At 37.8% G+C, this 139,857-nt stretch overlaps 10 protein-coding genes, 5 long non-coding RNA genes and 2 pseudogenes across 15 annotated transcripts in view; 6 read left to right on the top strand and 11 right to left on the bottom strand.

The window, feature by feature from the left end:
• Positions 1 to 2,258, bottom strand: part of LOC147480885 (uncharacterized) — a 2,695-nt gene extending 437 nt beyond the window's left edge. The window contains exons 1-5 of the mRNA XM_086578774.1: positions 1,709 to 2,258; positions 1,444 to 1,635; positions 660 to 717; positions 245 to 565; positions 1 to 146 (exon numbers count right to left, since the gene is read on the bottom strand). The exon at positions 1 to 146 is cut by the window's left edge and continues 437 nt beyond it. Of these exons, the coding sequence (XP_086434900.1) occupies positions 1 to 146; positions 245 to 565; positions 660 to 717; positions 1,444 to 1,635; positions 1,709 to 2,258 (1,267 nt within the window). The remainder of the gene's footprint in view (positions 147 to 244; positions 566 to 659; positions 718 to 1,443; positions 1,636 to 1,708) is intronic.
• Positions 2,259 to 20,008: 17,750 nt separating this feature from the next.
• LOC147480884 (uncharacterized) lies at positions 20,009 to 20,833 on the bottom strand. The gene is made up of 3 exons (XR_015206228.1): positions 20,681 to 20,833; positions 20,146 to 20,422; positions 20,009 to 20,067 (listed from the first exon to the last, which is right to left on the bottom strand). It is a non-coding gene; the product is annotated as an uncharacterized LOC147480884 (long non-coding RNA).
• Positions 20,834 to 22,668: 1,835 nt separating this feature from the next.
• On the bottom strand, positions 22,669 to 23,833 carry LOC147480883 (uncharacterized). Its single transcript, XR_015203934.1, has 3 exons — positions 23,543 to 23,833; positions 23,294 to 23,413; positions 22,669 to 22,772 (listed from the first exon to the last, which is right to left on the bottom strand). It is a non-coding gene; the product is annotated as an uncharacterized LOC147480883 (long non-coding RNA).
• A 3,781-nt stretch (positions 23,834 to 27,614) lies between these two features.
• On the top strand, positions 27,615 to 28,187 carry LOC147480882 (uncharacterized). Its single transcript, XM_086578773.1, has one exon. The coding sequence runs from the start codon at positions 27,615 to 27,617 to the stop codon at positions 28,185 to 28,187; it is 573 nt and encodes a 190-aa protein (XP_086434899.1).
• A 7,303-nt stretch (positions 28,188 to 35,490) lies between these two features.
• LOC147480881 (uncharacterized) lies at positions 35,491 to 42,394 on the bottom strand. The gene is made up of 4 exons (XR_015204723.1): positions 42,285 to 42,394; positions 37,366 to 37,463; positions 36,095 to 36,662; positions 35,491 to 36,006 (listed from the first exon to the last, which is right to left on the bottom strand). It is a non-coding gene; the product is annotated as an uncharacterized LOC147480881 (long non-coding RNA).
• A 3,033-nt stretch (positions 42,395 to 45,427) lies between these two features.
• On the bottom strand, positions 45,428 to 46,237 carry LOC147480880 (uncharacterized). Its single transcript, XM_086578772.1, has one exon. It carries the CDS (start codon positions 46,235 to 46,237, stop codon positions 45,428 to 45,430), a length of 810 nt encoding a protein of 269 aa, XP_086434898.1.
• A 61-nt stretch (positions 46,238 to 46,298) lies between these two features.
• On the bottom strand, positions 46,299 to 46,916 carry LOC147480879 (uncharacterized). Its single transcript, XM_086578771.1, has one exon. It carries the CDS (start codon positions 46,914 to 46,916, stop codon positions 46,299 to 46,301), a length of 618 nt encoding a protein of 205 aa, XP_086434897.1.
• Positions 46,917 to 47,301: 385 nt separating this feature from the next.
• Positions 47,302 to 47,769, bottom strand: LOC147480878 (uncharacterized). The gene has a single exon (XM_086578770.1). It carries the CDS (start codon positions 47,767 to 47,769, stop codon positions 47,302 to 47,304), a length of 468 nt encoding a protein of 155 aa, XP_086434896.1.
• A 3,083-nt stretch (positions 47,770 to 50,852) lies between these two features.
• Positions 50,853 to 51,466, top strand: LOC147480877 (uncharacterized). The gene is made up of 3 exons (XR_015207009.1): positions 50,853 to 50,987; positions 51,062 to 51,247; positions 51,328 to 51,466. It is a non-coding gene; the product is annotated as an uncharacterized LOC147480877 (long non-coding RNA).
• Positions 51,467 to 65,352: 13,886 nt separating this feature from the next.
• LOC147480876 (uncharacterized) lies at positions 65,353 to 66,729 on the bottom strand. The gene is made up of 2 exons (XR_015204664.1): positions 66,625 to 66,729; positions 65,353 to 65,681 (listed from the first exon to the last, which is right to left on the bottom strand). It is a non-coding gene; the product is annotated as an uncharacterized LOC147480876 (long non-coding RNA).
• Positions 66,730 to 67,983: 1,254 nt separating this feature from the next.
• LOC147480873 (uncharacterized) lies at positions 67,984 to 80,248 on the bottom strand. Its single transcript, XM_086578769.1, has 10 exons — positions 80,030 to 80,248; positions 79,877 to 79,929; positions 74,174 to 74,488; positions 73,864 to 74,076; positions 69,871 to 69,963; positions 69,653 to 69,769; positions 69,053 to 69,454; positions 68,844 to 68,969; positions 68,492 to 68,752; positions 67,984 to 68,397 (listed from the first exon to the last, which is right to left on the bottom strand). The coding sequence occupies exons 3-10, from the start codon at positions 74,480 to 74,482 to the stop codon at positions 67,984 to 67,986; spliced, it is 1,935 nt and encodes a 644-aa protein (XP_086434895.1). The 5' UTR covers positions 74,483 to 74,488; positions 79,877 to 79,929; positions 80,030 to 80,248.
• Positions 75,697 to 78,278, bottom strand: LOC147480875 (uncharacterized). The gene is made up of 5 exons (XM_086578768.1): positions 77,876 to 78,278; positions 77,756 to 77,822; positions 77,311 to 77,651; positions 76,067 to 77,051; positions 75,697 to 75,982 (listed from the first exon to the last, which is right to left on the bottom strand). Exons 1-5 carry the CDS (start codon positions 78,276 to 78,278, stop codon positions 75,697 to 75,699), a joined length of 2,082 nt encoding a protein of 693 aa, XP_086434894.1.
• LOC147480874 (ras-related protein RABH1e pseudogene) lies at positions 78,542 to 79,377 on the top strand (annotated as a pseudogene).
• A 16,035-nt stretch (positions 80,249 to 96,283) lies between the features above and the next one.
• LOC147480872 (galactokinase-like) lies at positions 96,284 to 100,093 on the top strand. The gene is made up of 4 exons (XM_086580027.1): positions 96,284 to 96,369; positions 96,681 to 96,758; positions 96,941 to 97,082; positions 97,243 to 100,093. The coding sequence occupies exons 2-4, from the start codon at positions 96,715 to 96,717 to the stop codon at positions 97,351 to 97,353; spliced, it is 297 nt and encodes a 98-aa protein (XP_086436153.1). The 5' UTR covers positions 96,284 to 96,369; positions 96,681 to 96,714; the 3' UTR covers positions 97,354 to 100,093.
• A 10,052-nt stretch (positions 100,094 to 110,145) lies between these two features.
• On the bottom strand, positions 110,146 to 111,544 carry LOC147480871 (aspartic proteinase nepenthesin-1-like). The gene is made up of 2 exons (XM_086578767.1): positions 111,266 to 111,544; positions 110,146 to 111,153 (listed from the first exon to the last, which is right to left on the bottom strand). The coding sequence occupies exons 1-2, from the start codon at positions 111,542 to 111,544 to the stop codon at positions 110,146 to 110,148; spliced, it is 1,287 nt and encodes a 428-aa protein (XP_086434893.1).
• Positions 111,545 to 112,355: 811 nt separating this feature from the next.
• On the top strand, positions 112,356 to 113,058 carry LOC147480870 (serine/threonine-protein phosphatase PP1 pseudogene; annotated as a pseudogene).
• A 2,954-nt stretch (positions 113,059 to 116,012) lies between these two features.
• On the top strand, positions 116,013 to 124,958 carry GALK (Mevalonate/galactokinase family protein). The gene is made up of 13 exons (XM_086577063.1): positions 116,013 to 116,307; positions 116,393 to 116,577; positions 117,401 to 117,447; positions 119,541 to 119,635; positions 119,727 to 119,809; positions 120,180 to 120,248; positions 120,922 to 121,107; positions 121,215 to 121,349; positions 122,213 to 122,347; positions 123,800 to 123,870; positions 124,152 to 124,229; positions 124,432 to 124,573; positions 124,733 to 124,958. The coding sequence occupies exons 1-13, from the start codon at positions 116,145 to 116,147 to the stop codon at positions 124,841 to 124,843; spliced, it is 1,500 nt and encodes a 499-aa protein (XP_086433189.1). The 5' UTR covers positions 116,013 to 116,144; the 3' UTR covers positions 124,844 to 124,958.
• The last annotated feature ends 14,899 nt before the right edge of the window (positions 124,959 to 139,857 follow it).

Raw genomic sequence — 139,857 nt, 5'->3', positions numbered from 1 at the left:
CCTTGAAGTGATCATCAGTGGATTCGAGGAACTCCTGCTGTTTTGTCAACCATGTGATGAAATCATCAGAACACAATGCAACCCTAGTGTGCTCAGTCCTCCTCCTTGCACTTGTTCTATTGTCCTCAATGAAGCTAGTGTACTTCCTAAATAATTTTTGAAGTAATAAAGTCAGTTAGGATTATGTATATAATTTAGATTGTGTTAAGTTTCTAAAAACTTTAATACAACGTGATATACTTACGTGTGCCATCTGTCATAACTAGGATGACTTCTTAGTACCCATTGGCGTGCTTGTTCATACTCCACACCTTCCAATAAATACTTTGCACTTGGGCCAAGTGGCCCACCCTCATTGGCAGTGTGGTTGTTGTCTACACTATCCAAAAAATCTGGTAAAACATCAGGTTCATTTTCAGCCATCCTATCAAGTTTATCTAAAAGACCACCTCCTCCTTTATATCCAGCACAATACATTAGTGTCTCCTCCTTCAAGTAACGCTCTGCAATACACCCTTCCGGGCGCGCTTTGTTGGTAACATAATCCTTGAAATATTTCATGTACCTTAAAAAAGTATTTTAGAAGCAATAGAATCTTAAAAATGAGAAAATGAGAAAATAAATAAATAAAATAAGTAACAAAAAATCAGTCCACGTACCTTTCAAAACAATACATCCACCTAAAGAAAACAGGCCCACAAAGGCGAGCCTCATGAGCTAAGTGAATAGGAAGATGCATCATAGTAACAAACAATGATGGTGGGCAGATTCTCTCCAGCGCGCACAATGCCTTGACCATACCCCTTTCCAGTACATCAAGTGTTTCAATCTCTACTTTCTTCGAACACAAAGCACTAAAGAAAGTACAAATGTTCGAGCTTCTTTTATTTGCCATCTCTATAAGCATGTCAGATTAATACCGGCAACAAATGTTGCATTAGAATATGATAGTCATGTGACTTCATTTGTCTCAAATCCATTGAATCTCCTTTGACAATATTAGACCAGTTACCACTAAACCCAACAGTACACTAAGATTAGCGCAAGGTTTGGATGAACAACTTCTTCTCCTCTTTTCAAGCCAAAAGATACCTTGAGGCATAAACCTGTTTCCCGCCAAGCTTAGTCACCCAATATTTCTTCTTTCTCTTCATGCGCTTTAAATCTTTGCGTGCATTGACATCATCTTTAGTTTTCCCTTTCGTATTCAACATCAAAGCAAGAAGAATTTCACATACATTTTTTTCAATATTCATGACATCAAGGTTATGACGGACGAGAATGTGTTTCCAATACTTGAGCTTAAAGAAGATAGATCGCTTTGAAAACCACAAATTTCCTTTATTCCCTTCCTTATTCTTGCCGAGCTTCCCAAATTGATGATTTTTCAAACTCTTAGTCATTCTCTTAACTTCAACTCTCCCAACCTTATTGGTTGCTCACCTTCTTCCTTTGTCTTGTCATAGGTGCTTTCTCTTGTATCATTTCTAGCCTCGGATCTCAATGGAAGCCACCGTCTACTTCTCATATACACATGCTTACTTCCATGGTGAAGTCTTATAGAAGCAGTTTTCGGACCACAAGGAGGGCAAGCAAATTTTTCCTTAGTTCTACAGCCAGAGATATTCCCATAAGCTGGAAAATCATGGATTGTCCACAATAAAATGGCACGCATATGGAACTCTTCACCTTTAAATGCATCTTTAACCATCACGCCACAATTCTTGGAGTTCTTTAACCAACGGCTGCAAATAAACGTCAATATCATTATCTGGTTGCTTTGGACCCTCAATGAGAGTTGAAAGCATAGTGAATTGAGACTTCATGCATAGCCATGAACTGTGTTGCACTCCAAAGTTGCCATAAGGAGTAAAACCATCAGTGGCTAATCCCAAGCGAACATTCCGTGGCTCTATAGAGAAGTCTGGATATTTTAAATTGACTTGCTTCCACACTGCCGAGTCAACAGGATGCCTCATCGTGCTAGGCTTTGATTCTCCAGTAGAATGCCACCTCATCTCCTTTGCCACCCAAGGCACACTATACAATCGCTTCAACCTTTCCGTAAGTTGAAAGTATCGCAAGACCTTAGCAGGCACCCTAGTTTGCTTCTTCAAATCCTCAATGGTTGGAGTTTTGTATCTAGAAACTCCACAAGTAGGACAGGTAACCTTAAATTCATTCTTTTCCCAATACAAGATGCAGTCATTTCTACATGCATCAATCTTCTTGCATTTCAGTTTCAAGTCTTTAATCATCTTATCTGCCCTGTAGTTATTCTCTGGTATCTTGTTACCAAGCAACAACACCATCGCGGAGTAGTTGAAGCAATACGGTAAAACTCTTATCACTCCACCCATTTGTGTACTTCAGGTTAAGGAGTTTCACGACAAATCTAAGAACACTGAAGTCACATCCAGGATATAATGCAGTCATTGCTTCACGCAAGTTAGCGTTAAAAGCAACACCGTCTACGACTTCTCTCCCCTCTGTACAACCTCCTAGATCATCTCCAAGAAAAGTGTCCAAGTTGTCAAGACTAAACTCTTGAGCAATGGTGTGGAAAGCAGCATTCATGTCAACCACATGCACGTTCTCTTGAAATCCCGGCCCTCTTTCATTGTGTTGTTCTTCCACTTCTTTCTCACCGTGCAAGAACCACATTTTATATGTCTTGTCAAACCCATAGCTAAAACAATGTAGGGCAACATTATCGTGACTCATTGCTGCGCCTTGGTTTTGACATTTTCGACAAGAACATGGTATGACATTCTTGTTAACGTGGTGTTTCGAAGCAAAGATTACAAACTCTGTAACACCTCTTATAAAACGGGGATGCCGGAAATCGTCTAGATCAATCCAACTCTTATCTATCAAGCACGTTGACTCCATGATGTACTTCTAAGAGATAAGAAAGAATAAATGAAACTCAGAACTAGAAAAATAGCTAAATAGTTATGTAAAGGCATACACTAACTAGGCCAAGGAGTTACAATGCCAACTCTAAGCATACACTGACTTCAAGCTAACTCTACGCATACACTAACCTGATATTCATTACCAAAGTTAGATGAAACTAGAGTTGAACACATATATTCATGCATCTTATATAATCAGCAATACATACACAAACATATTGGTGTTGTAATAAGAAAGACATCAATCCTACAATGCTAGCAAGACATTTCTATTTGAAAAATCAGTTCGTTTTTCAAAGAGTAAAAAAGGTATAATAGTTGAACTTAGTTAACTAGATTGCTCTCAAACTACCTTAGATTTTTTTTTTCTGAGAACCAAAAACACAATGTGGCAATTTTATTTTGATACATCATCCTCATTTGACTAACACATTTGATTAAAGCATTACTCAAATAATAATAAAATGAGTTGCTTTAAACCAAATCAAAGTCAAGAGCCTTTGATTTGAAGGTATGATACTAGTATGCTACATATGATACTAGTCTCCATACACCTCTTCGTTCGAATATTTTTTCGGCATTGAAGGTATATAATACTAGTCTACTACAATTGTAAAGCTATATAAGCACGACATTTCTAATTCCACAAAATGCATTACCACTAGTATAAAGCCCGCTTAACTATCGTGTTTCATCAAACAATGTCGTATAAAAATGTGGAATATGGGGAACTGAAAAATAGAATATGGGGAAAAATAAAAATGCATTCTTACAGTTGGTTATATATAAAATGGAGCTTTCAGAATTCGTATAAGAGACAAAAAAAAAAGATAGCCAGTGCACATATATAGAATACTAAATTTTCACCGACACTAAAATATAGAATACACACTTACAGAAAGCAAAGAAAAACAACCAAGGAACCCTGCTTGTCATCCAAAGCAATTTAAACAAGAAGATCAGACATTATGTAAGAAGCCCTTTGTCGAACCACACAAATCAAATTGGACAAACTTACCAGAAATTATGGCGACGTAATATGGTCTTTAGACGAATATTCTCAGAGCTGAAATTAATCAAACACAAGTTTTAATAAAACAGCTAGAAAAGAAATCATGTTACACTTATCGAACACAAGTTTTAAATAAATAACTTAAGTTTCCATCTTTTAAAAGTCGGTGTTCAAACGAGTGGTAGTGGAAGTGGAGGAGGAGATGTGTGGTGGCAGAGAGATGAGGTGGTGGCTTTGTAGTGAAGGAAAGTGAAGATTTTTTAAGGATTAAACATGCAAAAACTACCCTCCACCTTCTCTCCACTGGAGGCAGGTGCACGATGAAAACATCACCACCACAAGCCAACTATGACGTCAGCACTACTACAACAGATGGACCAGTGATGAGTTTCATGAACAAAAGATTAAGGGCACTGAAAAAAAAAGTACAACAAAATACTCCAAATCGAAGAAGCTTCTTCACAAGGCAAACCAGCTTCTCAAATTTTGGTAATAAGCAAAAATTTAGCAACCCAAATAAGGGGGAATATAAGTGGCGAACAGATTACAGATGTTGTTGGACGCTTGTCTGCCTGGACAAGTCTATAATGCAAACACCCTTCCATATGTATGGTGTTACATATCACTCCAACAATTAGAAGATTTTTTGTATGTTGTAACCGGCCGCGCGTATTGAACAGGAAATTCCAATATTACGTTCATCACTTTTACAATTAAACATTAAGAGCTGAAACTGTAAAGAACCCAGTACTTAAAAGTACTTAAAAACAAGATTAAGTAACAACTAGTTGAATTTTTACCCTCATTTAGTCCTGAATCAACTAAAATAACCTTAGTAAAGATCTAATATAATATTGGAATATGTATGCCTCCGTCCACTGGAAATGGGACTCCTTCTTCATACAATCCGTCAATCCGGCCTTCACTAACTTAAATTTATAAGATTGAGATAGAAATTGGCCAAACCATGAAAACTCCTAACTTCCGTAGTGACCCCCATGCAACAGTGTGTTAGGTTCATTTTGGTCGGGAGTGAAGTGCCAACTGACTATGTTGAGCCTTTCCTCTAGCCGCAAGTAAGAGGGAAGGACAGCAACAGTTTCGATTTGAGGGGATGACTAGAAAGATATACCCCACTCAATTCTTGGAAATTCAGGGAGGAAAAGGCACGAAGAGTCATGGCATGGTGCTTTGCATGCATCGCACACTCAGAGAATCACTTGCATAGTAAAGATATTATTCTTTTTTTGATAAAAAAGATCTTGTTCTTAAGTTCTTTCACCAAAGAAATTAAGAGAAACGTACTTTTTTGTATTTGGTTTTCTACTTCTACTATGTTGACTAGAACTCATTGAAATTAACTAAATATTCAAACATTGAAATTACCTGTTTAGGTTGAGAACGAAGTGACTGTGGTGCCAATGAAATTCAAGAGTTTCATGAGGTAATGGTGTAATCAGCCGGGGGGCTATTTGCGAAAGGCTTAATAGTAGAAGAAGGAGAAGCTGAAAAGTCGAAGTTTTAGAGTCGGCTTAATTATTTTAATTTTAGGGTGGTTTAATTTTTCATGAAATTTTGGGTGGGAAGTGAAATCTTTGCACCGATAATTGAATAGATATGCCGATGGTTAAGTGAAGTCTCGCCATGTTTAGGTGTCCGTTGAAACAAACAATGGTTAAAGCCCGTCCGAACTAGCCGATAGCTAAAACTTTTTCGTCTCGCAACCGCCGGACGTAATAAAACAATCGGGGACGGATGGCCAACTAATACCCGACGGATAAAAGGCGTTCGTAACTTCCTATGGTTATAAACCGTCGGGTAATCTTTCTGGAGTCTATCGGGTAAAGTCGTTTTTTTGGTAGTGACTCTTCACCATCAGCTTCATATGCTTCAACTTCAGCTAATGCGCCACAGTCTCAAGGATATTCTTTCAACTCTATTCCATCATCATCTGAGAATCCTTATGTCAATTATGCATCATCTTCAAATGCTCCTACAAACCGGTATCTCGATGAGGTGCATCACATCATGTGACACCTGACATTTCAAATCTCTCTCTTCAGGATGATTACAAAGGAAAAGAGAAAGTAATGGTGGGCAATGGTCAAGGTATATCTATTTTACATACTGGTTCATCTATGATTATGCCTAAAAACTCTAATTCTATGTTCACCATGAATCATATTCTTCATTGTCCAAAAATGACACATAACCTCCTATCAGTGAATAAGTTTGTGAAAGATAACAAGTGTTCCTTAATCTTTGATGTATATGGCTTTTCTGTGAAGGACAATGCATCGGAGAGGATTCTTTTCCGAGGTAAAATTGACAATGGACTCTATCCATTTCCATTTCAAATCATCACCAAGTCTCCTCCAGTTGCTTTCTTCACTTCAAAAGCTACTCAATCAACTTGGCACAATATACTAGGTTATCCAACTCAACAAACTTTGTTAAAAGTTCTTCAAACCAACAAGCTACATGTTCAAGACTCCATTAGAAGTTTATCTCTATGTCATGACTGTCAATTAGGAAAAAGCCACAAATTACCTTTTTAATCATCTGCTTGTAAAAGTGTATCTCCTATACATAAGTTACATATCGACTTATGGGGTCTTGCTCCAATTTTATCTGTTAGTGGATTTCGATATTTTGTAACAATTGTTGATGATTATACAAGGTACTGTTGGCTTTATCCCATTGCTTCTAAATCAGACTTCTTCCAAGTGTTTGTTGAATACAAAACTTTTATTGAAAAACAACTCAGTGATAAAATAAAATGCATTAGAACTGATTGTGGAGGGGAGTTTACCAGTTTAAAGTTTTCTCAATTTCTTACCATGTCTGGAATAAAACATCAATTCACTTGCTCTCACACGCTTTTGAACAAAATGGGTGTGGTAGAGGAAACATAGACACCTCTTAGAAGTCTTTGAACACTTGCTTTCCCAATCCCATAAACCTATTGAACTATGGGTAGAAATCATTCAAACCTCTGTGTTTCTCATCAATAAACTACCATCATCTACACTTCAAAATATTTCTCCTTGGGAAAAATTGTTTCATCATAACCCAGATTACTCATTTCTAAAGACTTATGGCTGCAGTTGCTTTCCTTGGCTAAGACCATATGTGAAAAATAAATTTGATATGAGGAGTAAACATTGTGTTTTTATTGGTTATAGTCTAACTCAAAAAGGTTATAGGTGTTTTGATCCTATTACAAGAAAAGTTTTTGTATCCAGACATGTTGTCTTTGATGAAACAAGCTTTCCTTTCAAAACTTCTACTTCATTTACTCTTCCTTTTTTAGTAAAGTACCTCATCCTTCTCATACCAAATCATCTGATAGTTCTGTTAGTGTTCCTGCATCTTCTATTCCTACTGAAACTAATTCTACTCTTATTCATTCTATTTCTTCTTGCTCTGACATTTCAATTTCATCAAATTCCAATTCTCATTCAATGAACACAAGATCAAAATGTGTTGTGTTTCAACCCAAAACACTCATATAACCTCAAAACATTCTTTTCCATTAGCCTTATCTACTACACTTTAGAATCTACCACCTACACCTACAACCTATAATCAAGCTGTAAAAGACAAACACTGGAGAGATGCAATGGCCATTGAATTCAATGCTCTCTTGAAGACCAAAACATGGATTTTAGTACCACCTGCATCAGGACAAAGCATTGTGGAAAACAAATGGGTTTTCAGGATAAAACAAAAGGCTGATAGGAAGATAGACAAGTTCAAGGCAAGGTTAGTTGCAAAAGGTTTTCATCAAACTTATGGAGTTAATTACAGTGAAACCTTTAGTCCAGTTGCTAAGCCTACTACAATAAGGATGATTCTTGCTATAGTTGTTCAAAGACATTGGGACATTAGTCAACTTGATGTCACCAATGCTTTTCTACATGGCCATCTAAAAGAGGAAGTTTATATGAGACAACCAAAAGGATTTATTGATTCTGATAAACCTAATCATGTTTGTAAGTTACAGAAATCTTTATATGGCTTAAAACAAGCACCTCGTGCTTGGTATGAGGAGCTTGTTACAGTACTACTACATCTTGGTTTCTCATTGTCTAAAGCAGATCCTTCTCTATTTATTAAACTTCATGAAAATATCATTACATATCTTCTGGTATATGTGGATGATATCATCATCACCAGCAGCTCCAATCCATATTGTCAACTTCTCATAAAACAGTTGAGTCTTGCTTTTGAAATGAAAGATCTTGGACATCTTCATTTTTTTCTGGGAAGGTGAAAAAGCACGCAACACGTAATTATTTGTGTCGTTGTTTGTGTTACGTATATTTTGCAAATCTTACTTAGCCTATTAAATATTGATTAGTATAGTGGCTAGCAAGGTATCAATCCTACTCTAAATAACTAAGTGATGATAATAGAAATTTCTAATCTAAGTTACTCTAATGGATGCAAGTAAAAGATGTGACTAAGTAATAATTAATATATAATTGATTTGATTTGAGATATAAACTATGCATAAACTAAACCAAATTAAATATATAAATATGAATCAAGATAAAGAATATCTTGGGAGAGATGAATCCGCCAAAATCATAGAATTAGTCTAATAGATCTATCTATCATGTTTAATATAAATCACCAATAGAAAGTCACCATACCTACAAACCTTATTCTCATAACCATGATGATAATATGTGACTTTCAACGTGCTTTCTATCTTTCCATCAAATACTTCTTCAATCTCCAATGATATCTTATATCTAACCAAATTGTGCTTTAAGTGGCATTCAATATACAACTCTAGGTACCATGGAAAACCCACATGTGGCATTAACCATACAACTAATTGAGGTGCCATAAAGAATCCAATCATCACACTAGAACACTAAAAACTAAAAGAAAAGAATCTAGGGTTTGTGGTATTTGGCTCTACACAATCATGAATTACCCTAAGACCTCCTAACCTCCACAGGAGCATTAGATCAATGGATAAATAAGAAGAAACTCAATGAGGGATTTAAACTAAAATATGATAGAAGAAGAACTAAACTAAAATATACGAAAAAGGCTTCATCTCCCCTCCCAAGAGAAGGGAGATTAGCCCTTCATACTATGCTATGAACACAATATCAAAAGGAATAATCTTTATAGCTATTAATGGTGAAAAGGTCTGAACTTTATTCTCTCTTAATTCTAGATCTAAGATGAAAACACTAAATTTCCTTGATGATGTAAATTGAGGTTTTTGTGCCTTATATATTGGCTTACATGCTCGTCTGGATAGAGATCCGAATCCTATGTTTATTTGGTGTCAAGCTCTCTGTAATCTTTCTAGAAGCAATCCTGGAAAATTTAAATTTGGTTGGACCAAAGTTGGACATGGCCCACTTTGCCCTGCAGGCTATTTCCCAAGTGTAACCGGCTGACTTTCAGTTTCCTAATTCTTGTGAAACTCTGACTTCTTTTCCATATTGATCTCATCTTCCTATGAAGTCGAAATTAAGGCTTTGAGATTAGATTGAAGACTCTTCTAACTCAATTATTATCCTCTTTTAGAGTCCCATTAGGCTTGGCACTTATGGAGACAAATATGACGTTTTTGCCCTAGGCCTTTAGCTGTAATTCCCAGTGACTCCTTTTTGACTTGTTTGACTTCTTTTCCCTCCATATTTCATATTTAGGTTCTTTGACTTACAAAAACTCAAATTGCATCATATATTAGAATATTTAAATATAAAATGGAGACTAACATACACATTATTGGGGTTATAAATCATTACTTTTGAACACTTATCACAACCCCCAACTAGCATTTTGCTAGTCTCTTAGCAAATATGTGGTATACTAGAGAAGTGTTCAAAACTAACAATAGTAGTTAAATAATAAACTAACTCACTTTCGCAGGCATCGCGGTTGCATTTACCATATCCAACAAGGCCTTAAACCTTTAAGTTACCCTTAAATGACGAGTTATAGCCTCGTGAGGGTTTTCAGTTGATATACCAACAAAATTAATTTTACATATGAACTATGGTGAAATCTAGAGAAAACAACTTTTTCACTTAAAATGTCTAAATCAAAAGGTTATTACTTATCACACCCATGATCATAAAACATTAGGCTAAGGTTATATTCATAAAGATAGAAAAGACTGACTAATCATCCTAACTAGAGCTTATTCATTTTAAACCATTTTGATTCCTTTCTCTTTTCCAAGCAACGGAATTTCTACCTCACCTTTGGATTAGTATTTTGACTTCAAATCTCACCATTTCATGCACTCACAAGGAAATCTCTCTCAGATAAGTTTTCTATTTTACCTCCATATGCAGGGAAATGAGTAAAAAGTAGAACATCCCACATATTTAGTCGAGGAAAAGGCTAAAATTTGCAAATATATAAATAAAGTCTCATGGAAAGAATGTCAATCACATTTGAAGTGTCGGGTCCTTCACTTTAGCATCCTCTCACCTATTCTAAACTTCATATCATACTTTAGTGATAAGTCTGGGTATTAAAACAGGGCTTAGGACAAGTTAACAAGAAATGGGTAAAAAGGATTCAAATTTTTTGAGAATATACTAAAGACTTTGTGCTTTTGACCTTATTGGAAATTTTCTTCACTTGTAGACTGCAACACTTGAACTCTATCACTACTTTTGCTCAATTATTTATATTTCTTTTCTTTTTTTTCTTTTTCTTTTTCTTTTTCTTTTTCTTTTTTTCTTTTTTTTTTTTTTTTTTTTTTTATGAGCAAAAGGAATGATTTTCTTCATTTGACTTTGGTAAAATTTCCTTCAAAATCTTCTTTGTTCTAGCTTTCTCTTTAGTTCTTTAAAAATCCTCAGAAATATGGGTAAGGCTAATAATATGGGATATACTCCTTATATGGAGTTGGGTTTAAGATGATTGGTTTAAGAATAAAAGGTTTAATATATAAGGTTCAAAAGTGGTTAATATGATAATCCTACTAGGTGGGATAAAGGCTGATTGGTTCACTACTTGACTTATCAGTATGATATTCCGCTTTGAATAGACTACAAGACCTAATGGCTATCTCCCCAGTTGATGCCACCTCGTGATTGACCAAATAAGAATAAATGAAACTAACACAACGAATTTAAGCACAGAAAAATGGTTGAGTCAACTTGGACTCATATTTACGTAAAAACTATCCAAGAAATTTAAAATTGAAAGGTTGAAGTCTCACAGGTCAAGTCTCTGTACTAATCCTCTAGTTTGGTAGAAGTTTAAGTTGCTCTTTCATTTGAAATTCCTCTAGTGGTGTATTATATGAACTTACTCTAGACTAAGACTTTTATCAGTTAGATCTATTTCTAGTAATAGAAACTTAGTCTAAAAGTCTTATTAATCCTGGTCATGACTTATAATTTCCAATTTCATTAGCCAGTTTAAACGATAAAAATATACTTTTCACCTAGAATCACCATAATTTACATATAAACTTTCCAAATATTGTAATTAAAATATTGTCAAATTTTAATTCTCACCCCCTTAACTAAATTAGGCATTGTCCTCAATGACTAAATAAAATAACTGAAAGCTTACCATAATTGAAATAATGAGAGAAGGAGGGATATTACCTTAAATGTGTGCAAAATTACATCAGCTAAAATCTGTAGAATTTATATCCTTAACAAAACAAATAAGAGTGATGATTTATAATGATTAATAATTACTACAACGACTAAATCTTTGTCATGTGCTCAATCCGTAGAGTTATACCCCTCTAAAAAGGTGCTAGAGTGGAATAATGAATCATATGTACAAATGACACAACTGAAAAATTAAAATTAAAATTAAACAATGAATAATAATAATAATAATAATAATAATAATAATAATAATAATAATAATAATAATAAGTTAAATCAATAGTTTCATTGTTTCACGGAATACAAGATTTGTCTCTACCTAAAAATGAAAAAGATAAAACCATAATAGACAATCAAGTACATGAGTGATAAAAAATAGTTATTAAGAAAATGCAGAACTGTGAGCTGAGTCTAAATTTTTCTACCATAAAATCAGTTATGATAATAAGCTCGGATTCATTATCCCAATACAACTCCATTTTCCAAGGCCACTCACCTTCTCATAATCAATTCGACAATCATAAAAACAACAAACAATATATCTTCAGGACATTTGTCACCCTTAGAATACAAGAGACAGTCCCAACCCTGATTTTCGTATTCTTGTTTAAAAAATCCGTACATGGAATTGTTATCAAACAATTCTCCATAACAGAGTTCTACCTGAATTTTTCGTTCAATCGTCATGTTCAACTATTTACAAACTTGTCCTCGAGCTGGCGTAATGTGTATGGCCAAACAGAGGGTAAGATGAGACAACAAAACCACAGGAACAATACTGGTAATACTTGCTTAGTAATAAATCGTCCTGTAAAAAAACCTTCTTTCTCCGAAATCTTTCAAGCCTAACAATTATTAATACGACACCATTCCTTCCTCACAGCCAATACCCCCTAACTACCTTCACGTTCTCCCATTCTCCTCCTTCAACAGCAAATAAACAAAAAGACAAAAATCCAATCTTTATTGAATTTAACTCAACTCTCTTTTTTAATTTCTGGTTTTGTTTTCCTTATCAAAAGTGAAACAGATTCACCACGCCATCAAGAGAGTTTACACAATCGGAATCACTACTGTTTGGGAAAGTAGATTCACCATGAAATCGGAATCTAATCGATTGTGAACTAAGCGGCAGCAGCTCTTGCCGATTAGCAAGTGTTGATAACGATTATTGGGGGTATAACTTGAGGTTGCAACGCCTATTAATGGGTGTGGTGAAGTGGTTATATTAATGAGGGAGTGGTGGTGCGGCTGGAAGAAGAAGAAGATCATTTTTTTCTTTTTTTGTTTCTAAGACCCTAGTTGTTGGGCTTTTTTATGGTATTTAGGCCCATTTAACTAGATTGATACTTAGAGTAGGATTTGGTTCTGAAACACAAAGGTATTCTACCTCACTTGACTGAAACAGAGAGGAATTTCACCTCACTAGTTCGCGCAGTGATACAGATGCATCATATAACACTTCTAAGCTCATATAAATTAAATTCTTATTCATAAAAAAAATAATCACATTCATAAACTATTGATAATATAAGAAAAAAAACAACTAAGCTCATGATAGTATGTAGGAAATAAAATTAACTTCTACGTACCCTCTTCGCAATACTATACCATAACGACAAAAAAAATAGATTAATTCTCCGTACTCTTGATACTTCAAGCTCCTTCCCGAACCTTGTCATTGCTATCAATGTGCTAAAAAATTATCTTCCAAACTTCCTTGTCGGTACAATTTTTGTAAATATCTTCATCATTCCAATAACACCTTGGCAACAACTTTCTTCCATATTTGATGTCCAATTTAACCTTATAATCCCAAGCCAAGAGTCTAGAGCGCCTAAGAGTGATGTGTAGTGCATTGACTGTTTGAATTGGGATCCAATCTTTGTAGTGATTCTCTAATCATGGATACAAGTGACGTACCATCTTGCAAATAAAAACGGGGAGCACTAGCTTGTTGGTGTTCCTAATAAAGACGTATACGATTTGTGTTAGCATTCTATAGAATACGTTGTAGAATTCACCATTTTCCAAAGCCTTTAGGAAGTGTAGGCTATATTTATCAGAGGAAAATATATTAGGATCACCGAAGATATTGGTAGAGATCCACATCAAAGCTAAAGCACGGTTCCGAGCAAAGGTGTTTATAGGGATGCGCTTGCCATCTATTACTGTCAAACCTGGTCCTAGTTGCTTCTCGTAGGTGAGCGCCCCATTCTTTGGTTCTTGGTTTAGAAAGTTCCTATTGACTCCTCGACTCATATCCTCCACCAATCCTGTTAGTTCACGCCTAATTTCTTCATCTTCCACTCCAAACATCCTTGCGATCACTTCGGGGCTTATGCATAAGTGCATGGTTTTAAGAGATCCTACTAAGTATCCCATAGTACTGAAGGTTTGAAGAAATGAATAGAATTCACGAACCATCTGAGGAGAGTAAGTGTCTTCTGGTGTATAAAGCAAACCAGTCCAGTTTCTAACTTCTAGTTGATTTCCGAAGTAATGTCCTAAAGGGCTGTTAAACAAATCTTGGTAGCACTTCTCTGGTATGATCTTGGCACCTGGAGAGAGATTGATTTGGGTGAACTCAACAGTCTGGAATGTACCTAAGTTCATGTAATTCATTGTAGCACATGGTCGGTTTATGATTTGAGAGGTATTTGCGGTGAAAGCGGTGAAATGGGTCGATTTCTTTTGACATGTTTTGGCAATGAGATACAAAACGAAAGAGATGTAGAATGTATTGAAATAGTGAACTCAGGAGACTCTACAAAGTATAGCTTTATAGGAGAAGTTTCAGAAGTGTTCCACTTCTCTCCTAGTCAGAAGCGCAAAGCTACAGCTTCCTGACGCTGGGTAGATTTCTACTCCTTTCCGAACTCGAATTTTATAGACTACTTGACTCTCTCTTCTTTCTTTGTACGAAAATGTTTAGTCTTTTGGGTTATGTTGGACTATCCTAAGTCCTCTAATCCTAGTTAAAATGGAATTAGTATAAAGCTAACGAGAGTTGAAGTGGAAGTAGGAAAAATCTTCTCTTATATAGTTGAACCAATGTGAGTTCAGTGAGGTTTTTGCTGTGAATTTTCAGCACAGGCTCAGGTACGCATCTTTTTTTTTTTTTTTTTTTTTTTTTTTTTTTTTTTTTTTTTAAGAATAATTTACTATCTATTTAAACTACTTGGATTGCCTCCCATAAGCGCTAAGTTTAATGTCGCCAGCCGACACAGAGGGGGGAAACTTAAGGTTACCCCCCTAACTAGCTTAGGTAATTAATTTTATAAATTTATGGGTCTTTTATACTCAGATTCCCTAGACTTAAAATTTGTTTGTAATCCAATTTTTGCTCTTTTTATCTTCCTTCTTTTCCATGCGTGGCCTATACATTTTAGTAGAGGGCGAGTCATCTTAATTAAATCTTTGATAAATCTACGATTAAAAGTAGCTTGACATAAAGATGCTCGAATGTCTTCTATTTTTTCATGAGGTTGACCAGTGTCTAGTGGATGGGTTGCATCTAGCAATGCATTAGTCTGGTGTATAACACTATGCTTGTTATAATTTATGCCTAATTGTGATACACATGATAAAAATGAATCTTTGTGGTGAGTGTTTCTAAAACTTTTATTAGCTATTGTGTGTACTACATATATCATCCATCCTTCCTTTATCGTATCATCATCGGGGTTTCTAAATAGTGTAAATATGTTTACATCTACTCTCATATTCCCGAAAGTGATAGACATGTTCCCATTCCTACAATTAATTAAAGCTTCTACTGTAGCTAAGAATGGTCTACCCAAGATGATAGGAATTTGGTTTCCATTTGTAGGTAAAGTGTCAAGAACTATAAAATCAACGAGGTAATAAAAATCAGAGACCTTGATAATCACATCCTCTATTACTCCTCGTAGAATCTTAATAGATCTATCAGCTAACTGTAGTCTAACATTTGTTGGTTTCAAGTCTTTTAACCCTAGCTGTTTATAAACTGAGTATGGTAATAAATTCACACTAGCACCTAAATCTAATAATGCTTGATCAGTGTAGTCCTCTCCTATTCTACACGTGAATCGTAGGATTAGGGGTCCTTATGTTTTACTACGGCTTTATTCTGTAGAAAGGATGAACAACTTTGTGCAATAAAAGCGTCCTTAGGAATATTTGTTTTCTTCTTTACTAGGTCTTTTATAAATTTAGCATGTGAAGGTATTTGTTTAATTGCACTTAGAAAAGGAATATTGATATGTAGATTTTTAAAAATATTCATGATCTCATTATATTGTGCTTCCTTTTTGTTATCTTTTAACCTAGAGGGGAATGGTGCGGGTGGAATTTTTTCGGTTACTTGCTCTTTGGTTTTTTTAGTTTCAACTGGCTTTTCATTATCTTTTGTTATAACAACTTCATCAGAATTAGGTATGTCGACTTTGTTATCTACTTTCTTTCCTGACCTAAGGGTAGATATCGAGTTAACTCCCTCTGTGGATGCGGATGAAGGGGTGGTTTCAACTTGATAAACATTTCTACCTTTTGGATTTTGTTCAGGTTGGCTTGGTAAGGTTTCTTTGGGTCTCTCAGCTAGACTAGCTAGTATCTGATTGAATTGTTGGCTCATCTGTTGAGTCATAACATCGAATTTTTGGTCAATTCTTTTGAATTCATTCTCGGTTTTGGTGGCTAAAGCTTTCATGGTTTCATCTATGGTGTTAGGTTGGGTTTGGTGATTAGTCATAGGATCAATAGCTAATTCTCTGTTCATGTTTGTCTGTTGTTGTTGATTTTGATATTAAGGAGAATGTACTACTGCGCCTCTATTTACGTATTGTTGCCTATTATTCCCTTGATTACCTTGAAAACCATATTGGTTTTGCTGTGGAGACATATTTTGTCTCCATGAATTGTTTGAGTTATTTCTAAGATCTGGGTTATAATTGTTGTTGTTATTAAAATTATTTTGATAACATGTCTTTTGAATGTATTAAAAGCACAAACATCATCAATACCTTGAGCAACATACATAGAGCAAACTGAGGTGTCATGATCTGTAGTAAGGCAATTTCCACAAAATTGATTGACACTCATTGCTTGTTGAGGTTGATTATTCCTTGGAGGGTTTAAAGTGAATGAATCAAATTTCTTGTTTAAGTTTTCGATTCCTGTGGTTAAACTAACTAGTGTAGCTTTTAATTCTTGATCACTATCATTTCTAACCTCATGCATACCTGGTTTATTAAAACTCATCCCCCCATCTACCCGTGCCATGTCCTCATGGTCACTACTATTGGCCCAATCCTTAAAACTCTCAGAAAAGTTTTGCAAAAAAGTGTATGCTTCATCAGGAGTAAGACTAGTAAATCTTCCTCCATTCATTGATTTAATTAACTGACGGTTCATAGGTGAAAGACCTTTTATAAAGTAATGTACAATATTAAGTATGTCAAAACCATGATGTGGACAGCGGACAAGTAAATCATTAAATCTATCCCATGTTGTATGAAACTCTTCATTAGGTTTTCCTTTGAAGGTTGAAATAGCCAATTGCATGGATTCAGTTTTACGTAAAGGGTAATATTGTTTCATAAACTTTTGTGATAGTTGCCCCCAAGTAGTTATATAATTATAGGGTAGGGATTTATACCAATGTAGTGCGACATCCTCAAAAGTCAATGGGAACAACCTTAATCTAGTCTCTTCAGGGGAAAGATGATGTGCTTTAAAAGTACTTATTATGCTCAAGAACTTACTTAGATGATTATACGGCCCTTCATTTGTTTTGCCATAATATCTTGGCAACATATTAAGAATGGTGGGCTTAATCTCATAATTATTGTTATTGTCGGGCATCACTATGCAGTTCGGTGGTTGAACCGCGATAGGTTGAAACAAGGTGCTAAGAGTTCTTTGACCAGCCATGGCTGCTAATGGTACTCTCTCTGGTGTATCTTCTAAGTCTACTAGTGGTGTGTGTGTTTCAGATTCAGAATCAGATCCTGAGTTCGATGGTGTGGTCTCCTCCAAAACCAGAATTGGAAGATTGTTACAAGAATTAGCTCTTCTGATTAAACGTTTACGAGGTGAATCACGAAACCAAGTTTTCATGCACTAGATAATAAAGCTATATAAAATAATCTAATATGCACTTAATTAACTAAATTATATTATCAAACTATATGATGCTAACTATTAATGCTAATTATGAAACCGCTAATAGGGGATTCACGGTGGAAGAGAAGAACTTACTGTTACAGCAAGCAAAACAAGTCCAAAAATTTTGAAATTTTTATAGTAGCTACCTGATACGTCCTGAAAGTAGCCTGTAAAATTTCAGAGCAATCGAAGCTTGGTAAGTCCCTCTTCTGTACTGTTCAATTCTGCAGAGTCCAGTGAGAAGTTTTCTGCACACACTGTAAACAATTTATTGAATAAATAAGTAAAAGACCACTAAAAATCACAAACATTTTACTGGAGTCTCCTGACGTGTCAGGTATGATTCTGTAAAAAATTTGGATTATTTGGAGTTTTACAGATCCTTCTTCTCGACTGTTCTTCCAGAGACCTTGGTCCTGAAAAGCTACAGAAACACACTGAAAACAAGAAACTAGTTAAGTGGTCAAAACAGGTCAAACAATACTCAAATTTTTACTGGAAGCTCCTGACAAATCAAGGTTCCTCCTGTAAAAAATTTAGAATTTTTGATAATGTGAAAATAACTCTGCTCAACTGTTTTTACAAATGCTTGCGTCCTGAAAACTGAAAATGGGTTACGGCAAAGACGATGTTAGTTACCCAGGTAAGACAAGTACTAAAAATTCGAAAAAATTTCAATAAATTACCGATACTGTACAGATCAACTCTGTAAAATTTCAGAATTTTTTGAAATTTATAAATATATTTTCTGTACTGTTCTTTTCTGTTAAACAAACACTAAACTTTATGAAAATACTTTTTACTATGCAAATCTAATTGAATTATGCTAAATATGTAATTTATACTATATGAATTCCTAAATTAAAGTAATCTAAATTAAATATTATATCACCTAATCAATTTAGAATGGGCAGCGGCGCCATTGAAAAAACACGCAACACGTAATTATTTGTGTCGTTGTTTGTGTTACGTATCTTTTGCAAATCTTACTTAGCCTATTAAATATTGATTAGTATAGTGGTTAGCAAGGTATCAATCCTACTCTAAATAACTAAGTGATGATAATAGAAATTCCTAATCTAAGTTACTCTAATGGATGCAAGTAAAAGATGTGGCGAAGTAATAATTAATATATAATTGATTTGATTTGAGATGTAAAATATGCATAAACTAAACCAAATTAAATATATGAATATGAATCAAGAGAAAGAATATCTTGGGAGAGATGAATCCACCAAAATCATAGAATTAGTCTAATAGATCTATCTATCATGTTTAATATAAATCACCAATAGAAAGTCACCATACCTACAAACCTTATGCTCATAACCATGATGATAATATGTGGCTTTCAACGTGCTTTCTATCTTTCCATCAAATACTTTTTCAATCTCTAATGATATCTTCTATCTAACCAAATTGTGCTTTAAGTGGCATTCAATATACAACTCTAGGTGACATGGAAAATCCACATGTGGCATTAACCATACAACTAATTGAGGTGCCATAAAAAATCCAATCATCACACTAGAACACTAAAAACTAAAAGAAAAGAATCTAGGGTTTGTGGTATTTGGCTCTACACAATCATGAATTACCCTAAGACCTCCTAACCTCCACAAGAGCGTTAGATCAATGGATGAATAAGAAGAAACTCAATGAGGGATTTAAACTAAAACATGATAGAAGAAGAACTAAACTAAAACATACGAAAAAGGCTTCATCTCCCCTCCCAAGAGAAGAGAGATTATCCCTTCATACCACTACACCATAACTGGCTATTTGCAACGGCAAAAAACCGTTGCTAATAATTTTCGCAACGCTTTTTAAGCGTTGCAAATATGGCGTGAGTAAAGCGTTGGGAATTTTTCCAACGGTTCATAAGCGTTGCAAACAGAAATTTCCAACGGTCAATAAGCGTTAGTAATATGTTAAAAATATTACCAACGGTTCTTAACCGTTGCAAAGTTATTTGTTATTTTTAAAAAAAATAATTTAAAAGTTGTTTGTAACGGTTATAAACCGTTGCTGATGGGTTACTAATAAAAAAAAATTAATTTCTCATATTTTGTAGCCACATTGCTTTATGTGCAAGCTTAATCAAAGCCAAAATTACAACTTTACAAGTCTGCAAAGTAAACTTCCGAATTGGAACAAAACCTTAAAAACAGTAATTAGTTATAATAATAACAATTATGATACCAGTACTGATGGTCAACAAATAATGACCATACTTACATCAGCAATTAGAGGGCACAAAATATCTTCTTGGCCATATTATTTACTAGCAACAGCAACAGCAGCAACTTTCATTCCTTACATCCATAATCTCTTAACCTTCCTCTACCAACTCATCTAAAAGTTCAATTGCCTAAAAATATATATATACAAAAAAGTCTCAATTCATACACTTTATCAAGATGAGTTCTTTCCAAGTATAAATACAAACCTTAGCAATAGCTTTAGTGTATCCACTAATAATTTCACTCGGGTGCAATCCCGACTTGATAAGCTCCTCAGCATTTTGTAAAAGTTCCCCAGAAAATGATATCGTTAGATTAGCTCCATCACCAATTTCCTCCTGCTATGCCTTTCCAGCTAACACCAATATCTTTGCTCCAAGTGTATTAGCTATAACCATCTCTCTAGACACTCCTGCAACTACCCGGAATAGGCCCGCAGCCATTTGATCAATTAACAGTAGTAGAAAGTAATGTCTTAACAACCTACAACAAGGCAATCCAGCACGTCATTGAAAACTAAACAAGAAGAGAACTCTAACCTCTAATGAAACTTATGTCTCAGAACTCGAAAATGAGACCATATAAAAATTTCATAACTTGAACAAGATGGATGGGTTTCTAAATCCAAGTTATCGAAATCAATAAAGTTGAAATTGAAGACATACAATACAAAATGGCTGGAATACAACAGTTTCTTTTAAGAATCATAGAAAAACATAAAAGAAGCATCATCAATCTCACCTTTCGACATTAGGATCATAACCAATAACATAGTAAGTCATGCCCACCCAGAGGAGAACTTCACTCAATGAAATGGGTATCTTAAGGAGCCATGTAGGAAATGAATAGGCCCAAGAAGGATAAAATAGCAGGATGACTCTTCTTCTTATCAAATGGGGTCTTTGAGTTCTTCCCCTACCTTGCGCCCACATGGAACGATTGAAATGCATCCGCAAATTCTCGGACAAAATGTAGTAATACACTTCATCTTTACGGGACCCGGGACTGCATCGGTCTTTTCTTGATGTAACCTAGTACAAGAAAAACTTCCGATAAGTTTACCAAGAACATCAATCCCAACTGAAAAACATTGAAACAGATATTTAAGACCATTGAAAAAAGAGGATAAAATATATGATTTTTCAAGTCTTACTTCCTGCAAGAAATCTGCAACCCCCTTCCTCTCGGGACATTTGAAACCTATTGATTCAACGAACTCCAGAACATTCTCACGAGGACCTTGATACACGATATGTCCATCGAGAGTAGCAATATATCATCAAAGAGGTCATATGTTTTACAGTGTGGGGTGAAGAAGAAATTAACGCATCCCGCCAAGAATGTGGACTACTGTCTAAGTGAGTTCACAATTTGGAAAGTAGTTGAGTCGTCCATGCCCGTAGATATCTCATCCATGAATAATGCCCCGGCTGGTCCAACAAGCATTTAAGCCTACAAGTGACAACCATAACATAGAACATTGAACTAAATCTAGGATTTTCTCAAGCTTATAGTTCAATTCAAATAGTTTGATTTTTTTTTATTTTACCCGGTTGTAACACGATTCCTTTGTCCACTTTGAGATACCCTTATCATTTAGTCCCCACCATGGTATCGGCCACATATATCTAGTCCCAAAATCTGAATATTTAAATTGAGATTTTCAGTTTATTCAAAACTCTTCTTGGTTTTAAACAACCAACTCTAAATATCTATAATAATTGGATAAGGAAATTGCTTCAAAGATATACCTTGAGAATGTATTCAAGAACAACATTTTCCTTTTGACCTTCTAGTCTTTGATGCCTGCCCATGCAAAAACAGAGTACTTTGACTTAGAAGATTCAAACCAACAAAGTTACAATGAAATTTGATGCAAGGACCGAACAGAGTCTTATATTCATATTCTTCATTGAAAGGAAAGATAAGATTATATCTTCTTATCTTGTAACTACACTTCAACCACAAGATCCCAAACAGATTTGGACCAATAAGAAGCCCGATGTATTTAGAAGGTAAAGTTGCAACCTCACGTAGCAAAAACAAAATCAATGTTATCTCCTAAAAAGACAATAGTATCATCAGCAACCTTAAAGCCCTCAATAACACCACTCCTGTTAGCCCTGGAGATCATCCTCCCCAAGACTTCTACCACTAAAATGAACAAAGGAGGATAATATTTGTCTCATATAGTTATATCTTTTAATGAAGGTTTTTTTTTTTTTTTTTTTTTTTTTTTTTTTTTTCTTTGAAGTTTTAATGGAGGTTTAACCACTTAAAGTCACCATAATTGAAGGCTCCCACCCCTCAAATTGGGACATACACTTATTTTCAGTTTGCTATTTAAGGGTTGACACATCATTTACACTTTCTAGGCACATAGCTCACCAAGTAACTAAAGGTACTAAAAACCAAGTGTAAGTTGTCATAGAGATTGGGTTCAAATCAGGGGAAAGAACTACCCTAGAGTTCACACATGTTGATAAGTTCTAAATACATACAAATTCAGAGAGAAAGATAACAAACTTCAGCAAATTTAGCAATTAATTTTAAAGAGGCCACATGTAGCCATCGAAATTTTGAAAATGTGTGTGAATACCAAAATGTATATAGGAAGTCTTCAACACACTTTCCTGATTATCATGTTCAAATTAGTGACCTCAAAAGGTGGGCCTAATTTCATCAACAAAGTGATACACTAATATTATGAGCAGTATAAAAATCACTTGCCTTCTATAACATCAAGAAGAGTTAAGCATCCAACTTGATGCATTGCTTGAAGAGTCTGTGTAAGAGCCTCCATAAGAGCTGGTTTCTTTTCTTTCAGTTTTTCCTACATGAGAAGAGACAAAAACGGTTAGGCTTGTTAGGACTGGCCCAATTGGTCAAAGTGTAATTGGGGCGGTTGGCACACGGGAACCAAGTATACATGTTAATTTTATTTAGTTTATTAACAATTATTTACCAATTTAATATAATATAATATTGATATATGATGTAGATTCCAAGTTTCCAACAAATGAGCAGATATAGGGGTGATGCTTTATAATGCTTACAACAGAAACGTCAGTCAAAGAGAACCAAAAAGGATCAACTATCGACCATTTGCAGTGCCTTTGAAGTCAAATGTACAACTATGGTTACTAAACCAAAGATAAATAAATAACTAATTCGATAAGATAATACAAGAAAAGCAAGTAGTCAAGAACCAATTACATCAAAATTCACTACCACATAATAATAAAACCATAAATCTAATAAGCTCAATATAGTAGAAAGGGACTGTGTGATCAAAAGAAAGGAAACAACCAATTATTTCATATCAAAGTATAGAGCATATAGCAAGACACTCACAAGCAAAACTGGCAATATAAAATGTGATCCCCCAGAGAAATGGCTTCTCAGTCCCCTTGCAAGATTCCCAATAGATAATATAGCTTCAACTGCAACAGCTATGTTCACGTCCATAATAAGCTGCAAGTACATAAATTAGTAAACCAGGGCCCAACAACTGGTTCACATAACTAAATTAGAACATGATCAAGTAACATTCTTCAGACTAAGTGGTATCACATAATATAGAGTTAAAGACAAGCTAAATACCTTCTTGAGGGTCCGACAGACTTCGGTGAAATCACCAGGAGCTATTCGTTTTGTTGAGGCAAGGTCTTTAAGTTCGCTAACAGCCACCTTTCTTTCTTGCCATTTAGTAGCTTTCTAAAACAACAGAAAGAATAAACATATAACAAATCAACAAAGACAAAGCACCCATTCCAGACTATTAGGAATATGGTTTCAGTCAAACTGCATATGAAAAAAAAGGAAAACAAAAGGTAGTCTCTATGAAACACACAAAAATGGGAACTAACCACTCCATTCCAAAACTATGACTTCTCCAAAGGCATAAGAATATCAACTGGATCAACAAGTTCATATTCATCCATTTCGTGGACACGATAACGGAATTTTATCGGGTTCAACACGATTTGCAAGACAAAATGTAAAGCCAATAAATGAGCATAGTATAGATTTTTGCACATCCGGACACTCAACAAATAAATTCCTTACTATCGGTAGTAGATTAGTAGGATGGGCCATCCCACAACTTCAAGCACCGATTCTTACTCGGCTCCTTGTCTTGCTCCGGATCTAACAAGAATCAACAGTTACCAGAATATTGCAAACTCAGTCTCATTTTTATAATAAAATGGATCACGAAGATTCAAATGTATGTATATCAAACTCCATCTTTAATTTTGGGTATCTAATCTAGAACCAACAACTCAGACTTGATGACAAAAGAACTAAAAGAGATATATTTGCCATGATAAGACAACCACATGTACAAACCTAAAGGAGGGGTACCGGCAGTGTAGTATTACCCCAAGTAAGCGAGAGAGAGAGAGAGAGAGAGAAAAGGGTATCGGCAGTGAGTGAGAGGGAGAAGACCTAAGAGTGTAGCGAGGCAATGAGAGAGAGAGAGAGAGAGGAGAGAGACTAAAGTTAAGGTTATCTTTTATATTTCGATCGAAATAATAGACTGCGATTGTTTTCGAATTTTTGATTTGTAACCCATCTCAAACGATTTTTAAGCGTTAGAAATTAATTCCTGAAATTCAATCAAATTAAAGCAACACTTAACAACATTACCAACGTTTATATAGCGTTGGCAACTTGCTAACGGTAAATAACCGTTGCAAAACAAAAAAGGTCTGTGTTGCAAATATCCTGTTATGGTGTAGTGTACTATGCTATGAACACAATATGAAAAGGAATAATCTTTATAGCTATTAATGGTAAAAAGGTCTGAACTTTCTTCTCTCTTAATTCTAGATCTAAGATGCAAACACTAAATTTCCTTGATGATGTAAACTAAGGTTTTTGTGCCTTATATATTGGCTTACATGCTCGTCTGGATAGAGATCCGAATCCTATGTTTATTTGGTGTCAAACTCTCTGTAATCTTTCTAGAAGCAATCCTGGAAAAGTTAAATTCGGTTGGACCAAAGTTGGACGTGGCCCACTTTGCCCCTCAAGCAGTTATTTCCCAATTGCGACTTACGGTGACTTTTAGTTTCCTAATTCTTGTGAAACTCTGACTTCTTTTCCATATTGATCTCATCTTCCTATGAAGTCGAAATTAAGACTTTGGGATCAGATTGAAGACTCTTCTAACTCAATTATTATCCTCTTTTAGAGTCCCATTAGGCTTGGCACTTATGGAGACAAATATGACGTTTTTGCCCTAGGCCTTTAGCTGTAATTCCCAGTGACTCCTTTTTGACTTGTTTGACTTCTTTTCCCTCCATATTTTATATTTAGGTTCTTTGACCTACAAAAACTCAAATTGCATCATATTAGAATATTTAAATATAAAATGGAGACTAACATACACATAATTGGGGTTATAAATCATTACTTTTGAGCACTTATCAGAATGGAGGTAAAAAGAAACAACAATTGTCTTTTTCTCTCTCAAATGAAGTACACATATGACTTACTCAACAGAACCAAGATGCTTTATTCAAAGGTCTGTCAGACACCATGTTCTACTTCAGTCAAACTTGATCCTTACAGTGGTAAACTACTTTCAGATTCTTCAAAATACCGTCCTATAGTTGGAGCACTGCAGTACCTTACATGGACCAGGCCAGATATTTCTTTCTCTGTAAATCAAGTGTGCCAATATATGCAAACTCCTACTACTCATCACATGACAGCAGTAAAAAGAATTCTTCGATATTTGAAAGGTACAATTCATAAAGGTCTTTACTTTACTACTGACTCACCTACTCTCACTACATACTCTGATGCTGATTGGGCTGGAAGCCCATCAGATAGAAGATCAACAACTAGTTTTTGTGTTTACTTTGGTCCAAATTTGATCTCTTGGTGTGCCAAAAAGCAAACAACAGTTTCAAGATCCTCCACTGAGTCTGAGTATAGAAGCCTCGCTTATACAGCAACAGAGATATATTGGCTTTGTATTCTTCTGGATGACCTTCATATACATTTACAAGAAGTACTTTTGTTATGGTGTGACAATGTCAGTGCGATTTCTCTTTCCAGTAATCCTATCTTCCATGCAAGGACCAAGCATGTGGAAGTTGATTATCATTATGTCAGGGAATTGGTCACCAGCAAACAATTAGATATCAAGTTTGTATGCACAAGAGATCAAATTGCAGATGTCTTTACAAAAGGGCTTTCAAGAACAAGATTTCAGGAACTAATTTTCAAGCTTTCAGTACATGAATCTCCCTTTAGCTTGAGGGAAGGTAATGGTAGAGACAACTCAGCATGACTGAAGAACTGAAACTGAAGACTGCTGAGTCAGCAAAGTTTGTTATAACAGTTTCTAACTGAATCTGTTATGTTTGTAACTAACTGTAGGAACACTTGTATAAATAGAACATGAACTGTGTAAATCATCAAGTGATTCAATAATATTTTCATTGTCTCATTTCACAATTCTTTACTTTATATATCATGACTTTCTTATGATTAAGCGCCTCGCCAAATGTCTTGATGTACTGTTTGATTCCTTGGCTAACATTTGAGTAGATAAGTGGTTGTGATATGTTGTAGCAGGACTTGACATTGTTAGAACTTAAGAAGGCACTAAACCAACTTGTTACTTTGAAGTACATGTTAATAAACAATGCAGGAGCATGGGGCGTTGATCTGATCAGTTTCTTGTCGATCCCGCTCTATATAATTTTAGAAAGTATCTCTTAGCATGATTCGTTTCCCAGAATGGTAATTAAATAGAACTGTTAATTATGTGCCTCACCGTCTGCTAAAACAATGCTTAAATTCCATGTAACAGTTCTGTAAGGGATAATTTTTTTGCTATATTTTACGTAAGACTCAAAATATTAGGAGCTTTAAGCTTGAGAAATCACTAGAAGAACTTGCTGTTAAATTAAGTATATTTTATAATATATTACAGTAGGGGCAGGGAGTATGGTTGATATTAGTTCCTTGCTGCACTTTCTCGATAATTTTAAAACGTTCATCTTTTTGCATGATTCCGAACTTCAAATGTTTTTTTTTCAATAAACAAATCCTAAAATGGTAGTTAAATAGAAATGTAATGCAGATGTAATTATATATATATATATATATATATATATGTGTGTGTGTGTGTGTGTGTGTGTGTGTGTGTGTGTGTGTGTGTGTGTGTAGTAAGAACAAAAAAAATTCTACTCATGACCAATTTATGACTTTAGATTGTCTATTTTGGACCCCTGTGCTCCAAATTGTAGAAAGATGTATATTAGTTTTCATGTATAGAGCGCGATCTGCGCTCTGATGAAGTACAAATGGAGCGCGACCTGCGCCTCAGGCGTGAGCGAGTTCCAATAACTTGAGCGCGACCCATGCTCAACTACAATGTAAACAGAGCGCGACCCGCTCCCCGTGTTTCTCAAGCCACCGACTGTTTTGTTTCTATTTGTTGTAACCTCTATATAAACCAAATTGTAATCTCTTAGAATTCAATCAAGTAAATATACACTGAATTAAATTGAATCCTCTGGTTCTATATGGTATCGGAGCCAAACCATTGAAATCCGCTGCGTATTACAACCATTAATCAAACCATCCTTGAATCTCAAACCCATATTTTTTCCAACCCTAAACCTAAAACCCAAATTTTTCGTTTTTTTCTGCAATGGCTGGATCTGACAACAATTCTTCCAATGTCATTCATCACCACTACACCCCACAAGACAACTCAGCGTTCCCAAAAACTGTTCTATTAGATGAGTCCAACTATACCATCTGGGCTCCTCTCATGCGGATGCGGATTGGAGCAAGGGGAAAGCTTGGTTATTTGACTGGCATAAAGGTTGAACGGCTTATGAATTCGTCCGAATATGAAGTTTGGGTAACAGATAATGAAAAGATAAAAAGCTGGCTTATTGATTCTATGGAGATTTCTCTTATGAACCGTTATATTCGTCTTCCTACTGCAAAAGATATTTGGGAGGCTATGGAGAAGACCTCCTATGATGACTCTAATGAAACTCGAATTTTTGAATTGAATACGAAATGCTTTGAAGCGAAGCAGAATGGGAGACTTATTCCTTCCTATTACAACGAATTGGTGGCTATGTTCCAGGAGATTGATCAGAAGGTGACCTCCCAAAATAACAGTGTTGAAGCTATAGTTCATGAAACATCCATGATGTCCAGAATGTATGTTCATATGTTTTTACGTGGACTAGATCAGGAGTATGATTAGGTGCGTGGAGAGATCCTTTGGAAAGAACCTAAATTTTCCTTGGAACAAAGCTATGTTTACATTCGTAAGGTACAATCTGAGAAACAGGCTATGGGGCGCTCTGTATCAACTGAATCCTTTGTCTTGGCTGTTCATAGCAAGACAACTCCTCCAGGTTTTTCTGGTCCTCCACGCCATCCTAAAGGTAAATCAAATCCTTGGGCAGATAAAAAGTGCGGTGTTTGCGGAGATTTGGGTCATATCAAGGAGAGATGTTATGAAGTGATTGGTTATCCTGATTGGTGGGACTCCTCGAAGAGGTCACGAAAAAATTTAAGCAAGGCCGCCATTGCTAATGTTGTGAATGGAGACAATGCTTCGGCTAGTGTCGTGTAATCAAGTATGAATGGTAAGGTTATTTCAAATAGTACATGGATAATTGTATCAGGTGCATCTGACCATATGACAAATGACCCTAACCTTGTGAAAAGTCTTAGAACTTCACCTCAGACCGCTGTTTCTACTGCTGATGGTACTCCAACTCCAGTTAGCGGAGAAGGGTTTATTGAGTTATCTAAAACCCTCACTCTTGAATCTGTCTTAGTTGTTCCATCCCTTGCCTATAACCTATTGTCTGTTTGTCAAATTATCCTCACACTTGCATGTACTGTGACATTTTATCCATCTTTCTGTGTTTTTCAGGACATTCTGACTCGACAGATTATTGGTTATGGTGTTAGAAAGGGGAAACTTTACTACCTGGATTTGACAGAAATTGGCGAGAAACAAAAGAATTTTCTGGGGCAAGCTAATCAGGTCAATAGGGTCAAGAATGCAAAAAAAGTTGTGTGGTTATGGCATCGTAAGTTAGGTCATCTATCTTTTAGTTATTTGAAGAGGTTGCAACCTCAGTTATTTTCATTTTAGTGAGTCTGAGTTTCATTGTGATATTTGTGAACTTGCTAAGAGCCACCGTATTTCATATTCACCAACTATTAATAGATGTCATGTTCCTTTTATGAAAATTCATTATGATGTTTGGGGTCCTGTCAAAGTTTCTTCATTTTCTGGAGCTAGATATTATGTGACTTTTATTGATGATCGCACTTGCATGACGTGGGTGTCGTTACTGAAAAACAAAAATGATGTATATGGGATGTTTACTGATTTTTACAAAATGGTGGCGACGCAGTATCAACAATCTATCAGGGTCTTTTAGTCATCTAATAATGGTGGAGAATTTGTGAATGGTCTCATGTCTGAATTTTGCCGGTTAATTGGAATTCGTCATCAAACCTCCAATTCTGGTACCCCCCAACAAAATGGTTTAGCCGAACGGAAGAACAGGCAGTTGTTGGAGGTTGTTCGTGCTTCCTTGTTTGGCATGAATGTATCTCGATCCTATTAGGGTGAAGCAGTGAAATCAACAGCCTATGTTATCAACCGTACTCCCTCACGGGTAATTGAGTTCCAGAATCCTTATCAAAAAGTCCATACACTTTTGTCCATCCCATCTATGCCTAACTTGGAGCCTCGAGTGTTTGGATGTACAACTTATGTTCATATCCCACAACCAAAATGAAGTAAACTTGATCCTCGTGCGAAGAAGTGTATTTTTGTGGGTTATGCAGAGTTTCAGAAAGGGTATAGGTGTTATGATCCGATTACTGCCAAGATGTATATATCTCTTGATGTATTATTCCATGAATCAGACCCGTATTACTCAGAGGGAGTTTCCCAGTCTTTCCTTCAGGGGGAGAGTGGCGGTTAAGGGAATCCTGATGTCTTTGGAGAATTGGAACGCTTGGAGGAACGATTTGAAGTTCCTAAAGCAGAAATTGATCCTATAACAGTAGAGACAGAAGCACATGATCCGGATGTATCTGAAACTGTAGTACACGACATTTCCCCTTCTACATCGATAACTGAAGATCTCAATCAAAATGTTCCGCCTCAAGTACCTCCTATAACCTTTAATGAGTCTGTTGGGGTAGAAAGTCTTGAACCTAGACAATCACAAAGAGCTAGTAAGGGAGTTCCTAAGAAACAATATGAACCAGACATCAAAGCCAATGCTAAATACCCTATAGCTAACTCTATGTCTAACCATAGCCTTTCTTAAACCCATGCACTTGTCATAAATCAATTGTCTACTGTATCTATTCCTAGTAACGTGCAGGATGCTTTGAAAGATTCAAAATAGAAAGAAAAAAAAACAATGAATGAAGAATTGGAAGCCCTTCAAAAGAATGTAACATTGGAGGTAGTTGATATGCTTGTTGGAATGAAGACTGTTGGATGTCGTTGGGTGTTTACCGTGAAGCTTAATGCAGATGGAACTATTGATAGATATAAGGCGAGATTGGTTGCCAAGGGATACACACAGCGTTATGGAATTGATTATGACGAGACTTTCGCACCTGTAGTGAAAATCAATACAGTCCTGATTTTAATTTCACTTGCAGCAAATAGAGGTTGGCCCTTGCACCAGCTTGATGTGAAGAATGCATTCCTGAATGGGAACTTGGAGGAGGAAGTATACATGGATATGCCTCCAGGTGTGAAGAACCATCCCAAAGATGTTGGGAAGGTGTGTAAACTGAAGAAGGCTTTGTATGGCCTGAAATAGTCTCCAAGAGCTTGGTTTGGAAGACTTACACAGTCAATGAAAGTTTTTGGGTACAAACAGAGCAATTCTGACCATACCTTGTTTATCAAACACAAGGATGGTAAGATTACAGCTCTAATTGTGTATGTTGATGACATGATCGTTACAGGAGATGATCCAAAGGAAATAAATGAATTGCAGAAGTATTTGTTGAAGGAATTTGAAATGAAGGATCTAGGAAAACTGAAGTATTTTCTGGGTATTGAAGTTGCAAGGTCTAAAAAAGGGATTTCACTCTCACAGAGGAAGTATGTCCTTGATTTGCTTGCTGAAATCGGGATGTTGGATTGTAAACTTATGGAGACACCCATTGAGATGAATCACGGACTCGCCATTCATTCTGACCAAATTCCTACTGATAAAAGCAAGTATCAGCGTCTTGTAGGAAGGTTAATCTATCTCTCTCATACTAGATCTGATATTGCTTATGCTGTGAGTGTGGTTAGTCAATTTATGCATTGTCCTAGTGAAGAACATATGAATGCAGTCTTTCGTATCCTTAAGTATTTGAAAAAAGTACCTGGCAAAGGTTTACTATTTGGAAAGTATGATGCATTGGATATTGTTGGATACACAGATGCAGATTGGGCTGGTGATAAAACTGATAGATGGTCTACATCAGGATATTTCACTTTTGTCAGTGGAAATCTTGTAACTTGGCATAGTAAGAAGCAGAAAGTTGTTGTCAGATCAAGTGCAGAAGCTGAATTTCGAAGTATGGCACAGGGAGTATGTGAATTGTTATGGATCCGTACTGTCTTGATGGAATTGGGCTTCGAGCTTCAAAAGCCTATGGATTTACATTGTGATAATAAATCCGCCATCCAAATTGCATATAATCCAGTTCAACATGATAGGACAAAGTATGTGGAGGTTGATCGTCATTTTATTAAAGAAAATCTTGACAGGAAGGTTATTCGTTTTCCGTTCGTAACCTCAGAGGAACAATTAGCTTATGTTCTTACCAAAGGTGTATCTCACAATGTGTTTGGCAGCTCAGTTGTCAAGTTAGGCATGATTGACATCTATACACCAACGTGAGGGGGAGTGTAGAAAGTTGTATATTAGTTTTCATGTATAGAGCGCGACCTGCGCTCCGATGATGAATACAAATGGGAGCGAGCTGACGCCAAAGCGATGAGTGAGTTCCAGTAACTTGAGCGCGACCCGCACCCCGTGTTTCTCAAGTCACCGACTGTTTTGTTTCTATTTGTTGTAACCTCTATATAAACCAAATTGTAATCTCTTAGAATTCAATCAAGTAAATATACACTAAATTGAATTAAATCCTCTGGTTCTACACAAATGATTTAATCAATTTTGTCTAGTGTAGACGCATAGTAATCTTAAAACTGAATATTAGAACCAGAACTAATCAAGGAAGCAACTTAAGGTTGGTTCATATATTTAACTACTTCTAGTTTACATGTAACCCATCCTTCAGTTTCGTTTTCTTTAATGTCCTGTGGCTCCATAAAACAAGACTAGGAAATAGACCTCAAATCCCGCTAAAGAGAAATATTGTTGAAATGAAAGAATAAATTGTGTGTCTGTGTTTTGTATAATTCTGGTGAAGAGGTGGGAAGGTCCGATAATGAGTGATGGAAGTTTACAGTATATAGAGGCAGGGTTGGGGCTGAGAAAGGAGGATATAATGGTGTGGTGGCAGTAAGCATGGTCGGGGATCGGTGGCACTGTTTGTGGGTATGCCTGTTTTTGTTTTTGCATATGGTTTATATCTACATTATCTAGCTTTCTGTATTTGCCTATTTGGGTTTAGTAGCCGTTAGGCAGGGTAGGGCGAGTCTCTTGGTTTTGAAAACTTATTCATTGCTAGTTTTTGGGTGTTGATGTAATCTTCTTAATTATATATATCTAATATATTTTATCTGTAAGAAAAGGAAAAGAAAATTTAGAGTAGAGAATGCTCTAATATCAAGTTTCAAGTGCATTGTCACGGTCTGCTTTTAACTAGGCCACACTGGATGAATTATACTTCTTCGTTTAGGTGCTAAATGTAAGTATGCAACAGAAACATGTCATTTTTGTCCAAATGCATATGTAACAAAACTAGGGGCCTGCAGGATTTCATGTACGGAAAGAAAAAAAAAATACACATAAAATATTGATGATTTTATTGCTCGGGATAATAATGCCCTCATCGGTTACATGTTGGCCGGTGCATTGAAAATATCTTGGTGCATGGTAGAAGATATGTAAACCTGTGGTTCTATGTTCATGTACAGAGGTACGAAATTATTTCTAGAATATTAGCAGACTAAATAACTTGGTGTTTACCATGTATACTGATGACAGCTTAAAAGAATTATAAAAGTTTCCCATAAAAACTCTTTAGCTTTGCTCTAAGGTACTTTGACATGGATACGTGTCTGCGACTCTGCGACATGGATACGAAGTTTCCGACACTGCAAAATACTAAGGTTGAGGTTTTCGACATGGATACATTGCATATGTCGATTATTTTTAAATTATAGAGTGTCCATGTAACATAGATTTTGCTACCTCTGATTGTTTTTGTAGCTACTGTTATCTTACGAGTGAGGGAGAAATATATTTCTCTGCAAGTGTTGAAATTCTTAATGGATACTGATTTTTTTAGGTATAAGGGGTATCATGAATTCGCTAAATCAAAAGGTATTGATGTTGGTGAACCTGTCGGTCTTGATGTTCTTGTCGATGGGACAGTACCTACAGGTGTGTTCCATGGATATATATTTCGATTCCATAGTATTGATGATGCATAGCAGTTTAGCTAATGGGTTTTGGGTATACTATGATTATGTAGGCTCTGGACTATCAAGCTCAGCAGCATTTGTTTGCTCTTCCACAATTGCTATAATGGCTGCCTTTGACACAAATTTCCCAAAGGTATGATATCTAAATGTTCCAAATATTTATTTGGTTGATAGCTTTCTATGAAACAATTTTAATCCAAAATGTGAGATGACATACCCATAATAAATTTGAATTCCATCAGGAATTCCAACCTCACTGTGATAAGGTGGGGTTTACTGCATATGATTGACATATTGCCAAAACCTGCAGTGCTTCATTCTGAATGAATCATTTTATTTCTTACATTGTTTTACGTTTATAATTACAAGAAGTCTATGGAAGTAGATCCACATCATGATGCTAACAACTGAAGCTTTACTTCTTGGCATTTTTAGTAGTGGCGACCACATATGTGCACTGACCGATTTTATTTCTTGATGTTTACCTGTTTATTTTATCACAGAAAGAAATTGCACAGCTTACATGTGCATGTGAACGCCACATTGGAACGCAGTCTAGTGGAATGGACCAGGTTATTACAGCTCGTTTCCCTTTTACTCTTGTCAACCTGATCTTGTGTCTTTTGGCAGGCGATCTCTATAATGGCCAAATTCGGGTTTGCAGAGTTGATTGACTTCAACCCTATCCGTGTGACTGATGTGCAACTTCCAGCGAATGGAACTTTTGTGATAGCCCATTCCTTGACAGAATCACAAAAGGCAGTAACTGCTGCGACTAATAACAATAATCGGGTTGTAGAATGTCGTGTGGCATCTGTAAGTTATATTACTTTGTTGAGAAATGGTTCTCTTGTTCTTTATGTTGTATGTGTACTTTAAGCTCATTGACTTCAATTACCTTGTGATTTCTAAAACTTTTACAGATTGTACTTGGTATAAAGCTGGGGATGAAACCAAAAGAGGCAATCTCAAAAGTGAAAACTCTTTCGGACGTTGAGGGGCTATGTGTTTCCTTTGCCAGTGGTCGTGGCTCTTCTGATCCTGTCGTTGCGGTCAAGGTATTTGTTTGCATAATTTTCTCCCTCTCTTTTGTTTTTGTCAGTATTTGCTTATTTTCAGTTATTTGCGTCGTAGTTATCAATATCGTTTTCTCCTTCTCTTTTGTTTTTGTTACTATTTTCTCATTTGCAGTTATTTCTGTTGTGGTTCTCAATATAGTACGATACACGATATGCATCTTATCGAAAGCAAAATGTTACGTATCACATTATCACACTGTTGTATCAAAAATGTTATGTCTCCCACGATACGCTTTGATAAGATACACGATACATCCTGTATCGGCCTATACACTTTAGGCACGTGAAATAATAATAAAATTCATCCGAATATGAGTTTTTAAGAGTTATTTAGTTTTTTATCATCTCTTTTCTAAGCTTTGGAAAGCCATATTAGGTTTTACTTCTGACAAACATCGACCCTAACCAGAGCAACCTTTACTCACTTTAACTAACAACTAGCTTAGTCCTTTATATATAATACTAATTTGGGCCCAGTGGTTGAAAATGATGACATTTTATATCACTCACTAGCAGCACTACACGTGATATGACATTATTTATGTATGTTTGTCGATGGAAGCTTTATAAAAACTAGCATCATGCACGTGCTCGCGCACGTTGTATTAGATAGACAGATTCTAACATTCGTTACCAAAGCTTAATTTGTACATGTTTCGATTATTGTATTTTGAATGGAAAGGTTTTAGACTTGAGAACTGCATGGTTTGGGGAGAATGCAGAGAAGAACCTGGGAAGCTTCTTGGGGTACCGCAATAGAGTAAAGTACTGATTGAGAACAATCACACAACTGATCATGCACCACGCACTGATTGACTAAATAAATAGCACATTGTCGTCATTCAATTTAAACAATGTTTTAGTATAAAGCTACACATTTATTGTAGAAAAGAAAGGGGAGAAAATTAGTTCTCACACAGTTCAATTAGTAGCACTTATTGTATTCATTGAGGTAGGGGCAACAAATTAAACAATGCATACTTCACAGACAAAGGTTCAATCAAAGCATGCCCTACTTATCAGAAGTAGTTGGCACGAAGCTGTGATTTTAGATGAATGTTGCGCTCAAAGTATTGCTTGAATAGCACTTAGATGCACTTAGATTTTGCACGGCTTACAAAGGCACCAAGGAGTGCCAAAGAAACCAGAGCAGCAGATCAGTAGTGATTCCAGTAACATCAAGAGTAACAGTTCTCTCTCGGATCAAGTGGCTCTTGCCAACCACATCAGCAATGGTGAAAATCGGAATAATGACAGCTTTGTATCCCAATGCAAGGCCTAAAATAACGTTAGTAGCAACTCCAGTTCTGCAGGAATCAGCAACATCTAGCAAGGGGCTGCAACAGAAGAACGGAAAATAAGAGTTAATATAGGACGGATCAAGAAATAATAAAGAATATAGAAAAATTTATTAGAATAGAAAACCTGTATGCATTGCTAGTAGAGTACTCTCAATCACGGAGCCAATGACCGAGGTTACCCATAGACCAATGGCAACACAAAAAAATAGTTCCCTACAAAGAAGATCAATTTAGTGCACTATGCCTAATTTTCGACATACCACGTGACATGTAAAGTAACTTACTAATTTTTCACAAATTTCTGCTCCCCAAAATCAAAAATTGTAAAGGATCAAAATTGTAAAGGATGATGGCAACGCATGCCAGGTAACAATTGTAATACCAATAGTGATAAAAAAAAATAGTTGATGTAATGAGTTGCTTCTTCAATGCAGGCTCAATTTCCTTGACAACATTGATTTCAAATATATCAATTGCAAAAAAGGGTAGTGATCAGACTGACAATAATACCCATGGAGCTGATGAGTAATGGATACATCATGATAGTGAACTGATGGTTGAATCCATAGGAGAAGATGGAGGCAACAGCCAAAGTAGCATAGGAGGCCTCAACATATGAGCCAAAAAGGTCGGAACCCATCCTAGTAATATCACCAACATTATCACCAACATTGTCAGCAATCACCAATCACCTGAGCAAAAGAAAAATGAACTACACATCAAATAAATAGGCACATCAAAAAATGTAAAACACAAATGGTCAAGAATGATTTTCTCAAAGCAGGCCCCTAAAACACGACTAATTGACTATTTAGAAAAACTGAAATTGGTAGCTCTAAAAAATGGTAACTATAAAAAATGGTTTCTAACCATAAATGAATCACAATATTAAGCAATAACCAATTCATATCACATGAAATACATATATAATTTCATATTGGATGGAAACCATAATGAAATTCTTAGTTGAATAGTCCAATCACATGATTCATCATAAAAACCCAGCAAATGTTACTGAAAGATTAGGCAAATGCTTAAAAATCATTTATTCAATTTTAGAATCTTACTTGATTATAAATGGATTTCAAACTATTTTCATTGTTCCTTCAAGAGGTATGGCTATGTCTACTTCAGCTATTATATCTAGTCTAAGCATACTAACTGCAGTTGTCACACCCCGAATTTCGACAGAATTCGGAAAAACATTATTTGTTCCCGACTCTTCGATCTCCGAGGTGTGACACACTCTCAACTCCCAAAAACTCATAAACAGTTTAAATATGCGGATAAATAAAAACCAATAAAAAATAAGACTTAAACAAAAGTCATCTTCATTATAAAAATTAACAAATGAAAATAAAAATAACTTTGTCTCAACTGAAAAACCTATATCACCTCAAAGGAAAACAAAGCCTATCTTGAAATACGATGCTAACGCAAACCACGAGCAGCAACCAATCTTCTGCAACACTAAATCTGTCAAGACTTATCAACTGTGTTCATTTAATGAACACACCCGATAAGCAAACATGCAAATCGGGTCAGCATTATAAAAAATACTGGTATGAGTAGCCCTAAAATACAACATATACATATACCAAATATATACACAATTCATACGGCAGTTAGTTCCTCCACCGAGGCGCCTTAACTTTCAACGACTAATATAACATCCTTAAGTACAATACGTAAGGCAGGTAGTTCCTCCACTGAGGCGCCTTAACTTCCCACTAACCACACAACAAATCATACGCATAATAAAAAGACATTTAGTTCCTCCACGAGGCGCCTTAACTTCCCACTAACCACACAACAAATCATACGCATAATAAATAAGGCATGTAGTTCCTCCATCGAGGCGCCTTAGGTTCTAACTAAACAAATAACCAACATATTACCATAATTATATTATTTAAGATTTTCTTTGCGTGTCCCTAAAATCACGTCGTATCTATGTCTTACTTAGTTTCCCTGGCTACCACAATCGCTACCCAACGCCGAACATGTACATCCACATGCCTCCCCTTACATAATGAACCACTCCGTGCGTAACCACCCTGAGCGGGATGCCGCACACCAGGTAAATCCTCACACGAAAGCCATTATGTAAGTAATGCCACTATTCGGCATAAAATATCGTGCGTCTCGTTCTATTTTGCAAACGGAATAATCAAGCCACTATTCGGCTACGATTGCCCAACACATGGGTCAATCAACATCTTATATATACAACATCTTATATATCACATCGCCCCACGGGGCATATCACATGAGGTTGTGGTAGTCGGTGGGTTAGGATTTTCGTTTCGTAATTTATTCAGGTGTCATACATTTATGACTCATAAACATTCCACTATATCACGTGCAGGTCAAATACCTTATTGCACTAAACCACAATATTTAGAAATATCTTAATTATATCTCATAACCACTTTCATTCTTTCACGTGCCAATATATTATTGCACTAAGCCATAATCCCGTGGGAAAATATCCACAAATACTATACTACCTCATAGTAGCATCTCACATATATAATAATGGAGCGTTTATATAAATCTATGTCTCCAAAACTATTGCATTCAATATATATATCTCACACATTACATAGTGTTACAATATCCACGTCAAATCTTAATTAGATAAATGACAACCAAATTTATACAAGCTTTCACAACATTTTAGCATTTGATTTGTCCATAGAATTTACAACATAAAATGTAGCACAATTAAACAGTCCACAGTCCACAATCAAAGCCCAATATATATATGTTTTACACACTACTCACGTCAAATCTTAATTAGGTAATGACAAACAACGTTATATAATATCCGACAATATTTTATTACTATATTTGTCCATATTCTTAAATATGTGAAAAACGGGAAAAAGTCAACATTCCACAGTCAACGGTCAAAGTCAAAGTCAACAGTCGACGGTCAAGGTCAAAGTCAAACTGTCGTTTCCACGTTCGACAGGTTCAGGGTCATAGCCATGGTTTATGGCTAAGGTCAATGTGCATGGCTCATGGGCTCATGGCTAAAGTAATGGTTCGGACCCAACTGGCCAAGCCCAAACCTTAGAACCCAAAAGTCTCAAACATTGAAAGACCCAAAAAGATCTATTTTAAGTGTTATGGACTGGCCCTAGGGGTGATAAAAGGGTCGGGCCAAGCTAGCCCGGCCCTCAAACCATAAAAGCCCTCATGATTGAGGGTCGGGTCAGCCCGCTCCTATTTGATATTGAGGGCCGGGTCGAGTAGGGTCAAGCATGAAAACTCAAGCCCTTACCCAGCCCCTCGCCCCTCATTTTTGAGGGCCAAATGAGGGCCGGGTCGGGCCCGGTCTAATTATACTTCACTAGTTTACTTTTTTTTTTTTTTGTAATTTTTTTTTTAATTTTTTGTAATTTTTTTTGTAATTGATTTAATGATATGTATATAAGTATACAAAACTAATTCTTATATCTTTAGAAAAAAAAAAATAGATAGAGATGGTGGAAGAGATGATATTCTTAAAATATCTACATTTTTAATACTTAACTATGTTGTTAGGTTGGATTTGCTTTATGTATGACTTATATACATATCATTAAATCAATTACAAAAGTGCATATATTATATTATGTTATAATTTATCCCCTATTGAAAACTAATTTAATAATTTTTTTTTATACAATTTAGATAATTATAGTATAATACATAAATATAATGTAAAATAACAAGAAAATATGGTTTTCTTTTAGGGTTTACACAAATATATAGTATAATACATAAATTATCACCTCTATTTTGGGTTTACACAAAATAATCATAATTCACTTTTCTTTTTATATTTGAACTCTTTTACTCAAATTACAAAATACCTCATATGATATGTGGTAAACTACTATTATTAAACATTATTTGTAGTGAAAATATTTAGTTCAAATAGGGATAATTGTGGTACTTTACATATATAATGTAAAAAAAATATATATATCTTATCGAAAAAAAAAAAGAGGGCCAAGTGAGGGCTTGGGGAAGGGCCAAATAGGGCCGGGCCTCTCGGAACCCAGAGACCTAGCCCGCCCCTAACAAGCATGAGGAGGGTGGTCGGGCCTCCCTCAAATCTGTGAGGGCCAACTTTTGAGTTTTGCCAAGGGCGGGTTGAGGGGCACTGAGGGGCCAAATTATCACCAGAAAATTAGTTAGAGGACTTAGTTATAAATATTTAGTAGTCCTAAGACTCCTCTTAAATTTGTTTAGAATTTAATACCCCAATTTGTAGGAATATGGAACTAACCAATTGTTATCCAACTTTACCAAGAATGAGGCGAAAATATCCTCACTTGGAAACAAACATAACCGACTAAGAGGTAATATAGTGGGATACAAAATAAAAAATTAAATTTCACACACAAAAAATTCACTTATAACTACACTCCTTCATTTTAAAAATGCATATAATGAAAAGAGGGCATCTAGGGTGTATCCGGTGAGTGTATGAGTCTTGAGGGAATAAGAGCCCTTGGACAATACTTCTTTCCACGGTACTTGTGCCTATATGAGTGGCCCATATCTTTATCTGTTGGCAGACCAAGCTTTTAGGTAATGAAAAAACTAAAAATATTATGTCTCAATATTTTGTGGAGGCATTTGATCTTAGTCGTTAAGTCTAAACTCCAAAACCACTAGACATTAAACCCAAAATCTTTATAAACTAGACCCCTAAGCCTAAACCCCTAAACCTTAAGACACTAAACCCTAACCCCTATAAACTAGACCCTAAGCCTAAACCCTAAACCTTAAGACATAAACCCTAATCCCTATATTCTAAATTTATAAACAATAAACTCTAAACCAACCCGTTTCATTTAATAGTAGTTAATCAAACCCACGGAATAAATAATCAAATGCATTTTGTATCGTATTTTAAAATGCGTGGTGTGTATGCATTTTTAAAATATATAGGTTTATAACGTGGTGCATCTGCATTTTAAAATATATAAGTTTATAGCATGCCAAGTGCATCGATTTTAAAATATATAAGTTTATAACGCCCACAAGGATGAAAGCAAGTAGTAGTGTCAAATTTAACTTTTGGAGCAATACGCATTACTTTTGCTAAATTCTATTCAAACCCAAAATCTAAGTAGTTATCTTATCTAAAAAGTAGTTATCTTATTCAATCTTTATTACGGTAGTTATCTTATCTACAAAAGTTATTTTGGAAGGGTGAAAAAGAGAATAATTTATATTAAAAAATAAACCTAGTCTCGAGTCAAAAGCTTAGATTTAAAGATTTTCTATAAAAATTTTCTATAAAAAACAATCCCAAAAATATTAAAAACAATGTAGGGGTATTAAAAAAAAAAAAATGGCCCCAAGAATATTAAACCTACCAAAACTTTTGACCTGGCTAAAAACTAGAAAAACAAACAAAAAAGAAGCGCCCCAAAACTTAACTTAAACTAGTCCAAAAATACAAATGGGTTCAACCCAAAATTTAACTGAAACCGGCCCAATCAAAACAAATGAAATGGGCCCATAGACTAATATTAGAACTGGCCCATACAAAACAACCAAAAATCGGGCCCAAAACTAAAACAAAAGAAATATAAAATGGCCCAAAGAACTTAAGCATTTCGGCCCAGCCCAACAGCCATCTAAGGCCCAAACCCCAGGCCCAGCCGAAATAGTCATCTTCCTCACCTGCTGCCACCAATTTCAGCCACCGCCAGTTCGCACGCCGGCCACCACCAGCCCTCCAAACTAAATGGAAATAGCTCGGTTTTAAACCCCAAGACAAACCCAACCTTCCAATACCAACAACACCCGATTTCCCCCTCTCTCACCAGCGCCAGCAGCACTAATTTTGGCCACCACCGCTCCTCTCTGCAGCCACCACTCCAAACCCAACTGAAAATGCCCCAAAACAAAACCCCTACAACTTAGTTTAACACCAAAAACTCGTTTCATAACTCTAACACTCCTTCCTCAAACTGGATCGATATCTCGGCCCTCCAGTAACGCCTGTTCCAAACTTCCACCTGCACCCATTAACCCCCTTCAACAACTCCCAACAACACCCCGCCCAAACCTCAACAACCAACATCAAAACAATCAACAAAAGTAAAAACGATTTCGGAGCTCGCGCCGCAGCTCCAGCATATTCAAAACCAACGTTTTCAATTAATTACATAAAAGTAACTATACTAACATCTAACCATACTCAATAATTCCACAGGATGCGAAAAAAATAAGGAAATACAGATACTGAGCGAGAACTGACAGTAAAGCTTTTTGCGAAATAGAATAAAAATATAACTACTCACTTTAATGAACAGCTCGACGAATTCCTCCTAAATAAATCGTCGCTCCATCCCAACGCCGAAAGCAAACAAGCTTCTAGCTCTGCCTCCATTTTTATTATTTTATTTTTCTTAGAACTCTATTCTCTAGAACAATGTGTTTATATACTTGGGTCTGAAACCCAAGCCCAACACAGACTCGGGCCCAGAAACCAAGCCCACATATCCAAATTCAATCCAGCCGATTTTTAAATAAATAAATTTAATTAATTAATAAATAGAAAAAAAAAAACGTATTTTAAATACGGGCGTTATAGCTGTACTACACTCAATCCCAACTTTAGCAAAATCCAAAACTCAACCATAAGAAAACTGTTAGATTTGTGACCTACGCATTGATTAGGGACAATAGACTTTTAAGTATTAAGATTTAAATGTATGAAAAAGAAGCAATACTATAAGATTCACCAGCTAACTAATACTAACTAATAGAATTCCAACATCCAATTCCAAAGCAACAACTACTTCACGCCAAAAGAAACTTAAATAACTCACATGGATGGCCTAATTGTGGACAGTGACACTCTAAATTTGTGTCTATACTTTGTGAAATAGTACCATTAACAAAGCTAAAAGCTTCTACAATCATACTCTAAGCTGAATGTTGTCTAAGACTTGATGGGCACCGGAAAGGCTTCTCTAAATAAAACACAATTAAGAAAATGCCAATGATAAAGGCAGTATGAAATCATTTTACTGATGCAAAGATTTTAAGGGAAAAAATTAATAACCTAGAAGATTTTAGATAAAAGATTGTTGCAGCATCATGAACCTACGATATGCAAATTATCATCAAAAATTCAAAATTAGCACCCCAAGTATATTTACAAAAGAATGGGCTTAAACTCATAAATATAAGTGATGAACGGGAACTATAAGATAGAATAGTGAAAGAAAGCGAACCCAACTAACAATTAGTGCTACTAACTGAACAAATACTGGGTATTTCACTTTCTCAGTTTCAGTTGTTGTCTATTTTGTGGAAATCGACTAAAGTACGATATACAAAACACAAATAGGATTGGACAAAAAAACCCACTACAAAATTAAAACTAAATGCGTGATCTCATTCTCTTTGACAATGTTAAACCATCGGTTAGAAAGTAGATCGGATCACCTTTGAATGGAAGAGTGGGGAGAGAGAGCATTCGTTCATTCGGTTTAAGAGAGTGGGAGAAAAGAATATTCGAGTCCGAACGATCAAGAAGATTTGGAGAATTGGTTGATGAGTTAAAGTGGAACTTCTGAGTATATATCCAATAAAAGTAGAAGAGTTTAATCTGATTGGATTAAAAAGTGATTTTTCCTGAGTTCTAGTTCAAGAAGTGGCAGATGATAGGGGTTGAATAGTTCTTGTAGCTGATAAGAAGGAAGAAGGAATTGTTATGAATGTTATTTTCCTTTATGTGTGAACAATAGCTGTCGAAGATAGAGTGAAAGGTGGGAGATGAAGAAGTAGAACTTGCACACACGGAGAGAGAATACTCGAACCATAGAGATATATATTTAGATCGTGAAAATGATATGTTAATCGAACTAAGGAACAATATATTACATATTATACACAATAAACAACACTAAGCTAGACATAATATAAGATGAAGAAACGAAAATTAGAGTACTATAAACTATGTTCGTGGGAAGATCATTTGCAACTAAAATGACCCCTAAATTCATTTTTCCGGGTGCCATGTGTTATATGTATAACCAGATGTACAAAACCATGGGTGCGCCCTATGAGATACCTTCCTTAAATAAACTTAATCTAGAACTAGCATAAAGTATGAAGGTGGGATGTGAATCAACGTTAGAATCTTAACAAAGACCTAGGTTGTAGGTTAACAGAATACTGACTTATAGCTATAAAATGAATATCCAAAGATAGCTATGGCAAATTTTAGCCATAACACATATAAAGAAAATTCAGTAGTGACCAAACCACTCCAGCAAGTAGTTTAATGATGATAATGGATACATAGTGAAATATATACAAATGATGGACTAAAGAATTACAAAACTAAATGTAAGAGCAGGTTGTAGTGACTAATAGACTATTCCTAAAATTAAAACTTACTTCTAACAATGAGCAACCACCCAGTAACTGCTATAGATCTGAAACTTCCATTGTACAACCTCTTCTTTTAACCACTGAACCGAAATAGAGAGACCTAAATAAGGGAAATTGTCAACAATCTTATTGGAGAGTGAAAGTTGTAAGTTGTCTTAAATATCTACACACTGATAACAATAAGGTTTTGAGATTTTTAAATCAAGAAACATGGAGAATGATCGACATGACGAACCTCGATGGAATCTTCTGAGATTTGAGCCAACCTTTAGTTGACGTTTAGAGAATAATCTGACCTGCCAAGAAGAGAGATTAGCAAAAAAAAAAATGGATCTTCCATTTAAAATATAACAAATTAATTTCAAGAAATGTGTGATATATACCTTGCTTCTTCTACTTTGGAGTTAAATGAGGAGAACACGTCAGTGTAGACCACATTCCTTGTGAAAGTTCCAAAGTAACCTGGTTGGTTTCCTTTCTTGACTAATACTTTGGTTGTGTGTCTAGATTAACCTCTTGAGAGTGCCACATAGAGTTGGCCATGGCTGAATACATGATCTGGTAAGTAAACACCAACGTGAGGCAGTGTTTGCCCCTAAGCTTTATGTATGGTCAAAGCGAAACACAAACAAATGGGAAACTGCTTTCTTATCATATTGAATGGAAGCTTCAGATCTTCATTAGGCTTCAGGGGTATACGGTGAAAGAAAGCATGTGCACCTTTAAAACCACCCGTAGCAATCTCTGCATGAATCAAGTTTGGTAGAAAAGACTGGCATATTAACCTTGTTCCGTTGTATAGTCTGTTTTTCAGATCAATGTTTCTAAGAAGCATTATTGGTGATCCTATCTTCAAAGTCAATATGTGAGGAGGCAGGCCACTTGGATTAATAGAATTAAGGAACTCATGTTGGTATAGATGGCGTTCATCATTCTCAACATGATCAAATGAGTAGTACATGACTTCATCCCCTTCAAAATTTTGAATGACATGTTTGTTTATACGATCAGCAGTATCATTGGTTGGAGTAATGAGAGCTCACTGGACTACATAATTTATATTGCCTGCATTTTGTTGTAAGTCTAGGAACGCACTGTCTATTAGCTGAGTAAGAGAGTGATCGTCCACCCATGGTATGATCATGTCATCAGATATCTTTACCATGTCTCCATTGATACATGTCTCAGCCCCGTCCCCTATACGAAGTAAAAAATCAAAAAATGAAGCATCCTCTAATGCACACATATTCACTCTAAGATGGATGACTTTTACATAGTTCCATAAAATCGATTTTGTTACACATGCATCTATAGTCTGTGCTATTGTACCCTTATTTACAATAGGTAGTGTTTGGCGAAAGTCACCACCCATTACCAAAACTTTACCACCAAAAGGCAGCTCAACATCCATGATATCTCTCAAGGTTCTATCCAAAGCCTCAAATGCATGATGATGGGTCATTGTAGCTTCATCCCAGATGATAATTGAGGATTCTCGCAACAATTCAGCCAAGGGAGAATGCTTACTTATATTACAAGTGGGTGTTGATCCTAGTTTTATAGGTATTTTAAACCTTGAGTGTGTTGTACGACCTCCTGGAAACATCGTGGCAGCAATACCAGAGCTGGATGTAGAAATTGTTATGCAACCCATATTCCTCAAATTGGCTAAGATTGACCGGTACAGAAATGTTTTCCCAGTGCCTCCTGGTCCATCAATAAAATAAACAGAGCTTTCGTTACGTTCAACTGAATGCATAATAGTATTAAAAGCAAAGCGCTGATCAGCATTCAAGCTTTGAATGGATGCCAAGTCTTCAGGTGGTATAGGTACTCGATGTTCCTCCATAATTATGCTAAAGTCTGAAGAGCATTGAATGCATGTTTCTGATATGCATGGCAAATCAAAATCAGAAATAGATTTGTTGTATTGGGATAACAATGAATTCAACTCTGTGAGCAAAACGATTTGTCTTGTGAGTGGAGCAAGTTTTAGAAGAGAAATCATCGGTTATATACTCGCGGAACTTGTCCCATAAAACACGGACACCCATTCGTTGGCAATGTACTAAAATGGTAACAAAGCATTGTCTTAGTGCTAAATGCATATGAATATTAGCTACCTCCAACAATGACTCCCTTATTGCATTATCACGTTCAAGTAGACCCAATCTCTCAGCAGCTTCTTTAAACGTTGAGCACTCGTAAGAGTGAACGGTCTTTAAGTCATTGAAAGAGGTTGAGCCTCTAACATGGTCAAGGAGCAATTTTAAGTAAAATCTTTCTCCTTCGGAAGGTGACACAGTATGTATCCTGCCAATCATCTTGTTAAGTCCTCGTCTTTTCTTCCAGCATCTTTGAGAATTATTCCATGTATAGTGCTCTGGAAATTCACGATACAAATACTGCCTTGCATCGATGTCCAATGCATTCTTCCTGAAAAACTCAGTTAACATCGTGCGTGAGGTCTTTTCATTTGATAGCAACTCCCGTAGATCTTGACCCTCAGAGTAAAGGACTTGGGGCATGTTTTTTTAAGATGAACTTGAAGGCCATAAACTGATGGATAAATTTTATTGAGTACTTGAATATTCTCCAGAGCACTTCATGAGGTGTAACCCAATGTGCATCTATAAATTGCTTTATCTCATCTCGATCATCATGTGACGTGGAATTTACCTCCATAGATATCCGGTCGGATCCTTTGTACACATACTTGTATAGATATTTCACACACTTGATTGTTGAGCATATTTTGACATTGATGTGACAATCATATTTCCTCAGGAGCCAAGAATTATAAGGGATAACCTAATGATTGTCAATAGATAATCCCTTGGAAAGAGTCAGCATACCCAACCATTACGCCTTCTTCTATATGTAGGGTAAGAGTTGTTTCCTTGTACCGTGACTTCAGCAAAATCCTTCGGATATTTTTTCTTGCAAAAACCGTCTTTCATGCAAACAACATCTAGTTTTAAGGTAGCCACAGGGTCCATGAATCATATGTCGCTTGACTAAATCATATAAGACATGCTCTGAATCCGGATATGGAATTTCTACTCGAACAACATTGTCGTAGTCATTACGAGTGCCGAACTTATCATCATCATCAAGGATCAAGAGTATATGCGCATGTGGGAGACCTCTTTTTTGGAACTCAATGACGTGAACATGTGCTACTACTTTACTCAAGATGTTTTTTGTGAAGAGATCAATCTTGAGTTGTTCAAATTTTGCATGAAACGCACGGACTACAACTTCTGGACGATCTTGCGGTGTCTGGCCCTGATATAAGTTTTCTCTGATTTCATCCCAGTTAGGGTTGCAAGTCATTGTAATAAAGAGATCATTCTTTCCAAATTTTTGAACCAAGGCCATTGCATCATAGTACCTTTGGTGCATATCGCGAGGACTTCCTATATAACTTGACGACAATATTATTCTATGACCAACATTGCCTATAGGTAACGGGAAAGGTAAATTACAGATATAGTAAGATGTAAAAAAAGAAAAAGAAAATGAAAGAAATAAATTATACCAGTCGGGTTTGTTGCAAATTTGTATCATGACCCCAACAACAAGAGAATCATGTAAACCTTGGTATAGTTCAGCCCTAATCTTATTGTTTCGGCAATAAACTACTTCAACACAACGAGAGCAATGCTGACGAACGCACTAAGAAACAGAGGAATTTGATGTTGGGGGAGATGAAACTCAACCAAATAATGGCTGCCTACGTACCCAAGATCTGTTCTCTAGGGATCAAGTTTCCACGTAGTTCCTTATGAGAAATAGTTTGATATTTATAGAGGTAGAGTAGAGAGTCCTTGTAGCTTAAGTAATCTTGTATCTTGAGTAATTGTGATAGAGTATAACTGTCAACTGATAACTATCTTTTTGATAAGAAATGAATCCGGACATAAATCAACGATATTAGTGGCAAGCCATGTGGCTAAGGTTCAGCCTTTAGACACATGAGTAAATGGGCCTGTACATTGATCCATGATATTGCGAATTGGGCTTTAGCCCCGTTGATTAAATGAATAAAATAGAGACCCCTACTAATGGGCGTTTGCCACGTAGGTGGGGTTGAAACATCGCCCTCTTTGTCGCTTAACAAAGTTCACATGGCAAAGAAGAGTAAGCTTGAGTGTATAACAAAGTGTCGCGGTGAACGAATCGATAAGAAAAATGGACAATCAGCGTAAGTCGCGGAATTATCGGAAACGAAATAATGTTAAATTACGCGTAATCGGACGCAATGACGAAGTTAAAAAAAAAAAATGGCGAAAATGCACAGATAAAAGAAAAAATGCACATAAATAAAATACGAGCGAAAATATCAAAAAGAAATTGAGTGATTAATACTGTACCGAAGGCATGTCGTAACAAAGCGAAAGTGATGTCGATGATGCGTACCAGCAGTGGAATAGCAATACGAGGATTAGACCGTTGAAAACTATGGAGAAAAATCCGCGAATTATCCGACGGAACGGACATAAATCGACGAATTACGGTGAACGAAATAATAGGAATTCGATATATGTCCGAAATAACGAAAAAATGTCACGCGAAAAGACTACAGAAACTAGGACTCCTAAATTAAATCCGAATTGGATAAGGCTTAGCATCAAGTCTTGCACATGAAGTCGGTTTGGCTAAACAGAATTACATACGGACGTAAACATTGGACCAGCGTATATATTAAAAGATGAACACAGAGAAATATCGCATGCCTTAGCAGAGAAATCTTAGAGAGGAAAACACCACCGTGTTCTCCAAAGTATTAAACCATCGTGGACAGAAAAGCCGTGACGGTGTGTAAATTTCGTTTTCAAAAAAAAAAAAACAAAGGTTAATCTTGTGGTTTGATAATTATACGGTCCATTGGTTTCGAGGCAACTCTGCGTTTCATCTTCTTCATCCCATCTTTAACTATCGCATCGATAAAACCGATCGGAAAGGTCACGAAATAAATTGCTTATCCACAAAGCTCACTCTGTTATTTGGACGTCTTTGAGAGCAAAGATTGTTATTCCAACAACTGTTGAAGCCATCTCACAATCGTGTAAAGGCGTGAAGCGGAGGATTCCAATATGTAGCACTTTTCGGCGATATTGGATTCCGATGATATTGATAAGTAACCTTTGGGCGATAAGCGTTTTTGTTTTTGGTTGCATGGCGTTGAACTGTTGAACTATGTCCTTAGGAACTCTGTTCGAACATGTCGAGACGAGCCAAAAAGTAAAGCGATGTTGGTGTTGTCGCGCGAACTCTTCATCTTCTTTGTAAAGATGGTGAAGAATGAAGAGGATGAAGGCTGTAAACCGATATAAATCAAATACGATATAGTGCGATTGCCTGCTAAGGAGGGGCACCGCACACGTGACCCCTTTATCCGGGCTGGTTCACCCTTGTGGCTTTAGAGAAACCGGTTTTCGCAATCGACCCGATTTTTTTTCGTTCTATGTTTTGGTGGACTCTACCGTACTATCACGGGGAAAAATACTTTCGAGAAGAAACGCGATGACGATCGCAGACTTGGTGAGGTGGAAAGAAGGTGACAGATACAGCGACTACCTGGAACCGCGTCGATGGTCGCTTAAGGAAATACAGAAAATACTAGGACTCGAGAAATTTGAGATGGAGGAAGTGTACGAATTTGAAACGAAAATCGAAGAAGATGAAGTAGTAATGGCTTACACACAATTAAATTGCAGGAACGCAATTCCTTTGAGCAAAGAAATAGCGCAATTACTGGAGTGGTGGCAAATTGCACCGGGACAACTGCCAATATATTTCTAGCTAATCTTTACGAGAGCGCACCGTTTACAAAATGAATTTAACAGAAGGTTCGGGGCTCAAGAAATCTTCGCGTTGATACGACCGAAAGCCCATCTTGACGAAAGGGTACCTAAAATTTGAAGTTGAATTCAAGGATTCAAACGAAGTTTTAAAGGGTTTCCAAAAGTATACATCGGATGGGATAGATTGCATCGCTTTACGAGGGAAGTGGAATCTGCCGAGAGTTTAAAGTGCCGAACAAATTTCGAGGTAAGCCAAAACATAAGTATTGAAAATTGTACTACGAGTAAACTGTTGACTAACACGAGTTATTTTTGTGTCTAACAGAAAATGCGAGTACACTACCAGACATTGAATTGGACAAGGAAGTGGAGAACAATCTTCGTTTCTTCTTTCATGAATGCTCTGATGAAAGATTGGTAGATCTGAGCTACTTTGATGATATCGTTGATTTCCGACATTATGGGGGTATCGAACAACGGCCCGATAAGTCCAAGGAGGCACACATTGAAATGGCGAAGAGGAGTAAGAGTCTCAAAACTGCAATATTTGGCAGCGATAGCGATAGTGAAAAAGAAGATGGAACGGAGTTAACACAGCGAGAACTAGTGCTGAGTTTGCCAAGCAAAAAAAGTGAATTGTATAAAAGAAGATGTGCCACAAGAAAACGGGCGAACGGAGATCAAGAGAAAAAACCAACGTTACAATGTATGATGCCTCGAGGGACGAGACTACAATGCACAAAACATTCCAGACGAAAGATAATACATACGCAACATCAAGAGGAAAAGGTATGTTCCGTAGAAAACATATAAATGTAAAAGTGTGGTGAGATGTAATATCTCGTTCTGGTTTGGTATAACAGGAAAAGAATGGCGGAGAAAAGAACGAAACAGTGATACTTACAAAAGATAGTGCAGCGAAGAACACAAAGTCGGTGAAAGAAAACAAACGGCAAAACAAAATGCAGGAGCAAAGAATGCAACAACCACTGGCAAGTACTGTCAGGGGTAATACTACTCATGGAGGAAAACCACAGAATCTGTTAATAGTAAGTTGACCTTTGATTTTTACTATTGCGTTAGGACGGTAAAAAATTTGTGTCCAAAACTAAACCAATGAAAATTGCAGATGAAGCAGAGATGTTCAAGCTTGGAAGACGAAGTGAAGGAGTCACCCGGGATTACGCCAATGGAAGGGCTCGAAAAATATCAAAAATGTGACCAGAATACGGAGAACATCGGAGAATATGACAGAGCAATGTCAATGATCTTCGATAATATAAACTAGGTATGATAGTATTATTTTTATCAGTTATTGCAAACTTGTGTTTAAGTCAAAAAATGATGAAATCAGATATTTTTTGCCGCAGGTTAAAACGGCGGTAGTACGGACCAAAGAAATTCATGAAAAAGTCGCGAAGAAAAATATCGTTATGAATGAAGTCAATGCCTTAGAAGAAATAAAGAAAGTGAAGATACTCAACCAAAAATTGGAAGAGGCAAACAAAGCGTTAAGCGGAACCATCAAAGAGTTAGAAGACGAAAACAAAAACTTAACCGAGCGGACGGAAGAAGCAGAGGAGATGGCGTCTGAAAGAATTTGGGAAAGCCTGTGAGATAACGGAGGAACACAAACACTTAAAAGCAGATGTGATAGAATTGAAGTCACTTTCGTGGCGACCAAAGATCGAGGAACTTAAACGTCGAAAAAAAGAGGTTGAGAAAAATAACAAAGTTTAATGACAGATTTAAACGAAATGCTCGGCCAAGATCATGTGCAAATGGCACATCGCGTGAATCGTCCAAGTAAGACAACCGGTGAGAGACTTTAATAGAAGCGGGGAGATGAACTAGAGCGTGAGAAGATGAATTACAAAGATTTGTATGCGAGAGTTGTATATCGCGAAAAGTTGGGAAGAAACCATTGGATTTTCTCAAACCAATGAACATGTGATTGCGTAGTATGTAATACCAGTAGAGCTAAAAAATTCTTTTATGAAAATAAAGCATGTGTTGGCTATTGAATATCATTGTGATGTCAGATAACATACCTGTATAAAACTTAGTGTTGTTGATCAATGTAAAAGAACGAGACACCCCCATGTAGAGAGACAAATCTCCCAATATAGAACCATCGGAGAAAATTATTGAAAGGCAAAAGGGACATGATCGTCCTTAATGAACCTAGCTATTCAGGTGTTAAAATATTTGTACCGAACGTGAAGCAAGGCCTGACAACAGTTGGAGTTGTCACGGGTTCAAAGTCGTCATCCGTGCACTGGGACCAAACTAAAACACAACGCCATTGCCTTAGTAGTGGAGTTAGCACGCGGATATTGTATTGTGGGAGTATTGCAATAATTGTTCGAGCAAGAATAACCATCTTATTGACTGGATTTCCGTCAAGTAGGCATGAATGCGAATTACTTGGACCGAAAAAGGCATAATATGAATGACCTCCCTAGAATGAACGTTAATGAATGATATTGTTAAAAGTAAAAGTACAGACGAATAAAGAAATGTAAAATGACAACCAAACTAAGAGAATGGAAGTTGAATGTCTTTATTGATGGATAAAATAGAACGAACTACATAGATGGATAGATTTGTTATTGATGGAGTAATGTAAAATTGCAAAAAATTTCCTAACGGTAAAACTTGCGAAGGTGGTAAGCATTCCATGGCTTCTCTATTATTCTTCCAGAAATAGTACGGAGGAAATATGACCCCTTAGATGCTAGACGATCTATGATGTAGGGTCCTTGCCAATTTTCCCCAAACTTTCCTGATTCTATAAGCTTTGGGTTTCTACAGAGAACCCAGTCTTCAGGAGCAAAAGACTTAGGACGGATCTTCTTGTCGTAGTTCCATTTCATGTCAGCTTGATACTTAATAAGCTGTTGTAGTCCCTCAGAACGAACCTCATCAATAAGAGCTTTTGACTGAGCCAAAGTAGTGTCATTGGAACTGTTTCAACCGCGAATCAATCGACCGAGATGTCTTGGAAATCAGTTCGTAGGTAAGGCGCTTCAAACACCATATGCAAGGTTAAAAGGTGATAATGCAGTTGAATATTTTGGCGTTGTCATATAAGCCCATAAGACACGTTGGCAACTCCTTGACCCAATTTCCTTTGCGCCGATCAAACGCCTCTTTTAGGTTGGCCAAAATCACCTTATTGGTAGCCGGCCTGCCATTGCTTCATGCGGATGATAAGGTGCGGAGAAGTTATGCCGTATCTTCAAATTAGCCTTAACCGACAAATTTCTTCAAAGATCAAATTGTTTACCATTATCCGATACAAGTGCATAAAAGGATGCCAAAACGACAAACAATATTTCTCCATAAAACATTTTGGCGTTGGAAGCATGGATTTGGACCAAAGGCTTTGCTTCTACCCATTTGGTAAAAAATGTCGGTTGCCACAAGAAGGAATCACATACTACGGAGCTTTAGGTAAAGGACCAACAATGTCTAAGCCCCATTTGGCAAATGGCCACGGGCTTAGCATGGGATGCAACTTCGATAACATGTAGTTTACTCATATTATCGTGCTTTTGGCATGGCTCACACCTCTCGGATAGGTGTTTTGCATCCTTTTGCATCTCTCGGCCACCAATAATACGTGTGTCATAGCCTTATGAGCTAAACTTAAGCCCCTTGGGTGGCTTCCGCGATAAGCCGGAGTGAATTTCTTCCAAAACTTGAAGTCCTTCCTGTTTTGAGAGGCATCGCGAACATAGGGTTTAAGTCCGAGCCTTTGCGATATAAGTGCAAACTTCCGTCGATGAGATATCACCAAAACTTCCATGCATCGCTTTGATTCTTTCAAATGAGTTTTGGTTACGGGCGAAGCGAAGAAACTTGCAAGTAGTGGATATAAGGAAGACGCCAATCTTGCGCGCGATCGGAGATTATCACCGGCTCGATAGTATCATATCGGGAACCGGGACTATCATCCGCTTCATGTACCAACTCACTATCTGTTTCGGGGCGAATTCGGGGAGGAACAAATGGATCTGATTCTAATGGAAGATCAAAGTATGGTCATGTTGTGAATTTTCCATCTCCCTTTTCCGCTTCCGAAGTCATGATTAGTGCGATTATCGTGGGGTTTATTTATTTATTGCGCATACAAAGCAAAACAAGTAATTGCTTTCATGTACATACAAGTCATGCAATTCTTTTTCGGTAAAGTCAATGCTTGGCTCTTTCGGAACTCCACGGTGATGTATCTTGACTCTTTCGCTTCTAATGGCGGCGGAGAGATAAGCCAATGAATCAGCATGGCGTATGTCATTTCGGTCTTTGAGTGATAGAGATGCTATCAAATTGTCGAGCAAGGCTATGTATCAAACCAAGATAAGCCGCCATACGGTCATCTCTTGCTTCAAAAGACCGCCAAACCGATTGGCTACAAGGCGAGAATCCGTGTATAACCTGGAGCTTTTCGGCCCCGGTTCAAAGTCGTTCTCAAGGCACAAACGGCAGCCTCATACCGGCCGTTATTTGAAGCGGCGAAGCCAAGTCGCATGAATTTCTCAATCTTCTCTCCGCGGGTTTAACAAAAGCGCATCCAATTCGGACCAGATTTATTATGGGAGCCATCTGAATAAACAATCCATAAGTCAATTGGATTAGGAATTGCATTTGCAAGTTGGTCTTCATTAAGCCCCTAGTTATTGGTGGCAGAATGTCTTCCATAGATTCTTCTTGGCAAAGAAATCGTCAATAGGAGAATCATCAATCGGAAAATCAGCTATCAAAGAAGCTAGAGCATGTCCTTTTTCAGCGATGACGACTTTCAAAGACAATGCTATATGCACTAAGATAACTTTCCCATTCGGGCTAATCTGCTTGATTCTTGTGCATTCGAAAGATCTTGCGTAAAGGGATACTCGATTATAAACTCGACCAACCTCCCACGGAAGTATGGTTTTAACCGACGGCGGCATGAACCAATGCAAGTGCCATTTTTCCATCTTTGAATAACGAGACTCGGCTCGGTTAACGTCCATCGATAAAAAGGCGGGTCTACCATCATCGGCGAAAAAACGGCACTAACGGCTTGAGTTGTAGCTGCTAGGTACATGCCAATGGGTTGACCCGTTGAAGGACTTGTCAATATAGGAGGGATCGACCAAGTATTTCTTCACCGTTGCATTGCCATGTCGCAATCAATGTTCCAAGTTGCCGTTCCTTTAAAGTCCGGAAGAAGGGATGACAACGATCGAATATTTAGAAATAAATCTATGAAAGATGCAAGCCGACCCGGTAAAGCCGTTGAATTTCCTTCTTATTTTTTTGGTGATGGCATATCAATAACAAAGACGATATCGATCGGGGATTAGCCTCAATACCTCTACGAGTCATGAGGTATCGAAATTTTCCATAAGAGGCCAAAAGAACATTTGGCGGGATTAAGTCTCATGTTATACTTGTTAAGCCTATCAAAACAAGTTGAAGATCGGAAAGATGATCACCCGGTAAGCTTCGATTTAACGACTATATCATCAATATAAGCCTCCATTATTATCCCCCAGATCGGAAAAATTGTATTGACAAGCTTTTGGTAGGTTGCACCGGCATTTTTCAGACCAAAAGGCATAACGATTAATAAGCGAGAAAATGCCTTGGTCGGTAATGAAAGCGGTGAACTCTTGGTCATCAACATTCAAAGAGATCGGTAGTACCCGAAGAAGCATCCATGAAAGATAGGCGTTGGAATCGAAGTGGCATCCACTAGTTCGGAAATTCGTGGCAATGGATACGGATGAATCGGACAAAGCTGCGTTAAGGTTTGTAAAATCAATACAAATTCTGATTTGTCCGTTCTTTTGGCATTCGCGGCGACATTAGCAAAAGCCATTTCGGTAAGTAACTTCGTCGGATAAAGTTAACCGCAAGTAACTTATCAATCTCCTCTTTAACTTTGAGCTTCGATCAGGTGCCATTCTTCTTGGTTTTTTGGCGGCCCGAAACTTGGATCAATGTCAAGTTTTATGACAAAAACGAAGAAGGTCGATTCCGGCATTTTCCTCGATTTTCCAAGCGAAGATACGCTTTATTTTGTTGTAAAGGAAACCAACTCTTGTTGTTCTACACTTTCGAAAGTTCAGTGAAATAAAAGTGGTTTCTTCTGGCTGAATCTCCTACTTGTACTTTCCAAAAGTCGATCCATGCATACGAAGTCTCAATATTATAGATGGAGGCACGCGCTTTTGGTAATCTGTAACTTGGGCGAGGGCACTTGCAAGGATCGTATTACCTCGAACTTCAGATTTTTATAGTCATCCATTTGCTTTGTCATGACAGGAATGGGCGGATACCGGTCACTACTGAACCTTGCAAATATGCCCGAGAGAATGGGAACTTGACACACCGATGAAATGTGGAGACTATAGCCCCATGGAATGTATCAATCTCGCCCCAAAATTGCGTTATAGTGGGATCGACAAAGTCCATCAATAAGAAATCGAGCTCAACTTCTTTGTTCATTAATTTGATTGGTAAGGTAATTCTTCCAACGGCTGAAGATGTTGTCCCATCAAAACCGATGATAGGATTGTCTTGGCGATGATCATACCCTCGCGAAGTTGCATCCGAGAATAACATCCAGCGAAAATGACGTTTGGAAGTGGCCCCCGTGTCGATCATTACCCGTTGAACACGAGAAGCACCTATAGACACAGAAATTATAAAGCGCATCATAGTGAGGGTGATATACACCACGGAGATCATCATCGTGGAATTGAGGAGGGGCTCTTCTTGAAGTCTCTCGATGCGGATTCCTTTGACAAAATCGACTTTGTTGATACGGTTAAATTCACCAACATAACTAACTTTCAAACGCTTTTGATTCTTACTCGACTTTTGGAAAGAGACTCAATATGAGAATGGGAGACATTAATGACATGCTCATAAGTTCAAAGAATGTACTTTGTGAGAATTTTTCGTAAGATATTCGTTCAAAAGTCCTTTCTCCACTAATTTCTGAATCCGACCCCGGAGAGAGCGACAAAGTTCTGTCTCATGGCCATAGTCATTATGAAATTTACACCACAAGGCTTTGTCCCTTATTGCTTTGGTACCTTCCGAAGTGGATGGATCTGGCGGGAAAGAAGATTCCCACTTTTCAACTTCTCATATATAATAGAGTACTTGGAATTGGCGGGGTCGGTTTTAGCTCGGTAGAGTTTTTCCATCACGATTGAAATTGACTTGTTTCGATTGTCATTCTTTCCATCGTTATGTTGTTGATCCGATCGGTCCTTGCCGGCTTAAAATTTTTGCTTTTTCGGAAAAATCTTTACTCGAATATCTTTGTCCCTTCTTTGCTTTGGCCGATAGGTTCTCCACGGATCTGGATGTGTTGTTCAGCCCCTAACATACGATCGTATCGAGTTTTAGGACATCTTTAATTAGAGAGTGGTAAAGATCCCTTACAATGAAGTTCGAACCGTCTCTTTCATAATATAATGCTTCTTTAAAAGCTTAAAAAAAAGCATCCCATCGTAAAACCGGAACATCTGCTGCTGCCTTTGAACCCTAGTAACAAAAGTACGTAACTTCGTCACGTTGTTGCTTGATGTTCGAAGTGAGTCGACATCCTTTGGCGTCTTGCAATTGTGGCGGAAACGATTAACAAACTGATTTTCTAGTTCATTGAATTGGTGAATCGATCTTGAAGGCAACTCACTAAACCGGTAGTAATGCTTCTCCCTTTAGAGTCGATGGAAAGAGCTTACATATGGCGGACCATCTCCACCCCATAACACCAACTTATTTTTGAATGATAGAACATGCAAGCCGGGATCTCCTTCCGACTCATCATAAAGTTCAAAATCGGGTTGTTTGAAGTCGGGGATGGTGGTAAGCTTCTTGAATGTCGATAGAAAACTTATCAAAGCACGCCATCATATTTATCAAGTTTTTCATTCTTACATCCCTTGACTCTCTACCATTAAGTTCTTTTGCAATCAACTCTTTCGGTTGTTGTTCGTTAGAGTTAAAGTATTGGCTCGAACAAATTTGGGCGCCCGGTCGTGCCCATGTGGAGAAGGATACCTTCCATTATCTCTTATTGGAGTTAGAGATCTTTGGGTGATGCATACGATCAGCTCCGACCGGTGATTGTCTTTGTCTATCCTCGTAACTAGCCGTATAGGCGGTATCACCGGTGGTGGTCGGAATAATTATATCCCTTCTCCATGTTTTGTAGCTTTGTTGCGGGATGCCCGCCTTCCAGTCATGTCGGACATATCTCGAGGGGGGGCGGTCTTCCACGAAATTGCTTCGGAGGTAAATCTTTCCTTTGAGATCGGACATGTCTAGGATAGTAGTTATCCCCGCCAATCCGATTCTCCCCATAAGCCGCGGGTAATAGGGTCATTACTCTAGAGCGTCGTATTTGGTTGATTGTGCTTTGAGAAATAGCACGTTCTTCGAGGATGACGACGAAGTGGATCGTCAAAGGCGGTCCCATACTGGAATGGCTGCGTCCGTCCCCGTGGTCGCCTTGATGTTGTTGAATTTGCAACATCGTCCAATCGGCCTTTGCCTCTTTGCCGGCTTCCTTCTCAAATTCCTATTCAAATTTTTGACTCGTCGTAACTTCGCTCAACCGTATTAGGGGTGAATTGGTACATTACTATCACCTTTTCCGCTAGTTGGCGTGAGAGTAATGTCCACGTCCATATCCATGTCGGTGAAGGATCGACATGGGACGGGCGGACCGCATGGAGGATTCTTGACTTGTCGATTTTCTTGTTGCAAGGCTGTTAAGGGTGGCGGCACTTGTATCGCCTTTTGTGGGGCGGAGGCGGTGGCGGTGGTGGTTCTTATTTCTTCTGATCGGATGTTGAGAATTGATCCCTCTGCTAGGAGCAACTTGATTGTTCAACGGTTCATGCATCGGCCGATTTGAATTTCGAGGGGTTGCGATTTTTGCTAGTAGGAGGAATATGTTGACTATTTGGTCTACTTCTGCGTGCTTACCATCTTGATTGTTTCACGTGATAATGAATTCTTCCCCCCAGAGGGCGGCCAATTATGTTTCGCAATAAACTGCTTCAACCTGGCGAGAGCAATCTTGTGAGCATCTAAGAAACAGAGGAATTTGATGTTGGGGAGATGGCCCGAACCAAATAATGGCTGCCTCGCACCCAAGATCTGTTCTCTAGGGATCAAGTTTCCACGTAGTTCCTTATGAGAAATAGTTTGATATTTATAGAGGTAGAGTAGAGAGTCCTTGTAGCTCAAGTAATCTTGTATCTTGAGTAATTGTGATAGAGTATAAGCTGTCGGTGATAACTATCTCTTTGATAAGAAATGAATCGGACATAAATCAGCGTATATTAGTGGCAAGTCATGTGGCTAAGGTTCAGCCTTAGACACATGAGTAAATGGGCCTGTACATTGATCCATGATATTGTGAATTGGGCTTTAGCCCTGTTGATTAAATGAATAAAATAGAGACCCCTACTAGAAACACTTATCCTGGTTGTTGCGTATAAAACGGAGCTGTTGAGCTGCTATTTTAACATAATTGTCAACTGCGTACTGTTGCAAAAGTCTACCGCCACGGAGCAACAATGACAGATGGTTATCTCGAATCTGTACGTGTCAAAGATGAATTTAATATATGTAAGCATGAACTTAATATATATAAGCATAGTGTATAACATTATTAAAAATTTAATATAAAAGTCGGCATGTACCTGTAGCATGTAAGAATAAAAAGCTCGGCAGCTGATTCTACGTGCACTATCAGAAAATATGTGCAAATCCCAGCCAAAGTTAACATATGGATGGTACCATATGGATGCAGTAAAGGATACTGTAATGGGTTATAATAGCCTGCAATGTCCGGGATGTTGAATATATCACCAGATCTTGCTTCAACAATAATGTCTCTTTCATTCATGTTAGTTGCCTTTTCACCTCCGACTAAGATAACCGCAACCTTCGAGGATTCTTGTCACACCCCGAATTTCGACAGAATTCGGAAAAACAATATTTGTTCCCGACTCTTCGATCTTGAGGTGTGACGCACTCTCAACTCCCAAAAACCCATAAACAGTTTAAATATGTGGATAATTAAAAACCAATAAAAATTTTAAACTTAAACAAAAGTCATCTTCATTACAAAAATTTACAAATAAGATTAGGTTACAAATCTCTTTTCAATAACTCTTTATTTAAATTTACAAATGAAAATACAAATAACCTTGTCTCAACTGAAAATCTATATCACCTCAAGGGAAAACAAAACATATCCTGAAATGCAATGCTAACGCAAACCACAAGCAACAACCAACCTTCTTCAACACTAAACATGTCAAGACTTATCAACTATGTTCATTTAATGAATACACCCGATAAGCAAACATGCAAATCGGGTCAGCATTATAAAAATGCTGGTGTGAGTAGCCCTACAATACAAATCATACTAATACATATATATACCCAATAAATAAGGCAGTTAGTTCCTCCACCGAGGCGCCTTAACTTCCAACGACTAATACAACATCCCTAGGTATCATACTTTAAGGCAGGTAGTTCCTCCACTGAGGCGCCTTAGCTTCCAATAATAAAATAATCATATCGATATGTACATACCACATGTAAGGCAGTTAGTTCCTCCACTGAGGCCCCTTAACTTCCCACTAACCACACAACAAACCATACGCATAATAAATAAGGCATGTAGTTCCTCCATCGAGGCGCCTTAGGTTCTAACTAAACAAATAACCAACCAAGCATATTATATCCGTACCACATTTCATGCTCAATTACAGAGTGGGTCGTCTCTGCCCAAGTAATTAATTTGACCCACCCTTCTGCAAAACTCTATCCAATCATATATTTAAAGATATATTATTAACCAACACATTACCCTAATTATATTATTTAAGGCTTCCATTGCATGTCCCTAAAATCACGTCGTATCTATGTCTTACCTAGTTTCCCTGGCTACCACAATCGCTTCCCAACACCGAACATGTACATCAACATGCCTCCCCTCACATAAAGAACCACTCCGTGCGTAACTACCACGGCGGGATGCGCGACACGGTAACCCTCACACGAAAGCCATTATGTGAGTACTGCCATTATACGGCATAAAATATCGCGCATCTCGTTCTAATTTTTGCGAACGGAATAATCAAGCCACTATTCGGCTACGCCAGAAGGGCAATTCAGATTCACTGAAACGCCAGAAGGGCCAATCCAATTACTTACGCCCATAGGGCCATTCAGATTCACTGAAACGCCAGAAGGGCCAAATCACATGAGTTGTTGTAACTAGGTTCTAGGATTTTCGTTACGTAATTTATTCAAGTGTCATACATCTATGACTCATAATAATTCCACTATATCACGTGCAGGTCAAATACCTTATTGCACTAAGCCACAAAATTTAGAAATATCTCAATTATATCTCATAACCACTTTCATTCTTTCACGTGCCAATATATTATTGCACTAAGCCACACTCCCATGGGAAATATCTACAAATACTCTACTACCTCCTAGTAGCATCTCACAGATAAAATAATTGAGCGTTTATACATTTATTTCTCCAAAACTATTGTATTTAATATATATATCCCAACGTATTATATAATGTCACAATTACTTCAAACATATCGCATAACATTTTTATAGCGTTTTAGAAATATTATATCTCCTAAAGTTTCTATCTTGTCACGTATCAAAAATACACAACCTCAACGTCAAATCTTTCTTAGATAATGACTAACCAATTATGCAGGCTTCCGCACCATTTTAATATTAGATTTGTCCATACAATTTAATATATAAAAAAACATAGCACAATTAAATAGTCAACAGTCCACAATCAAAGTCCATGAATCTAAGTCCGTATATAATTTAATTATCGTAAAAACGTATATATCTAAGTCTTATAAAAATTCCCCGCTTGTTACGTGCCAATATATTATAGGTTTTACACACTACTCACGTCAAATCTTAATTAGATAAAGACAAACAAAATTATACAATTTCCGACAATATTTTATTACTACATTTGTCTATATTCTTAAATATGTGAAAATCTGGAAAAAGTCAACATTCCACAGTCAACGGTCAACAGTTAAAGTCAACACGTCATGGTCTATGTCCAACATGTTCAGGGTCATAGCCATGGTTCATGACTAAGGTCAATGTGCATGGCTCATGGGCTCATGACTAAGGTAATGGTTCGGACCCAACTAGCCAAGCCCAAACCTTAGAAACCGGCCCCAAAAGCCTAAATGTTGAAAGACCCATTTGGATCTCTATTAAGTCCTATGGACTAGCCCCAAGCAATATTAGAAATCGGCCCAAAAAAACTTTAAACTGAACTGGCCCAAAACTAAAACAAAACCGGGCCTAATCAAAACAAATGAAACTGGCCCATAACTTAAAAGAAAATTGGCCCAAAGACTTAAAATAGAATTCGGCCCAGCAACCATCTAAGGCCCAAGTCCCAGGCCCAAACTGGTCATCTCCTTCCTCCAGCAGCCTCCACCACCAGCTCACGCGTCGGCCACCACTCCTCACCTCCTCATCACATCGGTTTGACTCCCCATCAAAAACCAACCAACTTTAACAAAAGCGAAAATCCCAACTCATTAAATCAATACCCTTCCTCAAAACTAGATCTGGATTCGCGCCGCCATTAACGCCGGATTCGAAGCTTCAATCCGCCCTACTGTCAAGCACCCAATCCTCCCCACTACCACCAAACATCATCCCATCAAAAATCAAAACTTAATTCACACATCAAGATTTAAAATATATAGATTACTAATCCTAACTGGCGATCTCGCCGCCATTAATAGCTGTTCAAGATTTTACCAAGCTTCAACAGCCCACCCAACTCTCCAATACACCAACACCCACCAATACAAACAACATAATATAAGGGTAGTACGATCCATGGGGCTCGCGCCTCCATTACCAAAGCTCCAGAGTTTGAACCGTCCAACAGTTCAATACAATTTATAGACAGCACTATCGGTGGGGCTTTAGCCGCCATGAACAGCGCATAAGCTTCCCCCAAATCGCGACCACCAATCCGAATCCAACCCACACACAACACAGTATAACATAATAATAAAGGTTCAAATAGAAATACTGGCAATTTCTTCTTGTGTTGGATTTCGCTGACGCCGCCATTGGCAGCTCTTTCGAGCTTCTTGTTCCAATAAACAAGCGGTTCAATAATAACCCAAAGCAATATACCGATATTTAACTAGTTTAATAATAACGAGACATGACGAAGAAGAATGAACAATAAAACTATTTCTGTATACCGGTGAAGAAGAAAAACTAACTACTCACCTTAATTAACAGCTCGACGAAACCATCATCGTCCGAATCATCGCGCTCCAACGCTCTAACAATCCAGCTTCTACCTCTGCCTCCATTTTATTATATTTTATTCTCTCAAAACCCTATTCTCTAGAACAATGTGATTATATACTTGGGTTTGAAACCCAAGCCCAATACAGACTCGGGCCCAGAAATCAGGCCCAGAAATCCCAAATCCAATTCAACGAATTTTATATAAATAATTAAATTAATTAATAAATAAATAGATAAATACGTATTTTAAATACGGGCGTTACAATTCTAGTAGTGAATATTGATGGCGATTGGGTGGCTGTTCTTTGATGTGCAGACAAATATTGTTAAGAATGTCATGGTGAGAGACCTCATGAAAAATATGTATGAATCTGTTGTTTGAGTCTAAGACCTTTTTCAGGATAGCCAAAACTTGCCTATCAAGAATCTTGCTCTCAACTAGACGATACTCCAATTCATGGTGGTTAGTGTCATAAATATACACTTGCAAATAACGTGGCCAGTTACCAGGTCGTGGTAGGAGACCACCAATCCGATGATATATGGCACCTCGGGCATGATATGTGTACACACCATTTCAACCATTTGCCAAATCATCATCAATATGAACTCCCATAGAAGTAAAAGAGAAAACATGGTTATATGAACGAATATTCTCTCTAAAATGAATACCCTCAGCTGATTGTGAGGTGTATAGATAAGCTAATTCGGGTGGAGGTTCTAGCAAAGGGGGTCTGACCTGCCCATTAAAACAACAGAGACTACTTGTCTTAGAAGGAAATAATTTCGCTCCACAGTGAGGACATGTTTTGAAATTCCGGAGTCGGAAGAGTTCAATATAAGGGCTGTCTTCAAAGCCTCATGCACTGTTATGGTACGAACGTAATGACGTCCTTCTTGGTCTAATACCACTTAATGAAAATTTATTATCGCCTTGTATAGCTGCTAGTTATTTCACAAAAGATCAGATAAATTTAAGTAAGAAGGTTGTATATTGAGTAGAGAAAATTCCAAGAGAATTGAACATGTCGTTGTAATTGTACCTGTAGCATGAATTCCATCCATAAATGCATACCCGGAATGAAAAAGGTCATTATCAACACAAACATCGTTTAATTCAATATTTGGATTTCTCACACCTCCGCCAACTTTTAAAAAACACAGTAATATAAATAATGATTTAATAACAATATTAATTTGACAATAATGATATAATAAATTAATAAACAAACAAAATAAATTATATTTGTAAAACATTACATAACAATCACTACAAAAAAAAAGTCTTAACGAGTCACTTTTAAAGTGTCTTAAAAAGTGGTTTGTGTCACTTTTCTGTTTATTATGAAAGCGTCTTATCGCCGGCGTCACTAAAAGTTAAGCAAAAGCGCCTCAAAAATGCATTTGTTGTGTCAGTTTCTATTATCAAAGTGACACAAAAAGGTGATTACTTGTGTCACTTTAATCCCAAAAGTGACCCAGAAATACCTTAAAAGTGTCACTAGAAGATGACTTTGTTGTGTCACTTTTCAAAAGCATTGATCAAGAAATTGTTTTCGGGTTAAAAGTGACACAAAGTAGTCATCAGTTGTGACGGTTTTCATAGAAGCGAGATACCATCCATTATTTTTTTTTTTAAATAAAAATGCAATATATACATTACTAATAACCTGCTGCAGTACGGATACACTTGCAAATGAGATTGATTATAAATCGATCTACAATATTATCATCCCTAAACCTGCCTTACAAAATATGCAAAAACATATAGGTAGCAACATTCAATAAGAACTATTTCATTAATTGGAAATTAACCACCATTCACATTAAGGAACGTACTTACTCGTCCACACACTATATCAAACAAACTATTCAAAACATAGTCAATTTGAATCCATCCATAACCTAGATCCCATTAACCTTCGAATTCGTAACAAAAGTGTCACGACATAATCCAAAACCTTCACAAAAGCATCCGAAAAAAGACAAGCTATACATCGTAAACAATTTCCAAAAATCCCTAACAAACCAAAATTAACTTAACCTAATTAATATTAGATAATCCACTTAGCACAAGGCATTCCATCTCCGTTTAAGTTCTTCATTCACCTACAAAATAATAACAATTTGACTATGTATCAATAATATAATCAAGTAAGAAGGAGAGTTTAACCAACAATATCAAGGGTATAGTAGTTCATGTTAAAGAGAAAACATTTTGTCACTAGAAAAAGATCAATTGAAACACTAGCAGTTCACATATCATAAGATCATAGTAGCAAGCAAACTAGGAGCAATCAATTCACTAATATGATGACATGTACAAATTCATAGGGGATGCCATCCTCCAACAAAACACATTCCAAACAACTAGCAAAGCACAAACTTGAAGGATGCTGAACAGATTTAAAGCATGCATGTCACATAAAAAAAAAAACATTTTCACAAGTCATACTTCAACTGACTTGAAAGAGAAAATTGGAAACTCCCCTACCATGAAAAATAGGAATTATATATTCTATATTTCGACAAGCTGGTAGAAATATAGTCAAACATAGCTAGTGTCTTATTACACCTCTAAACTAAACCTATCACAAAAAAACATTCTCAAACTCTAGTAGCCATTATACATATTACATTGTGAACAATAACCTGGGTAATGTGTGTGACCAATGTGACTTAGCATGAACTTCACACTGAACATGTACGGAAGCTCTGTTGAAACTTCACTAAAATAGGAAACTGCAAAACTAGTATTCCTATCACCATCTACAACTAACACTCGACAAGCATTAACGTACTGAAAACTATGCAAGTTAATTGCAAATGATATGTGATGAAGTGAGAAATGAATCATCAACTACAAAACTCCACCTACCCAAGTGCATGATGTAGACAAAAACGCATGAATCAATTCACATTGATGATAGTCTGATGAAGAAACAGGTAGTCACTAGGCATAAAAACTGAAATGCACATTAAATTAACTGTGTCGCCACCAAGCCTTACTATGAAATCTTCTCAACTATACAAATTGAAATCCTAGGTATACCTTTATAAAGGAAGAAATCCTTGGATGAAGTTGATAAACTCGAGTCGGATCTTATCTATTTCTTTGGTTTTGTATGTCTTTATGCTAGCCAACTCCATAACTTTGTTTGAGAAAAAAGTAAGTTAGTGTAGTCATTAGTGTAAGAAAACTAGCTAGGGAACCTAATATTTATTAGTGTATGGTTTCTTTTGCCACGGATAATGAGTAATTCAGAAATCAGGTTAGCATTGCTTCTTCTTGTAGACTATGCAAGTCAATTGATGAATCTTTAAAGCATCTTCTATGGCAATGTCACTTCTCGATCTGTTAATCTATGGACTTGGTATGTGGCAATAATTTTCAATATTCAACAACCTATCAGGTCAAATTCAATGAAACCATCAAATTGTCAAAGAATTGGAGCCCTTTACTGAAGCTAGCAAGTTTGGAACTCAGGTCTAGTTGTAGGTATGGTGAGGAACAAGACTCATTTTGAGGATAAGACCCTTTATCTGATGGACTGCAACAAAATTTGTCAGGGCACAAATTCTATGTACTAATCATCATTTGAGTAAGGCTACAAGCTCCAACACAGCCATGGAAGTGCTGCTCCTTAACTCTTGTAATGTCTCCATAGTTGAAGCAAGCACCACAACTCAAATCATGTTATTGGATACCACCGGAACCAAACATTATCAAACTAAATACCGATGGATCTTAGAACCTAATGTAATCTATGAGCATGTATTTGGGTGGTTTCTTAGGCAAATTAAACTTCCATCCCATTCTTTTGTTTTTCTCCTTCTTAATAGAAGTTTTACATCTTGAGCAAAAAAAATTATATTTATTTATATGTATAACCATTTTTTTCACCTTGCGTTTGAGCGATTGACCGGCATCAGCAAAAAAGTGCCGCATAAAACTCATCACATAATAACCACATACAATTCCGTCTCCTTGTTGTGGGCACTGTGGACAAATGTCATAGAAATGTCATATAGACAAATGGTAAAAGTAACAAACCTTGCATCTTCATTGCATAAATAGCATGCTTACCGTCACATACTCCCAATCTGGGTTCGGGTTTAACCTTCTCTTTCCACAAGACAAGTTTGATGTTTTAATTGCTCTAAAAATCACAAGAAATTATCATCAAGGAAAATAAAATATATACACAAAGAAAAAAAAAATAAGATCGAGAAAGAGATACTTTACGTGTTCAACTCAAATTTTAAAGTTGGATCTGGCCTCTTTCCTAACGAATACAACCAATAGACTTGCATTTCTGTTAAGTCAATGACGATCAAAACCCAATGCCCTCTACAACCAATCCAGTGAAAAAACAAATTACATTAATATATTTTATTATTTGTAGCGAATTCAAATAATGTATAACAAATAAATATGTAGAGCACTTAGCCTGGGTTGTAAGGAATTACAAGAGCTCTGTCGCCATGTTCCTTTGCCAAGGAATGGATGACTCTTATCATCTTCCTTTGTATGACGATTAAAACCTGCTGGATTTCCGAACGCGTACTTTGCTCGACCAATGCAATAGGTTGCATACAAGTATCTTATGTATGTGATGATGCAACTGGCATTTAATTCTCTCTTGTAACAAACATCTAACAACTCACCCCTTGAGACTCTTATAGCATCAGTCTCATCCGCAAACAAAGTTCCAATCATTGGAATAGTTATAACCACATTCTTTCCCATCCGTTTTTTCACAGATTTTGCAAAACTTGAACACTGACTATTATTACCGACATAATCAAGTGAATCATCCTCTTCCTATAAAGATGAAGTTAATAAAATAAAGTAAGAGAATGCTCATTATATTGCAAGACTACATGAATGTAAAAATATTATTATTTCTACAAGGTACCTCATCATCCTCGAGTATAACAAATTCCTTAGGCCAAGCTACAAATGAATTGATAGCATCTTTAACATAAATTAGCCCAGCATTGTCATTTGGAATGGGGAGAGGAGCATCATGACATATAGCTATATTGATAGAGACACACACATTTGACTCCCCTAAAGGCACATTGTGAAGAGATTCTTCTGTCCCATTCCTTGGACGAAGATTACCTTCAGCAACAATGTTATCTATAGACTGCAACGCTAACTTACAACGTTGGGTCTATAACACACAAGAAAATGAAAGCTTATAAGGGATTTGTTAGTTACATAGGTTATTTACCACTTAAGTTGGATTATTGACAAACATATACCTTTCCATCTTTAGATTTAAGTGTTGAAGATGTGAGAATGCCTTTCCCTTTATCAACTATCTTTGCCTTTTGGTTTCGAGCTGCCACAATCCGTTTCTTTGCATTTGGTTTTGAAGATACCACAGTCTATTTTAAAGTCAATGAAAAAAGAGTGTTATCAACGAGCATTATAAAATGGGAACACCAAATAAGGAATAGAAAATTGCTACCTGTTTTCCACATGATCTATGTGCTTCAGAAGTCAGTATTACGCGCTCTCCGTTATCACTCTTAGCACTAATAGACGCCACATTTTTCGATGGTCGTGGCATGCCCATTCCTTGTTGCCTAAGAAGCTGAATTATGGTTTCATTCAGTGGTGAGCCACTCGATGATGCTTGTTTAAGCAACTCTATTACTGCTACTTTCAGTGTTTGATTCTCTTCTTCCAACTTCTGAGTATGTTTCCTTGATCCACGTCTAGGAAGATTGAAGTATGTAGTTGGAGTGTAGTACATACTAGCCCCCCTAACGCGACCACTTTGTTCCGGAGTTCCCAAGGCCATTGTAAGTATATCATTGCTTCCTTTTGTAATCAAAGTTCCTTCTTCTTTCTTTTTTTTCAGCTCATCCTTTGAGACAATTAACAATAAAAGGTTGAAAAAGAATTACTCCAAGAGAGGTAGCCCCTACTGTTGGGTGATTATTTTGTGATTCTTACTCGATCATGTTAATCACTACTTACAATATAAGCAAAGAAAATGATATAGAACCTTGATATATATGCCTGTATACATAATTATGGTCTTAAACGTTAAATCGAAACTTACTATCTTTCCAGATATCTCCCTCAAAGAATCATCTGCATATTCTCCGTTTCTATCTTGTCGAGCTAATAGCCAAAACTGAGATCTGTCAATTTCTTCAATGGGTATCCCTGCTGCTTTCTATGTTCAATCAAAACCAAATAATTAGATAATAATAAACTAGTTACTGCATACATATATTTTAATAAAAATGATATAAGAAACTAATAAAAATTTACTACCAGCTTATCTTCAAGGCCAGCATAACCTGACTTTCCTAGTCGATGGTTGTATACGTTCTTCATCCTTCTTGCTAGTTGAACCTTACTAAACTCCTAATGGTTCCATAAGAAAAAGTATTAGTTAGTCATATATTATTATATTGGCCAACAAATCCTATTGAAAGCAGGTACAACAGATGATGCATTTGCTCAATTCATTAGGCATAAGCACTTCATTACTTCAGGTGACTTTATCAATTATCATGTATAAATTTTCTGCTCAAGGGCAGTTGTTGACTCTTTTCCTCACTGAAAATTTGAAGATGGGGCACTCGAACGTGCTACTGGCGCGCAAGGGTGGTCTACGATCAGAGTTAGCTCAGTAGTTGCTTCTTTGCTTGTTGTGTCATTTGCTTAGGTGGAAAATGAATCAAGTAACTATTCTACTAGCTAAAGTGCTACAGTAATCCAACAGCGAATTCCTATTATATATATTCTAATTACTTTATCTCCCCTACTAAGCTGCCCTACTTGTTGAAAGAGTGAGGGGCGGTGCTACTGGACCAACGTTTACCGACCCCAACCGAGACCATAGTCCCATTCCGGTGGGGCACTACTGGGCGTGATTCTTCGGCTCGATCCCAAACACTCGATCGAATAAGAGTGGCATGAGAGACGACTCTATATCTGAAAAGATCAGGCTTGTAAGCCACTGCAATGGACTTGCTGTAAACGCTCTCATAGACATGTAAGTGCTATTTTTCTTATTTTATTGAGAAAGGCCTGAAAAGCTTGAACCCCCGAGTCACCTTTTTTTAGCTGGGTCATGCAGGTACTCTTCATGTTCCCTCTGTAGCTTAAGAAAGTGCCAACTACGTTTCCCCTGTCTCTCGGGAGAGGAGGCTCTTAGGTTAGGAACATAGGGGAGAGGGTATCGACTAATGAGGCAGATAGGGGAGAATTGGAACGCGAATACAAGCCAAAGTCAAGAGCGGGTCCAGATCAGATTGAAAATCACGATACTAATCAAGTGTCCGAACGAGATCGAGACCAAGAGATAGAAACCGAGATATGGATTCGAAATATAAATAAAACAAAAAGGAAGGAGGGGCGTGATGTTCCTGTTTGATGTTTGGTAAGTTAAGGGTTTCAATTGGAGAAAGTCTCGGCGAGACTGGTCGTAGTTAGAATGCTTTGAATGTAATGAAATCCGTATTGGGAATTTGCCACCTTCTGGGGTTGAGCCGGTTATTTATCCCTTTATCAAACTGGAAATAAAGCTTGAACCCACTTATCTTAATCTCAAGAGAAGGAAGTCAGTAATTGATCCTGAACCTACCTACCATAGCTACATCCAACTACAAAGAAGAAAGCTGGGAGTCCTTATACCACTAACAGTAAAGTAAGGAAGTCAAGATACATCTACAAAGCAAGAAAGAGATTCTATCCTACATTCGACTAGCTACCATAGCGACAGGACAAGAGATAGCTCGATCTAATCTATTCTTTGCTGTCCTATCTCTTCTAACCTTGAACAAACCTTGGTTGAGAGCCATAAGAGGAAGCTAAATAAGGAACTTAAACTGCCTATCGGGGATGTATATCAAAATCGTAGGTTTACGATCAGGTAGGGCTTGAATGGCAGTCTTGCTTCAGGGATCGAAGGGAGGGAATAGAGTAATGAGCTAGCCTTACTGAACTGACTCTACAGAATGAGACTGAGTAGGTTTAAAGGAAACTGTAGCAAGCACCTTTAGAAGGGCAGCTAGCCCGACTATAACTATACCTAGCAACCGGCAGAGCCTATGCCACTAGACGGAGCCTATCAAGCCCTCAATTCCTCTACTTTCAGCTTTCCATCTAATATGCCACGCTACTACAAACAAGATGAAAAACGCACCGTACTATAGAGGCTAGCTAGCGCACCCCTATCACGTAAAGCTTAACTGTTGCCTCCATTTGCTGATATAAGGGGGCTTTCCCTTAAGTCTACGTTTGCATAAACATGCACTATGTAAAAGGGCTTAAGTAAGTAAGTAAGAAGCCGCAAGCAGCAAGAAGTCAATCGCTATAGCCTAGCAAGGAGAGAGCTTTCACAGCTGCTTCTTGCCCTCCTACGCAGTATAAGACCGCTAGAAAGAGAGACTAAGCTTTAAGAAGAGGGCGAAGCCAAAGCGGACAGAGCTAACATTCCTCCTTTAGGCCGTTACGTTTCCCCCCCTATCTCTAAAGGGGCCTTCAACCATCAGAGCTGGCTTTCAGGCAACTCCTGATTACACAACCAGATAGGAAATACCAAGCGAAGCTACCCGGCTAGACATTAACAGGGAGGGCAGCAAGCTACGGCAGTTCCTTACCTAAGCCGATAAAAAAGAGATGTTAAAAGCTAGAAAGACGAAGCCAGCTAGGAATAGGACAGCTAGAAGGGATCTCTAAATCGAAGAAGGTCAGCTAGATCATAAAAGAAAAGAAGAGACGATGAATTCCAATGATAGACCTGAACAGCTCCCCTAAAACAACGTTCGACTTGCATGTGTTAAGCATAAAATACTGTGGACTTCAAGGCCCTATTGGAGCATTTTTATATTCGAGCGAAGCCCAAGTTGCATTGCCCCTCAACTCAAAATCGAAGTGAGTTTTCCAGCTATGCTCCGGAAAAGAGTGTCTAATTTCTCTGAACATGGGTTCAGGAGATCTCTCTAAAGCAAGCATATTCAATACGAAAGCCAAAGGATGACTAAGATGACCGGACCTTATTTGTATATTTACTCGATTTCAGCAAAAGCTGGTTTATAAAAATAGACTTCTTTCTTCGCCTGTAAAATTTACAACTTATCCATGGAATTGCCGATAAGCCCCGAGGGAAAAGGGCCTTGTTAATGAAAAAGAAATACAGGGTTTACGAGATGGGTTGGCTAGCTGCAATCAAACTCAAGTTTTATCGATCGAATAGATGGAACAGACATCTATTGAAGACTGCCTTGTGATCTATTCAAGTCCACTTCTCTTAATGAGATTTCCCTTTGCAAGGTTGGAGTTGGGTAACAGAAGAGTTAGTGGGTGAGGCGTTGTGTCGCCGTTGTCGAATCCTAAGTCCACCGACCTCTCTCTGTGCTGGGTAAACTCTGGCACCTGGCACGAGAAAAGGATCTTTATCTGGGCGAGATAGTAATGGCTTTCGAAATTCAATGTATTTGCTCGAACCGGAACAACTGGAACTACACCCAGCAAGAAAACGCCCCTATCTATAGCAAGAAAATGGATCGCTAACGCCTTTACTAGTTTTGGGCGCTCAGTCCGTTGCTTGTTTGCTGCTACTTCTGGTTGGTGCTCTGATGCTGGTCATGATTCGATAGAAGAAACTGCTTACTCGGAGGCCTTCACCCTTTCTGCGATTCGATCTATTTCACTTGGCCAGCCCTACCCGAACTCGGGAATTAAGGAAGCTAAGCTGCACCTGTAAACCTGTAGTGTAGGGAAAGAATGGTACGGAAGGAACCTGAAAGGGGGGATTTCTTCGCAAAGAAGGATAATCGGAATGTACCACTAAGAAAGTAGACTCTGAATAAGTGTCGAGTTGGAGCAGCCTTTATAGAGACGGCACCGTAGTGCGCTTGTCATCTGTTCCTGAGTTTGAAGGGTGGGTCAAGCCAGGGCTTGAATTCCGTGTAGTCAAGCAAGCTCACGTAGGAGCAACTAGGCTAACTCCGGCTGTCAAGCAGCATACGAAGGGAGAATAAGTGTTCTTCTACTAAGAATCTATATTCAATAGGATCATATGAATTGCATTCCGTGGATATCGATCAGGACTACACCAGAGATTCAGTGGAGCCTGTGAAAGCATATGCGGCTCATCGCTCAGTGGAGCCTGTGATTCAGTGGAGCCTGTGAAAGCATATGCATTCCGTGGATATCGATCAGGACTACACCAGAGATTCAGTCTCCTCTTTTGATTATTTAATAATATATAAGCTCACTTGGGAAAAAAAAAGAAAGCCGGTAGAACACATATACCTGGAATTCTGCTGATAACCTCATCCGCACAAACTTTTCCCAATCTGGTTGCTTGATATCGGGATACATTTCAGGTGCTTTTACTAGCTCTTCAGGTTCATCTATGAAAGGTCTAATAAACTCCCTTGTCAAATAATTCTTAAACTTCCTCCATATTTTACCACATTGTTTTAGAGCTGCCTTTCTAAATTTCGGATCTATAATGAACCTTGCCTACAAATAAAATGTCGTCAAACTTTGACTTACAAGTAAGAGAACACAAAACATTTTAAACTATAAAGAGATCGAGGAAAGTTTAAGCATTAATTACCAGTAAGCCCTCCCATACATCAGCTTTTATTCTCTTATCCACTTTTGGCCAAGTTGGCCATTCAGCAAGCGGAACATTAGCTTTCACTTGAGTGCCTGCCCAACTAGCAAAGTCGCTTCGCACCTTTGTATTTATTGGCACACCGTGTTCATCTAACTCAACTTCAACTTTCACACCGTTCCAACCCTTATTTAAATCATGTTTAACTGTTTGGCCTCTAACGTTAGGCTCAACGTCATTTGCAGATTTCTTCATTTTATGTCTCCTCTTTCTTTTCTTAGGTGATTGAATATCCCTTTCTGGATCCATAGAAAACTGTTACAAAGGCAGACACATTAGTACATAATGTTAGTAAGAATGATATTTCCAACAAATAATAAAAAGAAAAGCATGACTTAAACTTACCTATCATCAGCAAACCAATGAAAATGAGTATGCAAGCAAAACAATGAGTATATATGTAACCAATGAAAAACCAGCAAAACTAATCGAGTATGGAAAAATGAGTATGTAGAACTATCAGATATATGAAAATGATAACATAATTAAGTAATTAATTAGTCAAGCAAAAGTCAAAGCTTTTGTTACAATGGAGTACTAGTAAACAATGAAACTCAAGATTTATTGTTGTCAACCCAAATCCCCTCCTCACAATCTACTCGCATGTAAGCTGACTGAGACTCATCAGTTCCATCAAAAGATTCGATATTTGGCAATTCTTCGACACAAGTGTTTTCTTCTATGTTGCCCTCAATAAGGTCTTCATCGTCGTCATGATACATCTTTAGAGGAGATTCTTCAACAATAGACCAATCGGGATCTAGTTGATCAGCTACATAGAAAACTGGCTTTGCTTGAGATGCTAAAATAAAGGAATCGGATTTATGGCCAACTCTATTAAGATCAACCAAGGTGAAACCCATATCATCTATCTTGATGCCATTCTTACTGTCAACCCAATCAAACTTGAACACTGAAATCTTGAAATTAGTATAGTCTAGCATCCATATTTCATCAATTACACCGTAAAACCCCATGCTGGAAAATACAGGGTTTTGATCCTTTGAACTTGAAACTTGGGGGGTTGTCGCCATCAAACTCACTCCACTGTTTTGATTAACTCGTGAAGCATCACGTTCTCTTGTGCAAAAACGCTGACCTTTAATTACATACGTACAATATTTCAAAACACGTGGCAATGGTCCCTTAGAAATCCACCTCAAAACTTCTGACACATTGTTATTAGCCATGCCTCGCTCATGTAAAACCTATATTGTTTAAGAAGGTTAGTCAAATTTCTTTGAGGCATACAATACATAAAAGACATTCAGGTAATCATATACCCTTCTTTTGAGCCAATCATTAAACGAGCGATTATGCTCTTCCTGTAACCATGTCGGCTTTCTAGCCTTACGGGGATTGTGTTCCTTTAGGTAGTTCATGTGCTCCCTATCATATATCAATACGAAATCACATTGTTAGCTATCAATATATTATTTGTTTAATTAAAGAACTAAAAATCCTTACTCAATATAAGGTTGAACAACTCCTGTGTTTTGTAAGACATAGTGATGTGCCTGCTCCAAGGCTTTGCTATCAGGTGCAATGAGTTCACCACCTGACGGATGCTTCCCATTTTCTACCAAATCAGTGGTAATAATTTCCAATGACGTAGGAACTCCTACTGCATCTATCCCAGGTAAGAATTCACTCATAAATTCAATTGCTTCTTCAGCAATATAGTTTTCAGCTATACAAGCTTCCGGTCTAGTTGGGTTTCGGACATAACTCTTTAACACCCTCATGTACCTAAACAATTACAAAAGAATTAAGTGATAAATTGTGCATAAGTTTTATTCATAGTAGCAATGACTAGATAAGGAATCAATGTACCTCTCAAATGCGTGCATCCATCGGAAGAAAACAGGACCACCAACTTCAACCTCTCTTACAAGATGAACTGGTAAGTGAACCATGATATCGAAAAACGATGGTGGGAAATACTTTTCCAGCAAACATAATGTGATCACGATATCATTCTGAATTTCAGGCAGTCTTTTCACATCTACTACTTTCGTGCAAAGATCTTTGAAGAATCGACACAACCTAATAATTGCATTTCTCACATGACTTGGCAAGACGGTCGTATTGCCCACGGGGAAGTAGTTCTTTGCATCAACATATGATGAGTCATGTGACTTCAACCCATGCAATTTCAGATCTTGCATTGAAACAAGGGGCTTGAAATTTGAAGAGTATCCTTCGGGGACTTTCAACTCGTGCAAGGTTTTGCATACTCTAGTTTTTTCAGCTTTAGATAATGTGTAACACGCCGGAGGTAAGTATGTTCGCTTCTCACCAACCTTTGGGGCCAACTCCATCCTTAAACCCATCTCCTGCAGGTCAAGACGACTCTTAAGGTGGTCCTTTGTTTTATTTGGAATGTTGAGTAGAGTACCAATCACACTGTCGCATACATTCTTCTCGATGTGCATGACGTCGAAGTTATGTGGGAGAGGCGAGTACTCCCAATACGGAAGATAAAAAAAGATGGATTTCTTGTTCCAGCATTTTGTAACACCATTATCACCTTTATCGACTTCTTGTGTTGACTTCTTTTTCCCCCACGAGGCTTTGATCCCTTCAACTTTGCTTCGTACTTGCTGACCATTTAGTCGTTTAGGTGCCTCCCTTAACTCCTTCTCACCGTTAAAGGCTTTTTGTTGCTTCCGATATGGATGATGCCGAGATAAAAATCTTCTAGTGGATGTGTAGACATTTTTTCCACAATGTTTCAGCCTATACGAAGATGTGTCTTCAGCACAAACTGGACAAGCAAAGTAGCCTTTAACAATACACCCAGAAAGATTACCATAGGCTGGAAGATCATTGATCGTCCATAGCAATACAGTCTCGATCAAAAAATGACTCCGCTTTAGGCATCAAAAACCTCTACCCCCTGAATTCCATAAAGTAATTAAATCATCAATTAAGGGAGCTAAGTAAGCGTCAATGTCTTTTTCAGGGCTGTTTTGGACTCGATATCAGCATTGTCAACATCATGAACTTTCTCTTCATGCAAAGCCAAGGAGGGAGGTTGTAAGTTACCAACATCACAGGCCATAAACTGTACTTACTGCTAAGATTATTATATGGGTTGACTCCGTCCGCTGAAAGTGCAAGGCGGAGATTTCTCGATTCAGCACCAAACTCAGGCCACCTCTTGTCTACCAACTTCCAAGCTTGAGAGTCTGCTGGATGACGCAGTTTTTCATCCACCAATCGCTCATTGGCATGCCATGTCAATAACTTCGCTGTTTCCGCAGACTGAAACATCTTTTTAAATCTTGCAATAGGTGGAAAGTACCACAAAACTTTAGCCGGAACACCTTTAGTTTGGTCGGTCCCTTTTTTATTCTCCTTGTACCTTGATACTCCACAAGTTGGGCAAGTAGTTCTATTCTTATTCTCATCACCCCTGTAAAGTATACAGTCATTGGGACAAGCATGGATTTTTTCATATTTCATCCCATAAATTGACAACGTCTTTCTAATCGTGCATGCTAGAAGGCATCAAATTACCTTACGGAAGCATCTCTTAAGGCTTTCAACAAATTTGTAAAACTTGTGTCGGTCCAACCACCTTTCGCTTTCAAATTAAACAACGTTACAATAGCGAGATAACCGTAATCTTTGTACAACCTTCATACAAAGGAGTCTCAGCATCTTCAAGAAGTTCTTGAAATTTCTTAGGATTAGCCTTATATTGTTTATCTACAGCCTCTGCCATTTCCTTCATGTTTGTAGCATCGAGGGGGGTTTCTGTATTGTAGGGTCGATGGGTGTTCTCATGTGTATGAACACTTGAAAAATCAGAAGCGAGATGCCTTTCCCCATGATATCTCCACAGAACATAAGTTTTGTCGATACCATGTCTAAAAAGATGATTTCTGACTTCCTTCTTAGTTAACTCATGGAGATTCCCACAGTCTTTGCATGGGCAGCGTATATAACTTTCTTCATCCTTTGCAAAACTAAGAAGACTTTTAACCCCTTCAATGTATTCATTCGAATTTCTAAGCTTAGACATCCAAGACTTGTCCATTCCAAATTAACAAAGATCTTGAAATCCTAAAACATCAAAATTTTCAGAAAAATCACAAACATACAATTCTTCTTAGCCATGACATGTAATAAGCACTCACATAACATCTTTATCTAACATAGGACAAATAGAAAATAGCAAAAGGGACAAAAAGATATACTCAAGGTCGACAACTAAAGACAAAGAATGTCCTGCCTATATACAATATACGTAGATTAAAACAAAATTCCAAGGAAAACAACAACAACACTTCAAACAAGAATGAACCATCTCACCTTGTTTCTTCGCTTTTCGATTCAGATCTATTCGATTAAAGAGAAGAAATAATGGCGGGAGTTTCACCTCTTGCAAAATATAAGCTAGTGTTTTTAGGTGATCAATCTGTAGGGAAAACTAGCATCATCACTCGTTTCATGTATGACAAATTTGATACCACTTATCAGGCTACAATTGGAATTGATTTTCTTTCAAAGACAATGTACCTGGAAGACCGAACAGTTCGTTTGCAGCTTTGGGATACAGCAGGGCAGGAGAGGTTTAGGAGTTTAATTCCAAGCTACATTAGAGATTCTTCTGTTGCCGTAATTGTTTATGATGTTGCAAACCGGCAATCATTTTTAAACACTTCCAAGTGGATTGAGGAAGTACGCACAGAACGAGGTAGTGATGTCATTATAGTCCTTGTTGGGAACAAAACGGACCTTGTTGACAAGAGGCAAGTGTCTATAGAGGAAGGAGATACTAAGTCTCGCGATGATGGTGTTATGTTCATAGAAACCAGTGCTAAAGCAGGTTTCAATATCAAACCATTATTTCGTAAGATTGCTACTGCTTTACCTGGGATGGAGACCCTCTCTTCTACAAAACAGGAAGATATGGTTGATGTTAACCTGAAGTCTACTGTAAATTCATCCCAGACAGAGCAACAAGGAGGAGGTTGCCAGTGCTAGGCACATGCCAAGTAGGATTGAATGGAACAACGTGAGTGCACAAGACTTAACCAGGAATCATTTGAAGGCTAATGTAAAAGGTAGTTGATCGTAGCATGAAATTGGAATTCGTCAGTTGTTAAGGCACTTGGAGGAATAGTGGATTAGAGGTTCACTATTCTTCAGGTTGTGATATGAGATCTCTCATTGCTGACAACCTCATTGTGGTCAGTTATTCTTTTCCTGTTGTTTATGGATGCTTCCTGCTTTGTTGCTGGTTCCTCTTATATGTCTAATTGCCATTTTTTTCAGAACTATTTGTATTTACAGCAGCTACGTAACGATTGCATAATTATATAATAGTTTTATAAAAAAAAAATGAATGAACCATCTCAAATTTAGTTTCACTAATTCAATGAAGTTCGACAAGAAATTTAGCACAAACAGATAAAGCATCAACGCAGCTAACATTATAAAGCATCAAACCACAATACTGAAGTTACAGACGTACAGTTTACAGTATACCACACACTGATTATATGTTATATTAGAGATTAATAATGCTTCAAAGTTTCTAGAGAGTGTGAATTAAAGTAAAGAAAAAAAAAATCAGCCCAGTATGTGTAAACAAAAAAGGTAACAACAAAATTAAACTAATAAAAGTCTTACCTTTTAATCGGTTAAATATTGTCGATAAAAGAAAGAACCAGAAAACCACCAAACTGCAGCATAAACATCGATGGGTTAAACTTGGTATGAGAAAAGAAGAAGTTTTGTTTTCAACAATTTAAAGCCTAAAAAAAGAACAAAATTTATGGATACCTTGTTGCTGATAGTTGGTGAGTGTGAGAGATAGAAAAAGGGAAGCTTTTGAGAAGAGAGTGATAGAGTATGAGCGATAGAGGGAAGAGAGTGAGAGTGTGAGGGCTCTTTTGTTAGTTGTACGTCTGAGCCCAATAGAAGTTTTAAGTTGGGTGGTTCTTTTCGCGAGAATCAAAATTTTCGCTTCCAAGCACCCGCCCAAATTCTTGTGTCACTTATTTTTTTCTGTTTGCCAAAAGAAAATTCTTGTGTCACTTTTGTTTAGCGGGGGAAAAATTTCATCAAATAATTTTTTTTTTTTGTGTGTCACGTTATAGAAAAGTGACACAACATCTGTAAAACTGACACAAAATACCTCCTCCGCTTCTACTTCGGATCTAAAGGGACACATTAGCCATATTGTGTCACTTTATGGTAAAAGTGACACAAAGCCTCAAATTAAAAGCGAGACTAAAAGTCCTTTTTTTTGTAGTGAATATTGACCCGAAATGTGTGACCATCAACATCCAGTGTGATTGGCAAATAATTACCAGTGAATCCACTAAATTCTGACTCAATATGTTGCTTTAGTATAGAGGAGCAAATGCTTTGCATCTACGTCATACCCAACAACAGTGACACCTGAAGTAAAATATTTAATGTACATAAGTAATAAAAGATAACAATACATAACTAAATATATTAAAGTCTAAATAGATATTTACATGAATGATAAATGTAATAATGTATAATCAAATATATATACAGTAGAAATCAAGTAATTAATTACCTGAAGGCTATGAACTTTGAGTGTCAGCTTGGATAGATTCTTCCTAGGGCTAAATTTGGCTCGATTCTTCATCATTAAATATAGGATAATCTTTAAGTTAGTAAAATATAAATAGACAATTATACGAATGCAAATGGTATTTATAAATAATCAAATACAACAGAACCTAAGTAATCAATTACCTGAATGCTGCGAAACTTGACTATCTTGGGAATGTAATTGGCTCAGTCCTTTGATGTTGGTAGGTCCTTCCTATGGTTATTAGAATATGTCAGTATTATAATATGTCCTATATATAAAGTCCCACGTTTCTATAAGTGTGGACATTCATATCTAGTAGTTTCTATTATCATGTTAGTATAAATATGTAACTATGGGTAGAGAACAATAACCAAGAACTCTCCAACCCTAATCAATCTCTCTCGCAATTAATCAATCTCTATTCTTCTCCATTGTTATTCTTATTGGTTTCTCTCAATATATTAATGTCATAACTCTCCTAGCATCACCACTAACATAGTATTAAAGCGTCAGGTTCAAATCAAAGTTTAGTGGTATACTAGGAGAGGAATCTATCATCAAAAATCAAAATCAAAATCAATTTTTTTTCAATTTTCAATTTTTAATTTTCAGTATTCAATTCAAGTCAAGTTTCAATCTTTCTCACAAGAAGAAGTTCTTTTATCTCGATTCAAGTTTCAATCTTTCTCTGGATGGATTTACTATTCACCGGCACTATTCACTGATACGGTTCATCACTATTCATAAATATTGTTCACCGGTACTGTTCATCGTCATGTTCAAGGCACTTTTCAAGGTTTCGCAATCTCTCATCTCATTATTCTCCATGGTTCAAGGCAGTATTTAAGGTTCCGCAATCTCTCTCATTATTCTCCATGGTTTGAAGTATTTCAATATCACGCACTCACTATAGGCGTGCCCGCGCTCAAGATTGCCTTCGTCAAGGCGCGCCCGTGCCCTTCTCTCTGTATCACACATTTGCTATAGGCGTGCCCGCGCTCAAGATTGCCTTCGTCAGGCGTGCACTGCGCCTCCCTCCGATATCTCGCAGTCATTTTGTTCAGTTTTTTGTTGATAGCTACCGATTTAGCCTTTTGTGGCAGCCATCCTCCTAAAAAATTCAGGTTTTCCAGATTCTTCGCGGTTTCTCCTCGTCTCAACTAATATGATTTGGTAAAATTCCTGATTATTGGTTGGTTGATAAGTTCTTTCCTTTATAATGGTTTGACTCCCTTTCATGTCATGCATGGTTCTGAGTTCTATAGTGTTTCACCGGCTTTCTATTTTAGCTTTCTTATTGAGGAGCTTCTCATATGATGCTGTCATTGATGGTTCAGGTTTTGATTCCTTTTATGTCGCAGTGGTGCTCAGTACTCAGGTGTTTCATTGACTTTTACTATCTCTTGTTGAGCTCTTTGGCTTAAAAGCACAAGCTTTCTATACATCTCTCAGGTTGCAGTCACATCATCACTGCACTATTCAGATTCATCTATCAGGTTGATGTCATCTTATAGGTGTTCTATTTCCAATTTGTGCCTGTAGTACAACTTCAGTATTCAGGTTAGGCCATTGTCTACACCAACAGTTTCACTTTCCAGAACGTCTCGTCTCAATAGTTGTTTGAGTTCTTCAACTAAAGGAAGTTCTATGCGAAAGGGGGAGCTGTATTCTTATATTTTCTTTCTACTATTCAAGCTCTAATTTGCAAGTTTGCGACATTACAGCTTGAGGGGGAGTATTAGAATATGTCAATATTATAATATGCCATATATGTAAAGTCCCATGTTTCTATAAGTGTGGACATCCATATCTAGTAATTTCTATTATCATGTTAGTATAAATATGTAACTCTGGGTAAAGAACAATAACCAAGAACTCTCTAACCCTAATCAATCTCTATTCTTCTCTATTGTTCTTCTTCTTGGTTTCTCTCAATATATTAATGTCATAACTCTCCTAGCATCACCACTAACATAGAATTTAACAGTGGTGTACCATGATCATGTTGAACTCGGTCAACAGTCGAAGCATTCTTTCGACGTCTATAGTATTCACGATACCATTCCCGTTCAACGGATCGTTGTTCATCAATCATTCATCGTCTTCTCTCTCGCTGACACAGACGTTTACGTTCTCTATGTGCGGAAAGTTGTTCTTCAGTCATGTTTTGTCGACGGGTTTTTTTGTGGATGAATCTTGTTTTTCTGGAACCTAAATGTATACATTGATATTTGTATTTTGGAATTGGTTCTTAAAAATTCCAAAAATTTCAAATTGTACGTACATATGCACCTATGCACACATGTGGGTGTCAATTTCATCGTTTCTTAGTTTTCTCTACTCCCCCATACTTATCTAAATGTTGACCTACGTGTTAAAACAGTTGGTATGTCAGATTTGCCAACATCTGCTCTTCCCATTTCCATGTAATTGTTTATTTGTGTTGATAACAGATCAGACTCAGTAGGCATCTTAATGAGATACAAGTCAAAGATGTGTGGGATATAAATTCTCCTACTATTTCTCCAAGCAATCACCATATCTCAAGGGAGATAGTTTCCTAAATTTGCCACCATCACATTCTTTTAGGGTAAACCATTGTGTATATGGAGAATGTCCCCATAATGTTAGCAACTAGGTGCTACTCAATGAAAATGACATGTTTGTGACCTAACTTGTCGTATTACCTCTGCACTACACAGGAGCTACCTCCTGTGAACACTCGCTTTCATCTGTCCTGAAAGCTAACATCTCAAATAAGCCCCGAACAGGAATGGACCAATATGAAGTTGTAACCGATTCCAGAGAAACCAGGCTTCAAGACTATCATGACCAACCATGGGACCTAAATAATTGCACAAGTAAAATTTTAGAGGCAGCACAAGAAAGTTTTGACCGTGCAATTTCCTGCATGTGAGGAGGGTGGACAAGTGTTGAGCCACTCACTCATGGCTCACTCATGTGCAGTTAATTGATCAGATAAATAATGGTTTCTACATCTTAGTAAGGGAAGTGTCACAGCCCGAATGTCTAAGCAATTACAAAGTGAATATTTGAAATATAAATATCTCAAACATCACTATGTTCAATTGTCTAAAAACCCATACTATGACGGGGTGGATACAACACATGCCAAAACCGAAAACGCTATGACGGGGTAGATGCAACCATATGCCAAAACCGAAAACCCACATCATAAAGAATCAACTTAACTACAATAATCTCCAAAATTTCTCAATCCATCACTTTATTAAAAGACTATCTTCCATCCAAAAATCATCAAAATAAAACTCTAAGAATAATAGGTTTTCAACATCGTATTCTCATGTCATATAAATATGAAACTATGTTATTACATATATCCAAAAAGATTAGACCTAATAAAATAAACTCCCGGACTTCTCCAGAAACAAATCTAAATCAAACGTCGTTGTTCCACTGCCTTCCACCTATGTTCCCAAGAACATACTCGACGTTGCCAAAACAAAGCAAACATGGGTCAGCAAAATGAAATTTGCTAATATGAGTAGACTAACCATATATAAACATTTCCAGTCTTTTCTTATCAAACTAACACTTTAAATATATCATAACTTAATCATTCTCAGCTTGGAAGACAGGTAGTTCCGTCATTTCAACCGGCATAGTTTCTTCCAAGCAAAACTTCCATTATATTAACTCGTTATAATAACTTGTTTTAATAACTAAGTAATTGAATTACAACTTACCGATATCCATTTCTGTATAAGGGTAGGACCGCGTCCCTACACAAAATATTATTAAGTCCTACCCTCCTGCAAACGAAAGTTAGAAATTTTATATAACATGTGGAGATATCTTATAGGTATTCAAATGTAAGCCCAAACACACTCGCATAATCAAATCAATTTCTCCTATCAATTAATTAATTATTTTTCTTATACACCCACCATTTAGTACATATGTACCTTAGGTCCTTCCCGTACACTCAAGGAATACAACTAACCCGCAAGGCGAATACCTTAGTTCTTCTCTAGGGTAGTCCAAATAATCTGGTCATTCATGCACAATTAATGAATACCTGGGTCATTCATGGCACAGTCAATGAATACCCATTAATAACACTTACAGCCTATTTATGACACATTCAATAAATGCACACATAGCATATGACATCATCAGTCATAAAATCTCATTTCCAAAACTTGAGGCGTGGAGAGTTTTAAAAGGGTGCGGTAAATTTGTTTACTCATTATTGAACTTTATTGCATATATTATTTTAGAGAACAGAGAAGTATCTTGTTTCTTGTATTTTACGCGTTATTAATTAGATTTGATATCTAAGTGTCATAGCGTCGTATATCATAAAAGACTGAAATATCACATAGTAGTTAATACACGTATACACGCATATATATAAAAGTCTTAACCTGAAGTACGTCAAGCACGCTAATAGCCTTAGACCTATCCTAATACACCAAATCATAATCCGAGTTAAAAGTCAAACTCGGTCAACTAGTCAAAGTCAACCCTGGTCAATAACAGTCAACCAGTCAAGGGTCAATCTAATCAAAACCCAAAGACTCAGGCCCAAAGTCTAACACTTAAGCCCATAAGTGAAATATGAAATTTAAAACACTCAAGCCCAATACTGAGTTCGGCCCAAGCCCAACAAGGAACAATGAACATGATTGTCTCTGTCCCTTCTTCTTCCTCTACTGCGCACCTCCACCACCGATCAACCACCACAAACCACCAACCTAACTCCACTACAAACCCCACGGTTTCACTCCTCACAAAAACCCCAACCTTTCTATATAATAAAATCTCAATTCCCTCGCCCTTCAAAAATCGCGGTATTGACGCCATTAATGGTTGTTCAAAGCTTCACAGCTCTCATACTACAATTCCACCACCACCAATCAGTAATCAACTAACACAATCAACAGAATAACATTTCAAAATATTTTTCAGGATGATGTTTGTGCAAGCCGCCATTAACACCTGTTCAAGCTTTTTCCAAGCTTCAACAGCCCACCCAATATCAATCCCGACATCCCCCACTACCACCAATCAGTAATTCAATCAACACAACAAGAGTATAACCGTTTCAAATAATATACAAACAGTTCCAAATCATATACAAGACAACTGTTTGTTTGGGCTCGCGCCGCCATTAACGGGCCCAATCAAGCTCCGACAGTTCAAATCTCAATTTCAGAGTTTCAATACTACTACACTTTAACAAGTTTTAACAACGACGACCGGACGAATGATAATGACAGAAGAATGAGCAGAAAACATGAGCGGAAACCTTGAACAGTAAAGTTAAATGTGAAATAGAAAACTAATCTACTCACCCGTGATTAGCTCCGACTATCAGCTAGCTATCAGAAAAATTCTTCCTTTTCCTCTCTCAGTAAAACTCTGTTTTTTTTTTCTCTGTATAAAACTCTCTGTGTTTTCAAAAACTCCGTGTGAACTCTTTTTTGTTTTCAAACCCCGCGAAAAAAAAAGGAAGGTTTATCTCTTAACCCACAGGGTTTCCTATCCTTAACAAATGTTTATCCTATTTTTTGTTTTATATATTATTATTATTATTGACTTATTGTAATAGGAAAATTAAAAGAAAAACACGGGGTGTTATAGGAAGGTTCTCTAGAAGCTTTGTTCATTAAATTTCCTGCACTCCTAGGATTAATTTTAATTTCAAAGAAATGACAATAAAATAATTTTTTATGACATAAACAGCATGTGTCTGTCATTTTATATCAATTTTACTTAATTATGTACAAATAATGTAGAACCTATGTTCCATTGACACGGATAGGTGTGTCCATATCCGACACGAATACGAAGTGTCTAACATGTCGAAATATCAAATTTTGAATTATATCGCATACAATATGTGTCCGATAAGTGTCCAACACAGACACTTTGATATGTATCCGACCCAGATTATTCTTGAACTATGGTGTGTCTATGTAGATCAGTGATTTAAAAGCAGATTTTGGGTTTAATCTCCCTGGTTGATACATAACCAGCATAAAAACCCCCTCATTACGTACTAACCCATAAAAACCCCCTATTTTTTTAAAATACCCAAACAGACCAAAATACCCCTGTAAAAACCGGGCTGACGTCATCAATCTTTACTTATAATTTCGGCTTAAGGACAAACCGGGCTGACGTCATCCTATGTAAATTTGTATTTACATATGACAATATAAAATTACACAGTCTTCTTAACCTATTTAAATTTAAATTTTCATATGAAATTTTTTTTCATAAGAAAATTTATATTTATATTTACATATGAAAATTCATATTTGCATAACTTGTGTCACCTGTCAGAAAAAATATCTATGAAATTTCATATTTGCATATGTAAATTTGTATGCACATATGTAACTTCATATTTGCACATGTAAATTCATATTTCCATATTTCCATAACCCGCGTCACCTGGTTAGAACTCAAATGTCAAAAAAACGTCTATAAAAATTCAGTGACTATAAATATAGTTTTACAAAATGTGTCTATATAACATCAAAATGAGCAATCAATGGAGCAACGCCACCAAGGCCAGCCAGATGACGAGAAAGAGGAGCTTGAATAGGTTCTACAACAGGTAGAATTTCAGGGGTCCTATTTAAACCAAAATCGCGCAATTCCCCAATTGAAGGAGACTCTTCTTTCTTTTGTTTATCCTGAATGTCCAACACTTCAGGCTCCTTGACCACATCCTGACTACTAGAGCCTTCATCAATGTTCACACTGGCGTCAGGAACATGTAAGTTACGAGAATCTTTTTCTTCCAATTCAGCTACATCTGAAGTATCAGGCTATCCATTCTTAATTTCTCTCTCTGTCTCTTCATCAGCAGAAAAAGAGATAGCATTGGTTACATTTTCGTTTTCGAGTCCGAATCTCTTCCTTAACAAAGGTATCCACATGAGCAGCAATCTGTCTCAGTTCACAACTTTGGTCACTTTCAGAGATCTTCTCTCTATACTCAATCCCTTCGAAAGAGACAATATCATCAGAACCAACATTGTCGGCATCTGAAGAATTCGCAAGTATAGCTGGCTTCCGATCTCTTCTAATTCCAACCTAATAAAAAAATTTAAAAATAAAAAATTCATCTTTTTATTATTAGACTTCAAACTCTAACCGAGTGCTTCGAAGCAAGAAAGATAGCTTGATAGAGAGGAACTCACCAGGTAAAAGATGTATTAAGACACTAACAAGTTTGTCGAGAGAACTGAAAACAAGGCTACATCGCCACACGATCAACGCCCACACCAATGGTCCCTGTTGTAGCATTCAGAAGGTTATATCATCAAAAACATGATCTATGCAAATCATCCATACAGAGCAGATGTGTAAAGAGTGGCAGTATACCTACCTCTGCAAAGGAGAAGCAAACCATGAAAAACTTTTCATTTCTTGGAAACAAGAGAAGCATGACCAAGAAAATTGTATTGGCATAGTAGCACAAATCCTACAAAAATACAATTGCAATCATGAGACAATATAAGATCCCTAGATAAATAAAATAGTATTTTTCTATACAATAAGCATTTATCTGTTGTCTACTTTTGCCTACGTTTGGCCTACTATTTGCATATAGTCATAGTAGGATTCAAACAATTTGAAATGGCTTCCTTATCTAGCTTATCAAAATCATTACAAGTACAACACAATTACTTTATAAAACTCAGACAAAAGCAGGATGATGAATGACGATGCGGTCAGTCTTAATTTGAACTTCTTTTCGTATCAGGAATTATAGATTTTCTTTTCTGGATGAACTCCCTACCAGTTTATGGAACTTTCAGAATATACCAAGGTCAATAAGTACACTATTACCAAATTACTTGAGACATAAAACTGCTCACCAGAAGATAGTAATGCCATTTCATGAATGGATAGTATATCCATCAGAGAGGAACGAACGTGACGAAAAACAAATAGTATACATGTGGTCCTGAAACCAGGAAAGTTACAAGTAAATAGTTTGTTAACAAACACATTTCTCCTTTCAAATAAACTTCTTACTCACTTGCACCCAACAAGAAGCAAAATGTGCTGAAGCCAAGAACTCCACATAGATGGGTCACCTACATAATTAACAAACCATCAAACGAAATTAGTCCATCTGAAGCTTGCCCATCAACCCAAACAATTCCAAAATCGAAACTTTAACAATAAAAAATCTATAAAGAAACAAACACACACCTTGGTAATAAATCTTTCATGTTCCTCAGCTTGTTTTGCAATTTTAACAGCTTGTTTTGACAATATCTCTTTCGTTTTCTCCTTTGTTTCGGCAACTTTCTACATATTAAACATACACAATATTAAACAACAAAAGAACCAATCGTTACAAAGGAAGTCAAATCATGTTATCCAAGCAGATGAATCGGTGTTTTTCTTAATTGAGAAATAAAATAGGTCAAATCGTGTTATCCAGATGAATCGGTATTCTTCTTGGTCGAAATTTTGATTAATATGGAAAAAGGGTAAAACGGGTAATAAAATAAAATAGGAAATAGAAATCGGACTGGAATTTCGCTGTTATTGGAAAGCAGAGAGTTTTTGTGATATGGGCCGATAAATAAGGAGGTTATGTAATATGGGCCGATAGGAAGAGGTTTACACTCATCGATTCAAACCAAGGGGCTGAGCCCCATTTTTTGGATTTAAAAGACAGTGCAATTAGTCTGTCAGTTGATATTTAGCAATAAAATGTTTTTGAACTTGACAATAGTAAGTTTTAGTTGCTTACTGTTAGTTAAGACAGCTTCGATTCTACCTTCTACCAACTGTTAGTTAAGCTAACAACGTGGGAGTGAGAATCCCTGCCATCTTTGTGAAGTAATACCCTTTCCCTAGCAGAGAGAATCCCACATTTGTGCACAATTTCACATCTTCTTAGGTGTGAGTTCGGGTACAAAGTGTTGTTCTCCTCGCTAGTACGATCGGGATCTTTAAATGATCGGTTAGTTTAGTTGTAGTAGATATGATAGAGTCCTTGGTGAATCAAGCCGCTCCAGGCTAATAAGCAATGCTCCACCCTCTGGAGCTCATTTGTTTGGTTTCTGAGCCATGAATGCTCGGATAGCTCTCTAGAATGGATTGAGGCGGATACTAATCTTTGAAGTAGTAGGCGTCCCGACGATATTCCGGATGAGGGGAGCAGAAATTTGGAAAGACCATTTGGTGGGGTTCTTTGTAGAAAAGAGACTACCATATCCTTTGGTAAAGCGGATGCTAGAAAAATCATGGAAAACAAAAGCCGATTATGAGATTTCTACTGATAAAGATGTGTTCTACTTTAAGTTTAGAGAAGAAGAGGATCGCTAAAAAGCTCTTGAGATGGGACCCACTTGTTCATTGCGAGGGGAGAGTTTTCATGGTGAAACCATGGATCAAGAACTTGAAACGCCAAAGGAAGAATATGAATACATTACCGATTTGGGTGAAACTCGGGATATTCCAAAACAAATGTGGACAAAGAGAGGTATCGACCTTATAGCAAGGGATAGGCAAACCACATTGTTGGGATCTTTTGCAACTCAAAAGAAACAAAGATTGGACTATGCAAAGGTCCGTATTGAGGTGCCAATTCATCGCTAAATACCCGATGTTCTAAGATTTAATATGAGGAATGGTAACATAGCGAGAAGTTGGAGTAGAATATCTATGGATTCCTTCTACCGTTCACTATGCAAAAGAAAGGGGCACAAAGACATAAATTGTCACTCCATTTACTACACAAACTACTACTGCAGTGGGAGGATGTAAATGGTCCTAGGAATGAAGTGAGACAACAAAGACAGCCAAGACAGAGTAATACAACTTGGGTAAGGAGAACCACAAATATTGTGGAAACGGAAGCTCAAGGTGAGGAACGCCAATTGGAAGGAGGTTTACGGATGGAAATGAAAAACAAGATTACCATGCTTGAGAACACAAATCAAAACCCTATAGAGAGTGTAGTGAATGTGAATCGGGAAGGGATAAGCTGAACTGAAAATAGATGTGAAGTCTTAATTTCAAACCAGTTCAAGCATTGTCATCTTGATGTAGAAGAAATGGAAGACGGGATAGGGAGAATACCAATGCAGGAGAAACTACAAATGTCGCCGATTATACTCAAGAAACTCTAGTGGAAAAGGGCTCAAAAACAACCCTGCAAATGTTCAAGTTACTCAAGTTACAAGCGTGAACGCTACAATGCAAGGAATTCATAATGCATTAGTAACTTTTGTGGAGCCTTCCGCGCCAGCCATTACTATAAATAGTGAGATTGATGCATCCCAAGCAACAATCTTCGCCTTATGCTACTTGACGGAGTGGACTTGTCCGATGTGGCCACCCCGCGATATAGAAAACCTTCCACATATAGAATTTTCTGAAGGTGTAGACACTCAAGACTTTAGTGTTGATCTTGACCCAAGATAACTTCAGAGAAACAGGACTTCCTTGCAATGCAACATGACTTGTTAACTAACTCGGTGTTAAAGGAGCCAGCCTATACAAGACACATCTAAGGAAGTGTTTGAGGACCATCTAGATGAGGAGATACTTGTCATTACTCCTATTGCAAAATCAGCTCCTACCTCAGAATCAAACAAGGAGTAAAAAGATGAAATCGGTCTTTGAACTTATACCCGATCAAGAAAGGCCACACGATTCCACAAAAATAAACAACAAGTACCAACTCACAAAGTGAAAGGGGTGGTGGCGAGAAGAGGAGGTAGAGCAAGAGGCTCAAGTAAGAAATAACTTCCATTGGTTCTTTAAATGTGTAGTTTAGGAGTATGGAATGTAAGAGGGATAAACGGTTCGATAAGGCTAAGGAAGTGAATAAAGTAAGATTAGAGAATAAATTATGTATGTTTGGACTACTAGAAACCAAAGTGAGGCAAAGGCAGATATGACTCGATCGGAAGTTTATTTGCCCGCTTTGGGCTCACTTAAATAACCACCGCTTCGACCCGTGCGGAAGAGTATGGTTCTCATTGGGATCTTGGGATGGTATCCGTTGTTCATCCGCAAACAACACCCAAATGATTCATCGCAAAGTCACTTGTCTTCCCACTAACAACGGTTTCTTTTTATCTATTGTCTATGCTAGCAACTCAAGGAGAGAAAGAAATGTTTTGTGGAGTGATCTCAAGTCATGTAGTTACACTATTAATGAACCTTGGTGCATCGGCGGTGATTTTAATAGTGTGCTTTCCTCATCCGAAAGATATGGAAGTTTAGTTCACCCAAGAGAAGTTGACGATTTCTTAGAATGTGTAAACACTCTTGAGGTGCATGATCTACGCATTACCAATGTGAAGCTTTTTACGGACTAACAATTCAGAGGGAAGAGAAAGAAGGAGCTCCAAAATCGGCCGGATGCCTAGTAAACCAAGAGTGGTACAACTCCTTCCCGGTGCCCGGGGCAAAGTTTCTACCCAAAGGAGTTTCGATCACTCACCGATGGTACTAAATTGGTACTTAAAACCCCTAATTTTGTTTACCCTTTTAGGTTCCGCGAATGCTTGGGTGCTTCACAAGTCTTTTATGCAAACTGTTTCGGGCCTGGAACATGCAAGTGATAAAAGTAATCCAGTCTATATCTTAGCTCAAAAGCAGAAAACTCTCAAGGGATCCTAAAGAGTTGGTCAAGAGAAAACTTTTCGATGTGGGAAGAAAGGCTGAAGAAGTTTTAATTAAGATGTTAGGTTGTCCAGAAAAACTACAAACTGACCAGGCGAATAATTCTCTTATTCAATGCAAGAAGAAAGGGCAGTAAGAGAGGTTTATATAGAGCTCATGAAGATGGAGTATGAGGAATTAAGACAGAGAGCAGGTTGTACGTGGATGGTTCAAGGTGACAGATCACTGCTTTGTTTCATAACATTCTCAAGGAAAGGAAACAAAGGAATAAAGTCTGGACAATTTCTGATGGTGAAGGTCTATTGATCTCAGAACATGATAAAGTAGTGGATTTAATAGTCGAACACTATAAATCTCTACTAGGTGATACTTTCAGCCGATATTCGAAGTTATTCAAGATATCACAAATGTGCCAACAAGAATCGAAGCTCAAGCCGCACAATTAGAAGTACAGATTGAAAAGAAGAGATTAGAGAAGCACTCTTCTCGATGGACAACTATAAGGCCCCGGGGCGGATGGATATAATGCCTTCTTCTATAAGAAGTGTTGGTCCATTGTCAGCAGATCTTATGAATGCAATAAAAGTTTGTCTCGAGCTCTCACACCATGCCGAGTGGGTTTAACTCTACTTTTATATCACCGGGTTCCTAAAGTACCAAACCCCGGAAAGGTGAATGATTATAGGCCTATTACTTTGTTGCAATGTTACCTATAAATGTGTGGCAAAGGTCCCGGTCAACAGATTGAAGCCTATATTACGACCTTATTGGTTTCAACCAACAAGCATTTGTACCTTCAAGATCTATACAAGACAATCTCCTCCTCTCTCATGAGTTGCTAAGAAACTATAAGAGAAGATATACATCACCAAGATGTGCTTTGAAGGTGGATATTAGTAAAGCCTATGACTCGTTCATTGGGATGCTTTACATGTCATGCTTCAAAAGATGAGAATACCCCAACAAGTCATTTTATGGCTCTGGTTATGCTACTCCACCCCTTTCTATTCTATCATCATCAATGGGAAGCCGAGAGCTACTTTAAAGGAAAGAGGGCCTCCTCGGACAAGGAGACCCCTTGTCACCTTACTTGTTTGTTATAGTCATGGAAGGATTGAGCAAACTTTTATTGGAGGGATTAACTAATTCTTCTATAAAAGCTCACCCAAAATGTAAAAAGCTCAAGGTCGTGAACCTATGTTTTGCAGATGACCTGTTAGTTTTCTTTAAAGGTGATATGGAATCTGCATTAGCTGTAAAGGGTATCCTCATGAAATTTTCAGAAGGAACTGGCCTTATGGTAAACTTGCAGAAGACTTCCTTGATCACTGGAGGTTTAACAATCGAAGAAGGAACACTCATGTCATCAAACTTGGGAGTGCAGTTAGCTCAAGAGCATATAACTTATCTTGGTCTCCCTCTCATTTCCTCAAGATTGGGGATTAAGGACTGCCAGCCTCTTATAGAGAGAATAACTACAAGAATCAAAAGTTGGAAAACAAGAGCTTTATCTCATGCGGGAAGGTTGCAATTGATTCACTCAGTTCTCTCCTCTTTCCATGTGTATTGGGCAAGAACTTTTGTCTTGCCAGAGACAGTTATATCTCAAGTTTCAAAAATGTGTGCGAAGTTTCTTTGGAGTGGCCCAGATATGGAAAGAAAAATGCATCACGCAAGTAAAGAATGTTTGGCACTAACAAAGAAAGAAGGTGGGTTGGGAATCATGAATCTAGGACTATGGAATAAGGCAGCCTATTGTGGGCTCATATTCAAGATAGTTACTAAAGAGGAAAGTTTATGGGTCAAATGGACTTGGAGTCACCACATTAAGGGTAAGAACTTCTGGTCAATGCCATGCCCAAAGGAGGGATCGTGGGTGTGGAGGAACTTACTTGAGTTGAGAAAGGTGGCTTCAAAGTTCATTAAGTATAGTATTTCAACAGGTAATGAAACTTCTCTCTCGGTATGACCTATGGTGCTCCACAACGCCTCTCATTGAAGACCTAAATGCCGGGAATGAAATCCATCGCCTTTGGAGTCCAAGGTAAGTGAGTTGATCGGCTTCGGGTACATGGAATGCTCTTGTGCATAATTTGCAAAATTCTGAACCGAGAAACGAGAATCTTAAACATTGAGATCAACACATTCCTCGATTTCGGATAGAATTATCCGGGCCGATCCTAGAGGTACATCTGAGTTCTATATATCGCCTACAATGCTTTGAGAGTCCCAGGGAGAGGGTAAGATGGTATAACTGGTTTGGGGAAAATGGTTATGCCTAAGCACTCGTTCGTTCTTGCATGGCAATTGTTTCTTCGGGTAATTTACCCACTCAAGACGGACTTGTCAAGAAAAAGGTGTTGAATAACTCTTCATGTTGTTTGTGCAACAACTTCGAGGGAGAATTCAAAGCATCCGTTCTTTGAATGTGTATATAGTAAAACCATTTGGGAGGAAGTAAAATTGCTACTAGGATGTCAACTGGCCGCTTTGAGCTCAAATGAAGAATGGTGGTACCTTATAGGTAATCAGAGTAATCTAATTCTTTACTGGCGAGAGATCACCAAAATCTACATCCGTGCTAACGATCTACTATGTGTGGATGGAGAGAAACCGAGAGAAGATTCCAAAACAAAAGGCAACCCATTTCGTGGTAAAACAGAGGCTCCTTCAAGATATGAAAGTGTATGTACAAAGTCAATTGGATGAAGTCAAGAATATCTATAGTGATAGAATGTTCTTAGGCGGACTTGGTATAATGGTGAGATACGAAACTATGTTCGAAGTTCGCAAATGGTTAAAGCGTAACAAGATATGTTCAAATTGAATAACCGATGGTGCGGATTGTCGATGATCGGTGTGGAGCAGGAGGAACAATAAGAGATTGTGAGGGAAATATTACAATGTGCTTCTACCGGGTTCGGGGGAGGGATGAAGTCCGTCTTATTTCAAGAACTAAAGGCAATATTGCAAGGTCTCTATGGTTGTCGAGTATTAACATTCGGGAAGGTGGAGGTAGCATCGGACTCTCTTAGGTCTATCAAGATTCTCTTGGGTAAGGAGAAAATACCATGGTAATGCTTGGTCAATCTAGTCAAAGAGATTAAAGGCGCGTTAACTTAACTCGTCATTAGGTTCATACATGTCTATAGAGAATGTAATAGGGCGTGAGACTTTCTCATGACTCTTTCAAACTAGCCATGCAGCCCGACCTGTGGCCGGGCCTGTTATTCTTAAACCCATCATGTCTGGGCCTATATTTAAGGGAAGCACTTGGAAGTTTAACATATCCATATCCAATAAGTAATACATATCATGATCCATTAACTAATCCGTATCCATATCTATTAACTAATACATATCCATATCTATTAACTAATACATATCCATATCCATATCCAATAACTAATACATATCAATTAACTCCTATGCGTACATTTGAAATAATGAAATAATGCGTAGCTTTGTTTTTTGTTTTAGCATAACACATGAAAGGACAATTTTAATTTATATTAAATTAGAGAGCAGGCCACATTCAGGGTTAGTTTGGTAAGAAGGCAAGTAATTATTTTTCAAATAGGGACTATTTTAAAAACTTTGCTAATGTGGCTCACTATGAGCATCTTGGGAGAAACGGATATTAATATAGGTAGGATGTAAATGAGGTTCTCTTTTTTGTTCCTCCTCTAGACAACAGACTGACATGTATTGTGGAGGAGGATAAAAGAGGTCAAGTTTATATAAGAGTTTAATGCAGGTAGGGGTCTGCCTAACCCCAAAAACTTATTCAAAAAAAAAAAAAACTTCTTATATTTCGCCAGCGTGCGTCTCATGTATACTCAGAAGCAAAACGTGTTCATGCTTTCAAGAACACAGTGCAATCAAAGCTAAGGTGCGTCTCATTGGCAAAAAACATCCCATATCTCCTTATGTATTTCCCCACCCTAATACAAATTTCCATGATGTAATCTGGTGACTTAATTTACTCGCAAGATAGACATTGACTACCACAGGATTGTTTTTGGGTGAATATTGCACCAAACTTATTAAAAGGCTTATAACCAATCACCGACTAATGTCTTGTCAATGTCCTGACTGATAACACTGTGATTCTGATTTCTGAACCTTTTCTATTTAAAGTGTCTTTCCACTTTAGAAGTACTCTAATTGAAAAGTTTAATTTTTTACTTTTATGTGTTTCAGTGATGAGGAAATTCTGAAGAAGCTTGGTGACCTTATGAATGAAAGCCACTACAGCTGCAGTGTATTCTATGAATGCAGGTATTTTATTCTCTACATGCATGCTTTATAAACGAATGCCTGTATCTTTCTTCATTTTTTTTGTTTTTTTGAAGGATAGATTAGGATTACCTAAAACAGGAAAATAGACAAAGGTGTACATAGCTCAGACATTCTTCAAATTTTTAAATACTTGTGGCCTCTACTATGTGATTTTTCTTTAGCTGCCCTGAGTTGGAAGAACTAGTAACAATTTGTCGAAACAATGGTGCCCTTGGCGCAAGACTCACAGGAGCTGGATGGGGTGGTTGTGCAGTTGCCTTGGTCAAAGAGAGTATTGTCCCACAATTCATCCTAAATCTGAAGGTTGGTTCCCTGTATTGTAGAACATTCATTAAAATTCTAGTTGAGATTCGTCCTAAGTAAATTTTTAATCTTTTTACTTACAAAACTCACAATTATATAAAGTTTACTTTAAGAAAAACCATGATGTGGTTTATTGATGTAAGGTCCATTTCTAACGCAGGAATCATTTTACCAAACAAGGATAGAGAAAGGGGTAATTGATAAAAATGAGCTCGGGCTGTACGTGTTTGCTTCCAAACCATCAAATGGGGCTGCAATATTCAAATTTTAGCAATATACATAGCTGACTTGTTTCAATTAGAAATAATGCATGTTACTTGAAATAATATTTCCGATTAGAGTGGATAAAAATTCCCTAGAAAGAGACTATGGGTATTATGCAAGTGTGGTTGTTGATATTGATTTATCAAAACCAATCCCTGACAAGATATTGGTTGAAGTGGGGGATAAGTATGAATTCTGGCAAGAAATACGACTAGGGAAACTACCTAAATTTTGTAACCATTGCAAAATTGTGGGTCACCTAGTAACAGAGTGTAGGCAATTACAGAAGGACCTGACTTCAGCTCCAATGGATAAAGAACCTGCAAAAGAAAAGGAAGTGGTGATGGAGGTAGAACCAGTTGAGTTATCGAAACGCCAAAAAAAGAGGTGGAGGGTAAAAAATAAGCAAATACAAAGTGCCACTATGGAAGCAGGTACTTTGAATGAGGAATGTCTACCAGTGGAAGCTACCAGAATTTTAGAGGTTACTTCTGCTAACCAGAATGTTGAAGCGAGCAATGGAGAAATGATAACTGGGAATGCTGAAGATATAGTTGAAACGACAGTCGGGGAACTGATTGAGCAGGTTGCGGACCATGTCATGGGTCAAGTTGAGGAACATCGAGTAACAGAAAATATTGTGGTTGACCTAGAAGCTGCTACTGTGGTCGCTTTGGATGGTGACAAAGCTAGTAATTGTGAGGCGAGTCCAGAGATGGAAACTGCTGATGAATTAGACTAATGGGACTGTTGAGACTGATGATGAAGTAGACTCTACTGGGGAACTTGATATAGATGAAGATGTCTATCTTGATGTTGATGATACAACTAACATGGTGGTTGAGAAGGATCAGACAATGGAATCTGGAAATACCGAAATTCATTCTATACTATCTACCAGCAAGGCGATGGTGGAGACTCGACCGCTCTTGTAGGGAGAAGGTTGTGTAATTGCCCTGGGTGGAAGGCTGGAAATTGTTCTACATGGAGAAGCTAAGGAAGCCAGCCCAGTGGTACAAGTGACACAACCCCCTAAACAGGACAAATTGATAGAAGAAGCTAAAAGAATTGATGTTCTTTTTGCTCAGGCAGAGAATGAGGCTGCATCGAGTACTGGTCAAGTGAAGCAGCGAGGTCGGCCTCCCAAAGATAAAATTGTGGCAAACCAAATAGCAGCTCAAGTTGAGGGCACTTACCCCAAGACTAGGGCTCATAAAGTAGAATGAGAGTACTGTACTGGAACATTAGGGGTGTAAGGAAGGATAGCACATTAGCACTTTAGAAAGAATAAGAGACTTTGTTAAATCTTGTAGTTTTGATCTAATCTGTCTTGCGGAATCTTTGGTATGGCCAAAGAGTGATACAGTTTTGAAAATGGGCCTTGTGAATTATGATTCTTCAATTATTCATAATTCTATCAATGGTAGCAAGGGGAATATATGGATTATACACAAAAGAGAGCTAATTGTGGATTTGATACATATGTCAAGGCAGCAAATTACAGTACGGGTTGGTGATGTTTTTGTATCTGCAGTACATGCTCATTGCCCAATGAATCTGAGATGAGTGTTATGGGCTGAGCTACAGGCTATGAATTTTAGTGACCTATGGCTAGTGATTGGTGATTTTAATTGTGTCTTAAGCTACAGTTAAAAGAAGGGAGGCAGACTTCCTAACCGATTGGCTATGGAGGAATTCCACAATACCATTAATGCATGCTCTTTGATTGAAGCTGAGCACCTAGGGATGGAGCTAACTTGGTGCAATAACCAGATAGGCGTGAGTCGAATTGCATCCAAAATAGACCGAACATTCTACAATAATGCTTGGAATATTATATTTAATGACTGGAAGTATAAAGTGTGGAGTAGATGTGGATCAGATCACTCCCCTTTAGTTGGTGAACTGAAAATAGTACCAAGAGCAACAAATACCCCCTTTAAAGGTTCAATATTTGCTAGCTCTCACATCCAACCTTCATGGATGTAGTGAGACACAATTGGAACCAAAACATTATAGGTGGGCCTATGGTTGTACTCATGAAGAAATTGCATAGACTCAAACAAGAACTCAAGGCATGGAATAGACTAGTCTTTGGTAACATTGACTCCAATGTTAAGAAAGCACAAGAAGAACTCATGGAAGCACAAAGAGTATCTGACCAAGACCCCACAAATGATGATCTGGTGAACAATGTGATTGAAAAGGAACTCTTACTGGACCAAGCCCTTACTGACAAATGTGTGATGCTAAAACAAAAGAGTACTGAGAGGTGGATAGATGGAGGGTAGAGAAGCACAAGCTATTTCCATACAATGCACAGGGTCAAACAGGCTCATTCTGTCTTAACTGAGATTCATACCGAGACTGGAACTATACTCAATAACCAGGAGACCATAAAGCAGCATGTAGTGCAGTTCTATGAAGAAAAGTTTAAGTTCCACCCAGGGCAATATGACAAACAACTTTTCAATGCAGTTCCTTTGTTGGTCTCTGAACAGGATAATGCCCTTCCCGAGTTGTATGCCCACTTATGTAGAAATCCAAAGAAGTTTGTGTTTGCTATGGATCCAACAAGCTTCGCCAGTCCCGATGAAGAATGGTGCATTCTTTCATCTTTTGTTGCCCATTGTAAGTGTGGATGTATGTTTTGCTATTCAGCCTTTTTTTATTAACCTGAATGTTCCTACTGGTTTTAACTCTAACTTTGTAACTCTTATACCAAAAGAAAAAAAAGGTTGTAAAAATGAAGCAATTTAGACCCATTTGCATGGGAAACTTTTCTTTGAAAATTGTCTCAAAAGTTATGCAGGTTAGGTTGAATAAGCTAGATTGCTGGGAAACTAGTATCTAAAGAACAAGTGGGGTTCATTCCTGGGCGGTGTATACATTCAAATATTGGGCTCGCTTCAGAAATGATGAATGAGCTAAACTACAAAAGAAGGGGTAACATTGCAATCAAAGTGGATATCTCTCAAGCCTATGACACCATTAGCTGGGATTTCCTAGTGCAAGCTCTGAGGAAAACTAGAATCTCTAAAGTCTATATCAAGTGGGTCAAAGCTATTATTTCCTCTGCAAAGATCTCTATTCTCATTAATGGTGGACCTTGTGGATTCTTCTCACCTCAAAGAGGGCTTAGGCAAGGTGACCCCCTGTCTCCACTCTTATTTGTCATAGCTGAAGAAGTTCTTAGCAGAAACCTAGCACTCTTGAACTATACGAAGCTCACACAGCCTATGGTGGTGTATAAAGGAAATCCTGGACCAACTCACCTATTATTTGCAGACGACATCATCATTTTCTCCAATGGTCATATCAGGGGACTCAGAAGAATATCTAATATGCTTACCAGATACCAACTAGCGGCAGGTCAGTTCATCAACAAATTCAAAAGCAAAATTTTCATGGGTAATGTTGGCATGAATAGGCGCAATACCATTGTGGCTGAAATGGGAATCCAACAAGGATTCTTAACAGAGAACTACCTTGGTGTTCCTCTATTCAAAGGAAAGGTGTCTAGAGCCAGAATTTGTTCTTTATTGGACAAGATTAGAGCACGAATGACTACTTGGCGAGGCAAATTACTGTCTTTCCAGGCCAAATGTGTGTTGGTCAAAGATGTTCTTTCTTCGATCCCCATTCACAACATGGCAGTATACTGGTGGCCGCCAAGTTTGATCAAGGAGGCAGAGAGATCCATAAGGAATTTCCTATGGTCAGGAGACCCATCTCAGAGGAAAATGATAACAATTGGATGGGACAAAGTGTGCAAGCCAGTTGAAGAGGGTGGGCTCGGCATAAGGAGATTAGGAGAAATTAATGTATTTATGCTCATGAAGTTGGCGTGGCAATTCAAGAGTGGCGATGATGATTTTTCAACATTCATGAGAGGCAAGTTTCTGACAAGAGATGGTGAGAAAGTGAAATACAAGATTTCATCCTTATGGCCTGGGCTTAAAAGGGTCATGAAGGATGTACATAGCAGGAGCCAGTGGATTGTGTGCACTGGGGAGAGGGTGGACCTTTGGAGAGATAATTGGGCGGGAAATAAGTCTATTCAAGAAGGCCTGAAGCTCAACAAACAAACATTGAAGAAATATAGCGCCAAGTTAAGTAGCATAATGTGTGAGGGAACCCTGCACGTCCCTCAACTAGTCCTCAACTTGATGCAATCAGCTGGACTCAGACCTGAGAATGCATAAATTAATGTGGAGAAAGACATGCTCATGTGGACACCAGACACGAAAGGAATTTTCAGCACTAAGTCTGCCTTCCAAGAGATCAGAAAGAAACTGCCAAGTGTCGATTGGCACTCCCAGATATGGAATAAATACATCCACCCTAAGACATGCATCAGCAATTGCTTGGAAGTCGATGAGAGGTTGTGCTGCTACAGATGTTGCAATCCATCAGAAAGGGGTTCGACTCGCATCCAAATGCTTGACTTGGGGAGAATCTAGCTATAGAAGAATTGGAGCATATTCTATGGTATTGCCCCTTTGCAATGAGGGTTTGGGACTGGGTTGCGGATAGCTTTAATCTTACACGAGGATATACAAGCTTCAGTGAAGCAATGCAGAAGATTGAACATTTCAGCCCTTATGTGAAGAGTTTAGCGATGGCAGCAACTGTTAGAGGCATGGTGTTTTATGGAATCATCAAAACTTAATGCACTTCGATGGTAAGCAAATGAACTATGCGTTGTGCATCTGGAAAATCAGATATGAAGTCAGGATCTCTGCTAGATTATCGAAAGGTAATACCTATGGCTCCATACAAGACATTGACATTCTCAGACGACGATGGGGGTTACAACTTCGACTTTGTAGAACACCTACAATCAGACAATGCATATGGCTTCCTCCAATTGGTGATCAAATTAAGGTCAACACAGATGAGGCTTCTAGAGAGAACTCAGGTCCAGCTGGGTTGGGTGGATCCTTTAGAAATGTTCATGGTGATTTTGTCTTACTCTTGAGCAAAGGTATCGGAATTGCAGACAACTATACAGCTGAGTGCATGGCTATATTGGAGAGAGTGGAGCTTGCCCTTTCAAAAGGATGGAACAATCTCTGGGTGGAATCAGATTCGGCAGCAGCTGTCACAGCTTTTAACTCAGGGGGCATCCCTTGGCAACTCCTATGCAGATGGAAAATTTACACGACGAAAGTGCAAAGCTTGAAAGTGTCGCACAACTGGAGAGAGTCTAACCTAGCCGCAAACCAAGCGGCAAAATTTGGATCTTTCTTAGCTGAGAATGAGGCTTTTGTATCAAATGGCAAACCCCCATGGTTATATGAATGGGAGGTTCTATATGGTTGCTATTTTAGAATATCTTGAGCCTACATCGTATAGCATGTAGGTTATACCACTCCTGTACAGTTCTTTTATTTCGTTTCTTTCCTTAATTCAATTTACACTTACCGAGAAAAAAAAAAACTTTGAGATAGCTCTATGTTGTTACAAACTGCCCAAAGAGGCAAGGATCTATCCATTTAATTGATGTATTTTAATTAGACTTATTTCATTTTTGTGTAAGAATCCTATAAAATTGTGGTGGCATGGTGATGCTATTAAGAATGTAATGATATCAACCTAAAATATTTCTATTAATTATTGTCATATATCCAGGGGATGAAGCTGCATGGTTGTAAGATGTCGGTCTCTATTCCAGGCGGATATTATTTTTTTGCTACTCTTTGGCATAGATTGGCTTTGTGGCATCACTTAGCCAAGATTTAGCTGAAATACAGACGAATTTGTGAATGATTGATTTCTCTTTTTGCTAGAAAAGAAGGTAGTTTTTTTTTTTTCAAGTTTCGACAGCATAAACCTTCATTCAAGAATTGTACTATACGTTTTCATTGATGGGCTGGATATGCATGATAAAGTTGAAACGATATTGGTTATCAGAAAAAAGTAGAAAGTAGAAACGATATTGAATATTGTACAATTTCAACTTCTAATTAAGTGCTTATTTAATTGTTTTTTACCCCAATTGTTGGTTTAAAAATTAACGAGACCCAAATTAACGAGCCTTAAATATAGGCCCAGACATGATGGTTTAAAAATAGCAGGCCCGGCCACAGGTTGGGCTGCATAGCTAGTATATATATTAACATTACAACATTCCTTTTGTGACACCAACAAGGATAAAACCGTTTAATTATTTGACCTACCGAGTTATTACGGTAAAATTGGCTAGTTAGTTGGTTAAAGTTGCGGGTGTAAGAGTAAGTCAGCTTTATCTTCAAAACTAGTTTAAACTAACAATAAATTAGGGTGATCTTGGACACAACCATAAAAATATTCCCGTACCCCATAACTAACTTAAGTTTTTGTCATACCCCAATAACCGCCTCAATCCAATAATATCTCCCAAATTAATTTGGGGTATTTCCAATAGGGGCAAAATAATTAAAATAATAATAATAGCAACATGTCTTTTAGGTATTCGTTCTTTTGAAAAAAGAAATCAATAGCATTTTTTTTTGAAAGAAGAAGAAGATGAACACGTTTTTTTTCAATTACAAGTGAAAAACGCAGAGTATATAGGATTTAATATGGGGTCCCACAAAGTATATTAAATAACAGAGAATGGGCTTGAAGCCCAGTGTTCCAATTTAATTACGTAAAAAAGACACAACTTTTTCTAATTATATCAAAAGCCCATCCGGTCCATTTGTTGGCAATATTACACAATTGTCCCTTAAACAAAAATCAAAACTAGACAATTATGCAACATTCATGTTGCAATCAACAACATATGCAAATTTTGAAACCCTAGTTCTCCAAATTAAACCCAAATTTCGAAACCCTAACCCTAGTTCCCCAAATTAAACCCAAATTTTAAAACCCTAGTTCTCCAAATTAAACCCAAATTTCAAAACCCTAGTTCCCCAAATTAAACCCAAATTTCGAAATGAATAACCCTAATGAAGAAAAAAGAAAAGATTCAAACGATAATGTGCAAGCAAACACAAGATCTACTACAAAAAAAAAAGAACAAGAGGGCAAAAAGGTTAGATACCAAATTTCATTGATAGTTTCACAATTTTGATATATTAGGATTTTCATTTTATGAAAAATTGGTTAAAGTGTGTTGAATGTATTCCCTACAACATGAGTGTTGCATCGAATATACTTGGATTTTCATTTGCACTGTCATTGACCACTGCAATATGGATGTTGCACTGTCAAATCCCAATGCAACATGGATATTGCATTGTTGAATCCCACTTTAACATGAGTATTTTGGGTCGAATGCAACATGAGTGTTGTTTGAGGTTTAAATTGGTGATGTTTGTTTGAATTTTGAGGCATGTTTTCCACTAAAACATCTATGTTGCAGTAAAAAAAGCACACTGCAACATTCATGTTGCAGTCTGCAGTCGTAATTGGTTGAAACAAGCTACTAATTCATTAGTTTTCTTTCAGGTTACGCAACAAGGGAAGGCCGCTAAATCTAAACTGAACCTTCCGAAACAAACTAAAGATGCAACTACCGCCTCAACGAGCAAAAACCCAAAAATGAAAGGCAAAGAAAAGATATTGTTGGGTGCCGAAACCTTAATACAACATGAATGTTGCACTGTTAACTCGTAGTTATTTTGGTCTTGTTGTTAGCTAGCTAGCATCGTAGTTATTCGGGTGGCCGAAGTGTCCTCTGTCTACACATTTTATGAAAAATTCTCGGGAGATTCAGACTGCTGTTCGTCTTGTTCTTCTTGGTGAATTGGCTAAGCATGTCGTTTCTAAAGGCACCAAGGCGGTTACCAAATTTACTAGTTCTTGAAGATATTTGTTTAGGGTTTGTTTCAATGTTTCAATGTTTCTGTCTTTAGTATTTAGTATTAGAATGTTTCAATGTTAGTGGTGTCGATGTAATATATAGATGATTTGGAACCTATGAATCAGAGTTAGATCTTTTGTGAATGAAATTAGGGTTTCTGGTGTTCTCTATTTTGGTTGATTTCTTCGTTCGTTTTACCTAGTTCAAATCTGAGATAGTTATAAATGATGATGGTTGTGGATCTTGAATTGGAATGATGTCAGTTAAGAAAATGTTAGAATAATTGTAAAGTTTTGTTACTTTTTTATGCCTAAATTTTCTGGAATTCAGTTTGGGCCAATGTTTAGGGTTCATTCAGTTCTTAGAGATGAAAGGTTGTGGTACTAAGGCTTCTGTTTCGTCATTTCTTGAGAATTTGGTACTTCATAAATCCCATTTCGTGCTTAGGTTCATTCTTGTGAATTGTGATTGTTGTTATGAATATGTAGTAAAGTTCAGACCCTATATAGGATGACCTATAATCCCTGCAATTTGTATCAGTAGACGTTGAATACCTCATTAGCCAATTGCTTCATAAATTCCAAGTTTCTAATAAATGGGTTTAGCTTTGTCTACATTATGAGTACATGATTCCAAAGACAAAAACACCAAGTTTAAAAGGAAACATCAAACTATGTAGTTGTAGTACATAGCATGACACCTGTAAAATGGAGAAGTCTCATTTAAAAGAGATAGGTTCAGTAAGTCTCACGCATTACGACTGCATGCAATATGAATGTTTCACTCTCAATTACAACTGCAATATGAATGTTGCACTCTTAATTACGATTACAACAGACTGCAACATAAATGTTGCACTCTCAATTACAACTGCAACATGAATGTTTCACTCTCAATTACGACTGCAACATGAATGTTGCACTATCAATTACAACTGCAACATGAATGTTGCACTCTCAATTACGACTGCAACAGACTGCAACATAAATGTTGCACGTACTGTCAATTACGTCTGCAACATGAATGTTGCACTCTCAATTACGACTGCAACATGAATGTTGCACTATCAATTACGCCTGCAACATGAATAATTTTACAGACTATAAATTTCATTATAACAAATGAAAAATAAAACAAACCGACTAGCGAATAATCTCAAATGAGTATCAACATTCCATAAAAGTATACAATGAATATCAATTTCTCATTAATAAATGTCAAAAGACCAAACTTAAAAATCCCAATTAAGACAACTAAAAACATATGGTTTGCCGAGAACATCAAAACTAATCATAGACTAACGAATCACACCGGTGCTTTCAATTCTTTTCTTCTTGGGTCTACCAGGACCAATCTTTGGACTACACGGATAAACCGCAGGAGAATAAGGCATGCGTCTTAGCATAGAACCATTCGGAACTGGCTTGATAGAATGTGAGTAGCATTGCCTGAACGCGATCACCGTATATCCTTCATCAATGTAGCCATAAAAGGAATCACCCTTACTACAAATACAGACGATAGCATGTATGCAAAGGAAATTATCGATACGCCAATAGTTACAAGTACATGTTCTATTCATCAAATCAATTGAATGAATAACATCTTGAGTGAAAGAAATATCAAAGCATGTATGCAAAGGTGTTAGAATTGGATCCAGATGGACTCGAACCATCACTCTCTCATTTAATGAGTGCTCTTCCATTTTTAGCTTATGGATCCTTTGTAAAACTACGGTTTGTCGAAAAAAAAAAAGAACAACAACAACTCACAGTCCAATGCTCAGAAGAATCACAAATACAAACAATGTCTCGGTGTAATACCCCTTTGAAACTTGATGCAGCCTCGAAGGAGGCAGCATGGTGTTATTCATGTCATTGCACAAAGTGGCATTAGACAAGGTAAAGATATCCTCATAACATCATATGATTTCTCGAATCAGAAGCGGCTTACTGTTTGTAGGAGAACCATTGTGTCTTCTATTAATCCAAGAGCAACAAGCTTCACCCAATACCAAATACATGCATTGCATAGGGATAGTGAGATACCATTTATTCCAATAATCCTCCAAATCAATCCACATAAATCACAATTACTAAAGAAATTGAGATGAATAATTTTCCCACATTGACCTTATTTATCATATTGTTTACAAAGCCCAACCATAACTTTTTCTTCACATCAGAAACAAAAAAACATTTGAGTGGAGACTGTCAATCAGATGAATTGGTTGACGAAGAATTTTCAGAAAGAATCTTCACTCTTTCTCTCGAAATCTCTTGTTAACTACTATTGTCTAAATAAGTAAATTCTTCATCATACACCATTTTAAAGCTAATAACGTATTCATGGAGCATATTAGCCACTTCCTTAAATCGAAAGAAGTGTTCTAGAATTGAGTTCCAATGTTATTTCATATATAGGCGAAAGTGCAAGTGTGCATCAATAAGATTAGGTACTGTAACCATCTCTAATTGATCTTGTGTTGCAATAAGAGCTCTTGCATCTTTGACATTTCTATCTAGATCTGTTTCACATCAAAACAAACAAGAAAATTTTCATTTCTTTAAGTATTTGAAGCTTAACAAAGCCAAATGTACACTATACCTTAACAAAACCAAGCTTAAAACTCAAAAATGAAGAACACCAATTCTCATTTACACATTAAATCAAAAGCCCAACATCATAAAAATCTAACCTTTTTCTTGCTAAGCCACTAGTGATTCCTTTCTCCATTACCCAAACATGGATAACAAATTTATGTTATCCAAATATTTTCAATTGACGAAATCACATATCACGATCTCAAACTCAATAAAAGAGCGATTTTTCGAAAACAAGCTACAATAAGAACTAAATAGAGAAGAAAAGGGTAAATTTGGTATTAGAAGAAATTAAAGGAGGTGATCTAATTGGATCAATGACCTTATTCCATAATTTTAACGTGCGGAAACTTTTAATTCACAACTAAAAAAAAGGGGTGGGAAAAGTCAATGGGTTTTAAGCTAATAAAGACTGGAATCAGGGTTTTTACCCTAGTTTTATGATTAAATAAATAACTTGTTTTGTCTTAGGTACATCTAATAAAAAATAAAGGCAATTTAGAAATCTAAATGTGTCTAAAATAATTTTATTTATTTATTTTAAAATGGGGGTATGAGAGTGTTTTTATAGGTGTGTCCAAGATTACCCATAAATTAAGTTATCAAGTAAAAAGATTGAATATGTCTCAAACACTTGTCTTCATTATGTTTCTCTTGCAACTCGAACCTTAAAACTTTTTTTTTTTTAATAAATTTTGGGGTTAGGACGACCTTAACCTACATTAAATTCTAACATAATATAAACTAACTTTACCTATTTTGTCCTCCTTTAAAATAGAGAACAAAGCATTATTACTTTCCCTATACACATGGATAAAGCTAACATAGGTGCAATTTAAAGAGGTAATTGTACACAAGAGCTTTTAGCTCAATTGGTTGTGTTTCCTTGTAAATGGTAAAAACTCTATTTCTAGCTACCATACACAAAGAAAACATATTAAGATAGAAGTGGCTGCACTCGATCTATATATAGAGCTTGTCTTTTTTCCCTAAGTTAGCAATATACTAGTATAATAAGATTGTTACATTGTGGTTGGGATTATATGGTTCCAACATACCTTAGTAGAATCTAAAGTAAACCGAATCCGGTGATTCCCTACGTTTTAACCAGTTGGGTCTCCCTTCGTTCAAAACTTGATCTAAAGTCCCTAAACTACATGCATGCTTGGTTGGTCTGCCGTGAAATTGGCTTCCCTCCAAACATTTGTGAGCTTGCAAAAAAGTAATTGCTTAATTCTTACATTTAATTTCTCCCATCGCGGTCTAATCTCCTAAGGAAGTTGATCTGATCCAAAGGCAGTTATTGTTGCAACTGAGTCAGATTCAATCCATAGACTACTCCATCCTTTGTTGATTCCCATCTCTAATTCTATTATGATAGAACTATAATCAACCCAAACATAGTTCATGGAGATCCAATTTGGGAGATGGAATGAGAGATGGAGGAGGTGGAGTAGATCTAGCCTAGCATCCTCAAGATGGAGAGAGCCCCCATATTTGATAAGTCTCTTCTTTTTATAGTCTTCTGCATAACTCTTCCTCTTCCTGCGTCTTCCTCTCAAGACTTGGCTATGAAACTGTCATCTGTCATTAATATAATAGAGCTAGTATGAACGACCTGCGAAGTAACGACTTGAGTAGGTATATTTCTTATAAGCTAGCATAAGTCGCTGATGGTGTAGAACACTAGTTGAGATTCATGTTCTGGAGGAGATCGCTTGATAATGGAATGTGATGGAATCGTGTCATATATTCATTAGATATGAATATAAGGTACTTACAATCCCTCTTCTCATGAAAGATATTGCAAGTTTGAATTCTATATAGTGTTGGTTGAAATTTCTTTCTTGTGTAATTATGTGATTGGCTTTTGGGCCAGGTGAGCCTTCGGGCTAAAGACAGGATGCTACTACGATAGGTGGATCAAGCAGCAAAAACAAAGTTTCATGGACAAGATGGAAGTGGTGGAGTCTAAAAACAATCCATTCATCACGACACACAAAGAATTCCCATTTCATTGTCTTATTAGCCAATTACAAAATAAAGATGCAATAAAATGTATTTTAACCTTTGAAAAATTCCCTATCATCCCACCTGTTTATTTGTTTCATTGGAATATAGGAATTTATATATGCACATATATGCTTCTCTTCCACGGCCACCACCATTCAAATTTGATAAGAGTTTATTATTGTCGCAACCACTATATGACTGGACAAGCTAGGACACTACCGGCCTATTTTCTCAAATTCTAATTTGATAGCAAAATCTTCTAGAAATAGATGAATTGGAAAACAAAGAGTGTCGTTATAAATTATTGACAAAATTATAAAGACGTTTTTTTTATAATTGCCGGGAACTATATTTGAGAGGATCCAGGGTTTTTCAACCACTGATCAGATCATGAAGCTAGCTTACAATCCTCCCTAGCGAAGGCCAAGAAATTGTACTCAGTATTATATATAAACCTTCGGTTGGTTTGCATATGGTTTCCAATGAGAATAGAAAAAAAATCATGATCGTGGGGACCAACTGCTAAGCAGAAACCGTCTACAAGGGTCAGAAATAACTGGTTGGGATCAATTTCAAAATCCGTCAGATGAAAATGGAACGTCATGGACGGATATGAAATTTCTTCTTGATTCGGATTTATATAACATAAATCAAACAATCCCTGGCCCAGAGGTAGTTGCGCCACATTAAAATCCCTGAAGTATGTTTGCATTGCAGCTCGAACAATGTCATATTCTTTTCGCTGAATCACTGTCCACGGGGATCCAGTATCGAGAAAGCACCCACCTTTGCCATCTGGCGTACGTGCAAAAGCACTTGCCTCAATTGGGAGTCGAACTCCTTCAAAGGAAATTCCCTCCAGAGTCACATAGTAATGTGATCCATGTGGATCTAGTGGAGTGGTATGTATTGTTTGGCCACCTTGGAAACGTACGTCATTGCCCATACGCAAGAACGTACTAATTTTTTGAATTCCACCTTCATTATACCATGGCCGTAGACAGTATGAGAAATCAGAAAGCTGTAATTGGTTTGGAAATGAGGTTGGTCCCCTTCCTAATCCAAGAATCCCAGCTATCTCATTCTGCATTGGATCCGCGAGCTCAAAATCAAAATTGCTTTGTTTGAAGCCACAACCAAATCTCAACTGATCAAAAGCTTCAACACCCCCATCATTTGAATTGAATGTGAACTTTTCGAAACTAAGACCACCCTCTGTTATGGCACCATTCCCATACTCCAAAGTATAAGTGCATTTACCTTCTTCGCAAATACCAAATTCACATTGACCCTCACTATCACAAAGAGACTCACTAAAAGTTGTTGATTTCCTATAAGGAAACAACGGTGGCTTTTGATAAAAACAGGGATTGCATCCTTCGCAGAGTCCATGTGACTGAACTACCAGTGTCAACAAGAAAATAGTATGACTCAAAATATGGGTAAGGCTCAACCTTAGTTGTACCAATGCCCACCAATGCTAAGTAAAAGACGCCTTGTAGTGTTACCGGTGCATGTATAACGCCATTAGGATCTATAGTCTGGTTTGGTGTCGCTGCTGTCCTTGTCATTGCTGCTACCAAAGCCATCTGTTCCAAGCGCACCTTCGACTGCTGGTTAAGTCTAACAATTCTTTGTTCCATGGTGAGATTACCAGGATAGAGCGGCGACTCTATTGAATCCCTGTGGATTAGCTTAATAGTGAGCCCATCACGTCCTGCAAAGACCCAGTCTAGTAGTAGTAACAAGAGAAAGCATGAAAGAAGATACTGAGACAAACTCCTCATACTTCTTTGTTATAGTTCTGAATTGCATTTGTCAGGCATTGAGCAACTATATATATATATATATATATATATATATATATATATATATATATATATATATATATATATATATATAGCTCTTAAGCGGATGTTAAACGGACTTTATCTAAATATTAAAATTTCACACGAAATATACTCACGAAGATTTTAAAAATCGGGTCCTAAAAAGTGAAAACCCCATACATCTCTTCTATTTTCTCTCTCCCCAATATCTTCTTTCCGTGAGATCTCTCCCTCCTAACGCACCACTCTTTCTTTTTCAATTCTCTCTTTCCCATGTTTTCCTCAAATAGGATCACAAAATTCATGAGATTGAACTTCTGTTTTTCTCCTTCTCATCTTATAGCAAGTCCTAAACAAAAAAAGACACAACACAAGTTTTGAGAATCTACGATTACAAAACATAAGTTTTTTTTTACAATATTGAATGTTTCATCTTCGAAAAAACCAACTGTTAGTGCTTGCATTTAGTGGTTATATATATATGTTCCTAATCTAAATCTTTACTGTTAGAGACGTGTTCCTAGTTGCCGTAATTAAGCGTCTTTTTTCAACTGATAACAATCGAATAGACTTTGCTACTCATGAACCTTATGTAAGAAAAAGGGGGAGAAAAGTAATCACTAGAAGTAAAATAGAATTTTAATTTAAACGGTACCTACTTCCATCTTGTCTACTAGTTAACACATAATCTGCTAGAATTTGTCTAACGTTGCATTCCGCTTATTCGAACTTGGGTTTGATATATATTTTTTTTCCAGGTTACATTGAGATGGTGGAGATCATTTGCTTCTCCTAGCGTACAAGATCAAGTATCCAGAGAATTTTTTTCTTCTGAACCATGAATGTGCTTCCATTAACCGTATATATGGGTTTTATGATGAGTGCAAGAGGAGGTTTAATGTACGGCTTTGGAAGGTATTTACTAACTGCTTCAACTGCCTACCTGTGGCGGCTCTTATTGATGAAAAGATTCTTTGCATGCATGGGGGTTTGTCTCCGGATCTAAGGAGTTTGGATCGATTAGGAATATTGCTCGTCCAAAGAGATATGCCGGATCGAGGGGTTTGCTCTGTGATTTGCTTTGGGTGATCCCCGACAAAGACTTCGAAGGTTGGGGAGAAAATGATAGAGGTGTATCATATACGTTTGGACCTGACAAGGTTGCAGAGTTTCATTCGAAACATGACCTTGATCTCATTTGTCGGGCTCACCAGGTAATAGAAGATGGATACCAATTCTTTGCCAATCGGCAGCTAGTGACTATATCCTCTGCGCCAAATTATTGCGGCAAGTTTGACAATGCTGGTGCAATGATGAGTGTAGATGATTCGTTAATATGTTCCTTTTAGATCCTGAAGCCCTTTGATAAGAAAGGAAAAATAGGATTTGGCAACATCTCAAAACCAGGGACGCCACCTCATAGGGGGTGGAAAGGGATGATTCATGAGCCTCAATACATACCACTGGGTTAGTGTGCACCTGTGCTGGTTGATATCTCATTTTGCGAACAGGTTGTTGCTTGAATATTTGAGGTACTTGGCATAATTCTTCAATCGAGAATTGTCTTTTTACTTTTTTTTCTTTTACTACCGAGAGGAGCAGATATACACAAAAAGCAAGTTTTCTTCCAAAATCGCCAAGATTGTTATGACAGTTATTTAAGTGCCATTTTGTACTACTCTCTTCGTGTGTAAATTAGTTTCAAAACAATGAGGCACTCATGCTAATTGTAATGATTTCAATAATTTAAGTTGATTGTTTTCGACTTCCTAATCGGTTACTTTTTTATTTTTGAGTGTAACCTATGAGTGTAATGTTGTGCCTCATGTTTACTGTGAAAAAAAAAGGGAATTATGGGACTGCAGACTGCTCATACGTTACTACTGTTATTTTTTTTTTTTTTTTTTTTGTAATCCAATGTATTTACTATAAACATTTCAACCACTTTATACTTGAACAGTTGTATGACCATGTTATGGAGAGTTTAAGTTTAAGTTTACTGTGAACGACATACCACAAGAGTTTCTCTATAAACATTGTGGGGTGCTGATCCTATTCCTAATTTGTGCCATCTATGGTTAGCTTTTCTTGTCCTGATGCTCTGAGTAAGTCGAGAGAGTGCCCAACAAGATGCTGAGATATACGCTTCGAAAAACCTTGACGAGCAGTGTATGGATTCAATCAAGGAAGTTGACAATCCCATCCCAATCTCGGTTATTGTGTTAATTCAAACAAAAAAATTCAGAATTGAAAAAAATAAAGATGAGATACGATAAACTGACATTGGCTTATAAAGATTTGCAAATTGCAAAAACACAATACAGGCATTAAAATTTGCTCCATGTAGGTTAAACTTACAAAAAGATTAGCAAAAAAAAATACACTCTCCCACTTTCCCAGTCACAAATACGCTTTGGTTCTTGGCTCCGCAGACACCTTCACCATTCACGATGACAAGGGTCAATCCCTCAATCTGTTATCGCTACTGACTCCCAGAACTACCGTCCTACCAAAGTGGAAGGCGGAAAGCAGAAAGCGACCTCTTTTACTATGAAAACCGGCAACAAAGCAAAGAATTTCTACGACTACTTGCCCTATCTCTTAAATCTTCACTAGCTAAAACTGTTTCATTTCTACGACCAACCGAGCTTGTGGTATCTTCTCTTGATACACCCCCATAAGGTCGCTAGAACTCTCTCTCTTCTTCTATCTCGTCTATCTGGGTACTGAACCTGAGCCTCATGGATCTCCCTTGGAAAGGCCCTTATGATTCTTCTAGGCATCTGGGTTGCAATCATAATGGTCGGTACGTTCCTTTTTTTAGTGAAAATCTTTTCGTATTTTGTATCCAATCTGCATTCCTGTCTATCCAGCACCTTAAGTAAGGTGAATTCAGGGGATTCTTTGAATGCTAAAAATCACTCCGCAACTGACAGAACCCAACCAAACCAACCAAAGCCCCACCAAGCTAAGTAAAACAAATAAAAGAATACAAGCTTGTTTTTTGTACAATCACGAGGCAAAACTGGGAGCAAAAACACTATAAGGCAGAATGTATTGAGTCCAATCCCTACCTGAATCGATCAACATCAAAGCAAAATAGGATTGTACTTGTGGGGATTATGAAGAAGTGTAGTTGAAGCTTCTGATAAAAGCTAATTAAGTGCTTACCAAAAATACTCACCCAAGCCGCAAACCCTTAAAATCAGACCTCAAGAACAAGACCAATATGTTTCAGAACTACCAAACTCAGATTCCATAGCAACAGAAGTTCAATCTCATGAATTTTCTGAACCTATTTGAGGAAAACAGGCGAAAGAGAGAATTGAAAGAGAAAGAGTGGTGCGTAGGAGGGAGAGAGAGAGAGGAGTGCTCTCATGGAAAGAAGATATTGGGGAGAGAGAAAATAGGTGAGAGGTATGGGGTTTTCACTTTTTAAGACCCGATTTTTAAAAGCTTCGTGAATGTATTTCGTGTGAAATTTCAATATTTAGATAAAGTCCGTTTAAGTACATCCGCTTTAAGTAGATATATATATATATATATATATATATATATATATATATATATATATATAGAGGCACATTTTTCATTATAGCCACATTTTTTCACATACAAATGAATTAAGGTCCTGGTTTTTGGTGGAGATGATCTTCCCACCATAAAGATCATTCTCACAAAAAATTATAATATTTGGATATGTCTAACCATGTAAAAATTAGTGTTCATTTTTGAGCTCTTTATCTAACGGTCCAAAAATTTTGTGAGCATGTTCTAAGGTTAGATTTCTTTGAATGAGATGAATTTTTGTGAGCATGTTCTCCATGGTGGGGAGATTATATCTACAAAAATTCAGCATTTAATTCAACTTTTAAATCCATAATTTTGCTTAGATTAATTTACAATGTGGCTAGAATGTGGCTCCAGTGAATGTGCCTCTATCTTTCCATAAATTTGTAACTCAAGGCACGACGATTATGTAATGATTTGTTACTATAGATATCAAAACAGATGGAAGGATAAAGGATTGTTAACAATTGCTCCTATCTTCAAGTTGATACTCTAAATGAATCAAAACAAAAGGCTTTTCTACCATTTCCAGGGTTCTAATATCTTCACTTTCTACAAGAGAAAGATTTCTCAAAAGTCGTCATTAATACTATGAAAACTATTTGACTGTCGAATGGGATTTTCCACTTTTGACCAATATGGTAAAATTTGGTTAAACTGTTAAAGTGCCTGGGTGTACAGTAACTAGTTTTTAAACTAATAATAATACTATGAAAACTATTTGACTGTCGAATGGGATTTTCCACTTTTGACCAATATGGTAAAATTTGGTTAAACTGTTAAAGTGCCTGGGTGTACAGTAACTAGTTTTTAAACTAATAATAATAAAGTATAATATGTTTCAAACACTTGTCTTCTGTGTGTTTCACTTCCAACTAATAACAACCTTAAAACTTATCATTATCATTATTATTACCTTAAAACCTTAAAAAAAACAAACAAGTCACCGCTGAAAACCTTATTATTTCCAAACACTTAAAAAGAAAAAATGGCAACACACGATGAATTGCCCATTCCTATTTTTTCCACACTAGAACCTGTGTACGGAGAAGGATCACAACAAGAAGAAGCTCAATTACGTTTCAACATTTTAAAAACCAAATTCCTCGAAAATTTCGGTCACCAACCTGATCTTTTCGCCAGATCTCCAGGTACATTTTTTTTTTCGATATTTTATTGAAATTTTGATGATGGTGTTGTTGTTGTTGTTGACTTGTTGGTTTAATGTGTGTTTAGGGAGAGTGAATTTGATTGGAGAGCATATTGATTATGAGGGGTATTCTGTATTGCCAATGGCAATAAGGCAAGATACGATTATCGCGATTCGGAAACATGGTGTTGAGGAAAAGCCTAAAGTTTTGAGGATTGCTAATGTTAATGATAAGTATAAGTTGTGTACTTATCCTGTTGACCCAACCCAGGTATAATTTATTTCCAATGTTTAAAAAAACTCATATGTGTGTCGTAACTAGAGAATGCATGAGCTAATGTTACAGCCAATGATGAATGCAGTAGAGGGGTTAAGCTTGTTTTGACTTGACACGTTATGAGAGTATGTTGACTTTAGTTCCTATATGTTCCGGGGCATGGATTTTAACTTGCATTTTGCGGTAAACATAGAAAATACAATGAAGCACGGACACTGATACCGACACCAACGCAGATGTGGACACCGACGTGGTGACATGATCATATCCTAAAAAAGTAGGATGCGGACACAGCAAGGACACAGATATTAAATAATTCATTAGATTTTAAGTCATATCATAATAATTCAAGAGTCATAACTATACATAGTTACAACAAAAAGAGTCTTAAACACATCTCACATAACTACATAAGTCATGTCCGCGTCCAAACGCTGTCCAAACCGTGTCCAAACTACCCTAGTGCGTGGGACTCGCACGTGCCACATTGGACATATGTCCAAGCCGTGTCCGTGTCGTGTCCGTGTCCGCATCCGACACGGACACAGTGGAATTTCAGAGGTGTCCGTGTTTTGGAGCGAAAATATGATATGAAAAGTTTCTTGCTGAACTTTCTGTATATAAAATGAACTTCCTGCTTGCCCATCTAACGCTTTCTACTGTTATGCATTTGCACTAATTCAGCGTAATTTTGTACTTGGACTCTGTATTATTTCATATTTTGATGTTATTCATGGGTACAGTTTTTATCTTCTTTTTTAAAGTATCCTTTTGTTTACTTTTTGGAAGACACGTGACCTGATACATATATTTGCAGGAAATTGACTTGAAGAATCACAAGTGGGGTCACTATTTTATTTGTGGGTAAGCAATGGTGCTTTATATATCATGACTTTCTTATGATTAAGCGCCTCGCCAAATGTCTTGATGTACTGTTTGATTCCTTGGCTAACATTTGAGTAGATAAGTGGTTGTGCTATGTTGTAGCAGGACTTGACATTGTTAGAACTTAAGAAGGCACTAAACCAACTTGTTACTTTGAAGTACATGTTAATAAACAATGCAGGAGCATGGAGCGTTGATCTGATCAGTTTCTTGCTGATCTTGCTCTATAATTTTTAGAAAGTATCTCTTAGCATGATTCATTTCCCAGAATGGTAATTAAATAGAACTGTTAATTATGTGCCTCACCGTCTGCTAAAACAATGCTTAAATTCCATGTAACAGTTCTGAAAGGGATGATTTTTTTGCTATATTTTACGTAAGACTCAAAATATTAGAAGCTTTAAGCTTGATAAATCACTAGAAGAACTTGCTGTTAAATTAAGTATATTTTATAATATATTACAGGGGCTGGGAGTATGGTTGATATTAGTTCCTTGCTGCACTTTCTCGATAATTTTGAAACGTTCATCTTTTAGCATGATTCCGATCTTAAAATGTTTTTTTTTTCGATAAACAGATCCAAAAATGGTAGTTAAATAGAAATGTAATGCAGATGTAATTATCTGATATATATATATGTAGTAAGAACAAAAACTTTTCTACTCATGACCAATTTATGACTTTAGATTGTCTATTTTGGACTCCTGTGCTCCAAATGATTTAATCGATTTTGTCTAGTGTAGACGCATAGTAATCTTAAAACTGAATATTAGAACCAGAACTTTTCAGGGAAGCAACTTAAGGTTGGTTCATATATTTAACTGCTTCTAGTTTACATGTAACCCGTCCTTCAGTTTCGTTTTCTTTAATGTCCTGTGGCTCCATAAAACAAGACTAGGAAATAGACCTCAAATCCCGCTAAAGTGAATATTGTTGAAATGAAAGAATAAATTGTGTATCTGTGTTTTGTATAATTCTGGTGAAGAGGTGGGAAGGTCCGATAATGAGTGATGGAAGTTTACAGTATATAGAGGCAGGGTTGGGGTGAGAAAGGAGGAGGATATAATGGTGTGGTGGCAGTAAGCATGGTCGGGGCTTGGTGGCACTGTTTGGGGGTATGCCTGTTTTTGTTTTTGTGTATGGTTTATATCTACATTATCTAGCTTTCTGTATTTGCCTATTTGGGTTTAGTAGCCGTTAGGCAGGGTAGGGCGAGTCTCTTGGTTTTGAAAACTCAGTCATTGCTAGTTTTTGTGTGTTGATGTAATCTTCTTAATTATATATGTCTAATATATTTTATCTGTAAGAAAAGGAAAAGAAAATTTAGAGTAGAGAACGCTCTAATATCAAGTTTCAAGTGCATTGTCACGGTCTTCTTTTAACTAGGCCACACTGGACTTCTTCGTTTAGGTGCTAAATGTAAGTATGCAACAGAAACATGTCATTTTTGTCCAAATGCATATGTAACAAAACTAGGGGCCTGCAGGATTTCATGTACGAAAAAATAAAAAATAAAATAAATAAATAAATAAATTACACATCAAAGACTGATGATTTTATTGCTCGGGATAATAATGCCTCATCGGTTACATGTTGGCAGGTGCATTGAAAATATCTTGGTGCATGGTAGAAACTAGGTTCAGATTTGTAAACCTGTGGTTCTATGTTCATGCACAGAGGTACGAAATTATTTCTAGAATATTAGCAGACTAAATAACTTGGTGTTTACCATGTATACTGACAGCTTAAAAGAATTATAAAAGTTTCCCATAAAAACTCTTTAGCTTTGCTCTAAGGTACTTTGACATGGATACGTGTCTGTGTGCGACATGGATACGAAGTTTCCGACACTGCAAAATACCAAGGTTGAGGTATATCACATACAAATTGTTTGTGCTGTGTCCGACACGGATACATTGCATGTGTCGATTATTTGTAAATTATAGAGTGTCCATGTAACATAGGTTTTGCTACCTCTGATTGTTTTTGTAGCAACTGTTATCTTACAAGTGAGGGAGACATATATTTCTCTGCAAGTGCTGAAATTCTTAATGGATACTGGTTTTTTTTAGGTATAAGGGGTATCATGAATTCGCTAAATCAAAAGGTATTGATATTGGTGAACCTGTCGGTCTTGATGTTCTTGTCGATGGGACAGTACCTACAGGTGTGTTCCATGGATATATATTTCGATTCCATAGTATTGATGATGCATAGCAGTTTAGCTAATGGGTTTTGGGTATACTATGATTATGTAGGCTCTGGACTATCAAGCTCAGCAGCATTTGTTTGCTCTTCCACAATTGCTATAATGGCTGCCTTTGACACAAATTTCCCAAAGGTATGATATCTAAATGTTCCAAATATTTATTTGGTTGATAGCTTTCTATGAAACAATTTTAATCCAAAATGTTAGATGACATATCCATAATAAATTTGAATTCCATTAGGAATTCCAACCTCACTGTGATAAGGTGGGGTTTACTGCATATGATTGACATATTGCCAAAACCTGCAGTGCTTCATTCTGAATGAATCATTTTATTTCTTACATTGTTTTACTTTTATAATTACAAGAGGTCCATGGAAGTAGATCCAAATCATGATGCTAACAACTGAAGCTTAACTTCTTGGCCTTTTTAGTAGTGGCGACCACATATGTGCACTGACTGATTTTATGTCTTGATGTTTACCTGTTTATTTTATCACAGAAAGAAATTGCACAGCTTACATGTGAATGTGAACGCCACATTGGAACGCAGTCGGGTGGAATGGACCAGGTTATTACATCTCTTTCCTCTTTTACTCTTTTGACTATGATATTTTTTTCTTCGATATTAAGAAAAGTGGCGGCTTATAAAGGTTTTATGCAGTAATGTCTCATTACTTTCTCTATTTCTTAAAAAGTTGTTTGAGATATTCTCGAGGCAGGCTTGTGACTTCTAATATGTTTCAGTGGTTTGCTTATCTGTAAAAGTCTAGCCGATGGTACTCACTCTTTAACGGCTGAAGCAGTAACATTGATTCTGTCTGAACTGCTTATTGAAATCTGGTCATATGTCAGGCTTTCTCTTAAACGGACTGTTCGTTAACGGACATGTTATATAGTGTCTTGAGCAGCTTATATAGTGCCTTGCACAGCTTATATAGTGTCGTATATAAGCCGCCCATGAACAAGTTAATAAGCGTAAATTAAAAAGCTGTTCAAGACACTATATAAGCTGCCCCACGAACATGTCCGTTTAAGGGAAAGCCATGTCATATGGGGCCTAATATATAAGATAATCTTCGTCAGCCCATTAACCAAGTTAAAAATCTAAATTTGAACTCATTACATTATTACTACCATAAGAGTGAGTAAAAATATATTCATTTCTTTGCTCGTATGTCATATGTTTTCTAAGTCGAACTGTCAAGTAGACATTGTCAACCTGATCTTGTGTCTTTTGGCAGGCGATCTCTATAATGGCCAAATTCGGGTTTGCAGAGTTGATTGACTTCAACCCTATCCGTGCGACTGATGTGCAACTTCCAGCGAATGGAACTTTTGTGATAGCCCATTCCTTGGCAGAATCACAAAAGGCAGTAACTGCTGCGACTAATTACAATAATCGGGTTGTAGAATGTCGTGTGGCATCTGTAAGTTATATTACTTGGTTGAGAAATGGTTCTCTTGTTCTTTATGTTGTATGTGTACTTAAAGCTCATTGACTTCAATTACCTTGTGATTTCTAAAACTTTTACAGATTGTACTTGGTATAAAGCTGGGGATGAAACCAAAAGAGGCAATCTCAAAAGTGAAAACTCTTTCGGACGTTGAGGGGTTATGTGTTTCCTTTGCCAGTGGTCGTGGCTCTTCTGATCCTGTCGTTGCGGTCAAGGTATTTGTTTGCATAATTTTCTCCCTCTCTTTTGTTTTTGTCAGTATTTGCTTATTTTCAGTTATTTGCGTCGTAGTTATCAATATCGTTTTCTCCTTCTCTTTTGTTTTTGTTACTATTTTCTCATTTGCAGTTATTTCTGTTGTGGTTCTCAATATAGTACGATACACGATATGTATCTTATCGAAAGCAAAATGTTACGTATCACATTATCACACTGCTGTATCAAAAATGTTATGTCTCCCATGATACGCTTCGATAAGATACACGATACATCCTGTATCGGCTTATACACCTTAGGCACGTGAAATAATAATAAAATTCATCCGAATATGAGTTTTTAAGAGTTATTTAGTTTTTTATCATCTCTTTTCTAAGCTTTTGAAAGCCATATTAGGTTTTACTTCTGACAAACAGCGACCCTAACCCAGAGCAACCTTTACTCACTTTAACTAACAACTAGCTTAGTCCTTTATGTATAATACTAATTTGGGCCCAGTGGTTGAAAATGATGACATTTTATACCACTCACTAGCAGCACTACACGTGATATGACATTATTTATGTATGTTTGTGGATGGAAGCTTTATAGAAATTTATTTCAAGTGCATCTTACAACACATGATACAGTTCGATACTTGATATGCTAAAAATGAAAAATGAAAAACAAAAATGAAAACTGATATATGCTACGATATATGATTTGAATAATTTGAATAATTATGATTTGCGTGACCACTAAACACCAATGTTAACTGTCGGTTTCCTTGTTTTTGAAAATTTTCGTTGAAGTTCTCCAGCTTCATCCTGCTTGTTACACCTCATAATACTTTCATAATATTGTTTACTTCTGCATATTAAAGGAACTTTTGAAGGAGGATCCATATACTGCTGAAGATATTGAGAAAATAACAGAAGAAAGTCTGACAACTATATTGGGCAACTCTCCAAGTTCATTGGATGTTTTAAGAGCTGCTAAGCATTTCAAATTATTTCAGGTAATTCCTTCATCGAGTGTCTCTTTTGGGTGTCTCCTGCATCTTCTCCTTAGTTTTACACAACTATGAAATGTGCGGAAAATACGCCTATATATCACAATAGAGCACTTTACCAATATCTGAAAGGCTGGGCCACTTGGTTAAAAATATTGGCAATAAATAATTGATATTTATGGATGAATCTTGTTTTTCTGGAACTTAAATGTATACATTGATATTTGTATTTTGGAATTGGTTCTTAAAAATTGCAAAAATTTCAAATTGTATGTACATATGCACCTATGCACACATGTGGGTGTCAATTTCATCGTTTCTTAGTTTTCTCTACTCCCCCATACTTATCTAAATGTTGACCTACGTGTTAAAACAGTTGGTATGTCAGATTTGCCAACATCCGCTCTTCCCATTTCCATGTAATTGTTTATTTGTGTTGACAACAGATCAGACTCAGTAGGCATCTTAATGTGATACAAGTCAAAGATGTGTGGGATATAAATTCTCCTACTATTTCTCCAAGCAATCACCATATCTCAAGGGAGATAGTTTCCTAAATTTGTCGCCATCACATTCTTTTAGGGTAAACCATTGTGTATATGGAGAATGTCCCCACAATGTTAGCAACTAGGTGCTACTCAATGAAAATGACATGTTTGCGACCTAACTTGTCGTATTACCTCCGCACTACACAGGAGCTACCTCCTGTGAACACTCGCTTTCATCTGTCCTGAAAGCTAACATCTCAAATAAGCCCCGAACAGGAATGGACCAATATGAAGTTGTAACCGATTCCAGAGAAACCAGGCCTCAAGACTATCATGACCAACCATGGGACCTAAATAATTGCACAAGTAAAATTTTAGAGGCAGCACAAGAAAGTTTTGACCGTGCAATTTCCTGCATGTGAGGAGGGTGGACAAGTGTTGAGCCACTCACTCATGTGCAATTAATTGATCAGATAAATAATGGTTTCTACATCTTCAGTAAGGGAAGGTTCTCTGGAAGCTTTGTTCATTAAATTTCCTGCACTCCTAGTATTAATTTTCATTTCAAAGAAATGACAATAAAATAATTTTTTATGACATAAACAGCATGTGTCTGTCATTTTATATCAATTTTACTTAATTCTGTACAAATAATGTAGAACCTAAGTTCCATTGACATGGATAGGTGTGTCCGTATCCGACACGAATACGAAGTGTCTGACATGTCAAAATATCAAATTTTGAGTTATATTGCATACAATATGTGTCCGATATGTGTCCAACACGGACACTTGGATATGTATCTGACCCGGATTATTCTTGAACTATGGTGTGTCTATGTTACATAGCGTAGATCAGTGTTTTAGAAGACAGTGCAATTAGTCTGTCAGTTGATATTTAGCAATAAAATGTTTTTGAACTTGACAATAGTAAGTTTTAGTTGCTTACTAAACTTCTTATATTTCGCCAGCGTGCATCTCATGTATACTCAGAAGCAAAACGTGTTCATGCTTTCAAGAACACAGTGCAATCAAAGCTAAGGTGCGTCTCATTGGCAAAAACCCCATATCTCCTTATGTATTTCCCCACCCTAATACAAATTTCCATGATGTAATCTGGTGACTTAATTTACTACCACAGGATTGTTTTTGGGTGAATATTGCACCAAACTTATTAAAAGGCTTATAACCAATCACCGACTAATGTCTTGTCAATGTCCTGACTGATGACACTGTGATTCTGAACCTTTTCTATTTAAAGTATCTTTCCACTTTAGAAGTACTCTAATTGAAAAGTTTATTTTTTACTTTTATGTGTTTCAGTGATGAGGAAATTCTGAAGAAGCTTGGTGACCTTATGAATGAAAGTCACTACAGCTGCAGTGTATTCTATGAATGCAGGTATTTTATTCTCTACATGCATGCTTTATAAACGAATGCCTGTATCTTTCTTCAATTTTTTTTTTTTTTTTTGAAGGATAGAATAAGATTACCTAAAACAGGAAAATAGAAGAAGGTGTACATAGCTCAGACATTCTTCAAATTTTTAAATACTTGTGGCCTCTACTATGTGATTTACTGTGCATATGTGATCTTTCTTTAGCTGCCCTGAGTTGGAAGAGCTAGTAACAATTTGTCGAAACAATGGTGCCCTTGGCGCAAGACTCACAGGAGCTGGATGGGGTGGTTGTGCAGTTGCCTTGGTCAAAGAGAGTATTGTCCCACAATTCATCCTAAATCTGAAGGTTGGTTCCCTGTATTGTAGAACATTCATTAAAATTCTAGTTGAGATTCGTCCTAAGTAAATTTTTAATCTTTTTACTTACAAAACTCACAATTATATAAAGTTTACTTTAAGAAAAACCATGATGTGGTTATTGATGTAAGGTCCATTTCTAACGCAGGAATCATTTTACCAAACAAGGATAGAGAAAGGGGTAATTGATAAAAATGAGCTCGGGCTGTACGTGTTTGCTTCCAAACCATCAAGTGGGGCTGCAATATTCAAATTTTAGCAATGTACATAGCTGACTTGTTTCAGCAATTATAAATAATGCATGTTACTTGAAATTATATTTCCTTCACCTCGAGATTATTTGATTATATAAAAAGGTTTCACTGTTTTCCTCTTTTCAACTTTCAACCCACCTTTATGTTTTGACTAGGGTGAAGCGCATGACTCACCCCTTGATCAAATGCTATTTGTCAGGCCGACAGAATGTGATTGTAGTTTTTGTATGATCAAAGATTGTAAGCGATGAAAAAGTTAAGCTTCTGAGGAAGTAGTGATTCTAAAGGATGAAATAACTGATTAGGAATTATTTAGCTCTGGAATCAAAATGAACTTTAGGGGAAGTCTAAAGCAGACTTATTGTTCCTCAGTACCACTATTACAATCTTCTGCAATACTAATGTTTGTTTCAAGGGCTGGGCTGTTCACCAGAAATCACTAGCTGTGCGGCTTGTTCAGCTTCAGCTTTGCAGTTTTTGGTTCATCAAAACTTCTTCTACACGAAGGCAGGATTCAAGTTCACCTTTACCGACTCAGGAGGGATATCCATTCTACGTACAAGGTAAAGACTTTCTCGCTTCCCGAGTCATTTTCAAGGATGTTGAAAAAAAACATACCACTCCCTTAAAGATCTATGACCCAAAAGTTATGCAGAGTTAAGATGATCTCATGTTCTCATTCCTTGAGTTACATGCGGTGTAATATTGTCACGAAAAGTCGCACAATCACACACTCACAATCACATAAGTGTGTTATAATCAGGATTTTAATGGCCGGCTAGTTAAGTAAATTATAAAGTAAGAGGAAATAACTCAAAACTCAAATAAGGCATTGCCAAACAAGGTGAATTTGACTCCCTACATTGTGATCTGATGATTAGTTTTGCAGACTGTACTGGCCTGGGTATTCATTAGTGTTATTGATCTAACGAACCCATTGTCAAACAATATATGAAGGTTATATATATATACATGTTACACATTCTTTTACCACTGACCAAGCATCCTGCATTTAATGGCTTCAAGTGGCCTAACCAACGAGACTCGAGTCTAATCCAAGGCAAAAGATCGTGCATGTACAAATCCACGAAAAAATGAAAGAAGAAACATAATATGGCATTTTCTGATCCCTTTATCTTTTTACATGTGTTTAAACAGAAACGTTTCTGGCTAATTAGTCAAAAAAACAGATGTATGTACCTGCTCAATTCTGTAACTACAATACATACAAAGATCAGAAAAGGATCTTTAATTAGAACACTAATATCCAATTCTGTGACTCCAATTCATGACAAGAACACTAATATCCAATTGCAGTAGCTGTTGATGAGTAGAGAGGGTGGCGTATATTCGCTGGGGTAACGGAGAATTGTGAGGCATTGGTGGTTCCATGTATGGCTGTCCACTGGCAACTAACAGACCCACCTGCGACTGCCGAATTAAAGTTTGCATATTGCTCATACCCTCTGAAATAAATCAATCCACGAAATGCTTTCAGCATATCAATATTCAGCTCATAATAGATTCTACATGTGTTAAGGGACCACAGCACCTGATCATGTGTTATTGGATTCAAACATTTCTGAGAAACACCACCTTGTTGTTCCGTGAAACATTGCAGGCTCGAAAGTTAGAGAGTGGGATTTACAAATATAAAATACAGAACCACAGAGGGAAAGAGATGAGAGCTAGAGGCGCAACAGTTTTTCGTTTATTTTTTATTTTTTATTTTTCTACTTTCTGTTTATTTAGAAGTGCAACAGTTGAATCTAGCTCTGTAACTGCAACAGACTGATGAGATATTGCAGCCATCATGCAGTCAACTGAAGTGCCTTTAAGACAAAATAAAATCCTACAAGCACCAATTTTTTGCAATCAAGCTTGGTGGATAAAAGGGCCAATAATAATCAAATTACTCGAGCAAGTAGAACAGCGAGGGCTAGTAACCTGGTGATCATAAGAAGAAATCTCAATGGTTCTCTATTGACAGTCTAAATTTAAATGAACTCAATAGAACATAAAAAGAAATGGTTACATATAGCATGAACATAAACAGAAGCACGTCCACAACTTCAATTAAAATCTAGGGTGGATTGAGGAATCCCCCAATCAAATAGCAGCATCTTTAGCACAATTGTAGTGGTAGGATTTGCGGTATAAAGGATGAGGGGTGAAGCGACCTGATGCGAGCTATGATAGTGAGAGCCGGGTGGGCCCGAGGCAAGATATGCGGAGAATTTGGGAGTACAGTATCAGACTGCGGTCACACAGGTGCACAACAAAAACCCTACACGTGGAAGAACAGGGAGCGGTGGATGAGAGGACAGGTGGACGGCTGCGATGGGAGAGAAAGTGGTATAAAAAGAATAGTGAAAGAGAGAAGAAAGGATGAAAGAGGAGAAATCTAGAGAGGCTGGACTGAGGAAAGAGAGGAGTGAGTGAGAGTGATACAACATTTGGCGCCGTCTGTGGGGACGAGATCTAGACAACTGAAGAAATGGCCACAAGAGTGAAGAGAGGAGTAGGGAGGCCAAGGAAGGTGGCAGTTGCGGAGGAGAATGGGGAATCAGTGAGGAATGATAGGAGAGAGCAAGGCGGAGAAGATACCACTGCGTCGGTGTCAAAGGGGACAAGACTGTTGCATGAGGAGATAGCAAGGTTGAGGGAGGAGAACGATAGACTGCGGAAGGAGAAAGAAACCATAGAGGAGTCAGAGAGAGAGGTGTCTGAGTCAGAGGGAGAGGAGGAGAGGATGCCCAACTTGGCGGACGATGTGGTCCCCGGGCTCACGAGGGAGCAACTGAGGGAAATGATAGCAAGCGACTTGAAAGCAAATCTAGAGCAAGCTAAGAGCATTAGTGGAGCGGCAAATCAAGTGGTGGCGGGGCTGAACCGCAACCCATTGGCTGACGCAATCTGAAAGGCTGAGGTGCCAAGGCGGTTCAACCAGCCCAGATTTGAGAGGTATGATGATACAGGAGATTCGGCGGACCATATCCACCACTTTCGGCAACAAATGTCGTTGTGGCAAGAGCCTAGGTATGATGGACTGCGGTGTATGATGTTTCTCGCGAGCTTGAAAGGGAGAGCTTTTGACTGGTATTACCGGCTGCTGTCAAAGAGCATAAACAACTTTCAAGAGTTAGAGCAAGCTTTCGTGGACCACTTCATACACCAGAAAAAGCGGGTAGTAGATATCGCGGCCCTGTTCAATGTAAGACAGAGGTCCACGGAGTCAGTGAGGGAATTCTTATGCAGATTCAAGGCGGAGACGCTGAAGGTGGAAAACTTGGATGAAAGAACCGTGGTGATTGCATTTGAAAGGGGATTGCGACCGGGAACTAGGGTACATGAGTCCATGGCAAAAATGAGATCGCGACATTATAAGAGTTGTACCCAAGGGTGGAGAAATATATAAGATATGGGGACACTATACAAAAGGAGATGAAAAGCCCGGGAAAAGCTGTGTTATCATTGGAAAGAAGCGTAGATCACGGAAGGTCCGAGGCATCAGACAAAGGAAGCAGTGGGAATCAGGGATACTATTTGCAGCCCGAAAGGGAGAGAAACAAGGTCAGAAAGGAGTATAGGGAGAGAAAACCGTACCGGGAAATGGAACCGACACCATTGAATCGACCGTTGAGTGAAATATTGCCGTTGATTCGGAATGTGCAAGGCTATGAGCGGCCGTGAAACAAACCATGATGAAATACCAGGTAAGTCTTATTGTGCCTACCATCAGATACATAACCATGGGACGAATGAATGCTACACGCTTAAGTGGTTAGTACAGAGGATGATAGGGAAGGGTTTATTGAAGGAGTTTACAACTGGGAAAGGGAAAGAAGAGCAAGTACCAAATCAAGGGAGGATACTAAGGACAATCAATGTCATTTTCAGTGGGGAGATTTTGAGTCATAATGCCCACCGGGATAGGATAAGACGAACTGCGAGAATACAACAAGTTAATGAAGCATCGGGATAGTTGCGGCTAGCACCATGGTCTGCGACTAAAATGGGAAGCTTAGTGTTTACTGACGCGGACTTGAAGGCGGTTGATTCCCCGCACGAGGACGCATTGGTAATCATTGTGGCAATAGGTAATTACATGGTGAAAAAGGTATTAATTGATTGTGGCAGCGCCGTGGATTTGTTGTTTTGAGGAACAATGGAGGAGATAAAGATCGACTGGAAACAGTTGAGACCATCGCAGACAAATTTGTACGGGTTCAATGGAAGCATGACCGAGCCTTTAGGAGAACTCTTGATCCCTGTAACAACGGGATCGGTGACAGTGTTCTCTCGATTCAAGGTGGTGGACACCAGTTCTCGGTGTACAACGCCATTCTGGGGAGGCGGTGGATTCACAAGATGAATGCAGTGCCGTTTACCTACTGCCAGGTGATCCGATTCCCCACCCCAACAGGGATGTATGAGGTTCGCGGCGATCAGGTGATGGTGAGGAATAGTCACCAGGGGACGGTGAAGAGGTTGATCCGAGGCGATGAAAGAGAGACCTTGAACCCTAAGAAGAGGCAGGCATAGCAATTACAGTGTGCCTCTTCGGAGGGGGAGACGGAGTCGACGGCGAAACCAAAGACGTACTCTTGATGAGATTGAGATAGTGAATGTGCTTGGGGATGGGGATGGGGGAGGAAGAGAAGTTTACATCAGTAGGGTCTAGTTTGCCTGAAGAATGGAAAAATAAACTGATACAGTTTTTTTTTAAAAATAAGGATGTCTTTGCTTGGACAATTGAAGACATCACCGGATTAGACCCCGATTTCGCATGTCACCGCTTGCACATGAGGGAGGATGCTAAACCTGTGAGGCAAAAGATGTGAAGCGTTAGGCCGAAGTATGCAGAGGGGATCCGCAAGGAGGTTGCAAGGTTGAAAGGAGCTGGAATAATACGGGAAGTGGAGTTCACAGAGTGGTTGTTCAACATTGTCACGATGCCAAAAAAGAATGGTAAAGTGCGCATGTGCATCGATTTCACAGATGTCAACTCAGAGTGCCCTAAGGACGACAATTATCCTATGTCGCGGGTGGACGAGCTAGTGGACTGGACAGCGGGATTCAAGATATTCTCATTCATGGACGCGTTCTATGGGGTATAACCAGGTCGCGATGTATGGACCGAATCAGGAGAAGACGTCGTTCATAGTAGAAGGAGGTACATATTGTTATACGAGGATGCTTTTCGGTTTGAAGAATGTCGGGGCCACTTTCCAGCGGCTGGGAGAAAAAATGTTCGAGAGCAAGATTCGAAAGGGAATCGAAATATATATAGATGACATGGTGGAAAAGAGTATGTTGGAGGAACAACATATAGAGGGCCTGAGGGAGACATTCGACATACTGCGGGCACACAATTTAAAGCTCAATCCAGAGAAGTGCACTTTTGGGATGACCACAGGGAAGTTTATGGGATACATTGTGACTCACCGAGGAATAGAAGCCAATCCTGAGCAAATACGAGCGCTGATAGAGATGCCCTCGCCTCAGAATATTAAAAAAGTACAACGGCTAGCGGGACGAGTCGCGGCATTGAATAGATTCATTTCTAATTCATCAGACAAGTGTAGGCCATTGTATCGACTATTAAGGAGGACTTCGGACTTTGTTTGGACGGCCGAATGTGAGGAGGTGTTTCAAGAGCTGAAGGGTTATTTGGGTAAGGCGCCTTTGCTGTCTCGGCCAGAACAGGGAGAGAGGTTGTACTTATACCTGGGTGTTACGAAGTATGCGGTTAGTTCGGTTCTCGTCCGAGTGGTTGAGAAGGTAGAAAAACCGGTGTATTTCCAGAGTAAAACCTTGCTTGATGCGGAGACTCGATATAGTAAAGTGGAGAAGTACGCTTTGACATTGATATTCTCAGCATTGAAGTTGAAACCGTACTTCGAAGCGCATTCAGTGGTGGTGGTGACAAATCTGCCTCTCAAGCAAGCACTGAAAGCCGAGAAATCTGGAAGGATGCTAAAATGGGCGGTGATGCTGAGTGCTTATGAACTTCAATATCAAATAAGGACTGCGGAAAAGGCACAGGCAATGGCTAAGTTTTTGGCAGAGTTCCCAACAGAGGATCCTACTTGGGCGGAGGAGATGGTCATGGAACCGGGATATGAAGGGGAACCAGATTTGCTAGATCCATGGGATAAGAGGAATGGATGGAGGGTGTTCATAAACGGATCTGCCACAGATACATGCAGCAGAATAGGTGTCATTATGGTTACGCCAGATAATGACAGGATTGAGTTGTCAATGAAGTTGGGGTTTGCAGCCACCAATAATAAGTCAGAATATGAAGCAGTGATAGCGGGATTGGGAATGGCAAAGGATTTGGGGGTGGACGAGTTGACGATGTACTCAGACTCGAATTTGGTAGTGTGTCAGGTGATAAGTGCTCAAAAGTAATGATTTATAACCCCAATTATGTGTATATTAGTCTCCATTTTATATTTAAATATTCTAATATGATGCAATTTGAGTTTTTGCAGGTCAAAGAACCTAAATATGAAATATGGAGGGAAAAGAAGTCAAACAAGTAAAAAAGGAGTCACTGGGAATTACAGCTAAAGGCCTAGGGCAAAAATGTCATATTTGTCTCCATAAGTGCCAAGCCTAATGGGACTCTAAAAGAGGATAATAATTGAGTTAGAAGAGTCTTCAATCTGATCTCAAAGCCTTAATTTTGACTTTATAGGAAGATGAGATCAACATGGAAAAGAAGTCAGAGTTTCACAAGAATTAGGAAACTGAAAGCTGTCAGAAGCTGCAGCTTAGGAAATAGCCTGCAGGGAAAAGTGGGCCACGTCCAACTTGGTCCAACCGAATTTAACTTTTCAAGGATTTCTTCTAGAAATATTACAGAGAGTTTGACACCAAATAAACATAGGATTCGGATCTCTATCCAGACGAGCATGTAAGCCAATATATAAGGCACAAAAACCTCAGTTTACATCATCTAGGAAATTTAGTGTTTGCATCTTAGATCTAGAATTAAGAGAGAAGAAAGTTCAGACCTTTTCACCATTAATAGATATAAAGATTATTCCTCTTCATATTGTGTTCATAGCATAGTATGAGGGGCTAATCTCCCTTCTCTTGGGAGGGGAGATTAAGCCTTTTTCGTATGTTTTAGTTTAGTTCTTCTTCTATCATGTTTTAGTTTAAATTCCTCATTGAGTTTCTTCTTATTCATCCATTGATCTAACGCTCCTGTGGAGGTTAGGAGGTCTTAGGGTAATTCAAGATTGTGTAGAGCCAAATACCACAAACCCTAGATTCTTTTCTTCTAGTTTTTAGTGTTCTAGTGTGATGATTGGATTCTTTATGGCACCTCAATTAGTTGTATGGTTAATGCCACATGTGGATTTTCCATGGCACCTAGAGTTGTATATTGAATGCCACTTAAAGCACAATTTGGTTAGATAGAAGATATCATTGGAGATTGAAGAAGTATTTGATGGAAAGATAGAAAGCAGGCAAATGGAGGATTTGTTGCTAGGTGTGAGCGAATGTCGAGGTATTTGAAAATAGTGCACAACTGAGGGGCTAAGTTCAAGAAGATCAAGTTCATATACTTAGGTTGTGGTGAGACAGACATGCGGACGTCTTGGCTTATGTTCGCGGCTGCAATACCAGGGTCAGAATAGAGGACAATAAGAGTAAGGAGGTTGGAGAGACCGAGTATTGAGAGGGAGGACGAAATATACCATACCGCAGAAGGTAGATGAGGATGGATGGACCCAATCAAACACTTTCTATCCGGAAGCGAGGTGGTTGATAAAAAAGAAAGGAAAAGGTTGGAGCAGACTTCGCGGAGATACACTCTGATAGAAGGGGAAGTGTATCGAAAGAATTTCGATGGACCACTGTTGAGGTGCCTGGGACCGAGCCTAACGCAAGAAGTACTGGCAGAATTGCATGTAGGAGACTGTGGGAGCCATTCAGCGGGAAGAACCACAGCACACCGACTACTGAATCAGGGCTACTTTTGGTCTCATATGAAAAGGGATGCGGTAGAGTTTGCTAAATGATGTGGAAAATGCCAGAGATTTGCTTAGTTAATATTTGCACCAGTGGAGTCGCTACACAATGTATCAAGCCCGTGATCGTTCGCCATGTGGGCCATGGATATTGTGGGTCCACTGCCAGTGGCCAGCGGTAAAAGGAGATTCATGCTAGCCGCTACATATTATTTTCCCAAATGGATAGAGGTCGTGGCCTTGCAACAGGTGAAAGAGGAGCAAGTGATTAAGTTTTTATAGGAGAACATCATATGCAAATTTGGACTGCCGCATTCCATCATAGTAGACAATGGAACATAGTTCACGGGGTCAAAGGTGAAAGAGTTCTTGCAGGCTTATAATGTGAAACAGGGGTTCTCAGCTCCCTACAATCCTGAGGGTAATGGACAAGCCGAATCATCTAACAAGACTATAATAAACAATCTCAAGAGGAAATTAGAAGATAGAAAAGGGGTGTGGGCCGATGAATTGAGTCACATGCTCTGGGCTTATCGTACTACACCGCGGACTTCCATTAGAGAAACTCCTTTCTCGTTGGCCTATGACATAGAGACGGTGATCCCATCGGAGATGGTGGCATCCACGACACACACTAAGGCTGTCGAAGGGGGTTTAAACTGGGGCATACTATCTAGAGACTTGAATTTGGCAGAGGAGAGGAGGGACACTGCGCACGACAGGTTAGAGGAATATCACAGGCGCCTGTAAAGACAATATAACAAAAGGTTGAAGCCGCGACAATTTCAAGTGGGAGACTTTGTGCTTCACAGGGTGACTCCAAGTACCAAGAAAGTAAATGACGGAAAGCTGGGGCCAAATTAGGAGGGACCCTACACAATGGTGGAGGTCGGAGGGGCTGGCACCTACAAGCTGCAGACTATGGAAGGGAAGCTGATATAGAGACCTTGGAATATAAGAATGTTGAAAAAAAATTATGTTTAAATGTAACACCAGTCCGGGGCAATGGACTTGGGTTGTTTGCACATATATAATACAATGGCACTTTTGCGAACTTGACACGACAAATTAATAAGGGCAGATCAAACTCAAGGGGGCAAGGTGTTGCCCCAACAGGCCTAACAGCATCAGAGAGACAGCGGGGGGACGAGCCCTTTGCGGACAGCACGTCCAAATCAAACTTAGGAGCCCTTCGCAGACATATGGTCCAAATCAAACTTAGGAGCAAGGTGTTGCTCCCAGCAGGCTCATCATCCTCAAAGAGACAGTGGGGGGGACGAGCCCTTCACGGACATGGTCCGAATCAAACTTAGGGGCAAGGTGTTGCTCCCAGTACACTCATCAACCTCAAAGAGACAGCGGGGGGACGAGCCCTTTACGGACATGGTCTGAATCAAACTTAGGGGCAAGGTGTTGCTCCCAAAGAGCTCATCAACCTCGAGACAAATGGGTGGAGGAGGACGAGCCCTTCGCGGACATATGGTCCGAATCAAACCTAGGGGCAAGGTGTTGCTCCCAATAGGCTCATTAGCCTCAGAGAGACAGGGGGGGACGAGCCCTTCGCGGAAAGATGGTCCGAATCAAACTTAGGGGCAAAGTGTTGCTCCCAGCAGGCTCATCAGCCTACGAGAAACAGGTAGAGGGTAGATGTTCCCACGAACATGATGCCACAATCAACCGGCAAGGTAGAGAGAGTTACTCCGGCAATTCGGCAGGGAAGAGGCCACAGAGCATAGAGTGGAGCACAGGAATGATAAAAGGAACCAATAGAGAATGAACCAAGTATGGATACTAGAAGAAAGGAAATTCAAACAACAATAACACTTGAATTAAAAAAGACAAAAGCAGTAGCAAGGTAGCATTAGTACATGAACAAAAACATCCACAATATCAAAGTCCCAACGAGGGGAATACCAAGTTTCACAAAGAGTACACAGAAAGACCATAACCAAAAGTAGAAAATGACAAGCCGGTGCAAGAGGTGATGTCCGCAGCAGGCGCGGCAGTGGAAGTTGTTGTTTCAGGGATGATGTCCTCCGCAGCATCTTCAGGGTGCTCCTCTATTTCATTTGACACCTTGGTTCTTGCAGCATCTTCAGGGTTTTCTTCTGCAGCCACTTCAGCAGGGGTGGTCGGTTTCTCGGGTAGGAGGCGTCCTTCCTTAAGAAGCCAAGCGAGTTCTTCTTGAAGCTTCTTGGCCACCCTCTTGTCTGCCAGAGTTTTGAAGCGGCCTTGGAGAGTGACCATATCTGGCTTGTGCTGATCTAAAACTACCACATTTTGATGCTGCTGGAAGAGTGTGGTATGCTGGTGACTTAAACATTCATTGACCGTGTCCATGTATAGCTGGTGGTTGGCTTCCGCAGTCTTCAGTTCATCCTGAGTCTGGTTTTTGGCTAGATCCGCAGCTTCTAACTCCAATTAGAGTCGGGCACAAGTGGCTCTCAGGCCGTTGGGACCGCCAGATTCCTTCTCTAGAGAATCCACCTTAGCTCGGGCGCTGAAGAGACCGCGGATCATGTAGGAGATGTCAAGGCTCACCTAGAAGCAAAAAGGACAACAAGTCAGAAATGAAAGAGGAAGGAACAAGGGCGGGGACAAGAGAGGGTACCTTCTCCTAGTTAGTGTATAGCGAGGTATAGTGGAGATCAAAGGTGCTGCCTTTTGCGTAGGCCATATCTTTCGGCAGATGGGAACCATAGAAGAGAGAGAAGGCCACCGCAGGATTTTCGAGAGCCGAGTCCGCGACATTCACCTTACGGTTGCACACCTTAAAAGTGGGGCAAACTCTGCTGGGGCGATATCTCGGTCAGAGGGGAGGGCTATTTCCTTACCTGGCCGACGGGCAAGCTCAGCAGGGCCTCAGGTGCAGCGGCCCGAACAAGGGGAGCAGGGTCCTCAGACATAGTGGTCCTTGGTCGTTTGCTTGGCTGCCCATCAACTGGGTTACCCACCGCGGTGGGAGAGATTTCCATCACTTCATCATCATCATATCTTCGTCACTGTCAAACAGTTTCATTTTTGTGACATCCATATCTGCAGAGGGAGAAAGCGAAGGCGTATACTGGTCTTCCCAGGTGGAAATGGACTTGTAGGAGGGAGGGTTTTCTGGAGCGGAGGGGGAAAGAGCTTCACTAGATGCGAGGGTAGTGTGAGAGTGAGAGGAGTCGCAGAGTGAGCGACGGCAGGAAGTATGGTGTCTGGAACACTTTCTGGAAGGAGGCAAAGCTCGGGGTTTTCTTTTTTTCAGGGGAGGAGGACGGTAAAAGGGAGCGGAAAAGCCTGCAAAATTGTGGAGTGACGACATAGGTGTGCATGTGTTGGGATGGATGTTCAGATGGTTGGCTTGAGCTGGACCGAGAGCGCAAAGTCTATCGAAAACGGGACAGATGATCCCTGAGTATATTCGAGATTTGGAATTAGGCCGCCAACCTGCAAGGAAAGACATCCAAGAAAATGTTAGTATTGTGCATTAAATGCAAGAAGAGAAAGAGGTTGTAGTGAGACTCATTGCTGGATTGAAAGGCAAGATGGTTAAGTGTCAACCCGGGTGGGGGGTCCGCGGGCAAGAAATCCCCGGACACATACAGCGGATAGTGATGCCATTGTTTGTCAGAGGTAGTGATGCGGAGTACAAATGATTTCTTTTTAGGGCTGGCACAAAAGAATTGATACCCCACACTGAGTCCTTTGTGCTCGTCTTTATGAAGTAGTGGGAAACAATATAGCGGCATGTCAATTTGGGATTACTGGATCTATTGTAGTAGTTCGCAGCATACATCAGTCTCTAGAAATTTCCAATACCTTGGCATGGAGGGATATTGAAATGCTTACACACTTCAACGTCTAATACTATGAGTGGAAGCCGCAGTCCGGCAACAATCTAACCTATAGAGACTACAAGATACCCCGGCTGCAGGGGAACTAGATGCGGGTAGTGGGTGACAGATGGCACGTGCTCTATAATGATATTAGTAGGGATACCATATACAACCTTAATCACCTCCAAATTAGGTCTACAATAGCGGGACGGGGGCAGCAAGGGAGGAATGAATCATCTCGATGTGAACAGGGCCACAGCAGTAGCCACAGGAGGAGTAGAAGTCACTTCGGTAGATCGGGAAGAGGTGGAGTTCTCATAAACCATTGCCGACATCGAGAGGGGAAGATGAACAGGTTTAAAGAAAGGAGAAGACACCAGCAGTTGTTATGTAATAAGCACCCAAAACTGTAATATGAAACCCCATTGAGACATATAAATTTGGTTAATTATGTGTTTAATAATCATGAAATAAATATATTTTCATACTTTTGCGGTGTATTCGCGGTAAACATGAAAATATTGGTTAAACTCGTTAAAGCACGGGAACGTGATATATGAATTCTTCCAAATCACCATGTAAAACCCAACAAATCCGCACGAAGCATCAAACTTCGAAGCTCTTACCCTTGAACCGAGGGATTCCAAATCGCGACAAGTGAGCTTTCGCACAATCAGGGCGATGAACTCTACGCATAGGCGGGAAGTTGTAAAATTGCCAAAAGACCGGACCGCCACTGGACTACACTTGGACCCACTATACGGGCCCGCAAAATTTGATGAGTCATCAATCATGGAGCATGTCAAGACAAAAATACCAAATTATTGGTGCAAAATTGACACCTTGCATGTAATTAATTAGATTAGGTGTTAATAGTGAAAAAAAAGGCAAGGTGTCACTTGAATTTAATGTGGTAGATAAAAATGAAGTAAATGTGGTTTGGTGTTTCACATGGGAGGAAATGAGATTTCTCTCAAATGGAAAAGAAAACAAAACAAGGGGGGACAATCCATTTACTCCCTTGACTTCTTTTCCTTTACCATGTATTATTTTAGTTTCTTAGCTTTAGTATTTTTTTAGTTTTTGGTTTTGGAAAAAAAAAAACTTGTAATAGTTTTAATGGAGGAAACCTTGTGTTCCTCTTGAAAAATTCTCACTTCTTCATGCAAGTGAGTTTATAAATAGATAGTTTCTTCTTTTGTTCTCTCTTTCTCTTTTTACATTCCACACTTGTTTTAGTTTTAGCCCAAGGATTAGGAGCTAAACCTTCCCTTTGGGGAGTTAAAAACACTCATGTGAGGGAAAAGTCCTGTTATTTGGTTTAGTAAGTATTAAGAAGAACAACTAGGCCTACATCCTATCCCAAAATGATAGTTGGTGTAGAGTCTAGTTAGGGATCAAGTGATGACCTTAGAGATAAGTCATTGTTTGGTTCCACATGCTAGTATGTATGAGCTTAGAGATGAGTCATATTTGTTAGGGATCAAGTTTTCTTTTAGTAGAACTTGTCTATGAGTTCTAGGAAGATTTTAATGCACTTATAAAAATCAAATAACAAAAGTAATCTTCACATGAGGAGAATTAACTCTCCACTTTTGTTTTAGTAAAATTTTATTATGTCTTAGTTGCATGATTTCGTAACTTAATGTTTTTAATTTTTGTGTAGTAAAGAAACCAAATATTTAGTATTAATATAATCATATTTAAACTTACTCACTAGTTCCCTAAAAGAGTAAAAACCAAGTTGTAAGTGGTCCTAGAATTTAGGTTGGTTCGAATCCTTACTCCAAACTATATGAACACGAAAATCGTGAGTAAGGAAAATTTTTGAATTCGCACTTTCGCCAAAGAAGAGATTCAAATCTCTAACAAAGCAAAAGGCAAAAAGTTGAATATCATTATGCAAAAGGAAAGGAGGCAAAGAAAATCACTAAGGCAGAAGGAAGAAAGACAAAGAAAATGCACCTGAATCGGAATCTCAATGTATAAGAGTCGAACTGGAGCAAACACCAGCGGAACAAGTAAATCAGAGTGAGCGGGAAGAGGAGGAGTTGCTGGAGAGAGAGGAGCGTGTTTGGAGAAAAAATGAAGTAAAGTGAGGAAAGAAAAAGGAACGAGCATGATTTTAAAAGGGGGAAGGGTAAAAAGGTAATATCTGTGGGGTGAGGAAACCGAAGAGTCGGCAGATGATCCAGCGGATGGGTGGCACGTGGAGGCGCGGAATACGAAGGGTCAGTGAAAAGACGCGCATGATGAGTGCTCTCTGTAATGCACACATATCGATGAATGGTCAGAAAAAGGGCGGCTGGGTGCCGCGACAAGGAAGGAAATAATATTCTCGATCCCGGGCCTATATAGGTCCGCGGAATCGAGAAGGGGCATCTGTAGTGGTAGGATTTGCAGTATAAATGATGAGGGGTGAAGCAACCTGATACGAGCTATGATAGCGAGACCCGAGGAGTAGGGGATCATCATTGAGATGGGCCCGAGGCAAGATACGCGGAGAACTCGGGAGTACAGTATCAGACCGCGGTCACGCAGGTGCACGGCAGGAACCCTACACGTGGAAAAACAGGGAGCGGTGGATGAGAGGACAGGTGAACGGCTGCGATGGGAGAGAAAGTGGTATAAAAAGAATAGTGAAAGAGAAAAGAAAAGAGGAAAGAGAAGAAATCTAGAGAGGCTGGACTGAGGAAAAAGAGGAGTGAGTGAGAGTGATACTAGTGATACAACACCAATGAAGGCGAATGTCAGTACCCAAACCAGCTCCATGATTTACTCCAGATTATGATTTGATAGGTTCAGCTCGAGGTCTCCAGTCTGTGCTTGTGGGTGTACTTCAATATCAATTTTCTCTGCATCACCAACAAGAATTAGAGGAATTACAGCATGTTCCAGTTTGATGCTTTAGAGTTTAGATAGTGCTGTTGCAAATCTCCATAACCTACACTAAAGAATTGTAATCAAGTTTTAAGAGTGATCACAATAGATTACAAGTAATAAATGAACAGTAACTTCTAAAGGTCTAGGCATTGAGAGGTATACACTAGGATGGTCATCTAGGTTTTCAGTTCACATAGTTTGACCTCAAAGGTGGAGTGTTTACAGCTTCAGCAAATGAATATCTATGCTGACACCATTTAAATAGAAAACACGGTTATCATATTTTGAAAAGATATGAAGAGTTGGAATAATTCAAGTGAACTA

This window comes from Coptis chinensis, chromosome 8 (genome assembly GCF_015680905.1).
Source record: "Coptis chinensis isolate HL-2020 chromosome 8, ASM1568090v1, whole genome shotgun sequence".
Classification (NCBI taxonomy): Eukaryota; Viridiplantae; Streptophyta; class Magnoliopsida; order Ranunculales; family Ranunculaceae; genus Coptis; species Coptis chinensis.
This window is presented reverse-complemented; position numbering and strand designations above follow the sequence as displayed.

Excerpts from the sequence above, each read along its gene's own strand:
- LOC147480873 (XM_086578769.1), bottom strand. The coding sequence starts at position 74,482 with ATGGATCCAGAAAGGGATATTCAATCACCTAAGAAAAGAAAGAGGAGA. Across the intron at positions 69,770-69,870 it reads CTGGCCTTGAAGATAAGCTG|AAAGCAGCAGGGATACCCAT; the intron begins GTAGTAAATTTT and ends GATTGAACATAG. Across the intron at positions 68,753-68,843 it reads TTAAATCTAAAGATGGAAAG|ACCCAACGTTGTAAGTTAGC; the intron begins GTATATGTTTGT and ends TGTGTGTTATAG.
- LOC147480872 (XM_086580027.1), top strand. The coding sequence starts at position 96,715 with ATGAATGAAAGCCACTACAGCTGCAGTGTATTCTATGAATGCAG. Across the intron at positions 96,759-96,940 it reads AGTGTATTCTATGAATGCAG|CTGCCCTGAGTTGGAAGAAC; the intron begins GTATTTTATTCT and ends ATTTTTCTTTAG. Across the intron at positions 97,083-97,242 it reads AATTCATCCTAAATCTGAAG|GAATCATTTTACCAAACAAG; the intron begins GTTGGTTCCCTG and ends TTTCTAACGCAG.
- LOC147480871 (XM_086578767.1), bottom strand. The coding sequence starts at position 111,544 with ATGAGGAGTTTGTCTCAGTATCTTCTTTCATGCTTTCTCTTGTTACTA. Across the intron at positions 111,154-111,265 it reads ATGGCGTTATACATGCACCG|TCACATGGACTCTGCGAAGG; the intron begins GTAACACTACAA and ends CTGGTAGTTCAG.
- LOC147480880 (XM_086578772.1), bottom strand. The coding sequence starts at position 46,237 with ATGGAGGAACATCGAGTACCTATACCACCTGAAGACTTGGCATCCATT.
- GALK (XM_086577063.1), top strand. The coding sequence starts at position 116,145 with ATGGCAACACACGATGAATTGCCCATTCCTATTTTTTCCACACTAGAA. Across the intron at positions 116,308-116,392 it reads TCTTTTCGCCAGATCTCCAG|GGAGAGTGAATTTGATTGGA; the intron begins GTACATTTTTTT and ends ATGTGTGTTTAG. Across the intron at positions 124,574-124,732 it reads AATTCATCCTAAATCTGAAG|GAATCATTTTACCAAACAAG; the intron begins GTTGGTTCCCTG and ends TTTCTAACGCAG.
- LOC147480882 (XM_086578773.1), top strand. The coding sequence starts at position 27,615 with ATGGCTGGATCTGACAACAATTCTTCCAATGTCATTCATCACCACTAC.
- LOC147480875 (XM_086578768.1), bottom strand. The coding sequence starts at position 78,278 with ATGGACAAGTCTTGGATGTCTAAGCTTAGAAATTCGAATGAATACATT. Across the intron at positions 77,052-77,310 it reads CCCATATAATAATCTTAGCA|CCTATGGTAATCTTTCTGGG; the intron begins GTAAGTACAGTT and ends ATGATCTTCCAG. Across the intron at positions 75,983-76,066 it reads TGGATGCACGCATTTGAGAG|GTACATGAGGGTGTTAAAGA; the intron begins GTACATTGATTC and ends GTAATTGTTTAG.
- LOC147480879 (XM_086578771.1), bottom strand. The coding sequence starts at position 46,916 with ATGCCCCAAGTCCTTTACTCTGAGGGTCAAGATCTACGGGAGTTGCTA.
- LOC147480878 (XM_086578770.1), bottom strand. The coding sequence starts at position 47,769 with ATGGCCTTGGTTCAAAAATTTGGAAAGAATGATCTCTTTATTACAATG.